Raw genomic sequence first — 129,829 nt, 5'->3', positions numbered from 1 at the left:
TGGCCCAGCTCCTGCCCCAAGGACTGTGGATGTGGGGGAGACATCCATATGCTGCAGGCCTGTTTTACCCCCGGTGGAATCTGCTGATGAAGGCTCCTCTGACCAAGAAGACATGAGTGACAGGGAGGAGGAGAGTGGGGCAGACAGCTCAGAAGGAGATCAATTATCTAGCTCCTCCTTGGATTCAGAACAAGATACAGCCACGCATGCGGAGAGCGATGCATAGGCAGCAACAACTGAGAGATTATTATCAAAGAAAATGAGGCCACCTGTGGTTGGGTGGGGCTGTGGTAATTAGTGAGGCTGCTATAAATAGCAGCCTGTGGGTTTGGCCATTGTGGAGGATTATCTGATCTTTGTGTTTCGTGACTGCTTTACTGACTTTGACCTTTTGTGTGCTGATTTTTCCCCGCTTTGAAACTAAAGCAGAGCAAAGTGTGTTTCACTTTGTGAAAGAAGAAGGACTGTGAATTGCCTCACAGCTGCAAGATAAGTATCACAGAACTGATAAGGGACTTGTACAAATTACCAGTTTGTTTGGAGACAAGTGCTCTTTGCTATACCAAAAGAGGGCTTGGTTTAAGTGAATTTTCATTATAAAGAACCTTGTTTTGAATTTTCAAACGTGTGTGTGTCTGAAATTGTATCTGTGCATTTTTGGGAGGATTCTGCCAGAGAGCTCGACAGAACAGAATTAAGTTTTTGTTCCACAATCAGGACCAGCATCCTGCTCCACACACTTTAATACAGACTCTGGTGGAAAGACCAGAGCGCTCCATTGCTCTTATCTCCAATGGAGATTTGCCTGGTAAAGTCTCTCCTGAACTTTCAGCTGTTTGGAGAAGGAGGAGTACATTAACAGTGTCAATAACTGTTATTATTTTGCCCTTCCAGAGGCAGTAGTTTAGCTCAGCAGGAAAGCCCTTCGCTCTTTGGTTAGTAAAGGCCTCGGATCTCGCTTCACTCCCTGCATTAGTCAGAAAGAAAATTTCAAAGGCAACACCTGTATTTAAATTAATTCAGTTTGACTAAAGAGACGCAGAAGTGTATTCTTTTTTAAAAGAAAGAAATAAATGCAAAGAAAACAATATCCCCAGAAAAGACTCCGGAATAAAACAAAGCAGGAACTGCTCTATTGTGTTGGGGTTGATCCGATATGGATGAGAGGCCTCTTCAGATACAGACCTTCTCCACACACAAATAAGGCCAAGCAGGTGCCCTCTGCTATACACCTCCCACTGATTTCCATGAAGTTGGAGAATGGGGCCCAACTGTTTAATCTTTTATTTTTTTAAAAACACAAGTCATATTGAAGCATTGTATATGATATTTGTTTATACTGTTTCTGTTCTGTACAGATGTGCAACTGGGCAGTTGAAAGGAAAAGGGCCCAGCGTACGCAGCACTCTGGCGGTATCTGCTAATTGGTTTATTTCCCTCATTCTCTGCTTTGCTAGTATAGCCCTTCATGGCATTGGACCAGAATATCTCCGAGACCGCCTTCTGCTGCACGAATCCCAGCGACCGATTAGGTCCCACAGAGTGGGCCTTCTCCAGGTCCCATCAACTAAACAATGTCGTTTGGCGGGCCCCAGGGGAAGAGCCTTCTCTGTGGTGGCCCCGACTCTCTGGAACCAGCTCCCCCCAGAGATTAGAACTGCCCCTACCCTCCTTGCCTTTTGTAAACTCCTCAAAACCCACCTTTGTCATCAGGCATGGGGGAACTGAGATATCTCCCCCGGGCCTATACAATTTATGTATGGTATGTTTGTATGTATGTTTGCTTAATAATGTTTTTTTAAAAATATTTTAAATTGTAAATTATTTGATTTGTCATGAACTGTTTTATTGTGTTGTGAGCCGCCCCGAGTCTACGGAGAGGGCCGGCATACAAATCTAATAAATAAATGAATAAAATAAATAAATAAATAAATAAATAGAATAAGGTAGGAGAACTCAGGGTCTGGACAGGCATGTTAAATTTTCAGGATAATAGTAGTAAGAGGCCATAGACACTAAGGTAAAGGTAAAGATTCCTCTCGCACATATGTGCTAGTTGTTCCCAACTCTAGGGGGCAATACTCATCTCCGTTTCAAAGTCAAAGAGCCAGCACTGTCTCAAGACATCTCTGCGATGATGTGGCTGGCATGACTAAGCACCGAAGGTGCACAGAACGCTGTTACCTTCCCACCAAAGGTGATCCCTATTTTTCTACTGGTATTTTTTACATGCTTTCGAACTGCTAGGTTGGGAGAAGCTGGGACGAGTAATGGGAGCTCACCCCGTTACATAACACTTGGGTTTCAAACCTCTGAACTGCCAACCTTTCGAACAATAACTGAGCCACCACGTCCCATTGGCATAAACAATCGCGGGATTCAAATAATCTAATAACTGGTTCACCCAGGGTCAGGTTGGCTGTCGTGGGAGGCATGGCCCAGCCTTGTCCTCCAGCTCGACCACACATGTGGGATGAGCCTCCTGTGATGGCCAACCTAGCCCTGGGCCAACCACTTGTTAAATGACATCCCCCACCCCTCCAGTGTCAAAATAGATACTGGGTGCTGCACTGCGCTGCAATGGAGAAAGAGACGACGGAGTGGCCAGCCCAGAGGAAGGAGGAGAAACAGGGAGAAGAAAAGGAAAGTGGCCTTCTCCATCCCTCACACCGGCTACTCTGTTGCCTGTTTCTCCATTGCAGTGGGGTGGGCAAGTAATATAACAATCAGTTTGCGTGAACTGATGCAAATTGGCTGGTTGTAGATGCAAGTATCAAGGAGATTAAAAGCCTAACCATCCAGCTGCCCACTCGTAGGCTGGTTTCACACAGCAGATGCTGAGGCAAAGACGGCGTGCGGAATAGACTAGTAGAATCTGCAGGTGAGCACTTTAATTATGGTTAGTTCAGCAGTTCCATCCTTCCATTTACTTGGACCCAGTAAAAGAGGGGGGTCTTTTATCCTTGCAGCCAAAAAAACCCCCACTGGTTTGTCTGCAATCGTGACTTTTGTGCCTGCATGTTTTCTTTGTGGATGCTTATGAGGGCTTTATGGGTGCGCCCATGTTTTGTGGGGAGGTGGAGAATGCCTGCACACATTTCTTTAGTGCAGTCTGTGTTTTCCTTACACGTATTGTGGTGGAACTGCATTTTATTTTGGCTTCTACAGTGTATTCAGAGATGGAACAACTGCTGTGTGCTTGGGAGGGAACTGGGTATGGAAAGAATGCTTTCACTATGGTAGGAAAAATGAAAGGTGCAAGGAGAATCATTGGGTTTTTAAGGCACCTTTATAAATAACTCAAGGAGGCGAACATGTCTAATACTTCCTCCTCCTCCTCCTATTTTCCCCCTCAATAACAACCCTGTGAGGCAGTAATGGGTTGCAAATCCACTTACGCTTGAACCTCTGTGCATGCGCAGAAGCCTCTAGGGCAGGTGGGTGGAGTCTACCGTTGCCGCTACTGGTCTGTAGATCCAGGCCATATAGTAGCAACCCATTGCTGCTGTGAGGTGAAAGAGAGAGAGGGAGAGAGAGAGGGGGAGGGAGAGAGAGGGAGGGAAGGAGAGAGAGAGAAAGAGGGAGAGACTGGCCCAAGTCACCCAGCCAGCTTTCATGTTTTCATGCTTTCAAAGTTCCTGTTTTTAGTTTATTTATTTTATTTATTTATTTATTTATTCAATTTTTATGCCGCCCTTCTCCTTAGACTCAGGGCGGCTTACATCATGTTAGCAATAGCACTTTTTAACAAAGCCAGCATATTGCCCCCACAAACTGGGTCCTCACTTTACTCACCTCGAAAGGATGGAAGGCTGAGTCAACCTTGAGCCGGTGATGAGATTTGAACCGCTGACCTTCAGATCTACAGTCAGCTTCAGTGGCCTGCAGTACAGCACTCTACCTGCTGCGCCACCCCGGCTCTAGTTGCCTTTGCCTTGCACCCCATATCCGGTTAATAATAAAAAATAAAACCACATGATGAATAGCTCAAACTTTCAGATGAAGCAAGCTGAGGGAATAAATACTGGATTCATTTTATGCATCAGCCTTAAATGCTCCCACTTCTTAAATTAGCATCAGTTTGTAGCTATGGAGGTTTCTCCTAATTTTGGCAAAGAAGCCGATAGCTTGGTCCTTTTTACTCATTACTGGACTCTGTAGTGTCATCCCCTAACCCCCAACATTTTACCCTTAGACTATCACGGTTGACCTCTCCAGATTCCTAAGAGGTCAGTAAGGGCGAGTATAAGTGCACTAGAGTGCCTTCTGTCCCCTGTCCTATTGTCTCTCCTATATCTCCTATATCTTTTCTTCTATTCTTTCATTGATATATTTTATTCCTATATCTTCTCTTCCCTTCTTTCTTTGCTATATTTTACTACGAGTGTATCCTCTATAACCTTCATTGTGTATTGGACAAAATAAATAAATAAAAAATAAATAAATAACTGTTGTTCAGCTCCCTAATGCAGATTTCAACAAATTGAGGATTTTTTTTCCCTTTAATTTTTTTTTTTTAAAGGCCCGCTGAGCCAATCAAATTGCACAGGATAGATTCTGTATGGAATTCCCTGTCCGGATAGACTTACAGAAGATGAAGTGGATAGTTGCAGGGACATACTGTATATCTGCCCAACCACTGTGAGCAAAATATATCCACTTAAACTGATTTCTTAGAGCTGTGGCTATTGTTGTTTCACTCAGCTGCTTCACCTGTTTCTCTCCCTGCGTGATGAAGGCACACACTTGGCCTTAAAGGTTGTTTCTCAGCAACAGGTCCCACAAGAGCAGCACAACCAGCTCCCTCCAGAGTGGCTCAGGAGTGCAGCCAAAAGCTCATTTGCAGGAAAGGTAACAGCTATTGAACCTGGCTAGCTATTAGAGAATAACAGCACCTGGGAGCAGAGAATCCGTTGGCTATTGTTCACCATTTACATTTTCTTCTAAGAGAGGTGCTGTCTCCTACCCTTTGCCTTTTGCAGTAGATTTCAAGGATTTTAAGGAAGATAAATTCCAGCAGGCATAAAGTACGGACACAATTTATTTATTTATTTAATTTTATTTATTTATTTTGTCCAATACACAATACATATTGAAGAGGATAGACATGAAGTATTATATATAAAGAAAAGATATAAAAGTAGAGGAGAAGATATATGAAAGGAAGAAAAGATATATGAGATATGAGATACGGAGAGACAATTGGACAGGGGACGAAAGGCAGGCTAGTGCACTTATGTACGCCCCTTACTGACTGTTCTGTCTGGGTGCCCCCAGACTTCAACACCAACTGAAAAAAGCAGCCAGACACGCTGGTAAAAAGCAAAGTCACTTTATATCTTTGAAAACAAACACAGAGAACAAAAACTGTTCTTACAAACTGGAATGCTATGAGGCTTCACAGAAGAGTCACGACGGCCAGACAATACAACAGGCTTCTTGCTGGCACACACACCACTGTAGATAATAAAACCCATGCCTCCCCCAAGTTTTCAGCCTTCGAGGCCACAAACCAGAATCAGAAACGCCAAGGATCGAAGCAAGGTCACAGAACTCCCAAAAGATAACTCTCCACAATACAGGAAGGGCGGGCCTGCCTTTTCAACCTTTCTGAGGAGAACCACACCCAAACCCAGCTGTTGCCTATTAGGGATGGAAATACCTGGCTAATTGTCCTCTTCGTTGGGAGGCCCTTCTCTGCCTCATATCGATGATGGCTTGTGCGTTCTCATCTAAGGATTCCAGGCTACTCGCTGGGGAGAGCTCCCCCCCGGGGGTCTCAGGCTGTTCTCCCTCCTCTTCGTCCTGGCATTCCTCTTCCCCGTCTGCCTGGTCCTCCTCCTCCTCCTGTTCCTCGTCCTCCCCCTCTGAGCATGGAGCCGGCAGATTTCTAGCCGTTCCCTGAGGAGCCTCAGACTGAATCACAACACTGACCTCTTAGGAACCTGGAAAGGTCAATCGTGGATAGTCTAAGGGAGAAATGTTTGGGGTTAGGGGTTGACACTACTGAGTCCGGTAATGAGTTCCACGCTTCGACAACTCGATTGCTAAAGTCATATTTTTTACAGTCAAGCTTGGAGCGATTAATATTAAGTTTGAATCTGTTGCGTGCTCTTGTGTTGTTGCGGTTGAAGCTGAAGTAGGCATTGACAGGCAGGACGTTGCAGCATATGATTTTGTGGGCAATACTTAGATCGTGTTTTAGGCGTCGTAGTTCTAAGCTTTCTAGACCTAGGATTGATAGTCTGCTTTCGTAGGGCATTCTGTTTCTAGTGGAGGAGTGAAGGGCTCTTCTGGTGAACAATTGATGTTCTGCGCTGTTAGGAAGCTCTCGCTAACAGTATTTTCTCTTAGAAGAGATTTTTGGTGGAATGTGTTTTCATTTTTATATGCATCTCAGAGTTATAAAATTGCAGGCGGCACCAAATAGCCAAGAATCTGAAGAAATCCCCGAGAAAGATCTATTTTTGAATCATCCTGTTTAAGCCAGAATTAGAGAGCGTTTTGTTGCTATCTTTTTTGTTGTTATCTGCTTAAAATAATCCCTGCAGATAAAGGACTCTTTATTGAAGATTAAAGACTGTAATTTAACACATTGGTCCCGTCTGGGTTGATAGTTAGATATTGGCTTCTCTGTCTAGGACTGGCCCCAATTTTTCCTAGCTAGATTTTGTACCTAAAGGAAGACTAAAGTCTCTGCCACCTTATCCCACATCTTAATCCCTGAACCTTGTGTTGGATTGCTGCTGATTTGGATCGGTTCTATAGAACCAGTAGTGCTGACTCCAAGCCAAGAGTGAACCGGTTCTCTGGGCCCGTGAAAGATGGGCTGCCTGTCTGCCTGCCCCTGGGTTATACAGACCTTCCAGGTGATTTTCCAAAATCCAGCTGTGGCATCGTTTTGGTTTGCTTATCATTTTATTGATTTATTTTTAAATTGGTTGGTTTGTTTAGTCAAAATATATAGAGATAGCAAGTATGGGTATAAACATAAACAAAGTAAATACAGTGGTACCTTTGCTTAAGAACTTAATTCATTCCGTTCTTAAGTAGAAAAGTTTGTAAGTAGAAGCAATTTTTCCCATAGGAATCAATGTAAAAGCAAATAATGCATGCAAACCCATTAGGAAAGAAATAAAAGTTCGGAATTTGGGTGGGGGGAGGAGGAGGAGGACAGTCACTGCTGAAGGAAGAAGATGAGGTGAGGGGAATCAAAAAAATCCAAAACTTTAAGGCTTAAAAACAAAGAGGGACTCTGAGGCAACGCCCAGAGAAAGGAAAATGCTCTGTTCACTCTGGGCTGCCAAAGTCTCCTTAAGCACCACTGAAAGGCTCCTCTGGCAACCCAGAAAAGTCCGAGATGGCCAGGATTAAAGGGGGAATAGCAGGAAACTGGCCAGGCCTTCATGCCACTCTCAAATTTCCTGGGAATTTTTTCTGGGCTCGGTTTCTTAAGTAGAAAATGGTTCTTAAGAAGAGGCAAAAAAATCTTGAACACCAGGTTCTTATCTAGAAAAGTTCTTAAGTAGAGGCATTCTTCGGTAGAGGTACCGCTATATAGATAAATGAAGACAGTAGGACATTAGGCATGTAAGTGTGCTTACGGACGCCGCCTACAGACCTCTTAGGAATGGGGTGAGGTTGACTGTAGACAATCTAAGGTTAAAGTTTTCGAGGTTTGGGGAAGAAACCACAGAGTCAGGTAGTGAATTCCAGGCATGACCACTCTGTTACTGAAGTGGTATTTTCTGCAGTCGAGTTTCGAGCAGTTTACATTCAGTTTGAATCGATTGTGTGTTTGTATATTATTGTGGTTGAAACTCAAGTATTCGTTGAAAGGGGGGACATTGTGGCAGATGTTTTTATGAACTACACTTAGGTCAACTACACTGAGAAGCAACAAAGCTCTCAGCTATATATTTAATTTGCTACATTTGACACAGGAATAAAATGGCCCTTAGCTGTCCAAACTGTTGTACATACTCCTGGTCAGTTGAAGGATGATGAAGATATTGAGGACTCGGATTCAGATAGTGTTTATGAATTAGTGGGGGCCCCGGGGTTACAGGTAGTAGAACAGGTGGGAGGCCAGCCACAGGATGGGGCTATGAGTTCAAGATCTAGTGAGGGAGAATCAGACATTCGCTGGGTTAATCCTAAATTCAAAAGGACCCAAAAACATAGAGAACAGGTGTCTGGAAGAAGATATTAATGAGAGGAATGGGTTAAATACTGTAATGATGTATTTGGCACATCAGGGGGTCAGTGGGGAAGAAGGGTGGAGTTTCAACGTTGCCGAAGAGAAAAATTGATGTTTTTCTTGCCGCTCTCAAGTAAGCAAAAGTATTCTGTGTTGATTAACAGTCAGGGCTGCTGTTTTTAGAAATCATGCTGTTAGGAAAATAAATCTTGTTAAGTGGAGAAGGAGAAGGAATGTGAGAAATGAAGTCAAGGGAGATAACGGACCAACAGATAGGTGCGTGTATGAAATGTGTTTGAATTCCAGAAGAGCAGAGAAATAAATGGAGTTTCTTTATTCATGATATAATGCATTTAATAAGAGTTATTTGTAATTGCTAAATTTCTACCAGAAACCAGAACACAAACTAGGAAAGGAAAACGTTTCTGGCCACCCAGGAGAGATCCGCCCTTTTGTAGCTCAATTGAGCATTCTCCTTTTCTCTTTCTTTCCACTTCCTCCTTTCTTCAGAAGAAGCTCCATCCATTTCCATCACATCCAAGCAAGCAAGCAAGCAGAAAAGAAGATATTTTAATACCAATTTTGGCTTCCTTGAAATGGGTTCCTAGACAAATCAAGCTGTTCTTCGATTGTCGTTTTCTTAAATTTTCACCACAAAACCTACCTTAGCAAACTTTTTTGAAGTCTGTGAAAAAGTATATGGATTGATGGAAATAAAAGTGGCTTGTAAGAATAGGAGGGTATAGAGCAGGGTGAAATCCAGCAGGTTCTGAAGGACCAGTAGCGGAAATTTTGAGTCGTTCGCAGAACCAGCAAACACCACATCTGGCTGACCCCAGAGTGTGGTGGGAATGGGGATTTTGCAGCATCCTTTCCCTGGAGTGGGGTCGGAATGGAGATTATCCTTCCTCTGCCACACCCACCAAGCCACACCACACCCACCAAGCCACACCACATCCACCAAGCCATGCCCATAGAACCAGTAGTAAAAAAAATTGGGATTTCACCACTGGTATAGAGAGATATCATGAAGAATGTTTGTGTTTAAAACATAAAATCATTTTTTAGCATCCTATCTTATTCCTTTTTTTTGTATGCCGGATAATAGCATGTGCATGCAATTTCTCTCAATTTCAGCTTTGCACACACTAATTAGAAACTGCATGTATTCAAACAAACCTAAACGTGTGATAATACTGCAGCTCAGGGTTAAGCAAATGTACATGAATAATTGGCTTTCTTCACTATTAAGATTAGTCATTCAGTCTCTTGAGGGAAAAACACAAGCCCGATGAAGTAGAGCTGAAATCTTATCTATGTTTACCTGGTCCCACTAAATTCAATGTGCTTCTGAAAAGATACAAATAGGGTTGTTTGCAAATTTCAGGAAAGTACCGGTGTTTCTATGTTAGAAAAAAAAACCCCTAACTTTTCTTCCTAGTTTGAACTGGCTCTTCCCTGGTGACATAATTAAAATTATGAAATTATTTTGGATGGTAATGAAATCCTACATGGAATTACCTGGTAGTGTGATTATACTAACTCTGTACATTTTCTCCTGGGCATGCGTAAGAGACACAGCCGATTTCTCATCTTCAGAGCCAGCACAAGTGCAGAGTCTATGAATGGCAAGATTTTTAAGCAGGGAGGAATATAAATCTGCCATCTGATCCTGTTCAAGTTCATGTAAATTCCAGCCGACTTGCAAATTGAGAGTAGGCTCACAACTATAAGTTGCATTATGGAGCGCTTTTTGTAGTATTGCGTATTTCTGGAACAAAGAGAGCATGATTTGAAAATCAGCTCATTGGGTTCTCTTGATTCCATCTGTGGTTGTCAATAAATCATCATTAATGCAGAAGCCAAGCCACAGGGTTGATATTTGTTAATATACAGTATATGTATATACTGTACCAGTCTCCAACCTTCTCTTTATGGGGAAGGTTGTTGAGAAGGTGGTGGCGCTCCAGCTCCAGTGGTCCTTGGAAGAAGCCGATTATCTAGGTCCTCAGCAGTCAGGATTCAGGCCCGGCCACAGCATGGAAACTGCTTTGGTCGTGTTGATCTCTGGGAGGCCCGGGACAGGAGTTTATCCTCTGTCCTGGTGCTTCTCGACCTCTCAGCAGCTTTCAATACCATCGAACATGGTATCTTTCTGCGCTGGCTGGAGGGGTTGGGAGTGGGAGGCACTGTTCTCCAGTGGTTCTCCTCCTACCTCTCCAGTCGGTCGCAGTCGGTGTTAGTGGGGGATCAGAAGTCGACCTCTAGGCTTCTCCCTTTTGGGGTGCCTCAGGGGTCGGTTCTCTCCCCCCTGCTATTTAACATCTACATGAAACCGCTGGGCGAGATCATCCAAGGGAATGGGGTGAGGTATCATCAGTATGCGGATGATACCCAGCTGTACATCTCCATCCCATGTCCAATCAACGAAGCAGTGGAGGTGATGTGCCGGTGCCTGGAGGCTGTTGGGGTCTGGATAGGTGTCAACAGACTCAAACTCAACCCTGATAAGATGGAATGGCTGTGGGTTTTGCCTCCCAGGGACAATTCCATCTGTCCATCTATCACACTGGGGGGGGGAAATCATTGACCCCCCTCAGAGAGGGTCCGCAACTTGGGTGTCCTCCTCGATCCACATCTCACATTAGAGAAACATCTTTCAGCTGTGGCGAAAGGGGCGTTTGCCCAGGTTCGCCTGGTGCATTAGTTGTGGCCCTATCTGGACAGGGCAGGGCCGCCATCAGGAATTTTGGGGCCCCATACAGCCTAAGTGTCTGCCCCCCCCGCCATTTTAAAACTACTTTTTAAAAGTTTTTAAGAAGATGTTAGATAATCATCTGAAAATAGCTGTAAATAAAACCCGATGTTCCCAGAATTAACTTTATTCATAAGATTATGATAGCAACAACTTGACCTTAGTTTTACTGGAACTATAGAATAATCATATAATAACCGCTGATGTTACAGGCCGTATAACTATATAAAGAAGGAACTGTGAGGATAACAGTTCAAAAGGGACAGGGGTGGTGTTTGTTATGTTGTGTTGTTATGTTGCTTGTCTTATAAAATGCAAATACAAAATTTAAACAAACAAATAAGTATATTGTAAAATGATAGATTATGTACTATCTTATTTTTTTTAATGTTTACATAATAACTACTTTAAAAAAAAATCATCTGTCTGAAGTAGTGTAGGATTCCTGTCTAAGAAGGGGGTTGGACTAGAAGACCTCCAAGGTGCCTTCCCACTGTTATTCTATTCTAATTATCCAGGGGGTTGTGTAGTTATCAGTGGTATTAAAATAGGAGCTGTTAAAAAACAAACAAATACAATTTCATATTGCTTCACATCTCAATATCCTTTTCGATCTAGTTTTTACGCCCATCGGTGAACGCAGGTCTGAACGAGCCCGTGGTATCCAAGTTAATTTCAAAGTACACTGCTCAAAAAAAAGTGAAGGGAACAGTTAAACAACACAATATAAACTCCAAGTTGTCAATCAGCGTTGCTTCCTAAGTGGACAGTTTAATTTCACAGAAGTTTGATTTACTTGGAGTTATATTGTGTTGTTTAAGTGTTTCCTTTATTTTTTTGAACAGTATAGATCAGGGGTCCCCAAACTTTTTACACAGGGGGCCAGTTCACTGTCCCTCAGACTGTTGGAGGGCCGGACTATTAAAAAAACGTGTGAACAAACCCCTATGCACACTGCACATACCTTATTTAAAGTAAAAAACAAAATGGGAACAAACACAATATTTAATATTTATTCTTCCTCTTTCTCTCTCTCTCCCTTTCTCTCTGTCCTTCTGTCTTTCTAATTCTCTCTCTCTCTTTCTCTCTGTCCTCTTTCTCTTTCTCTCTTTCTTTCTTTCTCTCTCTTCTCTCTTTCTCTCTCTTCTCTCTTTCTCTCACTCACTCTCTTTGTATCTCTCCCTCTTTCTCTCTCTCTCTCTCTGTCTCCTCCTTTCTTTCTCTCTCTCTCTCCCTTTCTATCTCTCTTCTTCCTTTCTCTCTCCCTCTCTATCTTTCCCTCTTTCTCTCCCCACTCTCTCTTTCTTTCTTTCTCTCTCTCTTCTCTTTCTCTCACTCACTCTCTTTCTATCTCTCCCTCTTTCTCTCTACCTTTCTTTCTCTTTCTCTCTCTCCCTTTCTCTGTCCCTCTCTTTCTTTCTCTCTGTTCTTCTCTTTCTTTCTCTCTGTCCCTCTTTCTTTCTCTCTGTCCCTTTCTTTCTTTCTCTCTGTCCCTCTCTTTCTTTCTCTCTGTCCCTCTTTCTTTCTCTCTGTCCCTCTCTTTCTTTCTCTCTGTCCCTCTCTTTCTTTCTCTCTGTCCCTCTCTTTCTCTCTGTCCCTCTTTCTTAGAAACATAGAAACATAGAAGACTGACGGCAGAAAAAGACCTCATGGTCCATCTAGTCTGCCCTTATACTATTTTCTGTATTTTATCTTAGGATTGATATATGTTTATCCCAGGCATGTTTAAATTCAGTTACTGTGGATTTATCTACCACGTCTGCTGGAAGTTTGTTCCAAGGATCTACTACTCTTTCAGTAAAATAATATTTTCTCGTGTTGCTTTTGATCTTTCCCCCAACTAACTTCAGATTGTGTCCCCTTGTTCTTGCGTTCACTTTCCTATTAAAAACACTTCCCTCCTGGACCTTATTTAACCCTTTAATATATTTAAATGTTTCGATCATGTCCCCCCTTTTCCTTCTATCCTCCAGATTATACAGATTGAGTTCATTAAGTCTTTCCTGATACGTTTTATGCTTAAGACCTTCTACCATTCTTGTAGCCCGTCTTTGGACCCGTTCAATTTTGTCAATATCTTTTTGTAGGTGAGGTCTCCAGAACTGAACACAGTATTCCAAATGGGGTCTCACCAGCGCTCTATACAGCGGGATCACAATCTCCCTCTTCCTGCTTGTTATACCTCTAGCTATGCAGCCAAGCATCCTACTTGCTTTCCCTACCGCCTGACTGCACTGCTCACCCATTTTAAGACTGTCAGAAATCACTACCCCTAAATCCTTTTCTTCTGAAGTATTTGCTAACACAGAACTGCCAATACAATACTCAGATTGAGGATTCCTTTTCCCCAAGTGCATTATTTTACATTTGGAAACATTAAACTGCAGTTTCCATTGCTTTGACCATTTATCTAGTAAAGCTAAATCATTTACCATATTACAAACGCCTCCAGGAATATCAACCCTATTGCACACTTTAGAGTCATTGGCAAATAGGCAAACCTTCCCTACCAAACCTTCCCCTATGTCACTCACAAACATATTAAAAAGAATAGGACCCAGAACAGACCCTTGTGGCACACCGCTTGTAACCTGACTCTGCTCAGAATACTCGCCGTTAACAATAACTCTCTGATGTCTACGGTTCAGCCAGCTGCAAATCCATTGAACTATCCAGGGATTAAGTCCAATCTTCACTAATTTGTCTATCAGCTCTTTATGTGGAACTGTATCAAAGGCTTTGCTGAAGTCCAGATAGGCAATATCCACGGCACCACCTTCATCCAACACCTTTGTGACATAGTCAAAGAAATCAATGAGATTAGTCTGACATGATTTGCCAGACATGATTCTTTCTCTCTGTCCCTCTTTCTTTCTCTCTGTCCCTCTCTTTCTTTCTCTCTGTCCCTCTCTTTCTTTCTCTCTGTCCCTCTTTCTTTCTCTCTGCCCCTCTCTTTCTTTCTCTCTCTTATCTTTCCTTCTCTCACTCACTCTCTTTGTATCTCTCTCTTTCTCTCTCTCCTTCTCTATCTCTCCCTCTTTCTCTCTCCCCCTTTCTATCTCTCCTCTTCCTTTCTCTCTTTCTTTCTCTCTCTTTCTCTCTCCCTTATTTTTTTTCTCTCTCTCTTTCTCTCTCATGCACCACACCAGCAGCAGAGAGAGAAAGAGAGAGGTAGAGATCGGGCGCGTTACCAGGTGGTGGAGGCGGTGTGGGGCCAGACGCTGGGTGCCGGGGACGCGGGGGGAGGGCGAAGGGGTGGACGTGGCTGCTGCTTCTCAGCTGCAGAGCCGAACGGGGGCGGAGATCAACGGCGGAGTCCGGCGCTGGGGCCATGCGGGACCGCTTATCCAGGCAGGCGTGGACCGGCAAGCCGCCCTCCGCTCTCTCTCTTTCTCTCTCATACACCACGCCAGCAACAGAGAGAGAAAGAGAGAGAGCGGAGGGCGGCTTGCCGGTCCACGCCCACCTGGATAAGCGGTCCCTCAAATCTCGTGAGCCGCGGCGGACGGTTAAAAGACCTCGTTGGGCAGATTACACTGTAGATAGAGCAGGAGGTCTCCAATCTTGGCGACTTTAAGACTTGCGGACTTCAACTCCTAGAGTTCCTCAGCCAGCGAAGCTGCCTGGGGAACTCTGGGAGTTGAAGTCCGCAAGTCTTAAAGTCGCCAAGGTTGGAGACCCTCTGATAATACAGGGATTCTATTGTATAAGTTACAACCGGGTTCTGAAGACCAGCCCCACACGACAACAAGCCTCCCTTCTTTTGCTTTGGGAAGGCGCCTCGAGTTTCCCTCACGTCCATTCATCCGGGTTATTTTTCTTTTACTGAAGGGAAGCTCTGATTGATGGCATTACCTCAACCCACCTGTTGCCAGAAGTTCTCCCTTTCTGGCCGGCCGTGGGTCGAACGTCTGGGCGTAGCGCACATGGCCCCAAAAAAGGTGCCCAGCCGCAATAGCGCCCACGTGTACTCCAAGCGGCGGCAGTGGAGGGGGTGGGAGGGGGCGGGGCAGGAGAAAGCTGAGAAGGGGGGGCGGGGTTGTCTATCAAGGCGGAGGAAGGCGGAGCTTGGCAAGTCGGAGCGACAGAAGCGCCAGCCAATTAGGGGGCCCTGCTCCAAATGTGTCAACTTCGGAGAGCGGTTCTGCTAGGCGAAGTTGCCACTGGCGGCGGCAGGGATTTCAGTGGGAGCGATGGAAGCTGGTGAGTGGGGTAAAGGCAGGCAGCCGGCAAAAGAGGGAGGGTACAGACTGGGCATGTGCAAGGAGGCGCTGACTGCGGGCCCCAATTTGCCCGGGCCCGGTACGGCACTCCCAGTAGTACCCGTCTATCGGCGGCCCTGGGACAGGGAGTCACTGCTCACAGTCACTCATGCCCTCATCACCTTGAGGCTCGACTACCATAACACTCTCTACATGGGGCTACCTTTGAAGAGTTTTCGGAAACTTCCGATCGTGCAGAATGCAGCTGCGAGAGCAATCATGGGCTTCCCTAAGTATGCCCATGTTACACCAACACTCCGCAGTCTGCATTGGTTGCCGATCAGTTTCCGGTCAAAATTCAAAGTGTTGGTTATGACCTATAAAGCCCTTCATGGCATCGGACCAGAATATCTCCGGGACCGCCTTCTGCCGCATGAATCCCAGCAACCAGTTAGGTCCCAAAGAGTTGGCCTTCTGTGGGTCCCGTCGACTAAACAATGTCGTTTGGCGGGACCCAGGGGAAGAGCCTTCTCTGTGGCGGCCCCGACCCTCTGGAACCAGTTCCCCCCAGAGATCAGAATTGCCCCCACCCTCCTTGCCTTTTGTAAGCTCCTTAAAACCCACCTCTGTCATCAGCCATGGGGGAATTGAGATATTCCTCCCCCCCCCAGGCCTACACAATTTATGCATGGTATGTTTGTGTGTATGTTTGGTTTTTTAATAAGGGTTTTTAGTTATTTTAAATATTAGATTTGTCATATGCTGTTTTATTATTGTTAGCCGCCCAGAGTCTACGGAGAGGGGCGGCATACAAATCCAATAAATAAATAAATAAATAAATAAATAAATGAATGAATGAATGAATGAATGAATGAATGAATGAATGAATGAATGAATGAACGAACAAACAAACAAACAAACAAACAAACAAATGTTCATCACTGCAATTTATCATAAATGGAAGGTTTTATTATGCCAAACTACAACTCAAACATTATTTAATCAGAGACTTTCACTCACTCACTCACATTTGTGGGTCAAATTCAGATGGACTGGAAATTCATTTAATAAATACCTATAAAAACTGGAAATATTGGATTATGGAATCCTAATCCTGGTCGTGGTTTAAGGTTGCCTAGTCTGCATATTCCATTCAAAAGTGTAGTGTATTCTTCCTCAATCTGGAATTCCAGACCTAATATTAAGCCTATATTTCCCATTATCCTTCACTAGTGCATGGGTGAAACTCAGCATTAAGAAAAGTTAATGCCACCAAGGGTCATAGAGTTCATTTGAGCACCCCAATTATCTTGTCTCTATTCCTCCCTCCCTCCCTTCTTCCTATCAATCCATCCATCCATCTCTGAGATAGTGTAGGGAACTTTAAATCTAAGCATTATACATTGACTTACTCATTCCATAACATTAAATGGAAAAATAATGATCCATCTGATTGATTCCAACACTAAATAATTCTTAAGGTAAGATTCTCCCCTCGATGGGGGTAGGTAGGAACAAGGCAATCCCTTTCTTTAAAAGGTCTTAATTGGATGTGACATAAGACACCTTTATACCGATAATGTTACATTGCCAAATGAAGCTTTGTGCAGCTTCTTTGTGATGAAATCCATCTTAACCATTTATTTTGCTGAAGGATGTCCACCCCGAAACTAGTAGGCAGGGCTGGATTTATGCCCATTCATTGCAAAAAGCTATGGTGTATGTTCACTATGATTCATTTAATAAATTGCAATTAACTGAAGTTATCCATAACTGTTAGTCATAAAACATGGTTTTACAAATCAGGATGGTAGTTAGCAGAAAGCCAGGTAAGCTACAAGAAGGCTGATAGATCAACTCTTTCAGGATGTGCTAGAACCATGATGGCAAACCTATGGCACCTGTGCCACAGGTGCCACGCAAAGCCTTTTCTGTGGGCACATGAGCCATTGCCCAGCTCAGTTTCACTGTGCATGTACCTCCTGCTGGCCAGCTGATTTTAGGGTACCTGCCACACATGCGCGGAGGATGGGGTGCATGTTGCAGACATGTGCACATGCGTGGGATTGGGTGGGGTCCTAGAAAGTTGAAGTGTTCCTCTATTTGTTGGTTTTGTAATAGTACCATTTTTTAACTTTCAGAGGTTGACTGATTAATGCTTAGGGTCCTGTTTAACATAAAGTATATGGAATGGGAGACTGTCGGTGGACGATGCCTGTTCTTTCTTACGTACTTCTGAATCAACCTGGCTACATTGTCCTTGTCCTGGCAGTTGCTATTCATTTAGTTTATTTATTTTCATAGCTTAAATGCTTACTGTATTTGTAATGCGTATTCTACGGGAAAGGATCCCTAGTTACTTTAACACATACTTTAAAATACATTCCCATTCTGCTTTTGCTCCCATAAGTTCAAGGAAACTAGAACAGAAAATGGTTATTTAACAAAGAAAAATGTCCCTAAAGTATAAAACAGTAAGTGATGAATATAGCAGCCACAAGGTTAAACGTTTTTCCAAATATTTTTTAAGCAGAGGAAGGCAGTGGCCCTTGGTGCTCTCTGAGCTTGGTTGCTTTCTTGGAGATGATTCATTACCAAACTAGGTAACATCATGAGTTGGTCATTCCTGGATTGAGGTTTTTGCCTACTTCTTGATTATTGGTCTAATGTTAATCTTGGTGTTAATCTCTGATCATCTGGGTGTTGATTGCTGGTGAGGAAGGGCTTTGGTCTTTTTGTCTGCTTTTTAGCTTTTTAATTGTTTCCTTTCAGTGGTATGTAGATGTTAATCTCTAGGCATACAAATCTAATAAATAATAATAATAATAATAATAATAATCATCATCATCATCATCATCTCATTTGCTGTGTTGTACTGACATAATAATAATAATAATCTCTAGGTACCTGCCTGATGGCTGATTTATTTGTTTGTTTGTTTTGTCAAGTACGTATTGGTGGTATATAGAGATATAACAATGTTTATATACATGATACTAGTAGGAGAGAAACATTAGGACAGGGGACGGAAGGCATGCTGGTGCACTTATACACGCCCCTTATTGACCTCTTAGGAATCGATAGAGGTCAACAGTGGATAGTCTAAGGGTAAAGTTTTGGAGGTTAGGTCTGAATTTCTGAGTTGTCTGAATTTCCAGGTTTCCAGGAATTCTCTAGCCTTTTTGGACTTGGTTTGGTCTAGGACAGGGGTAGGTAACGTTTGCTCTTCTATGACTTGTGGGCTTCAACTCCCAGAATTCCTGAGCCAATCATGCTAGCTCAGGAATTCTGGGAGTTGAAGTCTACACGTCATAGAAGAGCCAACTTTGCCTACCCCTGGTCTAGGATGGTTTCCCAGTTGAAACCATGATTAAGTCTGTCCATGTATTGCGAAATGAATGAAGCAGTTTTCATCAGGTCTTCTGACTTGCTAGTTGGTGTTCATGGACATGTTCTCTTAGTCTTCAGCTTGGAGCCACCAACAATTACAATCACATGGCATCAGCATAACACATGAACAAACTAAAGCCCTCTAAAATATCTTAGGTAAGCCAAAAGACTCAGCAGCCCCAGAAGAAGAAAAAACATAGGAATCATTTACAACACACAGTACATGGACTGTACTAATCACTATGTTGGATAAACAGGCAGAAGACTAGCAAAGTAGGCCTTGATTTATCAGAGTTGTCCCATGATTGGTTGGCATAAAATACGTGAGAAAACTCCAGCGGGAATAGACATGAAAAATCTATCTCCCCATCAGTCAAAGGAGGAGTGACAAAGTCGGTGTTTTCTCACCATGTACCTGCTTCTTTAGTACAATCTCATTTTGTGTGGGTGTGCAGTACCTAAACTTTTAAGCTTTAGCTTGAACATAACATACCCTATGTGGGATGGACGGTGAACAAGGTGATTTGGTAGAGGGGCAGCAGGAAAAATAAGGGGGACTTTGTCAAGGACAAAGCTGAACAGAAGTCCACAGCCTAAGACCAAAGGTTTGCTAGCATGCCCTGCAACTTCTGTAGGAAACACACCAAAACCCGCTTTTGTTTTGTTTTTAATTTACAAGATTGCAGATCCCCTGTTCTCACTTCAGAGGCAAAATATGGCTCTGAGAGATCAATACCCAGGAGATGAATAAAAGTTTTCAGAAATCATTTACAACTAAAACTTTTTCACATTTGAAGGAAGCTTCCAAAAATTTAGCTGATTAAGAAAGAAATATAGTGTTTGTTGGTGTGGAATCTTTTTGTTTGATTGTTAGGAAAGCAGTTTTTACCAACTATTGACGGTAAATTAAAATGTATTTTCAAGGCAAAAAAAGAAAGTCATCAAAAAGTAATTTTCACTTGAAATAGTACACAAAATGTAATTCTACAAATATCTTGAAGATTTTGGAGAATATCTTGGCTGATTTCATGCATGATCTGGCAATTGAACATAGATTACAAACCATGGTTTATAAACAGCAGTGGTTGGTTTAACAATATGCTAAGCCAAAATGGAACAAACTACATTAATGATGGATGCATCAGTTTCCAAACAGACACAGATCAAAATCAACTAATCAATTTAATGAAGCTGCCCAACTCCAAAAAGACATTTCATGACATAAAATAGAATTCTTTATTGGCCAAGTGTGATTGGGCACACAAGGAATTTGTCTTTGGTGCATATGCTCAGTGTACATAAAATAAAACATACATTTGTCAAGAATCATGAGGTACAACACTTACCACACATGAGGGTACAAATAAGCAATGAGGAAACAATCAATATTAATATAAATTGTAAGGATACAAGCAACAAGTTACAGTCATGAGTGGGAGGAGAGGGGTGATACTAGAGGAATGGTGAGAAAAACTACTAGTAATAGTAATGCAGCCTTAGTAAATAATTTGACAGTGGTGAGGGAATTATTTGTTTATTTTTTCCAGTTCCTTTTCTTCGACTCTGGCATCTTCTGGTATAGTGCTATCAATAAACTGTACTCTTTGGTCTTTGACAAACATGATATCTGGCCTGTTGTGTTCCAAGTGACAATCTGTCTGTATTCAAAAGTCCCACAAGATCTTCACTGTTTCATTTTAAAGAACTTTTTCCACTTTGTGCTCCCATGACTTTTCGGATGCAGTTATGTCATATTTTTTACATAATGACCTGTGGACTAATTTAGCAACTCGATCATGTCTAGCTTTGTAATCAGTTTACATGATTTTACTGCACTTGCATATTACGTGTGAAACAGTTTCAACTTTGTCATTGCAAAGTTGGCAGTTTGGATTGTCAGTGGATGTTTGTATGTTTGTTTTCATGGCATTAGTTAGTAGTGCTTGTTTTTGAGCAGCGAGTATTAAACTTTCCATTTCTTTCTTGATAGTTTCTATTTTAAGCCATGCCCATGTAAGGTTTCATCACATTTTCCTTCAACGTTTTTCAAGTGTTGTCCATGCAAAGCTTGGTTTTCCATCTATTGAATCTGTCATCCGGCTCTTTTTCCTTATAGTCTGCCTTTGTTTCTGTTGTTTTTATAATGTTCTCATTTCACAGCCTGCAGCAATTTTTCTGTATTTTGATTCACATAATCATTCAAACTCCGTTTTTCTTCTACAGTTTGATAGATTTGCAATAGTCCTTTGCCTTCTATTTTTCTTGGCAGGTACAACCTGTCTTTTGAAATTTTCTAAATAATAATAATAATAATAATAATAATAATAATAATAATAATAATAATAATAAAAAATCCCAGGAGACAGCAGAATTGAGGAGAAGCAGCTGGAAAAATTAGTGAAATATGAAGATCTAAAAATTGAGCTGCAACGACTCTGGCATAAGCCCGTGAAAGTGGTCCCAGTGGTACTTGGCACGCTGGGTGCAGTGCCAAAGGATCTCAGCGGACATTTGAAAACCATTGAAATTGACAAAATCTCCATCTGTCAATTGCAAAAGGCCGCTTTACTGGGATCGGCAAACATAATTCGCCGCTACATCACGCAGTCCTAGGTGCTTGGGAAGCGCCCGACTGGTGATAAAATACGAAATCCAGCATAGTGATCTTGTTTGCTGTGTTGTACTGACATAATAGTAATAATAATAATAATAATAATAATAATAATAATAATAATAATAATAATAATAATAATATCAGTCCATTCACTCTAGAATCTGATTGGAAAGACTTTGGACCTTAATAAAAGCAGATGAGAGCATTTCTGTTGTTCATAAAATCATACATCACAATGTACTCCCTGTTAGCGACTACTTCACCTTTAACAACAACAACACAAGAGCATGCAATAGATACAAACTAAATGTAAATCGCTCCAAACTAGACTGCAGAAAATATGATTTCAGCAATAGAATGGTCAACGCCTGGAATTCACTACCGGATTCTGTTGTTTCCTCCCCCAATCCCAAAATCTTCAACCTTACATTATCTACAATAGACCTCTCCCCTTTTTTAAGGGGCTTGTAAGGGGCGTGCATAAGTGCACCTTTGTGCCTACCGTCCTAATGTCTTTTTATCTTTTCTATCTCTACTTTATACTTACATTATGTTAAACATACTACAATACAATATTATATTTATATGACAAACAAACAAACAAATAAATAAATAAAAATTCTACCTCCAATGAATATTGGAATGGTGGTTTGCAGGGCAGCAAGAAAATAGCTTTAGCTTAACATCAGTGACACACTATCACAAGCCCAATTATTTGAATTGTTCCATATTAAATAAATGAAACCTTTTCTAATCCCATATAGAGAGTGCCAAATCAGGTTTGGCAGCCTTTCATGACCCTGTATTTGCCATTTCATCTATGCAAACTCTATTTTACTTGCAAATATGTCTTATCCTAAACATTTGGGAATCATTAGCCTAGGCTTGGTTTCTCCCTTTGTTTCTTTTGTAACAGGAAAATAATCTGTGCTGCTTTTAATAGTTCTACCACCTCTTCCACCCACAACAACTGTGATTTTTTTGGGAAAAGAAATTTAAAAGATACTCAGAGTATTTGGGGTCACATTAGGAGCTTATTATTCCTGGGAACTCTGGCGTTTTGATGGTTTTTCTGGGTTTAGAGGGTTGAGAAAGGGTATGAAAAAATAATAAAATAAAATAAGAAGCCACCTGTATTTCAAGCAACGTATTTACGGTAACAAAGGTGACAGTAGAAAAACATGCATTTGGGAATGTATTAAACAACATCAGATTCAGTCTATAGCTAGTAGATATGGAAAAGACTGATCTGTTCCAAACAGAAGCCATAATCTGGGGTCCTAATTACTGTACATCTTTGAATTATTGCTCCTGTTGTTGGCACTGTCATTACTTTGTCTATGCTATGCTATCCATACTGCTTTAGAGAGTAAAATAAATGAAAGCAAGAGCAGATGTTGCCGGAACTAATTCTGACAAAGAGGGAACCAACAGAAGGAAGGAAAGATTATTTAACAGCAAGCATGGCGAAATATACACAAATTACATTACAAGGCATTTGAAATTATGGGTATTATTATTATTATTATTATTATTATTATTATTATTATTAATTAGATTTGTTTGCTGCCCCTCTCCGAAGACTCGGAGGGTATCAAACTTCTTATTTAGTGTTCTGTCTGGGTCACTCCAGAAGCCAATACCAACCCAAAAAGAGAATCCAGACACACTGGTAAAAGGCAAAGGCAGTTTTATAAAATTCAAGAAAAACACAGGTAACAGAAAATGTCCTTACAAACAGGAAAATGCTGTATCTTCAGATATATCCACAAAGGCAAAAGTCCATGCAGCAATACAGAATTCTTGCTGCCAAGCCGAGGCTGTAGATAGCAGATCTACACCTCCCACGGGTCTTCCAAAGCTGCTGGGCCACAAGCCAGGAACAGAGATGCCGAGAAACAAGACAGGATAACGCAACTCCAAACTGATAACACTCCACATGGCTTCAAGGGCTTGCCTGCCTTTTAAACCCTGCTAAGGAGGACCACACCCAAACCCAGCTGTTTCTAATTCAGTGCTGATAATACTTCTTTAATTGCTCCTTTTTCTGATCTGAACGTCTCTGTCGCATGTCAATGACAGCTTGTGCTTCATCACCTAATGACTCCAAGCTACTGGCTGGGGCTTGGAGTCCCGGGGCTCTCATGCTGTTCTCCTTCATCCCATTCCTGACTTTCCTCTCCCCCGTCCGACTGTTCAGCCCCCTCCTCTTCGCTGTCATCCTCCTCCGGGCATGGAGCCAGCAGAGACACAGCCGGTCCCTGAGCAACCTCAGGCTGAACCACAACATTTAGAAATACTTCAAACAGAATCTTCGAGAGAATAGTTTATTGATAAACATTTAGGAGTAAAAACAAAGATCTTAAACTTGTCCATTTAGACAAAACGTATCTGACATTTCTCCTCTTGTCTCTGTATTTTCTTTTATTTACTGTTCTGATTTCAGGCTGATACAGATAATAATTGGAATAAATGATTGCTCAATGCATCTCATTGTAAAAAGCACATCTTCTTTATTTCTCCTTTATTCTCTCATTAATACACCAACTTTGCACGCAGTGTTTTCTTTCCTCATCTTCTGTCTTAGCAATTAAGTAAATTAGCTTGGTAGTAACATAAAAACATTCCACAAGTCATTCTAAAATTTATGGGCTAATCAGTCCTAGCCAGGAGTCATAAAAAGTGGGTAACAAATCACTCATTGTACCTTACACTCCAGAGCGTGTCCTGGACGCGTCCATCTTGGGATTGCAAGATTGAATGAAATCAGCTTCTCTTCCGTTCACACCCAGATGTGAGGTAACTGATTAACCAGTTCCTTACCTTCTAATATTTCTTCCCTAACACCTGTTCCCTTCTCTTCTGAAAGTGTCTGAAGTAAGGGTTAACCCACCTCAGGTCTTCTTCACTAGATCCTGAATGCATGTCTATGTCATTAGCCTCACCCTCTGAACTAACCTCCCTTTCTATCTGTAAATCAAGCCCTTCTGCCAATTCAAAATCACTCTCCACTTTGGAATCTGAATAATCCTCAGGCTGAACAGGAGTATACACAACACTCACTAAGCCAGGGGTATCTTGGCAAGTTTAAGACCTGTGGTCTTCAACTCCCAGCATTGTTGACTGGGGAATTCTGGGATTTGAAGTCCACAGGTCTTAAAATTGTCAAGTTTGGACACCCTTGTATTAAGCAAGTGACTGAATCTGGCTTCTACATTCAGTCTTCTTAAGAGTGATTCTGAATGGCAGGATTAAAGTACCATCATCCATTGCAAAGGCTGGCAGTACAATATGCCAGGTTAAATATATGTACATTCCTGGTTGCATTCAATATTACAATTCTCTTGCAACCACTGGTGATGTTCTAAGAAGCTGAAGACATCCTGGGATCAAAGTTTATGCCCCTTTGCCCCAGGATTAAATTGGCTCCATGACAGAGAGGTAGTCCTATGAGGGCTCTGATACTATCACGACAGCTCCTGAGGCTGCTAACCTCACAACCATCATGCCAAGCATTCCCCAAATGCAGCCGCCACCTCGCTAGAGAAGAAAACCACACTTGCTCTGGCAAGGATGCAGAAACATGTTGCTGTCTTAGAGAAGAGCCAAGAGCTTCAGAAGCATCCAGAGGGTCATTGGTTTATGGAACTGATTTCCAGAATAGGTCGTGACAGCTGTCAGCCTGGAGAGCTTCAAAGCAGAATTAGACAGATTTATGGATGCCAAGTGTATCAGTGGTTATTGAAACGGATGTCCAAGTGTTGGTTGAGGCAGGCAGGGTTCCCTTGAGTACCAATTGTTGGTGGTCAAGGGAAAGGGAGGGTCTTGCCTTCTCTTTCTGCTCAAGATCCCCACGGACAATTGGTGGGCCACTGTGTGACACAGAATGCTGGACTTGATGGGCTTTGGCCTGATTCAGCATGGCTAAAGAACAGGAGCTGAACTGAATCTGAAGTTCAATTTTTTTTTTATTTAGTCATTTTTATTTTCCTTGCTACCTCTTCATTTTCTATCATGTGGACTTTGTGTATCTTCAAATCCATGATATTTTTAATCATTTTGTTCTGAGTATCTTCTTCTATTTGTTTCTTGTCATACCCTTCATTTCTTTTACTCTTATATCTCATCACCAATCATCTGATACAGGCTTTTGCTATGTCCCATACAATTTGAAGCTGAATTTTGTTTGCCCAAGCACAAAGCCGAAGACAACACCCTGAAGATGATGAGTGGGACCTCGTCGAAACGTCGCCAGGAGTCTATTAACCTTACACAGGAAAAGACTCGAATATGCCAAAATCTACATACCGCTACCCATGAAAATCTACGAGTATGTATGTATGTATGTATGTATGTATGTATGTATGTATGTATGCATGTATGTGTGTCTTGGTGTATTCAGGTCTTTTTCCATGTAAGAATAAACAATTGCTGCCAACCTGCCTTCCATTGAGGACCTGTATACTACACGAGTCAAAAAGAGGGCGGGGAAAATATTTACTCACCCCTCACATCCTGGACACAAATTGTTTCAACTCCTGCCCTCAAAACGTCGCTACAGAGCACTGCACACCAAGACAACTAGACACAAGAACAGTTTTTTTCCGAACGCCATCACTCTACTAAACAAATAATTCCCTCAACACTGTCAGACTCTCTACTAAATCTGCACTTCTATTCTACTAGTTTTTCTCATCATTCCTTTCACCCATTTCCTCCCATGTTGACTGTATGACTGTAACTTGTTGCTTATATCCTAAGATTTTTATTAATATTGCTTCTTCATTGCTTATTTGACCCCTACAGCAATCATTAAGTGTTGTACCACATGATTCTTGACAAATGTATATTTTATTTTATGTACGCTGAGAGCATATGCACCAAGACAAATTCCTTGTGTGTCCAATCACACTTGGCCAATAAAAATTCTATTCTATTCTATCTTGGCAATGGTTTTTTTTCTCAGATTATTTTTTTATTTTTTTCTCCAGCATAAAATAAAAAAACAATACATAGTTCCAACACAAAATCAAGCTTATTTTCAAACATATACAAAGTTTTTCTTTTTACTTTGTAATCATTCAGTGGAGGCTCTTATATTTCTTTCTTTCACAAAAGGACTCGGCAAACATATCTTATATATTCATAAATCTCTTAAAATATAGCTTTTCTCCATCTAATATTATAACATTAGAATTACCTTTAGATTAATTGCTGGTCATCAAATTCACATCTTATTTTGGTCTTACAAATCTATTGAACTAATTGTTCCCAAAAACAGTTTTCTTATAATACATATAAGCAGAGTAGATTATATATAAGATAAATCTTCATATTACTGTACAACAAAAAATCTAGAAAACCATAATCCTATATGTCTAATAAACTAATTATTATTATTATTATTATTTATTATTATTTATTGGATTTGTATGCCGCCCCTCTCCGCAGACTAATTATTCCAATAACTAAATATATTATATTATATAATAATAAAATAGATTATATATCTTGGCGATGTTTTGACGAGGTCCCACTCGTCATCTTCAGGCTGGTGTTTTTGGCTTCATGCTAGGATGGACAAAGCATGGCCGGAGCTGCCGTCTTTCTTTCTTTCTTTTTTTCTTAATCTTTTATGATGTTTTTAAATGTATTTTATATCCTGTTGTAAGCCACCCAGAGTCCTCCAGAAGTTGGGTGGCATAGAAACAAACAAACACACACACACACATATGTAACACACCATATTTTTGGAGTATAAGGCACACCTTTTCCCTCCCCCAGCCCTAACTAGGTGCTAATGGTTTTTCCAACTCTTATCTTGCAAGCTCTTCCACTGTTACTCTCTGCTAATAATGTTTTCCAAGCCCTAAATTTTGCAGGTTTTTTGTCATTGCTCTAACTTGCTCCAAATGTTTCTTTCCAGACCTAACCAGGTACTAACAATGTTCCCAGCTCTTACTTGCTTTGCAAGCTCTTTCATTGTTACTCTCTCCAAATATGGTTTTTTAAAAGCCCTAGCCAGGGGATAAAATAATGTGCTGAAAGTGACCAGACTAAGGACGCTAGTCAGACGAATATGTGGTAAGCATATTCTTTTCCCTATTTTCCTCCCCCAAAACTAAGGTGCATCTTATACTCTGGTGCATCTTATACTCTGAAAAATATGGTATTTTTGCTGATAATGAAAATGAAGGGAGACTAATATAGATCTATTTCAAGCTATTTAGCTCTCACCAACTATAGATCTATCCTAGTCTCCCTTCATTTTCATTATTAGCAAAAATATGTTACACATATATAGTTTGTTGGCTATACAATTAATTGCTGGGATAGCTCCTGGAAGGGCCAAGAGGCAAAAAGGAAGCAGTATGCTCCCTCCCATATTTGGCTATACCAGGGTGATTGAACAGAAAAAACCCCCATGTGTGTGTGTGTCTCTCTCTCTCTCTCTGTGTATCCATGTATATGTGTGTATGCATACACACATATACATGGATACACACACAGAGAGACACACTGACACCGACACACACACACACACACACTTTCACTGGCACTTAAGTTCTATAAATTCAAATCTCCCAGAATAAGGCTCTATGGCTCATCTCTTGCCTTTGTTTTATCCAAGCCTCTTTCTTTAGCTCTTCCACTATTCCCTGTCACTAAATCCAGCCAGGGAGCACTTTAAAAAGGGAAAATGCTCCCCCCACTCAGCAGCCAATCTTCAGAAAAGCTTTTTAAACATTAAGACGAAATTTCCTCTCCATTAATAAAAGAAAGAAACTTTAAAAATCTTGCTCTCCTTCCTTCAATTCTTCAAGCATTGGCCGCCCCAGCTAATGGTGACTATAGTCGCCTCTCTTCAGCTGAAGGTCGGGAGGCTGCTGTCAGCACTCTGGGGGCCTGCGCTTCCCCTCAGGTAACAGATTTGTGCCTCTCCTTGTCACTTCTCCTACAGAGAGGTTCTGGCTTGGTTTCTTTGGATTTCGAGCCCCCTACAGTTGGAAGTTTCGGGTTTCCCTCAGAACGGGGAAATACTGTACCACTTTGACACTTGGCCATACTCCCTCCATCCCAGCGGCCTGTTCTATGCTGGTGCAAAACCCTCCAACTTACACAGGGGTGCCCTTTGCGGGATCCCTGCGACCGGGAGGATGATTGCTCTGAGCGGGGTGGGGGGACTGATTGGTTGAAGAAGCCAATTCTCGTTCATATGACTCTTATTGGACTTCTTTTGCCTCTTCTCCCGCTTTGGTGGTATGGCCTTCGGATGCCAGCCCTCCCCATCATGGAGTGAGTGAGTTGCGATTGGTGAATGTGGACTCCGCCCACTCCACCCCCAAGATGGCTGCCTCATGACTCCACGTGTTCAACCCCAAGATGGCTGCCACGTGGGTGCTTTGTTGCTATGCAGCCCAGGCCAGGTGGGATCGAAATAGACTTCACAGTGTTTGGCCCCTCCTCACCCCCCTCCCCATGTCCAGCTTGCCGATTGACACTGCAATCCTATGGAAGCTGCCAGCGCTTGTAATGCCAGGTAACACTGGCGTTGCTGGGGCTGGGGCTGGGCCTGGATCAGTCCTCCTGCGGTTGGCTTCATTATTAATGGGAGCCACGAGAAGCTCCAGTGGTGCCTGCCACTGAGGAATAGCCTGGAGTGAGGTAATCTCTTCTATTGTGATGGGAGTGGTTGAGCCGTCACCACGATTTGACTCCAGCGGCAACTGCAGTTCTGCAAATGGGGTTGCTGGCCCTAAAGTGCCTTTATTAAGGAGGACTGGCTGTTTACAGCCCACCACATGCCTAAATCAGTCTGAACTTCACGGGGTATTACAAGAGGGGACTGTGGGAGCTGAACAATGGGTGGACACTGCAAAATTACTCCAGTGGCACCGACAGGTTTTTTAAAAATTGTCTTTAGCTGATCTTAGGGATAAGGAGTTCCAGTAAATGGCAGCTTGCCTGATAGCACGCTGAAGATGGCCTCCGATGAACGATCCCTGCTCCTATGTCCTGGTCCGTCGGCTTGTCGAGAAAAGCAAGTTCTCAGCCCTAATAAGAACTGTGGTGGTGAGCCTTGAAAAGGGCTGTTGTGGTGAGCAGTACAAAACCAATTTAGAACTAATTTAGAAACCAAAGAAGGAATTAAAACTAATTTAGAAACTAATTTAGAAGCAAGGAAAGGATCAAAAACTAATTTGGAAGCCTAATTCAGAAACCAAAGAAGGAAGACCAAAGAGCTAAAACTGCAGGAAGGAGACCAGCCATGGCTTTCCTTTTGAAGGATTGAGTCAGGTCTGGGGTCTCAAGGTGGATCCAAGCAAGTATTCAAATTGACTGACTTGATCCTCAAGATGATTGGTCAAGGAACTGTCCATTGTGAAGGCTGGTTCCACCTCTGGATGGAGAATGCAGTATTGCAATCAAATTCTGCTAACTGCCAGCAGTTCAATTCTGACCAGCACAAGTTTGACTCAGTCCATCCTTCTGAGGTCGGTATGAGGACCCAGATTGTTGGGAGCGATATGCTGATTCTGGAAACCACTTAGAAAGCACTGTGAAGCAGTATATAGGTCTAAGTGGTTTTGCTATTGCTGAACTCAAGATTGTTATGTGCAGGGTACACTTTCTAGGATAGGTTCCTCAGAGGAGCATCTTAGCAAAGGAAGTTGGCAACAGTTTGATCAGTTCTTAGAAGTTCTTCCATTCAAAAATATCTCTTGAGGTGTTGGGCAAAGATAACACATCCTTCAAGTTTTTTCTCTTTGTAGTCAAGTGTGTATCAGCACACTTATTGGGCAGTTGCTGTTTTTTCCATTGCACTTTCATGCATGAGTGTACTTGGGGTTGGCAATTAGTAGTACCTCTACTTTGGACTAATAGCATTCAAATCTAATTACAGTGTTCCCTCGATTTTCGCGGGGGATGCGTTCCGAGACCGCCCGCGAAAGTCAAATTTTCACGAAGTAGAGATGCGGAAGTAAATACACTATTTTTGGCTATGAACAGTATCACAAGCCTTCCCTTAATACTTTAAACTCCTAAAGTGCAATTTCCCATTCCCTTAGCAACCATTTAGGTCATTACTCACCATATTTATTTATTAAAGTTTATTAAAAAAAATTTTATTAAAGGCAGACGAAAGTTTGGCGATGACATATGACGTCATCGGGCAGGAAAAACCGTGGTATCGTGAAAAAAATTGCAAAGTATTTTTTAATTAATATTTTTGAGAAACCGTGGTATAGACTTTTCACAAAGTTCAAACCTGCGAAAATCAAGGGAACACTGTATTGGAATATTGCTACACAACTGAGTAACTATGGGTTGTGTACAGTGACAGAACCTTTCTGAGGCAAGGGACCTTGTTCATGTGTATACTTCTTACATTATTTTATTGAGGAAATAAATTTCCACATCACCCTGCCTCAAACTGTATTTATCTTTGAAGGTTGAGTTAGTGTTTTGAACCTCATTTTCAAGAGGACTAAAACTTTCTTAAGGAAATATCTATTTTGAAACTTAAGACAGCATAGTTTAAATATATCAAGAAGCATTAAAATTTCCTGTCTTTAAAAGTTTTTCTTTTTTTTTTTGCACCAAGTGCAAGCTCAGAAGCTATAAATATGAGGAGAGAATGTTGGAATATGAACACAAATCTCTTACCGACTATGCTCAAATGACATTGCACAGAAGCTACTCTAGCTGTGATGTTATGTAAACTCATCCTGAACCTTGCAGTTAGTTTATATTTTGTACAAACCCAGACAAATAGCATCCAGTTGAGGCAACCACAGTTAAATAAATCTGGGGTAAGCATATTGTGCAAAGATGGACTTGTTTGTTAGTTTCTAAACTTTGGTTCTGTGCAAGATGAGACACGTGTGATTACAGTATTCTTCTGATCATTTACATTTATATACAACAATCATTTGTAGAGTTTTATAAGAGTATGACATATAATCAAGTTCTTTATTCTGAAGAAAGACTGGATCCATACTAGGTTCACACAGGGTTCTTATTGTCCCCAACAGGCCCTAAATCTGCCTATTGTCCCTCAAGGGCATCGTTTGCTGTTTGATTAACAAAGCCAACTGGAGAATGTAGTTGCATTATAGTGTCATTTTCACATTAAAGTACCATGCCAGTGAAGAAAATGCCTTTATTGATATAATGAGAAGATAAATTGCATCATTGTGAATAATATTACACATCAATAACGTGCTTCAGTTATCCAAATTAGTCCATATATATTATTTCAGCAAACCTAAACACATTTATCAGGTAGATTGGTAATGATCATATTTAGGTTGTATAAAAGGCTTGAGAAAAGCTTTCGGCCACACGACAACCATATTGATTCCAATAGTGAATTTACGATTTACCCTCATATGCCTCGTCTTAGCCACATGATGGCCTTTTAGTTAGCTGAAATTTCAAAAGGAAAAAAAACTTTTAAGGGCTTAATGCAACAGTCAGAAAAGGCATTACAATCCATTCAGGCATACACATGGAGTTGGGAGAGGGAAATACTTAAAAGTATTAAATGGGGCAGTAAGGGCTTTCTTGTTCTTGGTAGTTATCACCTGAGCAGGGGTGGGCTCTAAGTTACCTCGCTGCCAATTTGCTTCCTCCTGCACTGTGTCAAAAACTAGGCTTCTGTGCATGCGCAGAAGCAAAAAAACAAGATGGTGTCTATGTGGGTGCCCGTTTGTGGGCGTAGTCAACCGGCCATCGCTCCCGGTTCAGTGGGCGGGTGGAGATTCCCGCTACCAGTTCTAAGGAACCGGTCTGAACCAGGAGGAACCCACTTCTGCACCTGAGGTAGTAACACATATAACCATTACTGCAATTGTTTCTAAAATCTTATTTTATTCTTCTCCAAATTTTCCTTTTCAAATCAATGTTGTCATTTTTAAGGCTGGTTGAAAAGCTTCTTAATTTAAAACTCAACTCTATAACTGTAGTTCTGTATGCAGGGGTTCCTAACTTATACTTGAAAAATCTCGAGCTGATGTTCGGTAGCCAGATTCAAGTTAGCTTCAATACAAAATAGAAAGAGGAGTGTGATTCTCACTAGCTTTTCTACTGCCCAGGCTTTGGTCATGTAAAAGTTTTTCTTTGCCAGACATCGAGCTTTCTGGATGATTGCTCAGATGCTTTGACTATTCACTTCCATAATTAGCAGGTTTGAGAAACTGCACTAACCTGAATACTCTTAATATTTGCTTTTAAGTTAACCATTTATTACTTGCCTATCATCTAGGACCAATCACAGTAAACATTCTAATCATTCTCTATGATCTAGAATTTTTGTACTCCACTTGTATTTAATATTTTCCAAAGAATAACTTTTCTTCCTCCTTTTTCATTTTCTCTGTGAGTCTGAAGCCAAATTGAACATTCTAAATTACCTATTATTATCATCACTAAAAGACTTATCATTTTTTTTCTTACTTTATTTATCAGCTGTAGCAGCAAACTAGATACCCAAACTAAACATACTCAAAATAGTCCAGATATTTTTTGTTCCTTGAAATTAAACTAAATCTAAATTAACCTAACTCACACCTGTAGGAAATCCATTTACTATGAACTCTTTTTAAAGAGAAGAAATAAGGGCACAAAGTGAAGGCTACCATCTTTTAAACAAGTATGTTGCTTTTATTTATACAAGGATAGAGACTGTAGCATTTTTTGCTTTTACTTGCGATCATTTAGGCTTAGCATTACTAATAAACTGCTAGAAATTTAGCTTAGAATCAGATAATGTGATTTTGGCTGGGAAGTGAAAAAAAAAAAGAATCCTCCCATCGCACACCAAACATTAAAACTAGGGAATATCTAAATTTATACATGACATATAGACAGAATGTTAATTCTCTCAGGGAGAATGGAAATTGCTCACCCACTGCTGGACGAGATATTCCCCGGTATTCCTCAAGTGTAGACTTTAGGATAAGTTGCAAAAAAAGAATATAGCAATTCTTACAGCTTTTCCCCTTGAAATTCCTCATCTTGAATCCACAATTCACAGCAACCTGTTTGGTTGTCAGCATGAATAGCTTTTGGTGTTAAAAATAAGTCTTAGCTAGTGGGATTCTGGGAGGAATAAGGATCAGAAAATTTTGGTCTAGAATTATTGGAAGACATCCCCCCCCACCCCCCTTTTAGGATATAGACCCGGCAATATTTAAAACTGCCCCTAATGTTTAGAGGACGTAAGGAGGGGCATCAGTAAGGTGTGCCAGGGACACTCCTGAACAGCAAGAATACGTCTTCCCATTAAAATCTGACCCATTTTACACTGCAGAGGAAGCAAGGGCAAGAGAAATGCTAAGAAGCTGCTTTCCCAGAATGGAATGCTTGGGAAAAAGAGGCGGCAAAGTATAAATTTCCTTTCTCATTAATATCTCTAGCTAAGTGTGTCCCATAATCTTGTTCTCCAATTTTGGAAAGTGGCAGAGTTTGCAGTCCTCAGGAATTGGATGCCTCATATTGGCTTGATCTAGGTTTCCTCTGTGGCAGAGCCTTGACTTCTGGGCTGAATGGGATCAAATGTGTCTGTAGGGATGGGGCTGGTGGGCCTGGCTCAGGCCCAGGCCCAGTTCCATTGATTCCGGGGGGGCAAGTCTGGTTGAGGCTGTTTGCATTTCCAGAGGGTGGTCGGGACTTGTAGTTGGACTGGTACCAGGACCCATTTCTATAGCGATTTGAATTGAGATGCGATGAGCCATTTTGGCGTTGTCCTTGAGACCGGTAACCTTGACCAGACCTTCTATTTCCCTGGTACCCCTGGAACAGAAGGATGGGGGGGGGGGAGATCAGTGAGTTTGTTACCAATATTTTGAACAAAGGCAAATATACGTGTCCCAGGATAATGTTGCAAGATCCAATCTGGGTCGGTTGCCAGGACCAGAGATTTACTCCTCCAAGTTTTTGGACTCATGCTGGAGTCCATCCTCAAGGGACCTCTCTCTCCTGGAATATGTCTACTACACAAGAAGATGCAATGGCCTGGAATTGAATACTGTAAATTCCAAAAAGAGACCCCTACGCCACACTTATTAATTTGAAATATTTATAGTGCGCCCATGCCTGAAGGATATATCACATAAATTTATAATATACATAAAATAAGCAGTATAAAGTAATAAATGCATGTAAATGACTTAAAAATGTGAAGTTACCGTTTTTTTCGGAGTATAAGACACACTGGAGTATAAGACGCACCTTAGTTTTGGGAGAGGAAAATAGGGAAAATAATTTTCTTTCCAGGTATTCATCTGGCTAGTGTCCTTAGTCTGGTCAGCTTTCAGCACATTACTTTATCCCCTGGTTAAGGGCTTAAAAAAACCTTTATTCAGAGAGAGTAACAATGAAAGAGCTTGCAAGCCAGTAAGAGCTGGGAACATCATTAGCACCCGGAAAGAAACAGTCGGAGCAAGTAGAGCAATGAAAAAAAACCTGCAAAGACTTAGAGCCTGGAAAACATTCTTCTTCGCAGAGCATAAAAATGAAAGAGCTTTCAAGCCGGTAAGAGATGGGAAAATTGTTAGCACCTGGTTAGGGCTGGAAAGAAACATTGAGAGCAAGTAAAGCAATGAAAAAAAAAGCCTACAAAGACAGAATAACAATGAAAGTAACAAAGAGAGTATCAATGAAAGAGCTTGCAAACAGGTAAGAGCTGGGAACATCATTAGCACCTGGTTAGGGCTGGGAAGAAAAATTTGGAGCAAGTTAGGTCAATGGGGAAAAAACCTGCAAAGACATAGGACTTGGAAAACATTATTCTCAGAGAGTAACAATGAAAGAGCTTGAGAATATTAATAGCACCTGATTGGGGTTGGAAAGAAACATTTGGAACAAGTAAAGCAATGAAAAAACCCCTACAAAGACAGGGTTTCCTGGCAGAGATTAACAATGAAAGAGCTTGCAAGCCGGTAAAAGCTGGGAACATTGTTAGCACCTGTTTAGGGCTAGAAAGAAACATTCGGAGCAAATAAAGAATGAAAAAAAAAATCAAAGACAGGGTTTGGAAAATATTCTTCACAGAGAGTAGCAATGAAAGAGCTTGCAAGACGGTAAGAACTGAGAAAATCATTAGCACCTGGTTAGGGCTGAAAAGAAACTTCTTTGGAGCAAGCTAGAGCAATGAAATAAACCCTGCAAAGACTTGGGGCTTGGAAAAAAATTTTCAGAGAGAAACAATGAGAGAGCCTGCAAAGTAAGAGCCGGGAAGATCGTTAGCAGCTAGTTAGGGTTGGGAGGGGGGGTGACCTACATTCGGAGTATAAGACGCACCCAAATTATCAGCCTCTTTTAGGAAGGAAAAGGGTGCGTTTTATACACCGAAAAATACGGTATTTTAAATTTGGTGCATGTCCTAATAGAGTTGAATTTTCATTCCAAGTGTTGGTTTAAGACCAGCAAAGGTGAGATTAAAGGTGTGGTATGACAGCCTACTTCATGTGAGTATGTGGGCCCTTCGATTTCCCCTTCTAAGTGAAAAATGCTATAGTAAAGAGGACTCAAGTCTGGGCAATCTCCAGTCCACTCTCAACTACAGAAATAACATTAAATCATTACCTCGCGGTGGGATTGAGATGGACGGCTTGTTGCATTTGTGGAGGTTTCTGTAGGGGATGTTGGTTTCTTATTGGTCATTATGAGGCTAGGAGAAGAGGTAGAGGCACACACTGTGATAGTGGACACATCTGGACTGCTCACTGTCATGGAGCTGCACCGTGATCTGGTTGAATAACTGTTTTTTGGATGTGAAACTGAAACAAGAAGGACAAAAATGTTTTTTAAAATAATGTAGACCTGAATTTACCTCTCATCCCATCAGCAATCAGCGACGATATATTTTCCAAATTCTTACACAGTCAAATTGTTATAAAAAGAAAAATTGCTTCCAGTCTGCTTCTATAGTTGCCATTGCCACCACTTTACAAATACTCCTAGAAACATAGAAACATAGAAGACTGACGGCAGAAAAAGACCTCATAGTCCATGTAGTCTGCCCTTATACTATTTCCTGTATTTTATTTTAGGGTGGATATATGTTTATCCCAGGCATGTTTAAATTCAGTTTCTGTGGATTTACCAACCACGTCTGCTGGAAGTTTGTTCCAAGGATCTACTATTCTTTCAGTAAAATAATACTGAAAGAGTAGTAGATCCTTGGAACAAACTTCCAGCAGACGTTTTGAGACAACTGAGGGAGGAGCCATGTTCCTGCTGAAAATTACCCTGAGGTATAGAAATCCCAAAAAGAAGCAAGGCACAATCCATTGAAAACCTGACAATCTTAGATCTAAAGATAAGGTAAAATCGGAAAATAAAAAACAGAACTAGCAAGCAAAGAGGAAAAATGTATGTTTGTGTAAGTGAATAGATTTCACTTTACTAGTACTGAAACAGGGACAATTGAACATTTCTTCATTTTTTTCTTAAAATCTACAGCATTGGGCTATGTCAAATGAAGATTTCCAAACAGAGAACCCTATTCCATGCTTATTGATCTGAAATATTTATAGTGCGCCCATGCTCGAAAAATATAGGGGCGGCATACAAATCCAATCAATCAATCAATCAATCAATCAATAAACAAACAAACACAAACATAACTTCGGAGTCTTCGGAGAGGGGCGGCATACAAATCTAATCTAATAATAAATAAATATACATAAAATAATCAGGATAAAGTAATAAATACATGCAAATGACTCTGATCTGTAACTGTAATAATATGAAGACTAACATGATGGATCATCCTCCTTTCCTCAGCTGATAAAATTTTGAGAAGGCCTTTTTAGTTGAAAGCCACAGAAAAGCATATTTTCAGAATTTTAGAAACGCTTTTACCAGTCACGTTCTGTTTAGTTCAGTTCAGCTTTATCCCATCATTGCTGTGTTTTTATTTTGTGTGGATACCCAGGATATACAAGCTCACCTTGTCCAAAGGATTCAATGCTTTTCTTTAAAGCATCCACGTCACAAGTGAAGCGAGCCACCCTTCCAAGATCTTCATCATATTTGCGCTCACTAACAAAATGCTGCAGAGAAGAAAAATGTAGGCAGGTGAGCATTATGCACAAAGCACGTTCATGTTTTGGGACAGAATATGTCAATGCAGGTTGCTGGTATCAACTGAGGCACAAAGTACATACCCTTCTCTCTGCTTCTATGTAATTGCAGAAAAAGAAACAACTGTATTTATTTTGCAAGACAATCCCATTAGAAAATAATGAAGACTTTAAAGATGGAACTGCTGATAGAACAAGTACCAGAGTAATTTTTTCCATGCAGTGAAGTTTTTGTGGGAATTTAAACGTAACTCCATTCTGGCCTCTAGTGGTAGGCAAGGGAAGCATTTTATCAGCGTTGCTGGTTCGCACAGCACAACACACTAAGACCAACTTTTTGCAGTCACAAACTATTCTTCAGCTCTATGGAAGTTAATAAATGTGACAAAATTTCAGGCAATGTCTTCAACTTGATTTTTGAGTTTGTTCTTTTCAAAAATTATTATTATTATTATTATTTTAAAACCCAATGATTTTGTTTTTCAGTCAAGCTTAATTTTAAGCAATTGTTCCGAGGTCTGGTACTGAAAATGACTGTTTCAAATGCTAAAGTCTAAGACTGACTCCTCCTAACTATGTCCTTGGCTGTTCAATGTAGTCCTTCTGCCTAAAAGGAATAAAAGGAAATGTAATTACCATAGTTTTCGGTCTATAAGATGTACTTCCCCATCCCCTCCTAGAGTGGGTGGAAATGTCTGTGCATCTTATAAAGTGAATGTTGCGAAAGCCCTACACATTCGCTGGCCCCAACCTTTAGTCTTTGCCTTCCAGCAATTTGCCTCCTTGCAGCAAACAACCTGGCCAGCTTCAGTAAAGCCTGATTTAGCACGAGCAGCTGATTGGCCATTGGATTGGTCTCCTGGAACACCACTGATCAGCTGTTCCAGGCTGCAGGGATTGCCGCCTATCGCTGCCTCCACGCTCCCTATTTTCGGCCTGCGCACATCCTGTTTTCAGCCTCTGTATGACTCATTTTTGGCCTGTTCCAGGCGGCAGGGATCGCTGCCACTGTCTATCTCAGCTGCATCGTGGTGATGGTGATCCCTGCCACCTGGAACAGGCCAAAAATGAGACACGTGGAGGTAGAAAATGGGATGCACGGAGACAGTAATGGGTGGCAGTGATCCCTGCAGCTTGGAACAGCTGACTGGCGCTATTCCATGAGGCTGATCCAACCGCCAATCAGCTGCTCGTGCTAAATCAGACGGTGCTGAAGTTGACCAGGCTGTTTGCTGCCAGGAGGCAAATTACTGGAGGCAGAGACATATTTTTTTCCCTTCCCAAAAGCTAGGTGCATCTTAGTGCGAAAAATACGGTACATCAACAGAAGCTGGGAAAATATAACTCCTCTGCACATGTTGTAGTGGTACTTTTGATGAGATCTCTGCCCCAACTGCCCAATCTGTGTAGATTAGAAAAAGGTGCACATAGCCCAAAGCAGAGATTCACCTTTATATCAGCTCTAAGTTCTACCAATTGCTCTTCTGACATTCGGACTGCTACATCAGTTAGTTTCTTCAGGGCCTCTGCCTTCTTTTGGCGGCTGCTTAGGATTTCCACTACAATGTAAAACAGAACCCCAAAAAGGCAATCATGTTTATAATAAATACGATAATTAACCAATTAAAGAACAAAACAATGTCTAAATTGCTACATATCTAATTCCTGCCTCCCCTTATTCTCCTCTTTCCCTGATATTTTAGTTTGTACTTCAAAGGTCAGCTCCAGTTCTGCAATACATCTGAAAAATGCTTGAGGCCTTGGAAAATGCCTAATAAGAGTTAAATGCCTGGGACAATTACCTTGGCAACAAGGTGAGAACTCTTAAGTTCCTTCAATTGATAGATTCTTATGTAGCTCAAACTCAAAAAAAAATCTGTGAATAAGGTCTTTTGCTTTCTTTTTCTCTCTCCCCTTTTAATTAAAAAAGTTATCAAGTCAAACCATTGTTTTCCCAATGAAAGATGGTATCAAAGCAGTTCTTTTGTCTTGTAAGAAGAAAACCATGCAGATACCACAATAAAGCTCTGGAGAACTAAAACAGGAAGAACTCCAGTTTTTCTACTAAAAGAAGTAATGAGAATTGCTTCTTTTATAACACAGATAGCCACAGGTTTATTTAGATGTGAAGATTATAGCATCACAAACAGTGATTCAAGTCTCAAGTCAGACAATCGGGCTGGGTACATATTTTATTCTTACATATTTTCAGCATATTGGGACTCTAAAGTGAGAAGTTTCGTACCAGTAGGAATGGTCACAGAGACTGTGACAAGGATAGTTTTCGTCCAGGATAAGTACATCAGTGTATAAATGCACACATAGCAGCACTCCGTTTAACATTGTGTTTGTAATGAGAAAACCCCAGATGCCGTACTGGTATAGCGGCAACTGGGATTAACCATGGCATTATACTTGGGAAATAAATACAGGTGGTGGACGGTCCTTGAGATCAAAATTTCCATTGCTAAGCAAGACAATGAAGTGAATTGCATTACATTTTACTCTTTTTTCAGGGGTTTTTTTGGCCACAATTGTTAAGCAAATTATTGGAAGTTGTTAAATGAATCATGCAGTAGTTAAATGAATCTGGCTTCCCGCATTGGCTTTGCTTCGTTAAACATTCGCAAAAGGTGACCAGCTGGGAAAGTCAGAAAAGGTGATTACATGACCACAGGACAACGAAGTTTCCAAAATACATGCCAGTTGCCAAGTGTCTGAATTCTGATCACGTGACCAGTTGTAAGTATGAAAACAACAGTTGTAAGTGTGAAAAGTAGTTACAAGTCACTTTTTCAGTGCCACTGTAACTTTTTGTGGTCATTAAATGAATGGTTGCAAGTCAAGAGTAAAACCAGCTCTTACCCATGTATCTGTGATTACAAGATATTTGAAACATGAACCTACAGTATGCAACTAGATATGATATAAAAAAATAGCCAATTTGCATGCATGCAAGTATGAAGTTTACATATCTGGAAACACTGGAAACGTAAGTCCTTTTTTTGTATTTTATTTTGCTTATTTCAAACATCTGATGGTCTTGTACTGGTTTCAGCACAAAGATATTAACATAAGATGTGTTTTATAAACTTACTTGCTTCTGCTTTTACTTTGTCCATTTCACCAAGTAGGGCTACTTCTCGATCCATGAGGCTAAAGGAGGAAAGAAAGAAGGGAGGGAGGGAGGAAAATAAAGATTAAAATTCTTATATTCATAGGCTTTAGCTCTCAGGGGTGAAACTACTGGAGGACACTATGTCAGCTATGACTTTGGAGAGAATTGTCATGCTGACCCTTAGAATATAGAATAGCATAGAAAATGACTTAGATTAGATTAGATTTATTGGATTTATATGCCGCCCCTCTCCGCAAACTCGGGGCGGCTCACAACAATAATAAAAACAGTACACAGTAACAAATCCAATGCCCACCAATCTAATTACAATTTTAAGTTAAAAAATTCATAAAACAATCCCAATACAGTATATATAAAAAACAGGCACACAGTTAATCAATCAAACAGCAAAACAACGTGGGCAAGGGGGAGATGTTTTAGTTTCCCCATGCCTGACAACAGAGGTGGGTTTTAAGGAGTTTACGAAAGGCAGGGAGGGTGGAGGCAATCCTAATCTCAGGGGGGAGCTGGTTCCAGAGGGTCGGAGCCCCCACAGAGAAGGCTCTTCCCTTGGGTCCCGTCAGACAACATTGTTTAGTCGACGGGACCCGAAGAAGGCCGACTCTGTGGGACCTATCCGGTCACTGGGATTCGTGCGGCAGGAGGCGGTCCCGAAGATATTCTGGTCCGGCGCCATGAAGGGCTTTATAGGTCATAACCAACACTTTGAATTGTGACCGGAAACTGATCGGCAGCCAATGTAGACTGCGGAGTGTTGGAGTAATATGGGCATACTTAGAGAAGCCCATAATTGCTCTCGCAGCTGCATTCTGCACGATCTGAAGTTTCCGAACACTTTTCAAAGGTAGCCCCATGTAGAGAGTGTTACAGTAGTCGAGCCTCGAGGTGATGAGGGCATGAGTGACTGTGAGTAATGACTCCCGGTCCAAATAGGGCTTAGCAGAATAAAGGGGCATGGGGTGGGATTATTAGGTATTGCATAGAAAGTTCCTATTTCAAATGGTCATCTGTGAATTTGCCGATACAAGGTTTGTACTTGCATGCACCCAATTTGAAACATACCAGAACTATTCTTTGAAAGAAATTGAGCCTCATTATAACTTGCCCCCTACAACAAGGATCCCTAACCTGTGAGCCATGGCCCACTATTGGGCCGTGGGCTAATTGCCACTGGGCTGCATGAGTGGCTGGCTTATGGGCCTGCTTCTGTCCATGTGCACAGCCCCACCCACACATGTATTGTTGTGGGTGCTTGCAGCCCCACTTGCCCTGGTCTTGTTGCAGACGCTCGCCATGTCACAGGTGCTCGAGGCCCCACTTGCATTCGCATCGCTGTGAACAATGCGGGCACACACACACACACACACACTTATCCCTCTCACAAATATGCCCATGTTACACCAACACTCTGCAGTCTGCATTGGTTGCCGATCAGTTTCCGATCACAATTCAAAGTGTTGGTTATGACCTATAAAGGCCTTCATGGCACCGGACCAGAATATCTCAGGGACCGCCTTCTGCTGCAAGAATCCCAGCAACCAGTTAGGTCCCACAGAGTGGATCTTCTCCGGGTCCCGTCAACTAAACAATGTCGCTTGGCGGGATCCAGGGGAAGAGCCTTCTCTGTGGCGGCCCCAGCCCTCTGGAACCAACTCCCCCCAGAGATTAGAATTGCCCCCACCCTCCTTGCCTTTCGTAAGCTACTTAAAACCCACCTCTGCCGTCAGGCATGGGGGAATTGAGATCCTCTTTCCCCCTAGGCCTTTACAATTCTATGCATGGTATGTATGTATGTATGTTTGGTTTTTATATTAATGGGTTTTTAATCGTTTTTAGTATTAGATTACTATTGTACACTGTTTTATTGTTGCTGTTAGCCGCTCCGAGTCTCCGGAGAGGGGCGGCATACAAATCAAATCAAATCAAATCAAATCAATAAATAAATAAATACAATCATCCCCTTTCCCCTCCCTCCCCGCCCCCCTGCTCCAGGCCACCAATCCAGAAAGTTGAGCAAGTGCTATGGTAATGACTGGAACTGATAAAGCAGAATCAAGTACCTGATATGGGGGAGGGCACCAGTGTTCATTTTGTGAGAAGAGATAATCCCCAGTTTGAGAACAGGTTCTGTTCCCAAGGTCTGCCTTTAAGTCAAATTTGTATGTAGCCAGAACGGTATTATAATACTGTATAAATAGTATTGTGCAATTATCTTGAATCATTGTGTATTTAATTTGAATCATTGTATATTTAACTCAGGGTTTGCTAGAACGGGTTCTAGACTGAACTCTGGGTTGTCCTTAAACCAGGGCACTCTTAACCTGGGGGCTTGCTGTACACTGGTGACCGCTTGAAGAACCAGAGTTTCAGGTTGACCGCTACTCTGTTCCTTTTCGCTCTGATTTCCTTTGGGTTAGCGCCAAAGAGCCATGTTGATTGAGAATAAAGACTGACGGTACTTGTACCAGATCTATACAATACAAGAATCAGTAGGCACATACACAGCTGGAGTGGAATGGCCCACTATAGACTGGGCTCCTTTGCCAGCTCACATATCAAAATAACAATGTTTGGAATGACAAACATTAATCTGTTCAGAATAGAGGAGAATATACTGTTCCTTGTGAAGGGCTTCTATCCCCTCAAACAGGCCAAAGAGGAAAACAGATTTGGAAAGAAATAGGAAGAATAAATTTTTGGTTGAAATGCAAGAGAACAGGCTTTCGCAGCATCAGTTTATTCCTATGGAATGCCAGGAATTTGTTTATAGGGGGCAAAGCTCATTCATACTCCATGTTATAATACTTGTGAGGGGGAAAAATGGGCCTAATAAATGCAGGGTGGTATAGATGCACAGGGATTATTTATGGGCATCATTAGAACCTCTAAAATCTCTGAAAAGACATTCCCCCTCAGGAGTCTCGGTAGAGGTTGGCATGGCTACCGAGAGCTGTTTGCCCTACAGCTGCTTCTCTGATCTTCACTATCACCCTCAATAACAAGGAACAAGGAAATAAATAAAACATTATTTGTTGACTTTTTATCTTTTCTCCACTACATCTTATCTATTTTTTTTTGTAGCTCTTTATTCCGTCCCTTTAAATATTTTAATAAAAATAACACCCCTTGCCCTCCAAAATATAGCAATCTTATGAAATCTGAAAAGGCTCAGTGGTTTCCTAAAGGGGTCATGCATTTGAGAAAGAGATAAAGGAACCATTTGATATTTCAGTTTTAATTCCAAATTTCTGAGGGGTTGAGGATAATTCAGAGTAGTTATCTCTCACACCATACTACTAAGTCACTCAGGCCCTCGTCACCTCCCATCTTGATTATTGCAACACGCTCTACATGGGGCTACCCTTGAAAAGTGTTCGGAGATTGCAAACAGTCCAGAATGCAGCCGCGAGAGCTATCATGGGTATGCCTCGGTATCCCCGTATAGCACCTATGCTTCATAAGCTACACTGGCTTCCTATTAGCCTCCTGGCACAATTCAAGGTGTTGGTTATTACCTATAAAACCCTACATGGCTCAGGACCAGACTATTTATGGGACCGTCTCTTGCCACATACCTCCCAGAGACCTATAAGAGCACACAGATTTGGCCTCCTCCGGGTCCCGTTGACTAAGCAATGCAGGCTGGCGGGACTGCGGGGAAGGGCCTTCTCTGTGGCCGCCCTGGCTCTATGGAAACTACTACCCCCCAATGTCCATACTGCTCCCACCCTACTGGCCTTACAGATAGCCATGAAGACCTGGCCTAGGGGGCCATGAACTAACAACTGATAAGGCCAAACTGCATGAATGGTATGTATGCAAGTGATTATGATGGTTTTATAATTAATGGGGGGTTTTTAATACGGGGTTTTATAGTTTTAGATACTATATTCAACTTCTTATTGTTCTGTATTTATTTGTATTTGTATTTATATTATTGTTGTAAGCCGCCCTGAGTCCTTCGGGATTGGGTGGCATAGAAGTTGAATAAAATAAGTAAGGAAGTCATGCAGAGATGGGTGATATCAGATTCTGAATATCTGCATGAATAGGTTCCAGTTTAGATGCATCCAGATGAACAACTGATAACGGATAAAATACAGTATAATCACTGAAAGCTTGCATCTCAGAGGCTGAACAATCCCAGCAATGGTTCAGAGGTTGTGATAATAAAGGCCATGGATGATGATGCAATTCTAAATTCTAATAACCACCCATAAATATGTTCCAGCTTCTACTCAGGGAACCAAGCCAAGTAAAGCCAATAAAATCCTTACAGTGAGGAGAATGAAGACAGCCTTTGTTATTATAACTATAACTATGAGGACTGCTTGCAATTCTCCTGGTTCAGTGGCACTGTAACTCTGAATGGTCGTTAAATGAGCTACCTGTACAGAGGAACCAGAGAATTGTGTTTGAAAAAGTAAACCTGAAGGAGTGAAATGCCTAGGTACCTTGTATTTCTTTTATTATGTTTTTAATATCAAGTGTGGTCTGCCTGCTTATTGTTTGTGCTTTACCCAAAATGATTTTAGTGTTCAAGCAATCACTAAATCTGATCAGGCTGCATTTGTGATATGCTCCCAGAGACAGATTATTTGTCCTTCAACTGGAACTTCACAAAAATTCAGACATTATAGATTGAACTTATATATTTAAAGGTTTGAGCATCTTGAGCAGTGATATCCAAAACCTGAAAATCTATATTTCTGGCAATAACTTTAGGAGTTCACAGCATATTCATTTCTTTTGGAGGTGGCAAAGAGAGTTTCCCATCAGGTAAATGTTTTATTGCCATACTTTCTCAATTAACAAAAACCCTAACCGCAGAGTGCAGGTGGACGCTGAAAGCTCTATTGTGGATGAACAACCCTAACCCTAACTTTGATGAAAATAAAACTGTAAAACAAAAGGTGATTGTATGTGATAACCAGTCAAATAAAAAAATGAAAATACAGTTTTCAATTGCACAGTAATTAAGCTTTACTGTATAACAGCTAAAGGTGAAAACAGCGAAAGAGTAATGCAGAGAATATTTAGGCATGAGGGTTTGATCTTTAGGAAACTGAATACTTCAGTCTGTTACACGGCAAGGTATTCCTCTTTTTTGCCAAATATTATAAATTCATCATTACATTTAAAAAGAAATACAGCTTGCCTAATGAGCACATTATTAATTTCTAAAGCAAAATAATTAAGTTTTGAAGGGATGCTATAAAATATTACTTGTTCAGCCTTAGTTTACAAAATTGTGGCAATTTCTTCAACGCTTCTTCCAGCAAGGGGCTACAACCAGTGCAGGGGTGGGTTCTGGATTTTCTCGCTGCCGGTTCGCTCAGTGATGTGCCGCACAGGGTGCATGTGCTTTGTGCGCGCATGTGCAGTACTTTAAAAAAGCTTCTAGGCATGCACAGAATCTAGAAACAAGACGGCAGCGTCTATGGTGCTGCCAAGAGAACCAGCTCGGGGGCGTGGCAGTCCTGGGTCGCTATCAGTTCTAGCAAGCCAGGCCACCAAGTTACTACCGGTTATTTTATTATTATGATTATTATAATTATGATTATTATTATTAATTGGATTTGTATGCCACCCCTCTCCGCAGACTTGGGGTGGCTAACAACAGCAGTAAAACAGTACAACAAAATCCAATACCTGTACTAAAAAACAGTTAAAAACCCATTATATAAAAACCAGTCATACATACAAACATACCATGCAAGCAGTCCAAATCGGGAGGAACCCACCTCTGAACCAATGTATATCAAGAGTACATTGATATACAATGTATATCAATGTATATCAATATTTGTAATGCCAACAGTTGCCAGACCAGTTCTCTTGACAGACTTCCTACACTGAACCAGCAATGCTGCAATTCTGGACCAGAATACCTCCGGAACCGCCTGCTACCGTACGAATCCCAGCGGTCGATAAGGTCCCACAGAGTTGGCCTTCTCCGGGTCCCGTTGACTAAACAATGTCGTCTGGCGGGCCCCAGGGGAAGAGCCTTCTCTTTGGCGGCCCCGGCCCTCTGGAATCAATTCTGCCCAGAGATTAGAACTGCTCCCACCCTCCTTGTCTTCCATAAACTACTTAAGACCCACCTATACCGCCAGGCATGGGGGATTTGAGACACCTTTCCCCCAGGGTTATTATAATTTATGTTTGGTATGTATGTGTTGTTTGGTTTTTAATTATGATAGGGTTTTTAGTTTTTGTTTTTTTTTAAATATTAGATTTGTGCCTGTATAATACTGTTTTTATCGTGTTGTGAGCTGCCCCGAGTCTTCGGAGAGGGGCGGCATACAAATCTAATAAATTATTATTATTAATTATTATTATGTGTTGATGCAAATAATTTTCCTTAGAAGGGGATTTGTATGTTGTGACTCAAAGGGATTGCAATCACCCCGTTTTGAGGAAAGAAGAAATAAACCCCTGATTCTTTATCTGGCATTTATTAAAGGAGGTTCCAATGGCTTACTTCCAAACTAGCCATGCATTTCCCTGTGTCACGGAACTGCACTTCCTGCTTTCTGCCTTTACTCTGCCCCACAGCAAGCAGAATTATTAAAACAAGGTCTTTAACCTTTTAAAACATGACGCATGATGAAGCAAAGATTAGAGGAGTGACAAAGGAGGATATGATACATAAAGAGCACTAGGTTTTTATGCTGAAAGATATCTTTAGAGAACACACCGTGCAAATGAATGTGGGATAATAACAAATAACAAACCTACTGGCAAAATCTGCAGTGAAAATTAGTTCTAAATATTAAAAGTCATGAAGAGGCTGCTAGCCTTCAATTGAGGAATCTTTCAAGTTTCTCCTTTGCCCGTAATTCCAATATGTATCCTTGGAGAAATAAGTCAGATGCAAGTGACCCAATGCTTTCATTGTTTTTCTTAAGGCTGCATGTGGGATAAACAGCAAAGATTATAGTACAGGTATGTAAAAATGTTAGCTATTGAAACCATCCTGACAAGACGGAGTGGCTGTGGGTTTTGCCTCCCAAGGACAATTCCATCTGTCCGTCCATTACTTCGGGGGGGGGGTGTTATTGACCCCCTCGGAGAGGGTCCGCCATTTGGGCGTCCTCCTCATTCCACAGCTAACATTAAAACATCACCTTTCAGCTGTGGGGAGGGGGGCATTTGCCCAGGTTCGCCTGGTGCACCAGTTGTGGCCCTATTTGGACCGGGAGTCTCTGCTCACAGTTACTCATGCCCTCATCACTTCAAGGTTCGACTACTGCAACGCTCTCTACATGGGGCTACCTCTGAAGAGCGTTCAGAAACTTCAGATCGTGCAGAATGTGGCCGCGCGAGCAGCCACAGGCCTTCCTAGATACACCCACGTTTAGTCAACACTCCGTGGCTTGCACTGGCTGCAGATTAGTTTCCGGACATAATTCAAAATGTTGGTAATGACCTATAAAGCCCTACATGGCATCGGACCAGAATACCTATGGGACCGTCTTCTGCCCCACAAACCCCAGAGGCCGATTAGACCCCACAGAGTTAGCCTTCTCCAGGTCCCGTCGACTAAACAATGTCGTCTGGCGGGACCTAGGGGAAGAGCCTTCTCTGTGGCGGCCCCAGCCCTTTGGAATCAACTCCCCCCCTGGAGATTCGAATTGCACCCACCCTCCTCGCCTTCTGCAAGATGTTGAAGACCCATTTATGTCGCCAGGCACAGGGGGGACTAATCCCCCCCTTCTGACTTGTAGCATTTGAATGTGGTGTGATTGTGTAGCATTGATTGTTTTTAGTAATAATGGGTTTTAACTTGTTTTTCTTGCTGTTGTGAGCCGGCCTGAGTCCTTGGAGAGGGGCGGCATACAAACCTAATAAATTATTATTATTATTATTATTATTATTATTATTATTATTATCATCTATTTTAATACTCTAACAATGTGTTTGGTAAGCAACACACAGAGCTGTGATAGATTAAGTCAGCCTATTAAACCCACTCAAGTCCCTTGAACTCAAGTTATTAAGATTTGAAAATGAAAATGCTTTTTGGCATAGATTGTCTTCTTAAAATTTCAGCAGGACCAGTGGGGAACAGTGGCTGAGCGGAGAATAATAATAAATTAATAATGAATAATGAATAATGAATAATGAATAATAATAATTTATTAGATTTGTATGCCGCCCCTCTCCGAAGACTCGGAGAAGCTTTGCCCCCTGTGTTATTGGCAGCCGCTGCCCTTCGTGAGTAATTTTGGAGTAGCCCAGGACAGCTTAGGGATTTTGGCGGACTCCAGGAAATAAGGTGGCTTGTGGAAGAATTAAAGAAAAGGAAACACAAAAAGAACTGTTTGCCTTTTGCAGAGCCTGTTTGTTTTCCCCCATCTGAGTCTGCCCTGGAGGAAGTTCTCTGCCGCTACCACCTAAACCTAAACCGGCGTCTTGGCTTTTTTACAAGCTGGAAAGAAAGAGACCTTCCCCCCACCCACCCCATTTTCTTGCTGAGAAGACAATGCCAGAGTCACAAGAACATGGCTTTATAATTGATTTTAAAACAGGGAGGAAACTCTCCACCAACACCACCTAAACCTAGCTTCCTTACAAGCCGGGAACCAGCTGGGAGCAGCGGATGAGTGGAGAAGCTTTGTCCCCTGGGTTATAGGCGGCATCTCCATGGCCCCCTCCCTTCGTGGGTAACTCTGTAGTAACCCAGGGGCAGCTTGGGGGTTTTGGCGGACTCCAGGAAACCCATAAGGAGGCTTGTGGAAGAATTAAAGAAAAGGAAACACAAAAAGAACTGTTTGCCTGTTGCGGAGTCTGCCTGTTTCCCCCTTTTGAGCCTGCCTGTTCTCCCTTCATTGGAGGAAGCTCGTTCAGTATTCTGCAGGCCCTGTTGGAAAGGATGTGTTTCACTGGCAAGCCACAACCATGGGTCCATATGAGGGTGGGGTCTTCTATCTGATAATTCACTTCCCTATAGACTACCCTCTCAAACCACCTAGGGTTGCAGTTATAATACGAATTTTATCACCCTGTCTTAATTATCCTGCTTTGTCATCTTGTTTTGATTTTCAGATTAGTTCTATCTCGGGGAGGGGGTGCGTGTGTATATGTGTGTGGAAAGTGTGTCGGGATGGATTGGGAGGGACTGAGTTTCAGTTAGAATGAGTGAGCCAGAGGCAAAGAAAGGAGCCCCCTCGGATGAGTGTGTAAACAGAAGCAGATGGGGTCCCAGATATAACCCTTCACTTGGTATGAGTGGGGAGCCCGACCTGCCGGGAAAGAGAAGGGCCGTAGATGGGGGAGGAGATCGCTAGGGTGTTTGAGAGCTGGAGTATCACGGTCGTAACTGGGAGATATGGCGAGCCAGGGGTAGGCCACTCTCTGGACTCGTTGTTTCAAAGCAACTACTTGTACCGGCCCCTCTCGTATACCTGGTGACTTGGGATGTCAGGGCCCTGGCCTCAGGCTGCTGTTGCTTAATGCCAGGTCTGTTGTCAACAAAACTGCCCTTGTTCAGGATTTAATTCTAGAAGAGGGAGTTGACCTGGCATGCACAACTAAGAGCTGGCTGGGCTGAGAGGGGGGTGTTCTCCTCTCAGAGATCTGCACAGACAGGTTTCAGGTTTTACGTCAGCCACGACTCCAAGGAAGGAGTGGTGGAGTGGCAGTCATTGTCCAGAAAAATCTTTGTCCTCATAGGATCCCTTCCCTGGAGATAGTTGGGTGTGAGTTTCTCCTCTTGAGGCTGGACTCAGGGGTTCAATTGGGCTTGTTGTTAATGTACCTGCCCCCCAGCTGCATTACAACAGCGCTGCCTGCGCTGCTAGAGGCAGTAGCCGGATTGGCGGTGGAGTTCCCCAGGCTTATGGTGCTGGGGGACTTCAATTTTACGTCACTTGGTGATCCCTCGGATGCGGCTCAGGAGTTCATGGCTTCCATGACAACCATGGACCTGATCCAAGTAGTTCAGGGTCCAATTCATGGGGGGAGGGGAGGACATACTTGACCTGGTGTTCCTCTCGGGGCAGCGGAGAGGTGATCTGGAATTAAGGGGTATTTGATTCTTTTCCCTTATCATGGTCAGATCATTTCCTACTGAGGTTAGACTTTAGGACGCTACTCCCTACCGCAAGGAGGTAGAGCCAATTAAGTGGTTCTGCCCGACACGTCTAATGGACCTTGAAGGGTTCCAGAAGGAGCTTGAGATGATACCGGACTCCGTTGTCCACAATCTGGCTGAGTTCCGGGTGGCTGCCTGGAATAGGGTGGCATCAGAGGCACTGGACCAGATTGCGCCTTTGCGACCTCTCCACAGTGATGGGTCCAGGAAAGCTCCCTGATTTACTGAGGAACTCCGGAAGATGAAGCACCAGAAGAAATGCTGGAGGACCAGTAACTCTGAGTCTGACCAAACACTTTTAAGAGCCTTTATTAGGACTTATTTAGTGGTGACAAGGGCGGCAAAATGCTCACATTTTTCTGCACTTATTGCATCCGCTGATTCACACCCAGCCACCCCATTTAGAGGGTCTCGTTCCCTCCTTAATGTAGGGGAAATGGAGGAGCCCCTGCGGAGTAGAGCTGAGGCATTTGCACAGTTTCTATTGGATAAAATTGCTCAGATTTAGATGGACGTGGACTCCGATTGGGCAAATCCGAGTCTCCGAGTCTATGGAGAGGGGCGGCATACAAATCTAATAAATAATAATAATAAAAATAATAATAATTCCAACCGAGATTACAGGGGTAGGTCTTAGTCCTATTATATGGGATGGGTTTGAGTTTGTGACTCCTGAGGATTGATGAGTCTGTGGGAGTAATGAGTTCCTCCACTTGTTTGTTGGACCTGTGCCTCTCTTGGCTGGTTTTGGCCAGCAGGGAGGGGACACAAGGCTGGTTTCAGGCTTTACTTAATGCGTCCTTGAGTGAGGCGTCCTTCCCGAAATCTTTAAAGGATGCGGTGGTGAGACCCCTTCTCAAGAAGCCTTCCTTGGATCCAGAAGAATTAAAGAACTTCCATCCAATCTCCAACATTCCATTTGTGGGAAAGATTATAGAGAAAGTGGTGGTACTTCAATTCCTACAGTCATTGGATGAAACAGATTATCTGGACCCTTGTCAATCTGGCTTCAGATCTGGTTATAGCATGGAAACTGCTTTGGTCACACTGATGGATGATCTCTGGCAAGCCCGAGATGGGGGTCATTCCTCTATCTTGGTGCTACTTGACCTCTCAGCAGCTTTCAATACCATTGACCATGGTATCCTTCTGGGACAACTAAGGGAGCTAAGGTTGGGAGGCACCATGCTGCGGTGGTTTTCCTCTTATCTCTCTGGTCATTCAGTCAGTGTTGGCAGGAGGACAGAGGTCAAACCCTAGACCCCTTTTCTGTGGCGTGCCTCAGGACTTGATCTTCTCTCCCCTCCTATTTAATATCTACATGAAACCACTGGTTGAAGTCATCTGATGTTTTGGGGTGAGGTACCAGCAATATGCTGATGATACCCAGTTGTATAACTCCACCCGACATCAGTTCAGTGAAGCAGTGGGCGTGATTTGCCGGTGCCTGGAAGCTGTGAGTCTGGGGTCAATGGGGCTCAGATGGGGGTCAACAGGCTCAGACCTAACCCAGACAAGACCGAGTGGCTGTGTGTACTGCCTCCTAAAGACTGTATCGACTCTCTATCCTTGGCTTGGGGGGGAGGGGGTTGTGTGTGTCACAATTTGGGTGTCCTCCTAGATCCCATAGCTAAGATTAGACCAACATCTAAAAGCTGTGGCTAAGGGGACCATTGCATGGGTTCATCTGATGCACCAATTGCAACCCTACTTTGATCAGGAGGTTCTCCGCACAGTCACTCATGCCCTTATCACCTCATGATTGGATTATTGCAATGCACTCTACATGGAGCTACCCCTAAAGAGCATTTGGAGACTACAATTGGTCCAGAATGCAGCCATGCAAGCGGTTGTGGATGCACCTAGGGACACTCATATTGCACCAATCCTCCGCGAGCTGCACTGGCTCCCTATTGGTCTCCGGGCTCAATTAAAGGTATTGGTTGTTACCTTTAAAGCCCTACATGGCTCAGGGCCAGGTCTTCTACCTCATAATTCCCAGTGACCAGTAAGATCTCATTAGAGCTGGTCTTCTCCAGGTCCCGTCAGCTAAACAGTGTTGGCTGGCCAGCCCACGGGAAATGACCTTCTCTGCGGCTGCCCCAGCTCTCTGGAACCAACTACCCCCTGATATATGGCCTGCCCCTCTCTATTGATCTTCCAGAAAGCATTGAAGGCCTGGCTTTTCCAGCAGGCTTGGGGCCATTGATCTCGCAATTTTATGAGGTCTGGCCTTAAATGATATGTATGTTTGTGATTTTTAACTCCTTTTTCTTAATCTTTTATGATGTTTTAAAATATATTTTGTATTTTATATCCTTTTGTAAGCCTCCCAGAGTCCTTCAGGAGTTGGGCAGCACAGAAAAACAATAAGTAAGTAAGTAAGTAAGTAAGTAAGTAAGTAAGTAAGTAAGTAAGTAAGTAAGGAAGGAAGGAAGGAAGGAAGGAAGGAAGTAAGGAAGTAAGGAAGTAAGTAAATAAATAAAAAATTCTATTTATTTGCTCAGATTTCAAACTAACTTTTTAAACTCACTTGGCATTAAGCAGGAATTGTTATTTATATCTGTTTCTTGTTCATTCTATAGCTTGTGAAAATTAGGAATCAAATTATTTTAATCACTGAAATGCAAATGCAATAGATTTCTCAACCATGATTAGGATTCATTACTAAAAGTGGTCAATGAAATCCTGCACGTACATACATACATACATACACAGAGTTTTTTTTATAAAATCTCATTTTTATAAGCCAGTTTCTAAAAAATGAGAACATATCAAGAACTACCATATGTTGCAATGCTATAGATTCCCTTTAAGGCATCTATTCTTAGTAACTTTGCATTCTTAAAATCCATGAGTTCCCTACATAAAGCCACCCATATACATAGCTGTTTTATTTGGGGGTAAAGTTGCTATTTGGAAATAGTTTGTACCCTAACATCATACAGTGCTACCAGAATCTGGTAGTCAGGTGTTATTATAGTTAAATTTATAGGTAAAAATTTATAGTTAAATTTTGCAATTTTTCACCCAAATTAAAAAAAATTCTCTATTTTTATAAAACACATGATTGCTATTGTGTGAGTCCAACTAATCATGATGTATATATACGCTCAGGCAAGGACTAGTTTGGTGAAGGAAAAAAGGGAAATTGGAAGGCATTGTTCTTAATTAAATCCTTTAAAATCATGTTCACTCTCGAATATACCAGATTTTTAGAGTATTAGCATACCAACTCTGCAGCTCTGCAAAGACGTGCTTCATTTTCTTAATGGAAGCGTCCATCTCCTCTTTAACCACAACCCGATATCGAGACAGTGACACGGTGCATCGCTGGAGGTCTTTTACAGATTTTTCAATATTGGAACCTATCCAAAAAGAGCACAATAAAGTGTCAGTATTCCTTGCAAATTTACCAATAATTATCAAAATTACAAATTACTTGGCATAAACTATTCGTTCATTACAAGAGAAAAGGGATTTCAAAGAAATCTGAATGCCACTTTGAATACCATTTCTTCCAAATATTTCTGCTAAATATTTACCAGAAAAAATATTCCAGGAATAAAATAGCAGCATTGAGTTATGAAGAGAAAATATCTAATTGTGAACAAAACTGTAAAGTTCACACTAAGATTGACTCTCCCCTTTACAATCAAATCTGCATGAAAAATGCCGTTTCTTCTAAAAGGGAAGATTTAAGGCTTAGGTACAGGTTGCAAAGGTTAGACTCTCTGCCGGCTATCTCCAAAAAAGCACATTTCCAAGCTTCTTTCTGTCACCAGAAATTACTGAAGTGCTCACTGTCTGCTAAGCTGCTTGTTATGGTCCTTGTTAAAGCAAAAAAAGCTGAAATGCTGCTGCCAAGAGGCAGATGTTCCTGCCTCCCCAAAACTGTGGATAATGACCATGTTTAGAATCAAGATTTTGAGGGTCTTATTTGCTGACAGGTGTAGAAGAGAAGAACAGAAAATAAAAGAAGGAAACAGCAAGGGCTGTTGCTTTTCATTTGTCCACCCAGGTCCATTGAACACCTGGCTCACATTGTGGAAAAAAAGCAGTGTGCAAAGCTGGGATAAGGAATATAATGATTACAAGGGAGAGCACACTTTTCTAAAACTGTGTTGCACATTACATATACAGAGTGAATCATTAAGCAATGCCAGCTAATTAAATAAACTAAGTCAACTAATTATCTTTTTATTTGTATATCCAGATGAGGGGAAAATGCAGTCTACAACCTGCCCAAAGAATACAATATTTATATTAAATAATTTACAATCTTTCAGTGCTCTTTGGTAAGTCAATTATAACCAGTTTCAAGTAACTCTACCTAATGTGCTCTGCAAATTGCTCCCCACTATTAATGCAATATACTGTATTATGTAAGAACTTTCTGCAACCCAAAGAGAAATAGATAAAGGAATTCAAATAGAACTGGAAAAAATATTGTGCCCAAGGAATGCATTTATTCCCAGAGCAAGCAGGTATTATACGATCAGGCTTGAACAACTGCTGCAATTTTGAATTTAGATCTAAGCATCCCTTGAAAAATAATTATAAAACTAAATGAGAATTATACAGTGGCAGCAATTAAACACTGAAATAGGCAAGATGAAGTAAATGATCAAGATCAGGGAGGAGAGGAAGTGGCAATCAATTTCCACAGGAGTCCACTCTTCATTTGCCAATCTCATAACATATTACAGTACTTTAGTTAGAGTTAAAAACGATAAAACCTCCCTAATGACAAATGATTTGTTGTTCAGAGCATATTAAAAGGTTATCAATAAGCATGTCAACAGAGAACAAGGATAATTACACTGCGATGCCTTGAATATTTATCTTCATCTTAATATTTATGTAAAATATATTCATATATTTGCACATTAAATATTCAGAGCAAAAATAACAACTTCAATTTTAGATTCCATTTAATTTAATCTTACTGTTTCCCCAAGGAATATCTGAAATGATAGATTAGGCTCTGTTTGCTTATCTCTGAAACAGCTGAAGGTTAGGCTGATCCGGTACATGGTTACCCAATGAACTTTATGACTCAGCAAGATTTGAACAGGATCAAAGTCCTGTACAATCCACCATAGTACAACAACTGAGATACACGCTGAAAATTGCAAGCTTTAGAGTTAAAACAAATGTCAACTGGCACCCTGTAATTATTTTGCAACAAAGCACTTGTTAGAAAAACTAAAAAGAGAACAGAATTATGTCACAGATCTGTAAATTCTACCTAGTTTTTTGTTTCCCGGGGGCACAGGGACCTCATCCAGCATTGCTAGGGATGAGGAAGCTGGAGACTGGGTGCTGGAAGCAGATCTGGAGAGTGGCTTGCCAGCATTTCTCAATTCAGGTTGCACTCTGAGGGACTGGGTATTCTGGGAAGACCGCGTGCTTGCAGATTTTGGACTCAAGTTGGTTATTCCATTTTCAAACTGTAAAAATGCTAAGGGAGGGAAAAAAGAGTTACTCTAAACTTCCCACACCATAAAATAACATAGAAAAGAACAATAGGATAAAGAATTTTATATAGACTGGAATGCCAAATTACGTTTCTAGGGTGTCTACAAAATAGTGTATGGTGAACATCTATCTACCTAGAATTTACATCAGGGCTTGTGAACTACGGCAACTTTATGGCCTATAAGCTTCAATTCCCAGAATGTCTCTCTGGCTCAGGAATTCTGGGAATTGAAGTCGACAGGTTGTAAAGTGGGCGTAGTTGCCTTCTCCTGGTTTACATGGTACCCAATTTTCCATTTACTGCCCATGCAATCTACGGATTTCCAAATCAGATTACATAATTAAGTACAAATTCCAGTTATCTAGTGTTATTACTGCCATGGTCATGCTGCTTTCATTTCTACCTCTTTCCTCCTCTGGAAACCTGGGAAGAGTCAAAGTAATGTGAAAAATAAAGATTATCTTCTTCTGTGGCAACTACTGAATAGCAGGAAGGAAACTATAATTGTTTGTTTATTAAATAATGAAATGTGGCAGAAGGCACTACACAAGCAGAATGGAAGAAGAAAGCTTTTCTGACTTATACAGAGTTTCTGATTTTCATAGTAATTCAACAGAGAACTAACCGGCCCCATCAGGAGTCTCAGGCGTAGCAGGCTCACTCTCCTCCAGCTCTCTGGCATCAATGGAAAGTGTTTCCAAGCCTTCACTGAGTGAATCCACAGACTCTGTGTCATTGGCCAAACCATTGACGTGGTAACCGTTAATCCCGCCCTTCTCTGATGAAACCGCAGACTGTTCTTCTTCAGTGGCCGCTGGCTTGCTGGAGTCAGGAAGGTTGGCACTTGATTCTGCGGGGGTTTTTGATTTGGTCTTCTTCTTTTTGTTCTAGAATTAAGACACCAACATTATGAGAGACGAAACTAAGCTTGATTCCTGGTATGAAATGGAATATTATTACTATTGCCTGAATATAAAAGAATTACATTCTTCAGCAGTTAGAACTTAGGGAGAACATCCCTTAGATGTGAGATGGGTTTATTTAGCCAGAACTGACAGACTTTGATATTAATGAAATTCAAGTGTGCAATGTGTAGCAGCCATTTATGGAGAAAGACTGTGGCTCTAAGGCAGGGCTGTCAAACTTAAAGCCAGCAGACCAGATGCATCACATGCTAGTCACATCCGCACCCAGTTTAGCATAGGGGAAAAAAATCCCAATATAGAAATATAGAAAATTAATGGCAGAAATAGACCCCATGGTCCATCTAGTCTGCCCTTATACTATTTCCTGTATTTTATCTTAGGATGGATATATGTTTATCCCAGGCATGTTTAAATTCAGTTACTGTGGATTTACCAACCACGTCTGCTGGAAGTTTGTTCCAAGGATCTACTACTCTTTCAGTAAAATAATATTTTCTCATATTGCTTTTGATCCTTCCCCCAACTAACTTCAGATTGTGTCCCCTTGTTCTTGTGTTCACTTTCCTATTAAAAACACTTGCCTCCTGAACTTTATTTAACCCATTAACATATTTAAATGTTTCGATCATTTTACCCCTTTCCCTTCTGTCCTCCAGACTATACAGATTGAGTTCATTAAGTCTTTCCTGATAAGTTTCATGCTTAAGACCTTCCACCATTTTTGTAGTCCATCTTTAGACCTGTTCAATTTTATCAATATCTTTTTGTAGGTGACAATGTTATGTGACAATGCTGTGATGATGCAACTTTGACCACCCCTGCTTTAAGGGATGTTAAAAATGCAGTGTTTTATCCCAAATTAATATGAAAGATTGACTCTTCTCAGAAATACGCACGTTCCACAATTCCACACAAATACAGGAAAAAATATGCCTTTTGCAATCTTAGAAGACAGGACAATTTTAGAGTCACATTTCAAATAGTTAATGGGCAAGACCTTACCATCACACATCTCTTTAAGCCTTCCACTTTACTAAAAGGAGCAGAATGAAAAAGAATCTATATAGAAGATGGTAAATGTTCCTGCATTTACCTGGGCTTTCCACAGACAGGGACAAAGATGGAAAATGCTTGCCAGGTGAGATCTTGTTCTAACCCAGCAGAGGTCTTATATGCCATATATTCAGTGTTCCTGGGAAATCCCACCTGATGTTACAGAATGCGCTAAAAGCCTAATCAAGACCTGGACATTTTTTTGCTTCTTTTCCCCTTCCCCAGAGGACTTTTTTAAAAAGTCATTCCCTCTTACTTAAACTAGTTGCATTACCTCAGTTATGCCACATGACACATAACAGGAGCTAATGGGCCATGACTGGGGATTGGCTATGGATCCCTGCTGTAAGGCTGACCTTCAGCATAAATTAAATTTAATGCTGCCAATGTGAGGATTAATAAAGGAAAGGCTGCTAATGTCTACATACACAGTTGGCAATGAGTTTCAAATGTCCCCCTTCAAGGGCTCTCTCTCTCTCTTTCATTGGGGTAGTCAAGCTTTTGGGTCTAGTAGAATTTCTAGAAATTCTGTTGGAATTTCTAGATTGTGTTGCGGGGACTTAACAGCAGGCTGAAGATCCCTGGCCATAGTATTAAATAAAAAAAAATAAAACTGAATACTCTTACTCTTTACAAAATGACAGCAAGAGCGGAAACATCTGGCCACAAAACATCATTTATCAGAAGATAAACAGATGAAATTGGTCGTTCATACTCTCAGTTCTTATACCTTGATTTACTTTTGTACTTTTTTCCTAATTATTTGGGCACACTTCTAACCAAATCAATCAACTATAGCCATAACAGTTTTCATCTTCTAAGAAAGCATTTAGGATTTATTGGTAAATTTAGATCATGCAAGTACTCTGTTTATATAGCAGACTCCTTTTTTAAAAAAAGTATTAAAGGAAAAATGGGTATGGAGCCTCAAAGATACTAACTGAAGATCCTATAGGTGCTTTGGAACTTATAAATGGTTTACTGGGGATGCCAACGCTACACCCTTAGTGGAGGAGGGAGGACCTAGGAATGAGGAACTGAAGTCTCTGAAATATCTGTCATGAAGTTCAGAGATAATAACTAACAGCCGCATTATAATTCAGTAACATATCAAAGCAAGCTTAAACCCAAACCACGACTAACCTTTTTCTTGCCAGTTACTGTCCATTCTTTCAACACTGCAGTAGCACTACCTTTTTGGAAAAAAGAACCCCACATAATTACTAGAGTTTGTGTGCTCCTTAGTTATGCAAAACAATAGGAAAACGTAAAGGTACATGAATGGAATATCATACAGTAAGTTTATATCACTGATAGCAAAAAATGGCATAAAGATAGAAAAAATATGAATTTATTTTCTGGCCAGAAGATAGAAGACAGTGTATTTTGTTTTTATTATTTTAAAAAGTGGTTGTGGTTCTTAAGGGAAGACCAGGATATGCCACTGAAGTGTGAAATCTTTTACATTTATCTTAAAAATAAATATATTAACAAAATGCTTACAAATATGTAAATATATTCTTGGGCAGTTTGGTGTGGTGGCACTGTGATTAGAATGTAGTACTGCAGGCTACTTTTGCTGACTGCCGGCAGTTTGAATCTCACCAGGCTCGAGGTTGACTCACCCTTCCATCCTTCCGAGGTTGGTAAAATGAGGACAGGACCCAGATTGTTGGAGGCAATAGGCTGTCTCTGTAAACTGCTTAGAGAGTGCTGTAAAGCACTGTGAAGCAGTAAATAAGTCTAAGTGTTACTGCTATCATGGTGAGTCCTGAATTGTTTGGAGTGGTTGGAATTTAAAACATAAAAGCTGAAGAATATTGGTCAACAAGACATTAAGTAAAAGCTAAGTTGCTAAATAGGATACAATTTAGACAGTGGTTTTGCATCATAGTGACATGGTTTTAGGATTTCTATGCTTCATAGAAGACTATTTATTGAAACCAAAAGCCAATAAAAGCAGCATCCTTACAAAGTTTCTGAAATCATCTTTGCAATTAATTTTAGTACCTAATGAAAGGCAATAATCCATTAGTTCGTTTCAGTACAGAACAATCTCAGAAAAAAATGCTAGGCCCTGAAATGTAGAATTCTAGGTTTAACCAGAAAGTCTTGTTTTCATGAGTCTGAAATAGATTGTGAAAGAAGTCATAGGATTAAGCCACATTTAGAATAAAGAATGAAACCTTTTCTTAAAGGTATGAAAAAGGTTTATATTGTTTAGAAAAGAAAAATGCACAATACCTTCTGGGCTAAGGGCACACAACAATAAAAAGTGGTGTGTTAAATCACCTCAAAAAACGTTAATTTCATTTTTATTTAGGATAGTATGTTACTGCCATGTTTCCCCCTTTCTGTTAGAATTAAAATGATAGTCTAATAACAACCTCTGGTATCTCTGGGGCAACACTTAAGAGCTTCCAAAGGTAGCATATAACCTGCCTTTGTAATTGCTAAGTAGTTCTTCATTAAGTTTCTCACTAAGCAAGGAAAATTTCAGTTTCCATGAGTTCCCATGAACATGCATGAGTTATGGAGAAAACTTGTGAATGTGCTTTGCTACTGAAGAACATAGAACTCAATGTCTAAAGCGGAATTTTAACCAAGCGCACTGCTTATTTCTCTTCACTCCAGCAGCCATTATTATTCTTCAATAACAAAAGTAGAGTTTTGAAATTTTCTAATAAAAAGGGCAGAGATTTTCTATTTCCTTCATAACTACCGTATTTTTCGGTGTATAAGAAACACCCTTTTCCTCCCTAAAAGCAGGTGATAATTTGGGTGCATCTTATACTCTGAATGTAGATTCCCCCCCCAAGCCATAATTAGCTGCTAACGATCTTCCCAGCTCTTACCTTGCAGGCTCTTTCATCGTTTCTCTCTGCAAAGAATGTTTTCCAAGCCCTAAGTCTTTGCAGGGGGGTTTTCCCCATTACTTTAACTTGCTCTGAATAAGTTTCTTTCCAGCCCTAACCAGGTGCTAATGATGTTCCCAGCTCTTACTGGCTAGCAACTTCTTTCATTGTTACTCTCTCAGAATAAAAAAAAAATTAAGCCCTTAATCAGGAGATAAAATAATGTGTTGAAGCTGACCAGACTAAGGACACTGGCCAGATGAATATCTGGTAAGCAGATTCTTTTCCCTATTTTCCTCCCCCAAAACTAAGGTGCATCTTATACTCCGAAAAACACAGTAATCTTGATGTAGAGAAATTAAGTATTATATATTCCAAGTATCATATAAAAGAAATGTCCTGTGCCTTAACTTACCTGTCTTGAAACACCACAGTATCAGAGAATGAAAGAATGTATAAATACATTTTAATAACTATTTAGTATTATGTAATTATATTATAGTAAGATTGCATGTTAAATGACAACCCATTACTTTTTCCCCATGTTTATTTTTTTGAGGCCTGCCAAAAAACATTTCAGATAGGAACTAAGTACGAACTTACCTTCCATGAAAGCCTGTACAGTTCGATCTACACAATTATCAAAGTGTTGCAGGACTAGGATAATCTCATTGTTGCTGTGGTTAGGGACTATGGCTCTCACAGCACTAATCTAGAAAAATGAGATAGGCAGGTCACAGGTTAGCCATTTACTTCCCAGACAAATATGTGCAACTGCCAACACATGAGCAAAATTAGGTTTCTGTTCTCCTAAATTGAAGTCACTTTCGTTTTTACTCTGGGAACAGCCCATTCATTTTTCCTCTGGCAGCCTGTGTGTGGCGTTAAACCCATTTCAAGCACTGACACTCAAGCTGCAAGCAATATGAGCTCAACAGCATGAGTAAAGCCTCCCAGCTTCCACTGGTTAAGATGTCACTAAAAAGCAAATATTATGACTCAATATGCTCTGAAACAGTCTGACCAGAAAAGCTTGTCCCCAAATCAATAACAACTTAAAAAAGAAGAGGAAAAATAAATGTTCAGCCATGAGACAACAAGAGGCCGCACAAGAAGCAATGGATGGAAATTAATAAAGGAGAGAAGCAACCTAGAATGAAGGAGAAATTTCCTGATAGCTAGAACAATTAATCAGCGGAATAGCTTGCCACCGGAAGTTGTAAATGCTCCAACACTGGAAGTTTTAAAGAAGAGGTTAGACCAGTGTTTCCCAACTTTGGCAACTTGAAGATATCTGGACTTCAACTCCCAGAATTCCCCAGCCAATTCTGGGAGTTGAAGTTGATGTTTATGTTGATATTTATTAGATTTGTATGCCGCCCCTCTCCGAAGACTCGGGGCAGCTCACAACAGTAATAAAAACAATATAGTAGTGGAACAAATCTAATATTAAAAAACATATAAAACCCTATCATTATTTTAAAAACCAAACAGCACATTCATACCAAACATAAAACAAAGTATAAAAAAGTCCAAATATCTTCAAGTTGCCAAGGTTGGGAAACACTGGGTTAGACAACCATTTATCTTAAAGGGTATAGGGTCTTCAGCCTGAGCAGGGGGTTGGACTAGATTACCTCCAAGGTCCCTTCCAACTCTGTTACTCTGAGACAAGCTATATGTCAATCAATGGTTGCAATTGTGGAAGATACCATTTCCAACAGTAAAAGGGTCACAAGAAAAGTTAAGACCTTATTGTAAATTGAAATTTTTTCTGTATGCTCTAATTCATATTTTAAGAGAGTCATCATACTTTCTGACTTTCAAAACAGTGTTATGCTATATTTTCAGCTCTTAATGAAGTAACTGTTAAGATATTACTTTACCTTCTCTTTCATATTTTCAAAGGTACCTCCTTGGGCCATCACGGTATTTGACTGCACATCAAAAATAAATCCTGACAAATCTGAAGAATCAGAAAGAGATGAATGTTCAGAATGAGAAGCAGCAACAAGGAAGAAATTTAAGTTCAGAGAGTAGCTGCAGCTATAGACTGTCCTGGGCAGAGTCGTATAAATATAGGCTGAAAATTATGCTATAACAACTCATCCAATCCCTGAAAGCAATAACTTGCAGGCACACCCCCTTGGGAGAGGCAGAAAGCGTATCAGTTTCACCTGTTGAACACTACAGCATTAGTGCATACTTTTTTGGAGCAAGCTTCTAAAATGAACAGTTCTGGCAATATTGCAAAACTAGTCAAATATTAAAATGGGCACTAGAAAAGTATCAGCTGAATAGTTTTCAAAGTCAGAAATTCAAACTTCTAGGTCCCGAGGCATACTGAAGTTGTTCTTAGTGTCTTTCACTAGATTCTATATAATTTTCAGTGTAATTCTATTTTTAGACCACAATTATAGCAAGCTGTGTTTCCTGCTAGCTGTAAACATTTCTTGGCTATTCTATGTTCCAAGGCTGATTAGTCATTAGTTGATTGTTTGGGAAAAACTCATCCTCCAATGCTGATATAGCTGAGGCCATTGTTAATAGCAGTGAGGAATCATTTCTTATTTTCAAGATTGCTGGATAAAACTGACTGGGATTTTAACTGACTTCCACTGATTCCATACCCAATGTTATGCTCTTCCCAGCTCACAAAAATAATGTTATATAGCAGAAGAACAAATTTTACCCCTGAGATAAAGATACCCTTCTCTACCTCAAAGGTGGTGCTGCCCCTTTCAAGTAAGATCAGAATTCAATATTTAAAGCACTCAACTGAAATCCACTATCTTTGATTGAAACTCATAGCTGGAATATCAGATTGACCCTGTAGTTTATCAAGAGACACACCAGTTCTGTTTCTTTCCTAACCCTTTTATTTTGGGGAATATGTTGAAATTCTTCTACATTAGCCACCTAAAAGAAAAACTCCCAGAAGAATCACAAAAGCAATGAATGAATGAAAATCTTTTTCAAATTGGCAACATAGAATCAATTATGGCAACTGAGTCAATTTCAACACAATAAATACATTTTTTTCCCCTACTCATTGCTAATACAAAAAATAAGGTACCAAATCTACAAACAAGAATCCACTTCAGTTTCAAGACTTTACTTAATTTATTTATTTGTCTATTAGATTTGTATGCCGCCCTTCTCTGAAGACTCAGGGTGGCTCACAAGATACAATATAAACAATGGGTACAACAAATCTAATTAATTAAGAATTACAAACTAAAATCCCAATATATTAAAATCAGTCAGCCAATTCAGTCACAACCACACATCACATTTAGCGACATAACTGAGTCTTAATGTTGAATATTGCCTCTCTCTTCTGGTTATATAAAATACAGGATTTCTGTAATGCATTATTAGGTCTACTAGTTAATTTTTCACGAAAAATGATTAGATATTCTGCTTTGATACATGCCACCAAATAAGGATATTACAGATCTATCCTTTTATCGGTTTTAGATCTAGCAGCGCGTTTCTTGATGACTTAAATATCTAGTTCTTGATACAGAAATCAGTAGTAGTACAGCAAATGTAACTTGAGATATTTTATCTGAAAATTCTTTAAAGTCCCCAGATCTAAAATTCAAAGTTCAACCAGGAAGTTGCATTGGCATCCCTCAAAAGCCCATGGTATCATGCTCTGGACTCCCCAGAGCATGAAGCCTGAGTAGGTTAGTATGGATGATGGACTGTTACCCAAGCAGCAGATTCCCCCCTTTCCACATCCCTGAAATAATCCAATGGAATGGCAAAAGCCAATACGATTGGTTACAGGAGTTATCAGAACGTGGCTGTACACAGTCACGAACTGCTTCTGGGACTCCGGCTCTGGATTTTGCCTCAAGGTTTACTCCTGAAGCCTTTTCCAATGATGTCATCTTTCGTGTCTTGCCGTGCTCTTAGTGTACCACATCGCTAAGTAAGGAAGTAAACATGCAATATTCACTTTTCTTTCAATGGTTATTCAGAGATGCATTAGTTTGATGTCTCTTTTAATTTTAACAGACATTGCTCTGTCTTTTGAATTGCATGAGGAATTCAGTGAAATATTGCATGAGGAATAATGGAATATTAATTTGCATAATGCCTTTATTCTCTCCAATAACGACTTGAGGTAGTATTTTTCTTTTATAAATAAATGGTTGAAAAGGCAGTTTGGGGGAATCAATTACTTGTTCATCTTAGATCATTAAAAAAAAATCTCAGCTTGTTTGCTAACATTGATTTAACAGTCCTCTTTTCACAAAAATACATTTGCACCATAATGACTACAAAATAAAGAGGTCAAGCATATAGTTTATTGCTTTAAAAACAGGGGTTTCCACCCTTGGCAACTTTAAGACTTGTTGATTTCAACTTCCAGAATTCCCCAGCCAGGCACAACACTCTCTTTATTAGATAAGCATATGCAGTCAGTTACCACAAGTAATTCACATTCAGATTATCATTCAATCATGTTTCCTAAATACTAAAATAATTATTAAAATAACTAAAATACTGGAAACAATCTATTCACCATAGCAACAATATATTTGTTAGGTTGCTGACTGCATTCAAGTAACCAATTATTCTGACACTATTTTAGTAAATAAACCTTAAGAAATAATTGGTGTTAGCAAGAATTCAGTCAGCTGTTCCAAAGCCTTCTTCTCAAGCTCCTTAAGATGAAACCCCCAAATGGAATCTTCTACCAATAATAATGCCATCATTATTGCCATACTTATAATAATGCCACACTTGGAATACTGCATTCAATTTTGGTCGCCATGATGTTAAAAAGATGTTGAGATTCTAAATAGAGTGCAGAGAAGAGCAACAAAGAGGATTAGGGAACTAGAGGCTAAAATATATGAAGAACGGTTGCAGGAACTGGATATTTCTAGTTTAATTAAAAGAAGGACTAGGGGAGACATGATAGCTGTGTTCCAATAACTAAGGGGTTGCCACAAAGAAGAGAGAGTCAAACTATTCTCCAAAGAACCTGAGGGTAGGACAAGAAGCAATGGGTAGAAACTAACAAGGAGAGAAGCAACTTAGAATTAAGGGGAAATTCCTAATGGTTAGAACAATTAATTAGTGGAACAACTTGCTTCCAGAAGTTGTGAATGCTGTTGTTGGATAACCATTTGTCTGAAGTGTTGTAGGGTTTCCTCCCTGAGCAGGGGTTTGTACTACAAGATCTCCAAGGTCCCTTCCAACTCTGCTATTCTATTCTATTCTATCATGGTAACATTAGTGGCATTTTTGCTTATTTCTAATTTAGTATGCTAGAAAACAGACTGCACATTAATTTGTAATCATGTTAAATTTTTAAGACATGGTATAGTCATGGTCTTATAAATTTAACATGGACTATGGTTACAGGTGATCCTGCCAACCTACCATGTCAGCATTATTAAAATTGCAAAAGAAAATATTGTATATGGCAAATCATTTATGTCACTTTCCATATGTGATTGCCAAGAGCACAGTGTGGGTGTAAGTGTGGAATTTCTATCTGTAAAAAAAAGCATATGGAGAAAAAACAGTGAGCTCTTCCTTCTTCCATAGCTTATGCCATTTTCTCTGTTCTGAGAAGAATGGATGAAATCCTGGAAATGTAAAGTATTTAAAATGGTCCTTAACATTTTTCTTCAAAGATTGTAGTTTGAAAACTGCTGCTTCAGGCTATACAGAATTTGTTCTTAATATAATCTTGTTTTATATATAGGAAGATGCAGGATATGTGAAGATGTGCACAGTGTCTTGTCCTACATAGTGAGCTATTGGGATTTTAAATCTTGTCTGTCCTGCACATTACTGTGGATTTTTAGATTTAAGTCTACTTCTCAAACTTCATAATGACCATGACAAACTAACCATGCACCTCCATCAGATAAACCATGAACTAAACTAAACTAAACCTTTGCTCTTTGGTGACATTTCCATAAAAGACAGAGCAACCTGACAAAGTGAAAAAAGCCCGCACTGCTTGCCAAGAGATGCTTGCTAAATTGGATGACTATTTAATCATCCTATTTATTTCACAATTACTCAGTAGCCGCACTCCATAGAAAATACCATATATCGTAGATTGAACAAGGAAGGAAATTTGTTGTTGTCATCATAACAGCAAAAAAATTAAAGAAATAATCCTTGGGGGCAATTTTATACCACAGAAGAGAAATTTTACTTAATCATACCTAAGTACAAATTGCTAGAAATTCAAGTACAGTGATACCTTGTCTTATGAACCCCTCGTCATACAAACTTTTCGAGATACGAATCCGGGGTTTAAGATTTTTTTGCCTCTTCTTCCGAACTATGTTCACCTTACGAACCTGCCCCCGGGATGCCCCCGCCTCCGGACGTGCCCGTTTTCGCGCTGGTGGGATTCCCCTGCTGGGATACCCCTGCAGCATCACAAAATCCGGAGGTGGGGTTTCCCATAGAGGGGAACCTCAGGGGAATCCCACCAGTGTGAAAACGGGCGCTTCGGCTGGCAAAAGAGATGAATTTTGGGCTTGCACGCATTAATCACTTTTCCATTGATTCCTATGGGAAACATTGTTTTGTCTTACGAACTTTTCACCTTACAAACCTCGTCCTGGAACCAATTAAGTTCGTAAGACAAGGTATCACTGTACCTTCTTTTCAGTTCATTGTTCAACAAACCCTTCCAGGACCAACTGAAAAGGCTTATTACAAAATACCTTTAAGAGCAAAATCATAATAATCTCTTGGGAGTCCTCCACTGCCACTCTATTCCCAGCCCTCTATAGCTCTGAGGCCAAATGTAAGGAAAATGGGAAAGATCATTATTCATTAGTTGGAATTACAGCTAATGGGCTACTATGTCCAGAGAGTTCATTAAAACTTGTATAGTAGTATGAAGGTTTCTATAAACCTGCCTTCCCCATTGACTTTGCTTGTCAAAAGATCGCAAAAGGTGATCACATGACTCCGGGAACATTACAATTCTCATAAATACTCGCCAGTTGCCGACTGTCCAAATTTTGATCCTGTGATCTGGGGATGCTACAACAGTTCTAAGTGTGAAAAATGGCCACAAGTCAGTTTTTTCAGTATCATTGTAACTTTGAATGGTCACTAATTGAATGGTTGTAAGTCAAGGACTATGTGTAACTTACCTTTTAAGCAGCTTTCTGGTTCCCATTGTGAAGAGTAGATAAGGCTTTCAGAGGGCATAGGTTTGGCATGTGGCCTTGTCCAATTTATTTCCTATACAGTGATCCCCCGCTCGTTGCGAGGGTTCCGTTCCAGGACCCCCCGCAACGAGCGGGTTTTCGCGAAGTAGCGCTGCGGAAGTAAAAACACCATCTGCGCATGTGCAGATGGTGTTTTTACTCCCACAGCGCTAGCGAGGAACCGAAGATTGGGGGCGGCGCGGCTGTTTGCCGCCGGCATGGGAGGCTTCCTAGCAGCCCCCCAAACCCGGGTTGGGGGTCCGGGGGGTGCTGGCAAGCCCCCCATGCCGGCGGCGACATTTTAAAATAGCCGCGCCGCCCCCAATCTTCGGCTCCTCCGCGCTGGCTCTCGGCGCTTTCGAGCTGAGTCCGGGAGCGAATTCGCTCCAGGACTCAGCTCAAAAGCGCCGATAGCCAGCGCTAGCGAACGGCTTGTCCACGCTGGCTATCGGCGCTTTCGAGCTGAGTCCGGGAGCGAATTCGCTCCAGGACTCAGCTCAAAAGCGCCGATAGCCAGCGCTAGCGAACGGCTCCTCCGCGCTGGCTCTCGGCGCTTTCGAGCTGAGTCCGGGAGCGAATTCGCTCCAGGACTCAGCTCAAAAGCGCCGATAGCCAGCGCTAGCGAACGGCTTGTCCACGCTGGCTATCGGCGCTTTCGAGCTGAGTCCGGGAGCGAATTCTCTTCCGGACTCAGCTCGAAAGCGGCGAGAATGAACCGCGTGGGCGGGCGAAGGGCGGGCGGCAGCGAGGAGTTTGCGTGGGCGGTGGGGAAACTCCTCGCTGACGCCAGCAAGAGGGGGAAGACCCAGGGAAGCCGGTTGCCATCTACGCATGCGTGCCCATAGAAAAAACAGGCACGCATGCGTAGATGATATTTTGACTTCCGGGTTGAAAAATAGCGAAGTACCCTGTTCGCAATGGTTGGGGACGCAATAAACGGGGGATCACTGTATACAACTTAGGTGCTAGAGGCCCTGAGGGATTCATTCTCTCATAGTAATCTATAAATTCTACATTAAGATGTCCATATAACGTTATCTGGCTATATGATTAACTATTGCTAATGGCATGAAAGACCGAAGAGACAAGCAAGGCACCTTGGCAGTCATCCTGAACTTCAGTGACACTTTGGAACTGAGTGTCAAAGCAAAGATATGATTCCCATTGCAAATTGCATTTATACAATTATCAGTAGCATGAAAAATCAGCATTTTTCTCAATAAACTGAGATTCTTAGGACTTACTTTAACTGCTAAGGAAACAATACAGTATTAAACATTAGTTCTGACTGAAAATAATACCCAGTATAAGTCACTTATACAGGAAGTCTTCAACGTATGACAATTGAACCCAACATTTGTTGTTAAGTGAGGCATTAGTTAAGTAGTGTTGCTGCATTTTACAACCTTTCTTGCAACAGTTAAGTGAATCACTGCAGTTGTTAACAACATTGTTGTAAAGTGAATCTTCCCCACTGACTTTGCATGTCAAAAGGTTGCAAAAAGGGGATCACATGACATTGGGATGCAGCAATGTATGATCCAGCTGCCAAGCGACTAAATTTTGATCATGTGATTGTGGGGATGCTACAAAGCCGGTAATTGTTAAAAATGGTCATGTCACTTTTTTCAGTGATGATGTAACTTTGAATGGTCACTAAATGAACTACTGTAAGTTGAGGACTACCTGTATATCATGGAACTGCATTTGGTGTCTTTTTGCTGTTCTACCGAATTCTGCAACTTATTAGCAAATATATTCTCTTTTTAGAAAGGGGGGAAATAAGTGAATTTGAACCTATGGGTTACATTTGTTTAGAATTCTATAAATTTTTAGAAATTTTAAATCTCCATTTAAGGGAGATTAGTTTTAAAAGAGTAAACAATATTTAAAGATATACATTTATGCAACCCTAAATTCAACAAGAATTTAAGATGAACAGCTATTTTTCTTTGTAGCACCTTTCCTATGCAGCTGAAAACAAATACTGAAACTGTTCTAAGTGAAAAATTCTGATGCAACACAAAAGAGTTATTGCTAATAAAAACAAAAAAAAAGTACAGCTGCAAATTCCTTTTTAAAAGATGCACCATGCTTTTCATTGTTCCATGAACTATAGCCATGACTAAATCAACATTGTAGTGTGATTATTTTGCATAACCTCATTCGATAAACTCATTTTTTTCCAACAAAGGAAGATAAAAACCTAAATGTAACCAAAGCGGTTGTTCCATAAAACAACTGTAGAGTAGGCAAATTAATTACAGTTAACGACATAATCTAAAACACAACTGCTCTCAGAAAAATAAGATTACATAAAATTCACCCTTTCGTCAGAAATTGGAATCAGATTATTTTTGGAGTATTTTTTTTTAAGATGCCATTAAACGGCATCTTTCAAAATATTTCCAAAAGGAACTTTTAGTAGACATTGCAGCTTTAGTAGAGAGCAAGAAATGGCCATCAGGAAATACAATTCATGGTGCTTCGCCAAGATGGAATGCAAGCTTCAGGTTCAAAAATTTGAAACTGGGGAAAAATTAGTAGCAATTTCCTGTCTTGGGTAATTCCTATCGGACTGGGGCTGGATGTCAGTGGAGCTTGATTTACTTCTAAGCATTTAAGGAATGGGACAACAGGGTCAAGATATAATGCCCTAAGTCTAGTGGGGGCTTCATGGGCTTAGCAACTGAAATGCTAGAGTTGTTTACAGCTCAGATTGAGACTCCTGGTAATATGGGAATCCCTCTGAGAATTCTATCAATAGAATGACCCAAAGGCATGACACTATCTTGTAGGCAGCGGAAGAGGTGAATTGGGCCAGCAGCTTGAGGGGATCCTCCACTCATAGTGAGATGTCGGGGGCTATGACGGTACATTAATAAGGTGTATCCTTGCAACAGGAACACTTGGAGGGGCAGATTAGGATAACAGCAGAAAAGAAAATTGGTGGGTGCATGGTTGGGTTCCAGTATGAGTGGCTTTGCCATATTGCTGGCAGTCTGTAAGTGCTGAAACTGTGCATAAATATTTAGCCAAAAATATTTGATATTATATATGGGGGGGGGGGTGTTTTCAGATGAGGGGGAAGCCTATCCTGATTAGGCAATGATAGGTATGCCAATACAGTGAAGAAGGGGCCAACTATCTGTTTTTACTTCTGACCTAGCGGTTTCACACCTGAGTAACAGGGTTGGTGGGATACTGACCTCAAAGTACTTTCATCTGCTAGTTATTAAAATTGAAAGTATTTTGTATTGTCCTTTGGAGGTTGAAGTGACACCATCCATTTATCGATTGGCACATGGGATTGGAACCACTATTGGTTTTACTTATAAATATATGCTATTAAGTTAATTGCAAAGAATACAAAAGACCCGTTGTACCTACCTGAACGGTCTTCTCGATGCACTGGAAGGAGAGTCCAACATGGGTAATGTACCAATCCTATTGGTAGAGACTGAGTTATAATTAGCATAATAATAGCTACCGCCCCCTTACTGCTCCCATGAGCCCCAGTTTTAAAAATGAAAAACCATGTAAGAGGATAACCAATTTTTATTAATACAACTAAACTTCAACTCCCCATCTCCGACGTCTCTGAACTTCAACTAGTCGGGTGGGTTTGGACTCTCCTTCCAGTGCATCGAGAAGACCGTTCAGGTAGGTACAACGGGTCTTCTCCACTGCATCTGGAAGGAGAGTCCAACATGGGATATACCAAAGATTTACTGCCCATGGGAGGGAGAAGGTCTTGACTGGGACGTTGGAGATGCACACACTTTCTGTAGCACACGTCTACCAAACGCTGCCTCAGCAGACGCAAATGAGTCCAACTTGTAGTGCTTAATAAATGTCATAGGTGCCACCCAAGTAGCAGCTCTGCAAATGTCTTCTATAGAGGCCTGTGTCGTCCAGGCCGCTGATGTGGCCGCACTCCTGGTTGAATGAGCTGTTAAGCCCTACGGGGGGTCGTGACCTCCCGCTCTGTAGGCCTCCAGAATGCAGTCCTTTAGCCAACGGCTTATCGATTTAGAAGATAGTCCAAGTCCCATTCTGTGTTGAGCAAATGAAATAAACAAAGTCTCAGACTTCCTGAATGCTGCAGTTCTCCTGATATAAATCTTTAGAGCACGTCTTACGTCAACCTTATGCCATCTTAATTCTGATGGATGGTCTCCATGCGTGCAGAAGTCAGGCAATATAAGTTCCTGTTTCCTGTGGAACAAAGTGTTCACCTTGGGAATGAACCACGGATCCAAGCGGAGTACCACTCTATCTGGATAGAAGATACATAAATCTGGTCTCACAGAGAGGGCTGAAATCTCTGACACTCTGCGTGCCGAAGTGACCGCTACTAAGAAGGCTGTTTTCAAGGAGAGGAGCCTAAGTGGAATTGATCTCAGAGGCTCAAATGGTGGTTTTGTCAAGGCCTTGAGTACTATCGATAGATCCCATGAGGGGAATCTCCGTACCGGTGGTGTATGTGAATTTGAGGCTCCACGTATAAAGTCTCTTACCCACGAATGATGGGCTAGCGAACGAAACTCCGGTATCTGAATCATGGTGGAGAGTGCTGCCACCTGTCTCCTTAATGTGTTAGGAGCCAATCCCCGGTCTATTCCTGCCTGCAGGAATTCCAACACCGTAATCACCGATGCTTCCTTGGGGTTCTTGCCCTCCTTGTTACAAAAGGTGCAAAAGGCAGCCCACGTGGCCTGGTATATCCTTGAAGTCGAGGGACGTCGAGCAGCCTGAATTGTATCGATGACCTTCTCCGGCAGATCTTGATGCTTTAATCTGTGCCTTTCAAGTGCCAGACGGTTAGTTGTAGCCACTGGGGATCCGGGTGTAGCAGGTTCCCTTGGCTGAGGGTGATGATGTTGTCTGGCATCCTCCATGGTGGAACTAGTGACAGAGCCATCAGGTCGGCGAACCACGGCTGGCGTGGCCAGTGTGGTGCCACCATCAGAACCTCTGCCTTTTCCTGGAGAATTTTTTCTATGACCCTTGGTATCAGGTTTACTGGAGGAAATGCATACAGCAGTCCTGTCGGCCAAGCTGACCGCAAGGCGTTGACTCCTTCTGACCCCGGTTCCGGGAAACGTGAATAGAACCTTTGGGTCTGCGCATTCCGGTGGGTGGCGAACAGATCTACAGATGGAGTCCCAAACCTGTGCGATATCTGTTGAAAGAGCGCTGGGTCCAGCCTCCACTCTGACGGGTCTAATGTAGTCCTGCTGAGCCAATCTGCCTGGGTGTTGTTGGTCCCGTCAATGTGCTCTGCGGATAAGGACGCTAGGTGAAGTTCGGCCCAATCGAACAGATTTGCCGTCTCGTCCATGAGGCGACGCGACCTCGTGCCCCCTTGGTGGTTCAAATGGGCTCTGGTCGCCACATTGTCTGTAAGCACTAGTATGTGTTTGTCCTGGACAATAGAGTGGAAAGCCTGAAGAGCTAGGAAGACCGCTCTGAGTTCGAGGAAGTTGATGTTTATAGGTGACAATTCCTCTGCTGACCACGTGCCCTGCGCCATGTGGGGGCCGATGTGAGCCCCCCAACCGTAGAGGCTGGCGTCTGTAGTCAGAATCATCTTGTCCTGCGTCTGAAAGGAAGAACCCTTGAGTATTGCAGGCGATGTCCACCATCTCAGGGAAACCTTGACATGTCGTGGTATGTGAGTTCGTTGATGTGAGTGGCTCACCTTGGCCCTTTGTGCCGGTAGTAAAAACCACTGCAGGGCCCGTATGTGGTGCCTGGCCCAGGGCACAATCCCTATAGCTGAGACCAGGGTTCCCAACACCTTTGACAACAGTGACATGGGAACCTGTCTGTGTTGGTTGAGTTCGGCTATCAAACGTTGTATATTCACTATCCTCTCTGGGGAGAGTGAGACTGAGCCCGACAAGGTGTCTATGATCACTCCCAGGTGTAAAAGTCTGGTTCGGGGGATCAATTGGCTCTTTTCCAGATTGATGGTAAGAACCGTTGTACATACCTGAACGGTCTTCTCGATGCACTGGAAGGAGAGTCCAACATGGGTAATTCACCAATCTTATTGGTAGAGACTGAGTTAATTTAAATATTTAAATATGAGGTAGTCACCGCCCCTTAGCAGCCCCCAATACCTCAGTTTTAAAAACGAAGCCAGTTTAAGGAAAACCTGTTTATTGAACAATAACCATATAACCTCATAACTGTTTAACTTGTCTCCCAAACTCCGGCGACCTGGCGAAACAACCATGCCGGGTGGGTTTGGACTCTCCTTCCAGTGCATCGAGAAGACCGTTCAGGTATGTACAACGGTTCTTCTCCACTGCATCTGGAAGGAGAGTCCAACATGGGATATACCAAAGATTACTGCCCATGGGAGGGAAAAGGCTGAGCTACGGTCGCAGGAGTTGAACACACTTGCTGCAAAACCCGTCTCCCAAACGAAGCTTCCGCCAAAGCTACTGAGTCCAGTTTGTAATGGCGCATAAAGGTGGTAGGAGACGCCCACGTAGCCGCCCTGCAAATGTCCTCTATGGACGCCTGAGTACTCCAAGCAACCGAAGTGGCTGCACTTCTAGTGGAATGCGCTGTTACCCCGGTTGGTGGTACTTGAGACCGGGCTTTGTAAGCTTCCTCAATACAGTCTTTCAGCCAGCGACTGATGGATCTAGCTGACACTGCCAGACCCATTGATCGCTGACCAAAGGACACAAACAGCCGCTCAGATTTCCTGAAATGTCCAGTCCGTCTGATGTAGATTTTCAAGGCCCTCCGAACATCTACCTTGTGCCATCTCAGCTCGAGAGGGTGCTGTCCATGTGTGCAAAAGTCTGGCAACACTAACTCTTGAGCCCTATGAAACCCAGAGTTAACCTTGGGGATAAATGTAGGGTCTAACCTCAAAACTACCCGATCAGGGTGGAATATACATAAATCTGCACGCGTAGACAGGGCCGACAGCTCCGACACTCTGCGTGCCGACGTAATTGCCACTAAAAAGGCAGTCTTTAAGGAGAGCAATCGTACTGGAATCGTCCTCATCGGCTCGAAAGGAGGGGCTGTCAACGCCTTGAGTACCAGAGAAAGGTCCCACGTCGGGAACCTATGCACTGGAGGCGCATGGGTGTTAATCGCGCCCTTAATAAAATCCCTAATCCAAGGATCTTGTGCCAGGGAGCGAGCGTGGGGTACCCGGATGATGGTTGCCAGAGCAGCTAAATGCCTTTTCAAGGTATTCGGGGCTAACCCTTTCTCTACCCCTGACTGTAGGAATCGTAAGATTGACACAACCGAAGCCTCCCCCGGATTAAGGTGGTGCTCCGAACAAAACTTACAGAAGGCCGCCCAAGTGGCCTGGTAGAGTCTTACCGTTGATGGGCGACGTGCTGCCTGAATGGTGGAAATAACCTCGTCTGGCAAGGCTTGCTGTCTCAGACCCGCCCTTTCAAGTGCCAGGCGGTCAGTTTGAACCACTGAGGGTCCGGATGGCAAACTGACCCCTGAACTAACACTACCTCGGAATCTGGAATCCTCCATGGGGGAGACACCGACAGGGCTACTAGGTCCGCAAACCAAGGCCGTCTCGGCCAATAGGGAGCCACCATGATCATTTCCACCCCCTCCCGAATTGTCTTGTCTAATATCCTTTGAATGAGACACGTGGGGGGGAAGGCATACAGTAACCCCTGGGGCCATGGTGACCATAGGGCGTTGACCCTTTCCGCCCCTGGCGTCGGAAACCGGGAGAAAAACCTCTGTAATTGGGTGTTTGCTGGGGTTGCGAAGAGGTCCACCAATGGAAGACCAAATTGTAGCACTATCTGCTTGAAGAGTGTCGGGTCCAGTTGCCACTCCGAAGGATCCAGAGTGGACCTGCTCAGCCAGTCCGCCTGCACATTGCTGGTCCCGGCAATATGCTCCGCCGTCAGAGAGGCCAGATGAGATTCGGCCCAATCGAAGAGGTCCGTGGCTTGAGCCATGAGGCGATGAGATCTCGTACCTCCTTGATGGTTCAGGTGGGCTTTTGTGGCCACGTTGTCCGTCAGAACCAGGACATGCCTGTCCTGAACCCAGGGAGTGAAGGCCTGAAGGGCTAAGAAAACCGCTCTGAGTTCGAGAACGTTGATATTGACCTGGGTTAAGTCCTCCTGAGACCACAGGCCCTGAGCTATATGAGGCCCCATATGGGCGCCCCAGCCCGACAAGCTCGCGTCTGTTGTGATAATCACACGCTCGTGGCTGTGAAGAGGAGAACCCTGGAGCAACGCTGGGGACAACCACCATGCCAGCGACTGCTTGACTGAAGCTGGGAGTCGCACCTTTCGGTGGGAGTGACTCACCTTGTCCCTCTGGGCCGGAAGGAGAAACCATTGGAGGCCCCTCATGTGATGGCGAGCCCATGGCACAATCCCTATGGATGAGACCATAGTCCCTAGTACCTTGGACAATGTTGCCAACGGTATTTGCCTTTGTCGACGAAGGCTGGTTACCAATCTTCGTATATTGAGGACCCTCTCTGGTGTTAGCGAGACCGTGTCCTCTGCGGTGTCTATGATGGAGCCGAGGTGTTGGATTGATGTGGTGGGATGAAGATGGCTCTTCTCCACGTTGACCGTGTACCCGTGCCTCTCCAGAGTTTCCCGTGTGAGCGCCAGATGGTGGTGCGCTTGGACCATAGACTTGGACATAGCGATTATGTCGTCCAAGTATGCCATAACTCTTATGGACTGGGCCCTTAGATGTGCTGTCAGAATGTCCATCAGCTTTGTAAATGTACGGGGAGCCGAAGATAGGCCGAACGGCATGGCACGGTACTGGTAGTGGGCCCCGTTGAGACAAAACCTGAGGTACCGACGATGAGCTGGCCAAACCGGAACATGCAGGTAAGCCTCTTTGAGGTCGATAGAGGTGAGAAAATCGTTGTGCCGAACAGAGGCCAAAATCGAGTGCAGGGAGTGCATGCGAAATCTGCGATACCGAATGAAGGTATTCAGGAGCTTTAGGTTTAATATCATCCTGAACCCCCCCGAAGACTTCGGCACTAGGAACACAACGGAATAAAATCCCGTGCCCTTGGCATGTTCGGGCACCTTCTCTATTGCTTGTATGTTGAGAAGGTGTGTTATCTCCAGTTGAAGATGACGTCTTTTGAGTGGGTCTCGCGTTAGCGGACAGGTGACAAACCGGTTTGGCGGGGGCTGCAAGAACTCCAGGCGCAGTCCTCTTGATATTGTGGCCCTTGCCCATTTGTCGGTGGAGGTAATCCTCCAGGAGGCACTGAAGCATTGAAGTTTGCCTCCTATGGGCTGTAAGGGAGCCAAGTCATTTTGTGCGCCTGAAGCCACGTTGGTTCCCTCTAAAAGGACGCCTTGACTGCTGGTATCCTCTGGGCCTATCCTGAAAGGCCGCTCGGTCCCCTCTAAAGGTGGGTTGGCCATACTGATTTTGGGTGTATGACCTATTATTCTGACTAGCCGAGGAAGAGGAATCCCAACGAAAGGGCTGACGGCGAGCGTAAGGATTGGGTCTACGCTCCTGGCGCCGGTATGCTCTGGGGAGGGTCTTACGTTTGTCCTTATCCTCAATGAGGACAGGGTCCAAAGCCTCTCCAAAGAGCTTCTCCCCTTGGTATGGAGATGATGCCAGGTTCCACTTGGACTTCAGGTCCGCTGGCCAGCTCCTCAGCCAAAGAAGGCGTCTGGATGCAAGAGACGCCGCCATCCCTCTGGCCGAAAACTTTGCGGCATGGAGAGTTGCATCCGCTGAAAACTGCGCAGCTGCCAATAATTTACTGAGGTCCTGACGTAAGCGACCTTCTTCTTGACCTAGGCGGGCTTGCACCTCCTGCAACCACATTATGGAGGCCCTATTGAAAAATGAAGCTGCGGTCGCCGCCCTAAACGCCCAGCTTGCCATTTGATGGGATTTTCTTAGTAAAATTTCCGCCTTTCTATCCTCTGGTTTCAAGCTATCGCCCGTCTCAGATGGTACCAAGGCCTTAGATATCAAAGTCATTACCGGCTGGTCTATGGGCAGAAATTCCAGCAGCTTTTCCATGTCATCATCTAAAGTATAAAACTTCCTTTCGATGACCGAAGGGCCTTGAGCTGCTGCAGGCTGCTGCCATGGGCGCTTGATGCTTTGCCTGAATATGTCCGAGGATGGCACATGATCAGTCTCGGGTTGGGGCTCCTTGAATAATACTGCCGAAGGCTTAGGGTCATCTGAGGCCTCAGCAGCCTTGGTTGGACCCGGTAAATCTGCCACCTGCTTAGCTTTATGCAGCAGAATCTTGAAAAGGGGAGCCTTAAAGAGTCCAGCTGTCACCGGAGGATCAGGAGTTGTCTCATCATCCGAAAAGTCGTATTCTCTTTCGGCATCCTCTAGGGGTGACGGCTCCTCCATCCAGGACCCCATACCCGAGGGGGGCGGTGCAGCCCATAGGTTCCTGGGCTGTGCTGGCTGGGGGTGTTGGATATTCTGTTGCACCCCAGCTGCCATCCCTTGTGAGTAAACATCAGAAATGAGTCCCTGTAAGGCAGGGGACATCTGCTGCCAGGTATCTGGTTGCACACGCAGCCCAGCCGCAGTGGGCGTAAAGGTGGCAGAAGAGGCACTCTTCAATGAGTGGCTGGCAGACCCTGGCCTTGGTAGCTGAAGGCCAGATGGAGGAACAGCCTGAGGCATAAATGGGTGCTGCCTCTCTGGAGACCAATCTCTCTCTGATAATGTCTCTGAGGGTCTCAAAACAGATAAGGCTGGTGGATCCCTGGCCTGCAATAAGGGAGAGACGGTTCTTGGAGCTAAGAGGGCTGCCTCCAGTTTCTGCTCCAACGCTTTAATGCGCCTCTCTGCCTCCTTGATTGAAGAAGAGGCTGGAGCCTTAGATTTTTCTTTAGACTTCCCCTTGCCTTTATCCTGAGGCAATACAATGGGGGAAGATGCTTTCTCTAAGGTCTTTTCCTCCATTACTCACGGTTAACAGTTGTTCTTTATTTGACAGAAGCCAAAGACACGTTGACAGATAAGGCTGTCACTGAACAAATGACTTTAAAATGGCGTTCTGGCACCTCAGAGCCTACACCTGTGTCTGACAGGTTGGTCGCGCCCAGTGATTGGGCGGAGAGCAACCTTATACCCGCCTTAACCAGGGCGGGTGCGGGCATCCGTTGCCCAAAATGGCGCTCCCGCCTTTTTTTGCCGCCTCCGCTAAACTGGGCAGCTTCCTTGAAGGCAATGCCCCCCCCACAACTCGTCTCTTCGAGCCAGCCGATCCAAGCGGCTTCTCGGCTCGGCAAACGGCTTTTCCGGCGGCGGCAGCCGCGGCGGCTTTAATGAATAGCCGCCGAACAGCTGAGAGGCGCTGGCCCGGCGCCAAAGGAATCCGCTGTCAGTTTCCTTCTCGAATTCGGCCTTCCAAGCTATCCAGTGAGGGGGGCGGACCCCCTCACCTTCTGCTGACAGCCGGGTATGACCACTGAGGTCGGGGACCCTAGGCTGAGGTGCTCCTCGTTAGGCATGGTACCCACGGAGGGAAGGGAAGCTCGAGGAGATTAACGGTGGGGGTGATTCTGCCCGCGGAGGGCAGAGACCCCTTACTATTCCTTTCAAGATTCACTGCACCTGCAATTAGAAAGGGGAGAAAAACAGAAAATTTAATAATTAATTATTAATATTATTATTTTATTATTATTATTATTATTATTATTATTACTATTAATACTTCATCAGAGAAGCAAACTCAACAGTCTCTACACTAAGACTGAGTTTTTAAAACTGAGGTATTGGAGGCTGCTAAGGGGCGGTGACTACCTCATATTTAAATATTTAAATTAACTCAGTCTCTACCAATAAGATTGGTGAATTACCCATGTTGGACTCTCCTTCCAGATGCAGTGGAGAAAGCCATGAGCTTCCAATGTCCGCATAGTTTGATTTAAGTCCTGTCTCGCCTGCGCTGGCGACCTGGACAGTATGATGATGTCGTCCAGATACGCCATCAGTCTGATGGATTGAGAGCGCAGGTGTGCCGTCAGGGCATCCAGGAGCTTGGTAAAAGTCCGTGGAGCTGACGACAGGCCGAATGGCATGGCCATGTATTGGTAGTGTGTTCCCTCTGAACAAAAACGGAAGTATTTCCGGTGTGATGCATGTATGGGAACGTGCAGGTACGCCTCTTTCAGGTCGATGGACGTTAACAGATCCTGTGATCTGATTGAGGTCAAGATAGTTTGAAGTGAGTGCATGTGGAATCGCCTGTATTTTATGAAGATGTTGAGTTGCTTCAGGTTGAGAATCAACCTGCAACCTCCTGAAGACTTGGGAACAATGAAAATCCTGGAGTAAAATCCTTTTCCCTCCTCCTGTGGCGGTACCGGCTCTATGGCTTGGATTTCCAGCAGATGAGCAATTTCGTTTTGTAGTTGTTGCTTGTCTTGCGGTTTTCGAACCCTTGGGCAGTGTATAAACCGGTTGGGGGGTTGGCCTACAAACTCCAGGCGTAGACCTCCCGACACCGTAGCTTGGACCCATTGGTCTGAGGAGGTGGTGTACCAGGAGGCGCTGAAGTGCTGGAGTTTCCCGCCGATTGGCAAATGGTTGGCAGAGTCACTTAGAGCGGCGGAAGCCTCTCTGGGTGTTCCCCCGAAAGGGCCGCCTCGAGCTCTGGTAGCCCCTGGGTCGGTCTTGAAAGGACCCCCGGTCGCTTCTGAAGGTTTGGTTTGAGAACTGACCTTGCGAGTACGAACTTTGGCCCTGACCCGCCCCTGTGGAGCTATCCCAGCGGGGCGTTTGGCGCCTCGTATATGGCGCTGATCTCCGGTCCTGCCATCTGCCTGTTCTGGGGAGGACCTTCCGCTTGTCCTTGTCCTCAATTAGGACCTTGTCCAATATATCCCCAAAGAGCATAGAGCTTTGAAATGGGGCTGACGCCAGTCTCCATTTGGACTTCAGATCGGCTGGCCAGTGTCGAAGCCACAGGAGTCGGCGTGCTGCAAGTGTGGTAGCCATGCCTCTGCTGGAAAATTTAGCCGCGTGCAATGTGGCATCTGCGGAAAATTCCGCCGCAGCTCGTAGCTTAGCCAGGTCCTGACGTAGTCTTCCATCCTCTGGCCCCAGGCGAGATTGCATCTCCTGTATCCACCGGAGGGAAGCTCGATTTATGAAGGATGCAGCCGCTGCTGCCCGAAATCCCCAGCTCGCCATCTGGTGTGCCTTTTTCAGGAGTATCTCCGCCTTCCGGTCCTCTGGCTTCAGGCTCTCCCCTGTTTCGGAGGGCACCAGGGCGCTGGAGACCAAGGTCACGACCGGTTGGTCTATGGGTGGAAATTCGAGGAGTTTCTCCACCTCCTCGTCGAACGTGTAGAAACGACGTTCCAGGTTGGATGGACCTTGAGCTGCTGCTGGGTATTGCCAAGGGCGCTTGGCTCCCTGCAGAAAAATATTTGATGCTGGGAAATGTTCTGACTCGGGCTGAGGTTCCTGTAGCAAGGCATCTGGGGTCTTGTCTGCATCTTCTGCTGTTTTAGTTGTACCTGGTAGGTTCATCACCTGTTTAGCCTTAAATAGCAGAGTCCTGAACAGTGTTGGCTTAAACAGGCCTACCGATTGAGGTTGCTCGGGAGTGGTTTCATCCTCAGAGAGGTCATACTCCCTATCGCTGTCCTCTCCCATGAGTGGCTCCTCTGATAAGGACCCCAAGCCCGAGGGGGGCGGTGCTGACCAGACCTGCCCTGTTGTTGCTTGAGAAGGTTGCTGGCCATATTTAGTGGCCCCAGCCGCTATGCCTTGAGAATAAACATTTGCAATAAGGTCCTGCAAGTCGGGTGGCATATCTTGCCAAGTGCTTGCCTGTGCCCTTAATCCCGCCGCTGTGGGCGTGAACGTGGCAGATGGGCCCAGAGAACTTCTTCTAGCATAGCTAGCTGACTCAGGTCTGTTCCATGAGGGGCCTGGGGAGGATATGATGCGTGGCAACATAGGTGATTGCCTGTCAGGTGACCAGTCCTCCTCAGGTAAGCCAAAGGCCGGCAGTGTGGTGACTGGGTCAGGTGTTGCTTGTCTCTGGCCCAGTGGCACTGTAGAGGGGGAGGCCTGTAGAGCCGCCTCCAGTCTTTTTTCTAAGGCCTTAATACGTTTTTCGGCCTCCTTCATAGATGAGGCTGAGGCTGGGGACTGTGAAGTCTTGGACTTCTCCTTGGCCTTCCCTTTGGGCTTTTCCTTAACCACATTGGGGGAAGCAGCCCTCTCGAGTCCCGCTTGTTCCTCCATGTACTCACAGTGTTCGTGTGGCTGAGGAACCAACTGCGTTTGGGCCTTGCAGCCTCGTTGCTCAGTAAATTTTGGCTCTGAGTCAGAAAAAGATGGCCACCGTCCTCTTTGGCCAATCGCGCCTGCGCATTGAGGCTTGCAGCCTCTTCGCGCCTACCAGCTGCAGGAAGGACTTCCTGTTGGCGCTTTTTCGGGTTGCACAAGTAGCAACCAACATGGCGGCCCCCATGCCTTTCGCGGCTTTTTTTCCCTTTCGGGGGGGGGGAGCGCTGCGGCTTCCAGCCCCTCTGCGGCTATAGCAGCTCCCGCAGCTTCTCCGGCGGCGCGCCCGCGGCTCTACTGGCCTCGCCGGTGTTTCCGGCCGTCCCAGCACTTTTCGCTCGCCCTGCGGCTTCCCAGCCGGCGGCGGCGGCGGCGGCGGCTTGTTCGGCGGCTGCCGAACAGCTGAGAGGCGCGGCTCCGCTCCTCGCCGAGAGCCCAGCGACAGCGCCTTCAGGCTTCCCAGTGGAGGGGGCGGACCCCTCCACCTTCAGCCCACAGCCCTGGTCTGGCCACGGAGGTCAGGGACCCCAGGCTGGGTGCTCCTCTACGGGGTGTTCCCACGGAGGGAATACAAAACCCCTGAGGAGGATCGTTGGGGGTGCTGCCCGCGGAGGGCAGAGACCCCTTTCCTCTGTTCTTCCTTCTTCTGTGATCCTTTCAACCTGAAAGACAAAGAACAGGATTAAACAGGTCAACAACAATCATTTTAAATATAATTTATTTCTATATATATAAAACTATATGTATAACTCCTAAGAGCAAAACTCAGTATGTCTCTACTCTTGGACTGAGTTTTTAAAACTGGGGCTCATGGGAGCAGTAAGGGGGCGGTAGCTATTATTATGCTAATTATAACTCAGTCTCTACCAATAGGATTGGTACATTACCCATGTTGGACTCTCCTTCCAGATGCAGTGGAGAATTAGCATTTTTTATAATTTTAACTGCTTGTCTTTGTAACAAGACTATTATCAAGATTATTCATATGCAGCTCAGAGCCAAACTATACTTGAAAACAATTTCCCATTCCATCAAATTACAACTGAATCTACTTGTTACAAGTTACAGAAAGGAATATGACATATTAGATAGCTGCAAATTCTATTACTATATTTAAGAGGGTAAACTGGGGAAAAAATAACTATCTTCAGAGGGCTATTTACATCAGGCTGAAACAGAAAGACTTTTCAGACAAATGTCCAACATTTATACATTTACTGTACACATATCAGAAAAATTCTCTCAAGCCCTAAACATGAGTGGATTGTTTCAATTTTCATTTGTTTCTCAGTCTTTTGGCTAAGGTGAAATGTAGCATTACATTTAGCACTACCCATACCAACACATCTCATAAGTATGATTAAATTCTTAGATATTAGTCCAGTGATGGCAAACCTTTTAGTCCTTTCGTGCAAAGGGGCACGCACGCAGACAGCGTACATGCGTGTGCCCACACCCATAATACAATGTGTGACCTCCCACCCCTCCCTGAAGCCTTCTGGAACAAAAAAAGGGGCGTGGGAGGAGCCACCCCCCCCCCAGTGCTCCCCTATGCTGTTACAGATGTTATGTGAGTCTTGTATGCAGATTTATTCCTCTTTGCCATTGTTCATGATGCATTTCCTGCCTTCCTAGGATTTACCTGTATCTGCTCCTGTGAGGCACTGCCTGTTCCTGTTGGATATATTTATATTCTTGATAGCTTGCATAGTGCTTTAACTGCATTTGATTGAACAACAGAGCTGCAGAGACCTGAAAATCAGCTGGCCAGTGGGAGGTGCGCATAGGCATACACGGTGGAGTTCAGCTGAGCGACAGCTCGTGTGCTGGCAGAGAGGCCTCCGCATACCACTTGAGGCACGTGTGCCATAGATAGGGCATCAAGGTAACAGTCCATTCAATCCCCAGAGAAATTATTTATAAGAATTGCAATTCTTTTTCAAACCTGATCTTCAGATATTCTTCTATGCACACCTATTTTGTTCAATTGGGTCTTGCCAATTTCAGGAACTTTAAGGGCAGTTCTAAAAAACCAATTTTAATGTAATTTATTGTTCCAAATGCAGATATACAATATCCATAGGCACGTCCGCTGTGAGAATGATATACAGGTGAAACTCAAAAAATTAGTATATCGTGCAAAAGTTCATTTATTTCAGTAATGCAACTTAAAAGGTGAAACATAATATATGAGAGAGACTCATTACATGCAAGGCAAGATAGTTCAAGCCGTAATTTGTCATAATTGTGATGATAATGGGGTACAGCCCATGAAAACTCCAAATCTACCATCTCAGAAAATTGGAATATTACATGTAATCAATAAAACAAGGATTGTACATAGAACAATATCAAACCTCTGAAAAGCATAAGCATGCATATGAAGTCAGTACTTGGTTTGGGCCCCTTTTGCAGCAATTACTATCTCAATGTGTCATGGAAATATCAGCCTGTGGCACTGCTGAGCGGTTATGGAAGACCAGGATGCTTCAATAGTGGCCTTCAGCTGTTCTGCATGGTGGTGGTATTGGCCTTGTGCAACAAGGACCTAGAGAGTAAGATGAAATAAGCCCACTATTGAGGAATAATCAGGCAAAAGACCCTCATCCTCTGACAAATCAATTTCTCTGATCTCTCCTTCTTCACCTATAGAGATCACCTGCCTGGTCTGATGAAGAAGGGAGTGAAAAATAAAATAAAAACAAAAATAAAAGGAACTATATCTTTAAAACAAGAAACAATAGCAACCAATATATGGGAGCTCTTAAAACCACATCTATGTCCAAGGATCAACTGAGTCTAAAAAGCAGGAGTCACATGGTGAGGAGCTGTGTCATCTAATTTGCAGATTGGATAATAGATGGAGTTAACCTGCATATGGATGCTGTCTCCACTAGCATGGAGATAATCCCTAATTCTCCTTATTTTTATTTTCCCCACAACAAAAACCTTGTGAGGTGGGTTGGACTGAGAGAGTGTGACTGGCCCAAAGTCACCCAACTAACTTTTATGCCTAAAATGGAACTAAACATAAATGGGCGTCCTCCTCGATCCACAGCTCACATTAGAGAACCATCTTTCAGCTGTGGCGAGGGGGGCGTTTGCCCAGGTTCACCTGGTGCACCAGTTGCGGCCCTATCTAGACCGGGACTCACTGCTCACAGTCACTCATGCCTTCATCACCTCAAGATTCGACTACTGTAATGCTCTCTACATGGGGCTACTTTTGAAAAGTGTTCGGAAACTTCAGATCGTGCAGAATGCAGTTGCGAGAGCAATCATGGGCTTCCCTAAGCATGCCCATGTTACACCAACTCTCCGCAGTCTGCATTGGTTGCCGATCAATTTCCGGTCACAATTCAAAGTGTTGGTTATGACCTATAAAGCCCTTCATGGCATCGGACCAGAATATCTCTGGGACCGCCTTCTGCCGCACGAATCCTAGCGACCGATTAGGTCCCACAGAGTTGGCCTTCTCTGGGTCCCGTCGACTAAACAATGTCGTTTGGTGGGTCCCAGGGGAAGAGCCTTCTCTGTGGCGGCCCCGACCCTCTGGAACCAGCTCCCCCCTGAGATTAGAACTGCCCCCACCCTCCTTTCCTTTCATAAACTCCTTAAAACCCACCTCTGCCATCAGGCATGGGGGAATTGAGACATCTCCCCGGGCCTATACAATTCATGTATGGTATGTTTGTGTGTATGTCTGCTTTAATAACGGGTTTTTAAAAATGTTTTTAAATTATTAGATTTGTCTTGAATTGTTTTATTGTTGTTGTGAGTCGTCCCGAGTCTACGGAGAGGGGCGGCATACAAATCTAATAAATAATAAATAAATAAACCTAATTTCCTGGTTTCCAGGCCAGCACCTTAACCATTGCATCAGACTGACTCTCACATTTGGTTTAAATTATTTTAAATATTTAGCTTCAATTGTTTTACAATGAAAAAACAAAATGTAACAAGATGGTTCAGCCTATTAAAAAAAGGACGCATTTTAACAAAGAATTCCATTAGCAGAGGATTGCAAGATGACAGCTAAGGTTTGCAAACTAGTCTACAACTTTTCTAAACTAAAAGCCTTAAACAAAAGTGGAGGCTACTGATTGTGGAATAAATAGAGACTATCAGGGGGCCCATCAGGGCAAGATGGCCTGGATGTCTTATTTGCTGCACAAAAATGATTTACAGATAAGTCCAGTGTACAATTTGCTTGCGCCAAAGCCAGTCTTTGATGGTGAACTTATGGCACATGTACTATAAGTAGCTTGTAGAGCCAGATCTGAGGGCACGCTAGGCATTGACCTATGTCAGCTCCAGCACACATGTGCATGCAAGCCAGCTAATTTTTCTGCCTTCCGGAGGGCAGCAGGAGGTCGTTTTCACTGTGAAAACGACCCAACAGCCCAACCAGAAGTTAATTTCCGAATTTGGGTGCCAAAAGGTCGCGCACGCCCTTTTGGCACCCAAGCAAGAAAAGGTTTGCCTTCACTGATATAGGATATGCCAAGGTTGTCCCTGGGAATGGGATCTTATTTCTGGAGAGCTTCTAATTCGTGTTGGCAATTATTTTCTGCAACATAATCCAGCTGAAAGATGCTTTGTCTGGATGCAGAAATGAACAGTGCTTTCTAAAGTAACATTGTGCAACAGTCCCACATTAATGTTCCTAAATGGCTTTAGTCTAGAGGTGGTTTTGGTGAAGTCATTCACAATTTCCAGCGTGCCAGGCTTAGTTGGAATTTAATTTGATGCATGCAGTCATCTCCACGGAGATCTTGGTCAATGCTTTATTTACTTATAACAGATACTGTATATGGCTGCTCAACCTGGATGCTACAATCAGTTTATAATAAACCTACGTAGGGTAGAGTAGATTAAATGATTCAATTGAAATAACCAATCCTTGTTAAGGAATCAGGAATTCACAATTATTATTGTCTTCCAGATAGAGACTCTAATCTTCCTGGCTCCAATTCTTGAGGAAACAATCAGGTTTTTAATATTCTTCTAAAAGTGAATAGGTTCAAGGTCCAATATTCAATTGGGGGACGTTCTGATCACTGCAGTCCATATGGAGTTACTGGGGCCAAACTGATTAAGACTGATTTCCTCTTTGTGTTCAAGCAAATTCTGCTCAATTTACCAAGTTACTCCAATCATTTGCTAATTCGATTTTTAGAAGGGAATTCTCTAACTTGGTGAAAGGCCCAATTCACCTTAATCATGAAGATAGGGCTTTTCTCCTTTCCTGTCCTTGGTAGATGGTCCCAAATCAAGTTGGTCCCAAAGTTGGTCCCAAATCAATCACTCTTCTTGCATTAAAGTTGCCAAGACATGTTTGATTATCACTTAGAATCTGAATCATATTCAAAAGAGAAATTGACAGTCTGGAAATTACATCAGTTTCAGAACTATAAATCTCTCCCTTTTTTTTAGAACTCGTGGGAAAAATGTACCCTACATAAGCTTATGATTAATTCATCTTTTAAAACATTTGTGATGCAGCAAGATGAATTCGTCTGAATAAAATTGCAGGATGGCAATGTACACATTAAAACATATTCTGACACTAATGGTTACCAGCTCCTGAATTACTATTATTACCAGAAAGTGTTTGGGTAGATTGTAAACCCATGTATTTTTTTAAACAGATCACGGAAGAACATTATGAAGATAGATACCGGTAATTTGCAAAAGAAACAGGATGAAGCAGAATATCCCATTTTAACTAAGAAGTGGGTTAACATTTTAAAGAATGTTAAACATGCCTCTGGAAAATGTTTAATAAGGCGGGATATAAATTTCACAGAATGAGAAAATAAAATGGTAGAAAATACGCTGAAGTATAAGTTTTGGGGATCTTCTATTCATTTTAATTTTATATCTATAATTTTTATTTTTATTAACTGAAGTGCTCAACAGCTGAAGCTATTTTTTTTTACCATGAAATACATTAAAATACTATCTGAATAAAAAGATGTAGAATGAAATGAAATGCAAAAAAAACCCCTTCATATAAACTATAGAACACTATTGCATGTAAACTAGACAGTCATTCAAAAACTAAAATAATACAAATTAAAATACAATTAAGAGACCATTAAAACATTTCATAAACTAGAAAAGTATTGTGGCAGAACAAATCACAAGCATACGTGTTAACTAAAAGTGGAAGCAATATTAGATCAGAATGAAACTGGTCTGATCTTGTGGAGGTGATGAATACATGACTGGAAGTAAAGATCTATGTTTAATTATAAAAGGTTAATACAGGTAAAAGAATACAAATTGGTATCATCTAGATTACTGTATGTGCGTGTGAGTGTTTGTGTCTGTGTGTGTGTGTGTATGCATGTACTTATGTACTTGTTTGTTTGTTTGTTTGTTTGTTTGTTTGTTTAATTTATTTATTTAATTTATATGCCACTCAATCCAAAGCAGACTCACAGTGGCTAACAAATGGAATAAATACAATAGCATATAAAATAATATCATAAAAAGAACCATACACACACAATAGTCAATCTAATTCCAGGCCTGCCGGAAAAGCCAGCAGGGAGGTGATAGTGCAAATCTCTGGGCGCAGTTGATTCCACAGGGTCGGAGCAGCCACAGAAGGCTCTTCCCCTAGGTCCAGTCAACCGGCATTGCTTGGCGGACAGGAGCTGGAGAAGACCGACTCTGTGGCCCTTTACTGACCGCAATGAGGTATAAGTTTGGAGACGGTCCCGTAAATAGGGCTTTAAAGGTGATAACCAACACCTTGAATTGGGTTTGGAGACCAGCTGGCAACCAATGCAACTCGCGTAGAGATGGAGTAACACGGGCATACCTAGGAATACCCGTTATTGCACGCGCTGCTGCATTTTGCACCAGCTGAAGTCTCCAAACACTCTTGAAAGGTAGCCCCATGTAGAGCACATTGCAATAGTCAAGACCAGAGGTGATCAAGGCGTGAGTGACTGTGTGGAGTGCCTCCTGGTCAAGGTAGGGCCGCAACTGGTGGATGAGTCGAACCCGTGCGAAAGCCCCCCTAGCCACAGCTCTAGCCGCAGCTGTGGGTCTAGGAGGACACCCAAGATGCAAACCCTCTGGGGGGGGGGATTGTTTCTCCCCCCAAGACCAAAGATGGAATCGTCTTTAGGAAGAAGGATCCAAAGCCACTCAGTCTTGTCCGGGTTGAATTTTAACCTGTTAACCCCCATCGGCTTCAAGATACCGGCACATCACCTCCACCGCTTCACTGAACAGACATGGGTTGGAGATATACAGCTAAGTATCATTAGCGTATTGCTAGCAACTCACCCCATATCATCGGATGATCTCACACAGCGGTTTCATGTAGATATTGAATAGGAGAGGAGAGAGGACCGACCCCTGAGGAACCCCACAAAGGAGGGGCCTAGGGGTCGACCTCTGTCCTCCCATTAACACTGACTGCAATAGGCCAGAGAGGTAGGAGGAGAACCACCGTAAAATAATGCCTCCCTCTCTCAACCCCTCCATCCATCGCAGAAGGATACTATGGTCGATGGTATCGAAAGCCACTGAGAGGTCAAGTGGCATCAGGATAGAGGAGTGTACACTGAAAGTCTTTTCTGAATACTGTATGTAGTTTAAGTACAAGTCTGTTGAGATACACATATGGCAAAGAGATTAACACAAATCTAAAGAAATGATTGGTCTCATCCTTTGTGCTATAAGACTGAGAGAATTAGCGAAGGGTACAAGGGCAATGAGAGGCTTTGAATGTCAGATGGATCATCAAATGATTGAGGCCCAGAGATGCCATTTTTCAGGGGAAGTATCAGTTATTTGGACGTGTATTACTAATTGCCTTTCAGGAGATGCTACAAACCAAGCAAAACATCTCTTCTCTTCTGCAGAACATCTGGTAAAACCACAGTTGTTGATGAATTATTGTGATTACTGCCACTGTGTATGCTGTATTTTTATCTCTATTATTTTTATCATCTTTCCTACTACATTTTGGTGCCATGGTGAGGTCAAAGGGTATAAGGGATAAGAAAAGAAAGGTTTACAAGAGAATGATAGCTGCAAAAAATAAAAATGAAAGATGTATAATGTTGTAATCAATGTGTAGACCTGTGCCTGTCCCCACTTTTACTATCAAAGCTGCCAGCTCAGATATTCAAATCAGCCCTATCTTTGTCACAAGCAGAAACATACAGGATATGGCATATATTTTATTTATTTTAATTTGTCAAGTATGTATTGGTAATATACAGTACATAGATATAACAGTTTAGATATTGTACATAAGATGGGTACTGATAAGAGGGAACCTTAGGACAGAGACGGTAGGCATGCTGGTGCCCTTATGCACGCTCCTTAATGACCTCTTAGGAATCGGGTGAGGTTAACAGTGGGCAGTCTAAGGGTAAAATTGTGGGGGTTTGGTGACGAAAACCGAGATGAGTGAGGTATTGAGTTCCAGGCATTAACTGCTCTGTTGCTAAAGTTGTATTTACTATAGTTGTTTGGAGCTGTTCACTTTGAGTCTGTATCTGTTGTGTGCTCGTGTATTGTTGTGGTTGAAGCTGAAAAAATCATTGACAGGAAGGACATTGTAGCAGATAATTTTATGAGCTATGTTTAGGTCGTGCCGAAGGCGACATAGTTCTAAGCTTTGTAAGCCCAGTATTTCAAGTATGGTTGCCGATCAGTTTCCGGTCACAATTCAAAGTGTTGGTTATGACCTATAAAGCCCTTCATGGCACCGGACCAGATTATCTCTGGGACCGCCTTCTGCTGCATGAATCCCAGCGACCAGTTAGGTCCCACAGAGTGGATCTTCTCCGGGTCCCGTCAACTAAGCAATGTCGCCTGGCGGGACTCAGGGGAAGAGCCTTCTCTGTGGCGGCCCCAGCCCTCTGGAACCAACTCCCCCCAGAGATTAGAACTGCCCCCACCCTCCTCGCCTTTCGTAAACAACTTAAAACCCACCTCTGCCGCCAGGCATGGGGGAATTGAGATCCTCTTTCCCCCTAGGCCTTTACAATTCTATGCATGGTATGTATGTATGTATGTATGTTTGGTTTTTATATTAATTGATTTTTAATCATCAATACCAAATTACTATTGTACACTGTTTTATTGTCGCTGTTAGCCGCCCCGAGTCTCTGGAGAGGGGCGGCATACAAATCCAATAAATAAATACATAAATAAATAAGGTATAATGTTGTGGGTAGAGGAGTGGAGGGCTCTTCTTGTAAAGTATCTCTGGACACTTTCACTTTCCAAAAACTTAATACTTTTTTATTAACTTTAAAAAAAAAATCTCCTTTCAGAAAATGAGCAGAAGTTGCTGGACAAAAGACTGGAAAAAAGTGGGATTTACTATCTCACCCCAGCCTCAGACTTAAGAATTTGCAGGAAACAGGATTACTGAAGAATAACATACGTTCCAAGGCTAATGTATTCTCTAGATGAATAGAGGAAAATTAACTAAGGACAACATTCTTTAGTTTGTTTCCTGCTAGTTGATCCTTTGTGGTTTCCGATATTTATGTTTTTTATACATTCTTAGTACTTTATTTTATGCAATTCTTCAAATGAGAGCTGGTTCTATATTAGAAGCAGACCTTTATGATTCACTTAGAATTATACAATTTCTTTTAAGATGCTTTCTGTGATTTGAGCATCCCTGTATTTTCTTCTCCAACAGGAAAGGTTTTGGAAGAGGAAAGGTTATTTGAAAAGGAATTTCTACATCCTCTTTTTCTGCCCTCTGGGAAGATAAGCAGTAACTACTAAGCAGCTATTCCAAAGCAGGAAGAAGGGGCCAGGTTGTGTAAATCCAAAAGTATTTTTGAGAGGAAATGTTTAGACTCGGCACTGCCACTACAAATGCATCAGTGATGGGTTCCTACCGGTGCAGTCCAGAGCGCCGCATTGGGAGGAACCCACTGATGCAATTTTCAGCTATTTGTTTTCTGGCCTCTCCATGTTGGAAGAAGTCCTCCCATCTGCCCTTGTCTTAATGTTGACCTTTATTCTTAATCCGAAGCACAGCTGAGAAGCTCCTCAGCTGTGTTTCGGCTTGTATTGGGGTCCTGAGCATGTGGTGAAGTGAAATTGTGCAGTGGGATGCATGCGCGGGTGCACACCGGTAGCAAAATTCAACTGGAACCCACCCCTGATGTATATATAGGGGGGAAAGCTGCAAACAATCTTGTTCTGTCATCACAGAATAAAAGAGAGATGTTTGAAAGAAGCAGAGTAAATACAGAGAAGTTTTGAAAGCAGTAAGTGTAGGTTAAAAAGGTTAACATCTAAGGAAAAAATATGAAGTGATAAATACTGTAAAATTATTTTTTAAATGGTAAGGTTGCAGGTGTAGGTGGTATGCCTGGAAAAATGTAAAAGTACAGATTTAGTTTTTTCATGAAGTGTTGTATAATTTATTTAACATGTGTATGTACCCAATGATTGGGAAAATGCCACTGTTGTTCTTCTAATTAGAAGAAAAATAGCATAATGTCCATTTATAAAAAAGTAAATATGAAAACTAAAGGTGGATTAACTTCAAATATAACTAGAAAGATGTGGGTAGAATTCTGATTGTGATCGTAAGAAAAATTTGGAATTCCTGTCAGGGTAGTGTGCATTACACATCATATATTTGTTCTTTGGTTGCTGAGAAGAGTTCAAAAGGGAACATTTATTGCATATTTGTTGATTTAAAGACAGTGTATGATGTTAGAAGTGTGTTGGTTGCTTGGGAACGTATATGTAACTTTATAATTTTTGAACTGTTAGCCAAGAACCTAAATAACCCGCAAACAGACAGTATGATGCAATGTGGAGTATGGACTTATATGTATTTAAAACCAAACTAATTGTATTTAACAGGGGAATCAGAATGAGCAATTCCAAGTCATAACAGTGGTAAAAAACAACAGGGCAAATAGAATGAATCTGAATAAAATACAGTGGTACCTCTACTTAAGAACTTAATTCGTTCCATGACCAGGTTCTAAGTAGAAGCAATTTGTTAGTAGTTTGTAAGTAGAAGCAATTTTCACCATAGGAATGAATGTAAAAGCAAATAATGCGTGCAAACCCATTAGGAAAGAAATAAAAGCTCGGAATTAGGGTGGGAGGAGGAGGAGGAAGAAGACAACGAGGAGGACAGTCGCTCCCGAAGGAAGAAGGTGAGATGAGGGGAATCAAAAAAATCCAAAACTTTAAGGCTTAAAAAAAAAAAGAGGGACTCTGAGGCGGCGAGGAAGACCACACGCCTCCCATACACTGCGCCAGAGAGAGAAACCCAGGTGGGTGAGAGGGGGGAACCTCCCGCTCCTTTGACCAAAAGGTGGCTGTTGCTGCTGCTACCTGCTGCCTCTTCCTTCCGATACTGAAGGGCTCCCTACTCCTCTTGCTCGCTTGCTTTGTAGCCGGCGGGTTTCCTTCACTGTGGTGACTCCTCGGTTTGGCTGAAGCCGTGTTGATCTGGCCAGGGCCAAGCGCCCCCTTTTGCCTTTCCGCGCCCAGATGCTACGGGAGGCAACCTTGCGCCAGGTGTATGGGAGGCAACATGTGGTAGTCACCACAGTGAAGTGGTTTATTCCCTCTCCAAGCGCCTAGAGAAAGGAAAACGCTCCGTTCGCTCTGGGCTGCCCAGAACGAACGGAGTGTTTCTTTTCTCTGGGCTCTGGTAGAGGTTTATTCCTTCTCCAAGCGCCCAGAGAAAGGAAAATGCTTCGTTCGCTCTGGACTGCCAAAGCTTCCTTAAGCGCCACTGAAAGGCTCCTCTGGCAGCCCAGAAAAGCCTGAGATGGCTGGGATAAAAGGGGGAATGGCAGGAAACTGGCTGGGCCTTTGTGCCACTCTCAAATTTCCTGGGAATTTTTTCTGGGCTTGGGTTCTTAAGTAGAAAATGGTTCTTAAGAAGAGGCAAAAAAAATATTGAACACCCGGTTCTTATCTAGAAAAGTTCTTAAGTAGAGGCGTTCTTAAGTAGAGGTACCACTGTACTTAAAATATGTATGTGGGGTCACAAATAAACATGGTCTATATACATGTAAGTAAGCAATTAATATCACCTCATTATTTTTTTACTATTTACTTCTTTTCTGCAATTTGCACAAATGTTTTCCCAAAAGGGAATAAAATGACCATGTATGAACAAGAGAGTACTGAGTTATATACTGTTACAATCAATGTCTAATACTTATTATTAACATTCACTAGGGGTGTATGGGGTGTTCATGGAAGGATATTACCTCTGTGGTAGGAGCATATGTCCTTTTACAGCAACTCATTTTAGGGCAGCTTTTAGGGCAGCTCACTCACCTTTGGTCCCCACCTGTCACTCAGCTTTCCCCTGTGGCTCCCAGTAGCTGTAGCATGCGCAGCGGCCACACTCCGGGCAACAACTCCGACAGGTTGGCCAAACAAGGTTAAAAGTAGCTGTTGGGTCATTGACCTTCAGTGTGATAAGGACTTGTCTATCTCAAGCATGTGAAGAAAGATTCCGGCAGACTGAGTGGATGAAATCTACTAGATTAGGACAACAGTCCTGAAGGCAGTCTCTGCAAACAATGTGGTATGCTAAGAGCACGGCAAGACACGAAAGACACTTTGGTCAATCACTGCGCCCAGCCCATCTCCAACTGTCTTGACTCTTGTTGCTATTGGAGCAAGATGGAATCTGGGAATGGGAATGAGGCTGACTATGCGCACCTCTTCCTCACTTGAATCCAATTCACCCGCAAGTCATGACATCCCCTCCAAGATGTCAAGGTCCTCTTTGAAAATGATGGACGAACATCAATCATCAACATTCACTGTCTATATATGAAAATTTTCACTTAAGAAAATCTGACTTATTACAGCTTCCCATCACAAATAATATACAGAATTGAATCATTAGAAATTGCATCAGTATATCAGATGACTGTTTTCTACCTGAAAAAAATGTTTGAAACAAGACCAAATCTTTGCTGGTTCATAAAAATTATGCATTATGTATATTAACTGAACAAAACCAACTTAAATCTAGGGCAAAGTTAGCGGAAGAGGGGATAAATACCGACTGGTGGCGGTAATTTCAACTACAAAATAAATTTAAAACAGATCTGGAAAATTTTGCTTTACAACTGAATGATCAAGAAATCGATAAGGTCTTAGCAGGCCCGGAAGGGAAAACAATCTCACGAACTTACAAATGCTTACTTAGAAACAAAATGGAGGAAGAGTGAGTTAAAGAAGCAATGATCAAATGGGCCCAAAATATAGGTCATACAATCGATTGGAAAAATCAAATGGGAAAATCTCTGGAGTTATAACTTGAAATTAACTATCTCTGCTGCCTATAAAGAAAACCTTTATAAAATTTTCTATCGATGGTACCTAACCCCTGTAAGACTAGCAAAAATCTATCCGGGTTTCTCTCCAAGCTGCTGGAAATGTAAAAGGGAGCCAGGCACTTTTTTCCAGATGTGGTGGACATGTGTAGAGGCCAGAAACTACTGGAGAAAAATTTGGAAGTGGATAAAAGAAATTTTACTAATTGAGATTAAATTTGAACCAGAATTATTATTGGGAATGATCGATATAAACATTAAAAAGGATGATAAATATTTAATTATACATTTGATTACTGCCGCTAGAATTTGTTATGCACAAAACTAGAAAAAAGACTTCACGCCTACCAACGTACAAAGCAAAAACAAAATAATGGAATTGGCAGAAATGAATAGATTAACTATGAGCATTAAAGGAAAAGAAGACTGACTTGCAAAAATATACGTAATTTATAATCAGATAAATTCCAGACTTTTTAAAGATCTGGCAAACCTTTTCAAATTGATTAGGAAGGTATTAAATTGTTGATTATGTTTTCTTTTTCTTCCTTCCCTTTCTTAATATAAATCATGTATTTAAGCCTTGGTTTGTTTGTTTGTTTATTAACATAGAGTTATGTCAGAAGAGCAAGAAAAATACCGACATTAAAAACCACATAATATGTAAAATTGTATATAAAGTAAAATAAGCAAGGGAAGAGAGATTAAGATATCTCTCTACTTTTTGTATGTACCTCTGTTCGTTTTTATGAATTTTAAATAAAAGCTTTAAAAAAAGTTTTTTTTAAAGTTATGCACCTACAACCCAATACAACTTTTGGGGGAGGGCGCAGGGGGAAACAATTAGAAATAAATAGTAAATAAAGCAATTAGACAATACAAATCAGAGCTAATACACTAATAGCTCAAGAATGTGCATTATTAAAATATAAATCGATATGTTCTGTTTCTAAACATTATAACACAGATTATTAACTCAACCGTAATTTAGCTTTAAGGACACTGGAAATAGTAATTTGAACCATATGTCTGGTGTAGAAGAGCCAAAAATCTTTTTCCACAGGATGAATAGTTTAACAATTTACAGCTGGAAGTAGTGCACACAGCCAACTTAGCAATTTGTTCCTAGCCATTGGAATTCAGGGACCTGAATACAACTTGCAGATCTATACTTCAAATGAGCCACAGTTCTGTAAGATAAACCTAGTATGCATAAAAGCCTCTTGTGCATTTGAAAATCAATCAGCTATGTCTACCAATGAAAGACAAATGTCCTTATGAATACGCAAGGGGAGATGGGAAAGGCACATTTTTGGGCAAAGCCAGATATAATCGAGCTATTCCATTGCATTCCATTCCTCTTTGAGAGATGGTTGCACAAAACCTACGAGTGGAACCCATTCATGCCAATTTGGGAAGTGGTGGGAGCAACCAAATCATATACTTGGCCCAAGGATGTTTCTGAAGCCTGGGAACAGTTATCTGGAACCTATAATTGATCAATCTAGCCATTTTAGCTGAAAGTTATTCAATAGGACTGGTCAAAAAGAATGCCAATTATTCAGATCAGAGCACTTCTAGCAAAGTTGAAACAATCCACTGTAAACTCAAAATGCTGCAGACACGTTTTCCACATATTCAAAAAAAAAATCTTAACAGACTCTTAGTCATTGTTTTGAATCTAATTCAAAGTGCTGGTTTTGATCTTTAAAACCTGTCCAAGTGTCATGTTAACTCAAACATACATAGTGAACCTTGAATCCTGACATAATATCAGTAGCATCCAAGAGAGGGCAGGGAAATGAAAAATGCACGATAGCCTTATCAGGGAAAGAAAAGTCACCAGCAACTTCCATTTGCAAAACCTGCATAAAATAAAATGTTTTTGCAGACAGACATACTACTCATCCAATCTGTAATATTAACAAGCAGATATAGATGTCAGTTTCTAATAATATTTATTGTTCCTAAAGGTTTTTTTTTAAAGGTAAAGGCCTCCCTGTCACATTGTGTCCAACTCTAGGGAGCAAGTTCTCATCTCCATTTTTTGACTAAGACATTTTCCGGGTTTTGTGGCCAGCATGGCTATATGCCAAAAGTGCATGGAAAACTGCTACCTCCCCAGCAAAGTGGTACCTATTAATCTACTCACGTTTGCATGCTTTCAAAGTAGTAGTTCTTAAATGATACTGATTTCTCAGGAGGGCGGAATTCTGCCTAAAGAGAGGTGCAATTCCTCAAATGAGGCACAGAGAATAGTCAACTCTTTGCCACAGCAGGTCTTGCAGTTGTTAGTGTTGATGATTCTGAAGCAAAATTAGACTGTTCATCTCTGCCATTAGTTTAGGTTCCTAACTCTAGAAAGTTGTGCGTTTTTCAAATGTTGAAGAGATTCCTTCTTTGGTTTGAGAAAGGAATGAAGGATTATATTTTAGAAAACTAACATTTATACAGCAAGATGTGAACAGAATTTCTCCTCTTTAAACACATAAGGGAACAATTAGAGAAAACTCCCTGACTTTGATGAATGTCTTACCATTGACTAAATTCCCATATTTGATAGCAACATATTATATAGTCCTTTTTCTTAGTTATACTATCTCCGTATTAAAGCTTACCTTTTTGGTTTTGCTTCTTAGACATAATAGCTTGTCTTATTTAATGTCTGATTACACAGCAAAGAATATGGTTCCTCAAGTATGAAAGTAGCAGATGTGATTCAAGTACTGCTTTGCATCCAGGCAGGAAATGGCAAATATCTGCTCAGAGACAACAATCTCCCCAGCTCCCAAGGCAACTGGAGAATTGTCAGAATCCTGCTAGCTTAAGACTGTAGATTCTTTCTTTTAGCACCAATCTTCTGTCAGGAAGCACCCACACAGCAGTTCATGTTGCTGTTTTTCAGATTCTGAAAATGAAAATGTACAAGGGGAATTTAATTTACCACTTCTATTTATTTTAACAAAGAAAATCTAGGATAGAGAATTATGTGGGATAAATAAGTTGTACTCAGCATGCAAGAATATCCCCCCAAATGGGGTTATTTTCACCAAACTCAATGTTTTTTTTTACTAAAATGCAAAACAAGGAGCAGGCGAAACTTATCGAGACCAGTGTCACATCTGGCAGACTTTGCCCTCTGTTTAAAAAACTAGTGTTCTGAAACTGAAGTTAAATGTATTTTATATTTACAATATAAACATTTTGTGAACACAGAGAAGGTATAATTCATGAGCAGAATTATTGCAAAAAGAGTATAAAACTGAAATTTATGAGTGCATACAACACAAAAGAATTTATGAAATGTGAAGTTTCTAGGATACTGCAGTTCTCTTTTAAAAAGAAACTTACACGTATACCATTGGGGGGGGAGGTGTCAGAAAAACAGTTGCTATTGCCATTAGGATAAAAGAAAATAAACTAAACACTAGCCTTATTTTTTTTCTTCGTCACCATAAATGCCATTAAAATTTCAGTATAAAAAAACCAAATGAACTTGAAAGTCACTTTTAAAATATATAAATTGAAGAACAGAAATAGTCACATAAAAATAGTATTTTACTATATTCAAACTTTAAAAACTCAGATATTAATTTTTATTTTTTTAGTTCTAAGCTTTTAGTATACCGTATTATAGATGATAGCAGTTTTGCTTAATTCTAATTTCAATGATAGATTATTGTTGAAATTAACACTTAGGAGAGAAAATCAAATATATCCTCTCTCTATGGATGAGAAAAGAAACAAGCAAACAATAAATCTTTCTACTCATCAACCATGATAATCTCTTGACCTTTTTTCCTCACCATCAAACCTTCCTAACAGGGTACTAGCCATAAGAACTTAATACAGTGTTCCCTCATATTTCGCGGGGGATGCGTTCCGAGACCGCCCACGAAAGTCGAATTTCCGCGAAGTAGAGATGCGGAAGTAAATACACTATTTTTTGCTATGAACAGTATCACAAACCTTCCCTTAACACTTTAAACCCCTAAATTACAACTTCCCATTCCCTTAGCAACCATTTAGATTATTACTCACCATGTTTATTTATTAAAGTTTATTTAAACAAATATTTATTAAAGGCAGACGAAAGTTTACCGCTGACATATGATGTCATCGGGTGGGGAAAACAGTGGTATAGGAGAAAAACTGGCGAAGTATTTTTTAATTAATATTTTTGAAAAACCGTGGTATAGACTCTTTGCGAAGTTCGAACCCGCGAAAATCGAGGGAACACTGCAAACAGAATTGTAAGGGGAATAATTTATAAATATAATCTAAACCTATTCTGTACAAGATTAGTATTACTTAGGGATTTAAAAAAACAGAATTTTTTTTTTTTAATTTCCAGGATTGTTATCCTGCTTACTTTCACAAGAAGAGAGATCTTTAAACAGATATTTAAACTATGACACTATGATATGATAAAGGCAATTCTTGGACAAATAATGAAGGGAAGAAATTACCATTACTATTATGAATTTGTTAAATACTGATGGCTAACACTGCAAAATCCAGAACCATATGCACAAAAAGTTAAACTTAAGAAGTTTAAAAAGTGGAGATTTATCTAAGCAATTTACATATGTCACACAGCAATATCCCTATACTTCAGGGTTGCCGTTATGTATTCTGCATGGTCTCTCCACATCTTCCAATCTTGCACTTTTCAACAATCAGTACTACAGCTGATACTATACTACATTATCACTAAACTACTACACCAGAGTTGGGTTGCTACTGATGTGGTAGATGGCTGACAGATCGCACAATTTGTGCATCACTACTCCGGTGCCAGCTCTTTGGACGCCACCATATTTTTTCTTTAATTTTTGGTATTTTTTACTTCCTGTGCATGCACAGAAGCAAAATTTCGCGAGGGGACGCTCGTGAACATGAGATTTCAGCAATGCTTTGCTTCCACATATGCGCAGAAGCAAAAAATATCCAAAATTTCTCACACATATCCCCTCATGAGATTTCGGTGCGTTTTTGCTTCCTGTGCATGGGTGGAAACAAAATCACGCTGGGGGCATATGTACCCTATGCGCACGCACATTGAGACTCCCCAACTGCACATGCAGCGCACCGGTAGAAGCAGGTAAGAGGAATCCCCCCTCCTGTACGACACCTACATATTGGGATTACTAGATATGATAATGAAAGTGTTCAGAACCAGAGTATGAATTATGTAGTCCTTGACTTATAACTGTTCATTTAATGACTGATCAAAGTTAGATAATCACTGAAAGAATTGACTTATGGCCTATTTCACATCCATCCAGCCATCCATCTAGCTATTTATTTAGACTTCTATTTATTTCTTTATATTTATTTATTGGATTTGTATGCCGTCCCTCTCCGGAGACTCGGGGCGGCTAACAACAGTAATAAAACAATGTACAATAATAATCCAATAAATACTAAAAATGATTAAAAAACCCATTAATATAAAAAAACAAACATACATACAGACATCTCAATTCCCCCATGCCTGGCAGCAGAGGTGGGTTTTAAGGAGCTTATGAAAGGCAAGGAGGGTGGGGGCAATTCAAATCTCTGGGGGGAGTTGGTTCCAGAGGGCCGGGGCCACCACAGAGAAGGCTCTTCCCTTGGGTCCCACCAAGCGGCATTGTTTAGTTGACGGGACCCAGAGAAGACCCACTCTGTGGGACCTAACCGGTCACTGGGATTCATGCAGCAGAAGGCGGTCCCTGAGATTTAGAAGGACTCAGGGCGGCTTACAACAATATAAAATGACAACAGCAATAAAAAGAAGTCAAGAAAGAAAACAATCTGACTACTAAAACCTTAATTAAAACTCGTAGTATAACAACTCAACAACACGCCCCCAGGCATGCCGGCATAGCCAGGTCTTCATGGCCTTACGAAAAACCAGCAGAGTGTGCAGTACGAACATCGGGGGAGGGGGGAGTTGGTTCCATAGAACCGGGGCGGCAACAGAAAAGGGCCTTCCCCGCGGTCCCACCAATCTGTATTGCTTAGCTGATGGGACATGAAGGAGGCCAATTCTGTATGTTCTAATTGGTCTCTGTGAGGTATGTGGCAGGAGACGGTTCCGTAAATAATCTGGCCCGTAAACTATGACCATAGCAGCATCCCCATGGTCATGTGATCAAAATTCAAATACAGTGATCCCTCGATTATCGCGAGGGTTCCGTTCCAAGACCCCTCGCGATAATCGATTTTTCGCAATGTAGGGTTGCGGAAGTAAAAACACCATCTGCGCATGCGCGCCCTTTTTTCAATGGCCGCGCATGCGCAGATGGTGGAGGTGGGGAGCAACGAAAGTGCGGAAGCCGACAGATTGCTTTGAATGTTGGCTGCCCCCGCCCCCCCAGCACCCGCTCGCCCGCCGTTCGCCCGGCCACCCGCCCTTCGCTCGCTGCTCGCCCGGCCACCCGGGTTCGGGGGGGTGCTGGGAAGCCCCCCAGGCCAGCTGCGACCTTTTAAAACAGCCGCGCCGCTTCCCAGCTGAGTCCTGAAGCCAAACGCAGAAGTTCGCCTTTGGCGTTTGGCTTCAGGACTCAGCTGGGAAGCGGCGCGGCTGTTTTAAAGGGTCGCAGCCGGCCTGGGGGGCTTCCCAGCACCCCCCCGAACCCGGGTTGGGGTTTCGGGGGGGTGCTGGGAAGCCCCCCAGGCCGGCTGCGACCTTTTAAAACAGCCGCGCCGCTTCCCAGCTGACTCCCGAAGCCAAACGCAAAAGTGTTTTTTTTTTAATTAATTTTTTTAAAAATCGCGATATAGCGTTTCGCGAAGCTCGAGATCGCGAAACTCGAGGGATCACTGTATATATAATTATCAATTTCTTGCAACTCTGTATTTAAAAGCACAGAACTATGCTAATTTTTGCAATATGGGTAAAATGGTATAGGTCTATGATGGCGAACCTATGGCACATGGGCCACAAGTGGCACACAGAGCCATATTGGTGGGAACACGAGCTCAGATCTGGCACATATTTCGGGGCCTTCTGAGCCCACTGGAATTGGGGAAAGAGGCTGTTTCCAGCCTCCGGAGGAGGTGGGGAAGGCCGGCTTTTTGCTCTCTCCAAGCTCCAGAGTCTTTCTAGGAGAGTGGGGAGGATGAAAATGGCCTCCCCACCCAGAGGCCCAACAGAGGCCAGAAATGGCCAATTTCCCAAATTGAAATGGGCTATTTCTGGCTTCTAGAGGGCCTCTGGGAAGGAAGGCCATTTTTGCCCTCCCCAGGCTCCTTGAAAGGCTTGGAGAGAGCAAAAAAAATGGGCCTTCGGGTTTGACGGAAGTTGACAAATGGGCTATTTTCTGCCTCCGGAGGACCTCGGGGGGGGGGGTGAGCAAGACCATTTTTGCCCTCCCGAGGCTCCCAGAAAGGCTCTGAAGCCTGGGGAATGAAAAACGGTCATGCCATCGTATGCATTGCATGCACAATAAATGATATTTTATCTCTTAATATACTTAGGGCATTTTATGTGAAAAATCTTTGCATTTCTATAATAAACTGTCACTTTAAAAAAAATTACTTCATATTAGAATAAACATAAGGCAAGCAAAGATTCATGAAACTATTTCCTAGAAGTTTGCATAGTTCTCAGAGCCAAAAACACTGTAAATTCAATTCTGAAACTCCCACATGTTACTCATTTTGTCTGGTGATTACTTATAATTCTAAAACCTCTGTTAGCTATACAATCTAACATCAGTAAAAAAACTAAAAATACCATTTCAGAATGCTAAAAGTTCAGTTTTGTTTAAGATACAACTTCCTGTTCTCTATTCCTGAAAGAAGGTAGCTTCACTTCTTTTAGTAGAATTCAGAGTTTATTACACATTTTAAGCAGGCCTCAAGAACTGCAACCTTCAAGTTACATATTGTCCCCCAAATGGTGCAACTTATAAAACAGCTACATATGAAAACAGCTTTACAGTCCTCCTTTTTTTTTCATTTAGAAAACAGATACACTCTAAAGTACTTTTGAGAATGTTAACACACCTATGAAAGGGGGGAGAAGCACCCCAAATAATGAAAAAAAGTCACATCTAGTTGCATACTATCAGTAATATCATCAAGGCTTGCAGAGTATTTCTGGGATCCAGAGAGCACAAAACCTTTTCCCCCCTCACTTCCCCCTCTTTGAAATCTTGGGGGTTCTTATATGCCAGTGCATCTTATAATCCAAAGAATATGGAATATACCACTTCACAGTACTTTACAGCCCTCTCCACATGGTTTACAGGGTCAACCTACTACCCCCAGCAATCAGGAGACAGGCACTTTTAAAATTTTAGAAATACATGTAAATAAAATTGTAAGAATCATGGTGGCGCAATGGTTAGAATGTAGCATTGCAGCCTAATTCTGCTGGCTGCCAACTGCTTGCAGTCAGCAGTTCGAGTCTAATCTGCTCAAGGTTGACTCAGCCTTCCATCCTTCTGAGGTTGGTGAAATGAGGATCCAGATTGTTGGGGCAATGTGCTGACTGTGTAAAGCACTGTGAAGCTGGTATACAAATCTAACTGCCAGTGCTATTGCTAAGTCAAGGAAATCAATTATATAGGAATGTAACAGAATCAGATATAGAGTTGGCACCAGGGGTGAAATCCAGCAGGTTCTGAAGAACCGATAATAAAAATTTTGAGTAGTTTGGAGAACCGGCAAATACCACCTCTGGCTGGCCCCAGAGTAGGGTGGGAACAGAGATTTTGCAATATTCTCCCCCCGGAGTGGGGTGGGAAAGGAGATTTTGAAGTATCGTTCCCCTGCCATACCCACCAAGCGACACCACACCCAAAGAACCAGTAACTGGACTTCACCACTTATTGGTACATTTTATATATCCATCAAATGTTTTAAAATCTAAACAATATACCCTCAAACCTATCTCTGGTATACCATTGCACAAATCTTCAGTACAGTAGTACCTCATCTTAGGAAGTTAATTCGTTCCGTGACGAGGTTCGTTAAGTAGAAAAGTTCGTAAGATGAAACAATGTAAAAGCAAATAATGTGTGCAAACCCATTAGGAAACTCCAAACTTTAAGGCTTAAAAAAAGGGGCAGGCAGACAAAGTGAAGGCTAATGGAGTGGAGGCGGCAATTTGGGATGGTGTAGGAAGCTTTTGGAGCGGTGATTATGGGAGCAATTTGGAGCGGTGCAGGAGACTTTTGGGGGAGCAATTTTGGAAGCGATTTGGGGCGGTGTAGGAAGCTTTTGGAGAGGTGATTATGGGAGCAATTTGGAGCGGTGCAGGAGACTTTTGGGGGAGCAATTTTGGAAGCGATTTGGGGCGGTGTAGGAAGCTTTTGGAGAGGTGATTATGGGAGCAATTTGGAGCGGTGCAGGAGACTTTTGGGGGAGCAATTTTGGAAGCGATTTGGGGCGGTGTAGGAAGCTTTTGGAGGGGTGATTTTGGGAGCAATTTGGAGCGGTGTAGGAAGCTTTTGGAGAGGTGATTTTGGGAGCAATTTGGAGCGGTGTAGGAGGCTTTTGGGGGAGCGATTTTGGAGGCGATTTGGGGTGGTGTAGGAAGCTTTTGGAGGGGTGATTTTGGGAGCAATTTGGAGCGGTGTAGGAGGCTTTTGGGGGAGCGATTTTGGAAGCGATTTGGGGCGGTGTAGGAAGCTTTTGGAGAGGTGATTATGGGAGCAATTTGGAGCGGTGCAGGAGACTTTTGGGGGAGCAATTTTGGAAGCGATTTGGGGCGGTGTAGGAAGCTTTTGGAGGGGTGATTTTGGGAGCAATTTGGAGCGGTGTAGGAAGCTTTTGGAGAGGTGATTTTGGGAGCAATTTGGAGCGGTGTAGGAGGCTTTTGGGGGAGCGATTTTGGAGGCGATTTGGGGTGGTGTAGGAAGCTTTTGGAGAGGTGATTATGGGAGCAATTTGGAGCGGTGTAGGAGGCTTTTGGGGGAGCGATTTTGGAAGCGATTTGGGGCGGTGTAGGAAGCTTTTGGAGAGGTGATTATGGGAGCAATTTGGAGCGGTGCAGGAGACTTTTGGGGGAGCAATTTTGGAAGCGATTTGGGGCGGTGTAGGAAGCTTTTGGAGAGGTGATTATGGGAGCAATTTGGAGCGGTGCAGGAGACTTTTGGGGGAGCAATTTTGGAAGCGATTTGGGGCGGTGTAGGAAGCTTTTGGAGAGGTGATTATGGGAGCAATTTGGAGCGGTGCAGGAGACTTTTGGGGGAGCAATTTTGGAAGCGATTTGGGGCGGTGTAGGAAGCTTTTGGAGAGGTGATTATGGGAGCAATTTGGAGCGGTGCAGGAGACTTTTGGGGGAGCAATTTTGGAAGCAATTTGGGGCGGTGTAGGAAGCTTTTGGAGGGGTGATTTTGGGAGCAATTTGGAGCGGTGTAGGAAGCTTTTGGAGAGGTGATTTTGGGAGCAATTTGGAGCGGTGTAGGAGGCTTTTGGGGGAGCAATTTTGGAAGCGATTTGGGGTGGTGTAGGAAGCTTTTGGAGAGGTGATTATGGGAGCAATTTGGAGCGGTGCAGGAGACTTTTGGGGGAGCAATTTTGGAAGCGATTTGGGGCGGTGTAGGAAGCTTTTGGAGGGGTGATTTTGGGAGCAATTTGGAGCGGTGTAGGAAGCTTTTGGAGAGGTGATTTTGGGAGCAATTTGGAGCGGTGTAGGAGGCTTTTGGGGGAGCGATTTTGGAGGCGATTTGGGGCGGTGTAGGAAGCTTTTGGAGAGGTGATTATGGGAGCAATTTGGAGCGGTGTAGGAAGCTTTTGGAGAGGTGATTTTGGGAGCAATTTGGAGCGGTGTAGGAGACTTTTGGGGGAGCAATTTTGGAAGCGATTTGGGGCGGTGTAGGAAGCTTTTGGAGGGGTGATTTTGGGAGCAATTTGGAGCGGTGTAGGAAGCTTTTGGAGAGGTGATTTTGGGAGCAATTTGGAGCGGTGTAGGAGGCTTTTGGGGGAGCGATTTTGGAGGCGATTTGGGGTGGTGTAGGAAGCTTTTGGAGAGGTGATTATGGGAGCAATTTGGAGCGGTGTAGGAGGCTTTTGGGGGAGCGATTTTGGAAGCGATTTGGGGCGGTGTAGGAAGCTTTTGGAGAGGTGATTATGGGAGCAATTTGGAGCGGTGCAGGAGACTTTTGGGGGAGCAATTTTGGAAGCGATTTGGGGCGGTGTAGGAAGCTTTTGGAGAGGTGATTATGGGAGCAATTTGGAGCGGTGCAGGAGACTTTTGGGGGAGCAATTTTGGAAGCAATTTGGAGCGGTGTAGGAAGCTTTTGGAGAGGTGATTTTGGGAGCAATTTGGAGCGGTGTAGGAGGCTTTTGGGGGAGCGATTTTGGAGGCGATTTGGGGTGGTGTAGGAAGCTTTTGGAGGGGTGATTTTGGGAGCAATTTGGAGCGGTGATTTTAGCAGTGAGATGGGGCAAAGGAAGCGGTAGGTTAGGGGGGATTTTGGCAGCAGGATGGGGTGGCTGCGGGGAGCAGAGGAAGTGGAGGGCTAGAGGGGAAAGTGGCAGGGAAATGGGGCAGCTCCGGCATTCCTCGCCTCAGGACTGCAGGTGTAAGCAAAAGGAGGCGGGGAATCCCGGCAGGGGTGGCAAGCAAATGGGAAATCCTGGCGGTGGCAGTCACAAGGCACGGGAATCCCTGCAGTAGTAAGAGAGCGCACGCGCAGTAAGAGAGCCCATGCATCCGGGCTCGGGTTCATAAGGCAAAAATGGTTCTTAAGAAGAGGCAAACAAATCTTAAACACTGGGTTCGTATCTCGAAAAGTTCGTATGAAGAGGCGTTCGTAAGACAAGGTATCACTGTATTTGTCTATACACCAAATGGCAACTTTGGACTATAGCCCAAGTTGATTAGCTTCCAGCTTTTAACACAAAACTATGCTTTAAAAAACAGTGGCCTGATCAGTTATTCCAGCTATACAAAGAGCTGTTGTTATGGTTGTTTCCCCCAAGACAAAATAATTGCTGTGAGAATAAGTATGTTGATCCTTGCTCATGAATAACTGTCCCAAAATCAACTAGAAATTCTAGAAGCATTACACAAAAGCAAGGGCTGTTTTATCCAACTATTTTTTCTAAAAGGCAATTATTTTTTCAGCCAGAAGCCAAGTATTGGCTATCCCTGTCTGGTCCCAAGCGAATTGCTTTTATTTTGAAGATGACCCCCCCCCCCCCCAGTTTATGCATGTCTATGGACCTTCACAGTTCTATTGGTTCAGCTCTCCAGAACAGTGTCTGTTTTTCATGTCACTCCCTACACGATGTGATGCATTTGAATTTATATCTGAATTTCTGCCTATGAAAGAGCTGAAAAAGAAAATCACTTTGGATACTGTCGTGTGAAACAGCTTTAAATACAACTTTACCCTACATTCATTGTTGGTTTTGTAACTTCTTTGACAAAAAAATCCCATCTCATAATACTCAAGGCAATATGCATCTAGTTAAAATTCTAAGAACAAGAAAAGCAGTTGATCGTTACAAAACTTGGTCAAAATTATTAGTTTCTTAATAATATTAAGCATCCATTTATCGAACCTATTGAAGAATCCCATGTGGATAAAACAGCATTTCTAAACATGTGTTCATTGTGTATATAATGTCAGCCGGAAAAGTAAGCAATGCTTTTGGTGGATTAACTTGCATTTTTTCAAAAGCCCCTTTTTTTCCTTATCTCTCCTTGAAAGAGATTCAAAGTGACTGCACATTTTATTCACCAAATGAGCTCAAGAATAAACAGACAGCACACAATTATTTGAATGCTAGACCTCAGTTTCAAAGCCACTAAAAAAGCAGAAGTACTTCTGAAACGCTATGCAACTCTGGGCAGCAAGCCTTCTTCCTTGCCAGTTCTGTATCAATCTGTGAAGCCCATCTGTGATTAGAACTATCTTCTCTTGAAGTGTAATCCTATTCAAAACTTAGCCACATTGAACGCAATGCTATTTATTCCTAGAGAATGCCACAGGATTATAGCTTAATAAAATTAATTCCAAAAATAAAAACCACATGTTTATTTTCAGATCATAATATCTGGTTCTATCTCTGTCTCTATATCTCTCTCTCTCTCTATCTATCTATCTATCTATCTATCTATCTATCTATCTATCTACCGTATCTACCTACCGTATCTACCTACCTACCGTATCTACCTACCGTATCTACCTATCTACCTAATTGCTTGTACATACATACGTACATACGTTCTAGCATAACTCTGAAACGCCTCAAGTAATTTCAACCAAACTTGGTAAACATGACTTACTATCTGGCGACAAATACTGTGGGGTAAGACACCCCTAACACCATAGGGATGACCTTTCAGAACAACCCATGTTCTGTACACTGAGCCTAGCTCAGCGTTTTTCTGAAGCAGTCTATGCCTCCATCACACAGTAGGCCTATGAAGGGAGCCTGATTAAGTCAGTACAGAGGCCTTTGATTGAACATGGCATGACCTAAGCGGATCGCCTTTCCCCACCTCACCATGGCGGCCCGATCTTGCAGGGAATAGCTTTGATCTGCCTTCCCAGGATCATCCTTCACCCCGAATCAAACCTAGGGGTTCCCTTACACAGTAGGCCTATGAAGCGAGTACAGAGGCCTTTGTTTGAGCATGCCACAGCCTAACTGGATTATACTCACAGTCACTCATGCCCTCATCACCTCGAGGCTCGACTACTGTAACGCTCTCTACATGGGGCTACCTTTGAAAAGTGTTCGGAAACTTGAGATCGTGCAGAATGCAGCTGCGAGAGCAATTATGGGCTTCTCTAAGTATGCCCATATTACTCCAACACTCCGCAGTCTGCATTGGTTGCCGATCAGTTTCCGGTCAAAATTCAAAGTGTTGGTTATGACCTATAAAGCCCTTCATGGCACCGGACCAGAATATCTTCGGGACCGCCTCCTGCTGCACGAATCCCAGCGACCGGTTAGGTCCCACAGAGTCGGCCTTCTTCGGGTCCCGTCGACTAAACAATGTCGTCTGGCGAAACCCAGGGGAAGAGCCTTCTCTGTGGGGGCTCCGACCCTCTGGAACCAGCTCCCCCCTGAGATTAGGATTGCCCCCACCCTCCCTGCCTTTCGTAAACTCCTTAAAACCCACCTCTGTCGTCAAGCATGGGGGAACTAAAACATCTCCCCCTTGCCCATGTTGTTTTGCCGTTTGATTGATTGACTGTGTGCCTGTTTTTTATATATATTGGGATTGTTTTATGAATTTTTAAATTCAAAATTGTAATTAGATTGGTGGGAATTGGATTTGTTACTATGTACTGTTTTTATTGTTGTTGTGAGCCACCCCGAGTTTGCGGAGAGGGGCGGAATGTAAATCCAATAAATCTAATCTAATCATCCACCCCCACCTCACAGCTTCGGACTACGTTCTCAGGATCGTCATTCATCCCAATTCATTGCGCAAAGGATGGGGACCACCCCAACTGAGGGGAAACAGGTATGGAGGCCAGATAGGATGTACAGCATGGGCAGTTCAGGGATTTGTACTGTTTTGCTGTTGTGAGCCGCCCCGAATCTTCGGAGAGGGGCGGCATAAAAATCTAATAAATAAATAAATCAAATGAATAAATAAATTTATGTTCCAGTTCCAGGCCCAGTTTGAGAAAATGGTAATATGGGTGGTGGCTGGGCGGGGGGTGGCGCTTCTAAATCCCCCAGCTGCCCACAGGTTCCGTAGCTGGGATTTGAACGAGGTCCTTATACTTTTAAAACCCTGTAAATAAAATTATGTTGATTTGACACATAAGATATAATTCATTCCTTTTCCGGTCTAATACAAGATTGGGATAAATAAATACCCGGTCAATGCCAGGTATTCAGTTAGTAGTTTATAAATACAGAATGTGGATGTGATAGCTATGAAATAAAATGCAGAAAATTTGGAAAGGAGAGTTTCTTAAAATTGTAAAAAAATTGGAAAGTCTTAATTTAAATCTATAACCAAATAAACTTGGTAACAAAAATGAAGACAATAGAATTAGAACAGTTTCAGATCTCAAATGTGATAAACAGTTTATGAAGATTTGCACATGGTTACAGAGTTGTGCAAGTCCCTCAAAAAAAGATATTCTAGAACAAGTGGGAACATGTAATGAAATCACTGTGTATGGATGGATACATATGTAGAGAAGATCATAAACAGCTTCCAAAGAAACCACATAAGCCTGCAAAAAGATACAGCCACTTTAGCAATTCAGAAATATGTGTTTAAAATCTTTTCTTATTCATTGTATTTATTTGTATCCCATCTTCATTGTTTTTACAGATAACTCTAAGGCAAGGAACATATCCAAAATACATTCCTCCTCTTTTTCCTCACAATAATAACCCTGTGAAATGAGAGAGTAATTGGCCCAAGGACATCCAGTTGGTTTTCAAGGCAAAGGCAGGATCAGAATTTACTGTCTCTGGCTTTCTAGCTTGGTGCCTCAACCACTAGACCAAACTGGTTTGAAAGAAGTCCCTTTTCCAAAAGAGTTGCTCAGCTCTATAAAGATCTATAGTATAAAAACATTGCGTATAAATTAAAAATTTTGGAGAAAATAATTCAGCAATGTAGAGAATATTTAAAGTTTTGAATGCAATTTTGAAATTAAGTACAGTACCGATAACATGTGGTCCTCAGTGGCCAAATAATTTTCTGAGCATAAAAGTCATGTTATTAATAGTTGCAATGTATAGTTCTTGTCTGTCTGATTTAGTCACTACAGAAAATTAAGAAATTATTTTTGCCACTGAAAATCAAGGAGACTGACTTCCTATGCCAAATAAACAGCCTAATATAAGCGTTAAGGAATAAATTATTATTTTTAAGTTTTGTTTTATTTAACAGTTGAGCATTATTTGGCTTATATTAAGTGGAGACTAATATTAATGATGTTCATTAATATTTTACACTGTAGATGCAGCAAATCTATAATAGAATTAAATTTGATTTGAAAGCATTTCTAAACTGCACATCATATAAAATCATCATATCATATAAGTACACCATATAAGGACATCATATAAAAGTCACTCTAATCTAGCACTTTAAATAAGGAGTAAAGTACAACCAACTATTCAACATAAAATGGAACAGATAGCTGTCATTTGATCACAAACATAAGACATCTAGCCACAAAGTCCAATTTCAATACCTAAAAAAGAAAAGAAAAAAGATTTAAAAGTAACCACAGAATTCCCTCCCTATTCTTAAATAATTCTGAACCACGCACACCATATCTAAATATGCTTTCTATATTTACATAGGATCATTATAACCATGATGGCAAACCTGTGGCATGCATAGCCATATCTGTGGGCATACGAGCCATTGCCCTAGCTCAGCTCCAGTGTGCATGCGCATGTGGCCAGCTGATTTTCGGCTGGTCCCACCTAGCCACCCCTCCTCCCAGGAGTCTCCACGTGGCTCATTTTGGATGACAGGTGTATACAAGGCTCACGTGGAGGCTTTGGGAGCATTATGGCCTCTGGAGGACCTCAGGAAGGAGCAGGGGAAGCCGTTACCACCCTCTCCAGGCTCCTGGAAGGCCTCTGGAGCCAGGAAAGCATCTGGAGCCTGAGGAGAGTGAAAAACGGGCCCACCAGGAAAGCCTCTGGAGCCAGGAAAGTGTCTGGACCCTGGGGAGCGCAAAAGGTGGGCCCAAAACAGGATGTGTGAAGGAGTCGTGCGTGCATATGGCGGGGTAATCGTGCATGCATGTGTCAGGGAACACAGAGATTTCATGTGCATGCCCTTGGGGAAGGGGCACAGCGGGCATTAAATTATTGGTGTGGGCACACATGTGCCTGCTTTTGGCATCCAAGGGAAAAAAGGTTCACCATCACTGATCTATAATGTATCTGATAATCTCAGATACCTGCCAATGTAGATCAATACATCCAAAAATTTTTGGCAGCCAATATACTTTGAACCAGGACAGCAAATATGCCTTTATCAGATCTACTCTGTTTTTCACTTCATTCCATGGTACTGAACAACAACAAAAAAAGGTTTATCCTTTTTAAAGCCTGAACAACATCTCCGTTAAAACAGCAACATCTGGCTAATTGGCTTTTGAGTACTGTAGTCCCTTACCAAGCTATTTTAGTCTTGTTGATCACAAATATGAAGAGCTGTGCTTGTTCACAGTCTGCAACTTTCAATTACTTTCAAAGATGAGAAGGTAGAAATGTCACAACTAATACAGTAGCAAAAGCCCTAAGGACCAAAACTATTTATTTCAACTTACTGTACATGCATCTTTGTAACCAGATAAATGTATTTCCTTTCATGGAGTGGGTTCACATTTCACATTAAAGCCACAAAACACATTTAGTTTAGTACTGTGTGAATCGAGCTATATAATTAAACAGAAAAGCTCAGCCTCCAATCTTAGGACATTCTTTACCTCTGTTTTGCCTTCATTTAACTTTTCTGCTCAATGAATATACAGTGATACCTCGTCTTACAAACTTAATTGGTTCCAGGACAAGGTTTGTAAGGTGAAAAGTTTGTAAGACGAAACAATGTTTCCCATAGGAATCAATGGAAAAGCCCAAAATTCACCCCTTTTGCCAATAAACCCCACCTCCAGACTTCAATGTTTTTGTGATGCTGCGATTTCGCTGAGGCTCCCCTTGGTGGGAAATCCCACCTCCGGACTTCCCTTGCCAGTGAAGCGCCCATTTTTGCGCTGCTGGGATTCCCCTGCAGCATCGCAAAAACATGCAAGTCCGGAGGTGGTGTTTCCCATGGAGGGGAGCCTCAGGAGAATCCCAGCAGCACAAAAACGGGCGCTTCGCTGGCAACAGAAGTCCAGAGGTGGGGCATCCCAGTGGCGGCGGCTTGGGTTTGTAAGGTAAAAATAGTTTGGAAGAAGAGGCAAAAAAATCTTAAGCCCCGGGTTTGTATCTCAAAAAGTTTGTATGACGAGGGGTTTGTAAGACAAGATATCACTGTAATTCCATTCAGTCTAAAGCCGTGCTCTCAACAAGCTTCTTCCCTCTTGGGGAACAGGAGGTCTAGTTGCCATTTGAAACAAGTACTTTGGGACAGCCATGACCTGGATGATGGGAGAATCTCCATAGAGATCCAAACTTCTCTGTTTCACCTTTCCATTACAAACAGGGCACATCAGTGCATTGTCACCTTAGACTGCCAATAACTATAATCCACTTCAGCAGTAACTTATTTCACTTTTGCATTCTTTAGCCACTGCAGCTACCCTTTAAAAATATATTTTTCAAATACCAAGACACTCCAGTTCAGAGGCAAGTACCATATAGCAGGTGGCAATAGTTTACATTTCTAGGACAGAGCTACAACTTGCGTTTTTGTCAACCATTGTTACTTTACCTCCTTCCTCCTTCCATCCTCTCTCTCTTTGGTACTGGAGGTGTGTTTGGGTGGGAAGTGGAGGACAGTAGATTTAAAGTATTTAGGGCATGTGGGAACAACACTCTGATTCGGTCTAGAAAACAAGTCCCGAAGAGATCCCCTCCTGGGCAAGTTCAGGATTTTCTCGTGTCCTCCTTGAAGGCGTTTACTAGCTTGCTGGATGAGCGGTTCTCCTGACTCGGCGGAGCTTGCTCTGCAGCCTGTTTTCGTAAAGGGTTCTTTGTGACTCGTCGTGGGAAAGAGGGCGTCCTTCTCCGCAAAGAACCCGAGTCTCCTTCTCTCTCTTCTTCACAAATTCAAGGCGTCTTCTACTCTTCCGCGTGGTCTTTTTTCCTTTTTCGTTCCTCTGCCGGGGAGAGTTGAGGGGAAGCCTTACAAGGCTCCGGGCTGAGCTTCACTCTTGCCTGCCTGCCACATCGGAAAAGCCCCTCCTTCCACCGCCACATCGCCTCTGCGCCCTCCTGCCCGTCGACTGCCTGCCTCCGAGCCCACCCCTTAATCCCCCCAACACAGGGCCATTCCCTCGGCTGCCTGCCTGCCTGCGCCTCCTCCCCTTGTTTCCCCACCGAGGCTCCTTTCCCCACATGCTTTGGGGGTTTCCCCTCAGGACGCCCAGCCTCCCCTCCGCCCGGTCCTCGCCCCCGTCTTACCCACCTCGGCGGAAAACCTCAGCCAACCATCAAAGCCGCTCCGGTTTCCCTCCTCACCTCAGGCCGCCGCCGCCGCCAAGCGCCGGGGAAGGTGGAGCCCCGCCCACCCGTAAGGGAGACGAGAGAGAGAGAGAGAGAAATCGTCGAAGGCTGCGCGAGCCCCGCAACCAACCGGACACATGCGCCCTGTTTCCTTCAGCCAATGGGAAAGATGTTTCTCTTCGGCGGAGCGCCGGCCAATAGGAGCCACGGCGAACCCACTTCGCTCCCACCTTTTCCCTCTTTTCTCTTCTCCCTCCCTCCCCTCCCCCGAGATCCAAAAAACTGAGTTCGGCTCGAGGACAACGGAACCGCTCTAGCTCCCGAAGCGCTTCGTTCGCTGTCCAATCGGCTTCGGCGTTGGAGAGACCCAATCAGCGACCGCAAAAGAGGTTGTTGCGGATGGATGGTTAACCCAAGCTGGACCAATTACCAAAGCCGTGGAAAGAGACCCAATCCGGCGCGCGGAGGGGCGCGAGGAGCTCCGGCTGACCCAATAAAGTCTCTTGCCGTTCTTTCCTATTCCTCAGGCGAATCCTGAAACGGGGGAGGGATGGTCTCTCTCTCTTTCTCTTTCTTTCTTTCTCTCTCTCTCTTTTTCCCCCTCCCCGGCAACGGCCGGAGGAGGATCCTTTGACGGCGGTCGCTCGGATTCCTTCATTTGAGTGCCTGCAGAGCTTTGCTGGAGGCGGAGAGCCTCTCCGCCCGATCCCTTGAACGCCGCACATACTTTTTTTAAAAGCTTCGTGTATGCCCGTCTGCCGTTTCCTGTGAGAGATTCAGAACAAATGTCCCTGCAGATGTTGACATGGGTGACATGATCTACTGAGTGTATGTATAGCACTAGCATCTTGACTTAGTAGACTTCTATACTGCTTCCCAATGTTTTTAACAGCCCTCTAAAGTGGTTTACAGAATCAGCCTATTGCCCCTAACAATCTGGGTCCTTATTTTACCCACCTCGGAAGCATGGAAGGATGAGTCAACTTTGGTCCTGGGTAAGATTTGAACTACCGGCAGCCAAAAGTCAGCAAAAGTAGCCTGCAGTACTGCATTCTAACCACTGCCCTCCACACAGCTCTTGCCTTAAAAGCTTCTAAACCCAATTTTCTGACTTCATCCAGCACATCAATTCATCATAATCGCCTTCTATGCTAGCTGCATGGTGTGGGCCACTGTTTTGGCTGAATGTGGGCTCTTTTATACAAATGCTTTTTCAGAAAAGGAACCTGCAAGTTTGCTGAGGTCACACAGGCCATGGTAGGCTGAATGTACGCAATTGTTCAAAACCACAAATGTTTACACATAAGCAAAACCAAACAGGCCACATTAGTGTAGGTTGAAATCAATCTCAGAAGTACCCTGTACTCTGATTAGACAATCACACATTCCCAAGTCTACTGTGAAGGATTCCACAGTGGTAACTATAATGAATTCAAGTTCTCACTGGATTTCTGTGATTTAAATTCTCCCCAAATCCTGTATCTTAGGCAAAGCATCACTTGCCTTCGAACCTCAAGATATTTCTGGATATGGATGGAAATGCATTGTCTTCCCAGCCATAATATTTAGGGCATGCTGCTACTTCTAAAGTGTAGCTAATAAAACTTTTTATAAAACTACATCCAGACTGAAAATTTAAATGTTCCTTAAATGAGAGACATTGTTATAAAATGCTAATTAATTTCCAGCATCTCATTGTTCTTTTGCCCTTAGTTATGATCTTTCAGCCAATCGGAATCATTTCACAGTGAGATTGGTGGTAAACAACTAATAAAAAAGAATATATTTTTTCTTTCCCTGATTTTTTATAAATCAAGTCTCACTCATTTTCTGTTAATAGCTCAATAGTGTCATCTGCTGGGCCTAGATGAACATGTAAGCATTTCAAACCAATAATTGATACTGTGTTTCCAGTAAAAGAGAATAAATAAAAATATAGATGTTTTACCAATTACAGCCATCCAAGCACTCAAGAAAAATTAGCAACACAAACTGCAGTGTAAAGGGAAAGTTCTATGTGATAATAAAACTAATGACAAAGTTTTCTGTTTACTCAGGATAATTACGGTAAATTTAATTGTGAGAAAAGAGAAACTCTTATAAGATTTAATGTTATTACTCTATCAAAAAGAATATTGGGACAATTAAAACTCTTAAAAGAGATATGGAAATGAGTATTAGTGATGCAAACAATTTAGAGATAATGTAATAAATTTAAGGAAACCTACAATGTAATAATCTGCCAATCCCTTCTCTGATGGACTTCTGCTCTGAGCAGAGGCTGCCTCTTCCTTGAGCCATCCAGAATAGTACTGATGACAGATGACAGTCTATCCAGCTAGGGAGCCCACATCGATTCAGGAGTAGCCCACGGCCTATGGTTGGAGCAGGAGGTATCAACAGACTGGAACTGCGCAGTCCGCCAAGCGCTCTAGGAGCTGAGCCGGCTAATGGTGGGAAAACACATACTAATCTCACCAATAACACCACAGCCAAGGCCCACATTAATAGGCAGTGGGGAACCCGGTCACCTGCCCTCATGGAAAAAGCCAGGGCTCTGGGCAGTTGGGCAGAACAACAATGTGTCTCCATCACAGTGGAGTACATTTCAGGGGAGGCCAATGTCCAGGCAGAGTGGAAGCTGCACCACGACCTCTTCCACCAACTCTGCAACAGATTCAGCAAGCCTCTTGTAGACCTCTTTGTGACCAGAGAGAACACTGAGCTGCCTCAGTTCTCCTGGTTCTGCTGTCAGTGAATGGAGGGTACGGGTGCTCCTGTATGTCTTTCCCCCACTCACACTGATCCCAAGCTGCTGAACGAGAGGGTGGAGATCTTGCTGACTCTGCACTGGCCATGCAGGGCGTGGTTTGCGGTCCTAATGACACTATCTGTCTGCCCTCCCTGGCGGATCCCTATGTTTGCCTCCACTCTCACCCAGGGGGCAATCTTCAACCCTGAGCCCCTTTGGATGCAATTGATCGCCTGGCAGTCAAGTGGTGCACCTTAATCAATCCTCAAGTGCCTCCTGGAGCCATTGACCTCATTTACCAATTGCATTTATACTGCCACCTGGACGACCTTCTGCAACTGGTGTAAAGGTGCCCAGTGTTCTCCTACAGATCTGTCAGTGGGCCAACTGTTGGGGCTCCTCAAGGAGAGGTTTGATAAAGGACTGTCACTTAACACACTCAGGAGACAAGTGGCAGCCTTGTCCTCAGTGCTGGCCTGTGGAGAACTTTCCTCCCTGACCCAATATCCCCTCATCAAATGCCTGCCATGTGGGGCCATTCTAAGTCGTCCTCCGGTGGTACATCATTTCTCTACCTGGGACTCAACCAAAGTGTTGGACTCATTGACTGGGGTTCTGTATGAGTTGCTCCAGGATTGCTCCCTCCACCCCCTCACAAAAAAGGTGGCCTTGCTGGTGGCCATCACCTCGGCCTGCAGGATTTCAGAGCTAGCAGCTCTTTCGGTCTGCAATGACTTGTGCCTCTTCTTCCTGGGCAGGGTGGTTCTTCACTTACACCCCACCTTCCCCACCAAGATTAATACCTGGTATCATAGGGCCCAGGAGCTTACACTACCTAGCTCCTGTCCCTGCCCCTTCCCTCCCTTGGAACGCAAGTGGCATACCCTAGATGTTAGAGAAGCACTATGCATCTATCTGAAGCGCTCTGAGGGAAGGCGTAGGTCAGAGGCCCTTTTTATCTCTTATTTTCCATCTTCTCTTGTGTATATGTCTGTTAGTATATGGGGTCTTTTATAAATCTTTAAATATTTTAAATTTGTCAGATTATTTATGATTTGTTCCACGTGTTGTGAGCCGCCCCGAGTCTTCGGAGAGGGGCGGCATACAAATCTAAGTAATAAACAAACAAACAAATAAATAAATAAATAATAAAAAGATTTCCTTAGCCACTGTGGGGAGGTGGATTCAGGCCGTAATAGCAAAGGCATTTGACATGGCGAACCTTTTTTTCCTTGGGTGCCGAAAGAGCATGTACGCACACTATCGTGCATGCGAGAGTGCCCACACCCAAAATTCAATGCCTGGGAAGGGCGGAAACAGCTTCCCCTGCTCTCCGGAAGCTCTCTGGAGACCGGAAATGGGCTGTTTCAAAACTTCTGGTGGGCCCAGTAGGCTCGTGTTTTGCCCTCCCCAGGCTCCAAAGGCTTCCCTGGAGCAAAGAGAAGGTAAAAATGTCCTCCTCCATCCCATCCGGAGGCTCTCTGGAAGCTAAAAACGCCCTCCCAAAGCCCGTGCAAGCCAAAATTGAGCTGGCCAGCACACACATGCACCTTGGAGCTGAGCTAGGGCAATGGCTCGTGTGCTAGCAGATATGGCTCCACGTGCCACCTGTGGTACCCGTGCCATAGGTTCACCATCACTGCCCTAGGGGCATAACCGCCCATTCTACTAAAGCACAGCAGTCTCCATGACTTGGTCCGCCCAGGCTTCCCTGGAATGGTTTGCAGGGCAGCCACCTAAGCTACTCCCTCCTCTTTCATCAGGCACTATAAAATTGATGCCTTTGCTTCAGCTGATGCAGCCTTTGGCCGCAGAGCCTTCAGCGGGTGCTGCCCTCAGCAGTAAGGGGACCTAAGCTCCTTCCCATGGGACTTAGCTTTGGCAGGTCCCACAGTGGCTGAAATCTCCACCCATATGGAGAATGAAACGTTGTTCCTACCTGATACGTTAATTTTCATAGGTGTGGAGATCTCAGCTAGATCCTCCCATTCTCTTAAGCTTAGGTCTTAGGGCCGTGGTCCACTTTGCATATAAGTCTGCATTAACTATCACTCCTGCCCTAATTATTTTGCCGCAAGAGTTGTTTGGGGCCCTATACGGACGCCTACCTTTCCGGGAATCTGCTGCGATGACTTCACCTTGACCACACGTTGAGCCTGTGCTGCGCCCTGCACCAAAAGCGGGCTTAGTGACGGAGGCAGAAAAAAATCATTAAAATAGGTTCAGTCCTCATTGCCTAATGGATAAGGTCAACCCACACTGGCTGAGATCTCCATACCTATGAGAATGAACATATCAGGTAGGAACGTTTCATTTTCCCTGAAAGTTAAAAGGATGAGGCACATCTTTTCATTATTAACATAATAGCATTTATTTTATAAATAAGATACTTTTTAAAAAAATATTGAACATATATTTCAGGGTCAGAAACAAACATTACTCTAATAATAATAGTTTAATCCCCAGCTGTTTGATGGTAATAAAATTTCTGTGCTGTCTAAAATGCAATCATGGAAATTTTGGCTTCTTTGCCTGCATGAGGAGTTCATAGGCAGCTTGCACTTCAATAAAACGTCTTTCAGCTTCTGCTATTTGATTTCGATTACGATCAGGATGCCAAAGCTTCACCAGCTTCCGGTAGCTTTTGGTGATTTCTTCTGGAGTGGCATCATAAGGAATACCTAAGATCTAGAGGGAGAGGAGAGAGGAATATCAGCATCCTATCAAAGATGTAAGTTCACTAATATTTTAATTCTGAATTGTCTAATCGATAATTAGTTGGCTGGGTGACTTTGGCCAATCATAGTCTCTTAGCCCAACCCACCTGATGGGGTTGTTGTGGGGAAAAGGAGGAATAGAATGGAGCATGTTTGCTGTCCTGAGGTTTTTATAAATAAAGGAAGGATAACATCTAAGAAAGAAAGAAACCAGCCATTTGTCTGTGATAGGTGGAGAGAACAAAGAATAATTTTCTTGCACTTGCTGTTACAACTTATTGAAAAATCTATAAAAGCCAAACATCCAATAAAGGATTATTTTTATGGGGTTTGAACTAATAGTAGAGCACATAATTTTGCAGACCTTTGGAAAGCTAAGCATAAAGGTCCTTTCTCTTTCTTGCAATTCTGCAAAACACAGTTTCCTTCCTTCCTTCCTTCCTTCCTTCCTTCCTTCCTTCCTTCCTTCCCTCCCTCCCTCCCTCCCTCCCTCCCTCCAAATGCATCAAAACCGAAGAGCCTTGATACTATCTCTCGTTATACATTTTGGGTAAAACTTTCAGCCAGCTAGATGATAATATTATACCATTCCCAACCTTTAAACACGGCATATTCTGTTGTAATATTTCAAATAATCTCAGAAAATTCCACAAAAAATCATGGTGGTCTTGTGTTAAGTCTAAGATTGCAGAATTCTAATTAATGGCTATACTCTGGGAATTTTAATTCTAAGACGTCAGGGAAATGTGCTCTAAATCGAAGAAACAGTCAATAATGGAGCAAATATGTATAACAGATAACACATTGTTGACTTCTTTTTCCTTTGAACTGTTTTCCTTACAATCAAAAAGTTCTGATTTCAGATATAATGTTATTCTTTTCACAAGTAGCATTTTAAACTGGTAAATCAATGTAAGTGTAAAATTATTGGCTAGGGTCTTCTGATGTATTTAGTTGTTTTTCTTTATTTTTATATACTGTTAAAATAGAATATTTTATTAATGAATTGAATAAGAATTTTTCAAACTGTTTCTAATTGGATTAAATATGATTTACATTTTGTTGTTTTATGTTGCACACTGTACAGTACTACCAGTAGTATTTGAGCTTCCTTTAATGCCATTTTATTATTCATACAAATAGCAGTCCTTTAATACATGCAAAGCAAGTTGTTTTATATGCAAGGTTTGAAGTGTATATTTTAGTCTGTCTGAGGACAAAAGAGTTTGAAACTGAGAGGATCTTTTAGTCCTGACTTAGATACAAAGCTAGTTGGGTGATCTTGAACCAGTCATTTTCTCTTAGCCATAGGAAGAAAGCAATGGCAAACCACTTCTGAAAGGCCGAAAATGGACGAAAACCAGGTAAATTCAACCCTGGCCCAGCACCGGCGTTCATGATTCCAGAGCTGGGCGCCTGCCCAGCACTGATGCTCACAATCCAGGTGCTGGTGGCCCAGTGGCCTGCCCAGTGCCAGCGATTTCAGCCCGCCCAGCCCCAGCAGCGCTTGCAGAACACTTTGCCCCAACCTTTACCTTTTGGAGAAAAGCTGCATGCTTTCTCGCTCTTTCGTACACCTTCTTCGCCCTTGCCACACCGAGAAGAGCAAGGCGGGCAGGTGGAATTCGGCAGGGCTGCTATTGCTGCTGCCTGCATGGTTCTGCAGCTCTAGGCGCTGCGGTGAGATTCGGCTGCTGTGCATGTGCAGCAACCAAAATCTTGCGCGAACGTCCCCTGTGCAGAGATTTCGGGGGAAATAGCAAAAAAAAGGTGATTTCCCCTGAATTCTGGCCAGTTGTGCGCATGCACGGCTGGCGGTGATGGAGCTGCGCGTGCAGCACCCTTTCCGTTACCCGAACGGAGCCCCCCCCCCATTCTGGCTGCTGCCCACCCCTGGATAGATTGTAGGAATTTCGAAACTTAACTGTTTCCAAAAGCTGAAAAATAATAAAATCCATTGTACCTTATATGCCATCAGCCGTCTTTCATCCTCGAAAGACTGCACAAATTTAAAAATGTTCTCCCATTCCTGGAAATAGCCATCAGTTAAACCCAGCATCTTTGCAGCACGGTAGGGGAGAAGCAGCACTGATTCCAATACTCTACTCAAGGATGGAAACACACTGAACAAATCCAGGACTGCTCCAATGTAGTTGGCACTGGCTGTTGTGTTGCTGAAGGCAGAGTAGGCCAGTGGCGTTGTGAATGCCAGATAGGCCAGACCTAATCGGCAAAGTCGGAGACTTAGCTTCTTCTTGGTGTGATTGTTTTGGGTTTTATAGCTTCGGTAGATCTGGGCTGTCACACTAGTGATGAGACTAATGATCAAGATCCCCAGTGGGTCGTCACAGAAAATTGGTGTGGTTATGAAGGCAGCCTTTAAGGTTGCTTGAAGATCGGAGGCTTGATTGCCCACCTCAGACACCAAATGAACTCCGAGACCCACAGCCAGAGGGAGAGCCAGAAGGTAAAAACCTGGCAGGGTAGAGAGACCAATCAAAGCCACTACCCCAAAATAGATGCCTACTAAAACCTGGCCAAGGAAACGCACAGGGTTGAAAGGTGGGGATTGGCCATTAGGCAAGTCGGGGCTACCATTTGCCTGTGTTACCCACCCCGGGAGTAGCCACAACTCCCAAAGCCATCCTATGCCAAAGCCTCCCAAAGTCAGCATCCAGAGTAAGGCATGGTTATCTCGGCCCAGGTAGAGATGGTGGAGCCCAGCAGGGCCTCCCAAAGCCCAGAGAGCAATAGCTACCAAAAGAGATTTGGCCATCTCATTTGTCCATAGCACCACGGGACATATCACTGCAGGCAATGCTGTTTTCTATATCCATCCTCCCTGGATGCCGAATAATAGTTCTGAGAAGAGAGAGGAAGAAAAATACCAATAAAATATAGCAGGAAGTTCCTAGGAAATGAAATATTTTAGGAAATATTAAAATGGTAGAATATTATATTTTCCTGACTAAAAACATGTTTTTAGGCAGGAAATACTCTCATTAGCCCCCACCTTTGTCAATGGACCATTAAGACCAGAACAAACTCACTCACCCCCCCCCCCATCCACCTTTGTCAATGAGCAGCCTATTCTACACAAAGAACCATAATAGGAATCCCAAAGCCATCTCACCACATGGCACCTGAGAAGATACATGAGCCAAGCTTGATGGGACACAGACAAAAGCCTACAGAGTTAGCTAAGAACCCCACCCCCACCCCCTGAGAGTCTAACAGCCAATGGGATATATTTTTCTTGTACAGGAACAGGAAACCTTTAAGGTAGAGCTCAACAGAGGGTAAGGAGGAAGAATGGTCAAAGGCAGCAGAGCAACACACTGTGTTACAGATAATATGAGAGAGAGAGATAGAGTGGTGGTGGAGGGAGGGAGATGGCTCTGTCGAGAATCTTTACTAGATCAGGGTGGAGAATTAAGCACTGGAGCTTAGAGCTTGGTGAAAATTACCTACCTACACTTTTCAGAGTTCATTTATATCAATCAAATTAAGAGGGGGATAGGTTATGTTTATGATTTTCTAAATTATCCAAAGTGTTGTGGTTAAAGGTATTAATCTAAGATGGAGGATGGGTAGTTGAGATCCAGATTCAAACTTATCCTCAGCCATATGTGGTGACTGAGTGATTTGGGGTGTGTCACTCTTCTCTCAAAGTATTGCTCTTACGGGGATAAAATGAAGGAAGAGACCCACATAAGCTGCCTTTTCTTGCAGGAAAAGTGTGATTTAAATCTAACAAATAAATTAAAGATAGTAATTCGTGTGTGTGTGTGTGTGTGTGTGTGTGTGTGTAACATATTTTGCTGATAATGAAAAGGAAGGGAGACTACTATAGATCTATTTCAGGCTTATTAGCCTTCATCAGGTAGCTACACTCCGGGTTCAAATCCCAGTTAAAAAAAAAAGGATGTGGCTACCTGATGAAGGCTAATAAGCCCGAAATAAATCTATAGTAGTCTCCTTTCCTTTTCATTATCAGCAAAATATGTTACACTTATATATTATAGTTGTTGGATATTAAAAAAACTTATCTGCCTTGGAATATGGCCCCTAATGGGGCTGAGAGGCAAAAAGGAGCTGTGACATTCCTTCAATATACCAGGGGGATTCTACAGAAAAATCATATACATAATACATACATACATACATACATACATACATACATACATACATACAAACATACATACATACATACATACATAAACATATATCTCCAACATGAAACATTATACCAGTAAAAATAAGTGATCTTGTGATTTGAATCTGAGGTTACTGTAGAGCAGGCGTATCCAAACCTTTCGCTTGCCTGGGTGCTTTGAATGAGGAAGAATTGTCTTGGGCTGCATATAAAAAAACTATAGTTAAAGTATACATAGATACAAATCATTTGTTGTGTGGCTAGCTGTCCAGGGTTGGACACACCTGCTGTAGAAGCTAAAGTGGAGCTTGAGATCACATGTGGTCACCAGTCATAAGTCCTCAATTCCTGGTTTCTTCGTTTGTTTATATCTTGCCTTTATAATTAAAAAAAAACTCAAGAGAGCAAATATTTAACACTCCTTCTTTCTCCCACTTTCCCAACAACACCCCTGTGATGTGGGCCAGGCAGACAGACAGTGTCTGGCCCAAGGTCAGCCAGAGAGCTTTCATGGCAAAGGCAGAACTTGAACTTACAAACTCCCATTTTATAGCCTGGTGTCTTAACTACTAGACTAGGGGTTGGCAACCCATAGCTGCAGAGCCGCATGTGGCTCTTTTAACCCTCTGCTGCGGCTCCCTCATTTCATCCCTCTGCTGTGGAGAAACAGCCAACCCCACTGCTGTTGCTGCCTCAATGCCCTGCTCGCTACTCTCACAGTTCCTTGTGCAGCAAAGTGAAATTTAGCGCACGTCAAAATGGGGGAGATGGGGTCCCCTCCTCCTCCTGGAGCATATGTGGGGGAGTGCAGGGTACAGGGTACAGGGAGCATTAAATTATTGGTGTGAACACACATGTGTACCCTTTCGGGATCTAAGGGAAAAAAGGTTTGCCATCACTGATCTATGTATCCAATAATTGCAGAAACCTGCCACTGTAGATCGATATATCCAAAGTTTTTGGTAGCCAATTTAGCAGCCAATAAATTTACTTTGAACCAAGACAGGAAATATGCCTTTGTCAGATTTGGTCCATTTTTTGCTTCATTCCGTGGTACTGAACAACAAAAAAGGTTTATCCTTTTCAAAGCCTGAACAACATCTCCGTTAAAACAGCAACATCTGGCTAATTGGCTTTTGAGTACTGTAGTCCCTTACCAAGCTATTTTAGTCTTGTTGATCACAAACATGAAGAGCTGTGCTTGTTCACAGTCTGCAACTTTCAATTACTTTCAAAGATGAGAAGGTAGAAATGTCACAGCTAATACAGTAGCAAAAGCCCTAAGGACCAAAACTATTTATTTCAACTTACTGTACATGCATCTTTGTAATCAGATAAATGTATTTCCTTTCATGGAGTGGGTTCACATTTCACATTAAAGCCACAAAACACAGTTAGTTTAGTACTGTGTGAATCGAGCTATATAATTAAATAGGAAAGCTCAGCCTCCAATCTTAGGACATTCTTTTCCTCTCTGTTTTGCCTTCATTTAACTTTTCAGCTTAATGAATATAATTCAATTCAGTCTAAAGCTGTGCTCCCAACAAGCTTCTCCGTCCCACTGGTGCTTTTTCCAAAAGGCAACTGGACTTTCCTGGGCAGCAGGAAGTCTAGTTGCCTTTTGAAACAAGTACTTTGGGACAGCCATGACCTAGATCAGTGATTTTAAACCTTTTTTGAGCCGCGGCACATTTTTTACATTTATGAAACCCTGGGGCACATTGAGCGGGGGAGGGGCAGCTAAAAAAAGTTTGGACAAAAAAATTCTCTCTCTCTCTACCTCCCCTTTGCTCTATTTCTTTTCCCCCTCCCTCTTTCTCTCCCTTCCTTCCTCTTTCACTTTCTCTCCATCCCTCTTTCTTTCTCTTCCTTCCTTCCTCTTTTTTTTGCTCTCTCTCTCTCCCTCCCTATGTCCCTCTATGTCTTTCTCTCTCTGTCCTTCCCTCCCCCCCTCTCTCTCTCTTGCTTTCTTTCTCTCTCTTTCTCTCTCTTGTTCTCTTTCTCTCTCTCTTGCTTTCTTTCTCTCTTGTTCTCTTTCTCTCTCTCTCTCTCTCTCTCTCTTGCTTTCTTTCTCCCTCTCTTGCTTTCTTTCTCTCTCTCTTGCTTTCTTTCTGTCTGTCTGTCTTTCTTTCTCTCTCTCTTGGTTTCTTTTTCTCTGAGCTTCCCGGCACACCTGACCATGTCTCGCGGCACACTAGTGTGCCACGGCACACTTGTTGAAAAACACTGACCTAGATGATGGGAGAATCTCCATAGACATCCAAGCTTCTCTGTTTTACCTTTTCATTACAAACAGGACACATCAGTGCATTGTCACCTTAGAATACCAATAACTATAATCCACTTCAGCAATAACCTATTTCATTCTTTAGCCACTGCAGCTTCCCTTTAAACACACATTTTTCAAATACTAAAACGCTCCAGGTCAGATGCAACTACCATATAGCAGGAGGCAATAGTTTACATTGCTAGGACAGAGCTACAACTTGCTTTTTCTCAACCTCTGTGAGTTCCCCATTGTTATTTTACCTCCTTCATCCTTCCATCCTCTCTCTCTCTGGTACTAGATGTGTGTTGCGGGGGGAGTGGGGGACAGTGGAATTAAAAGGTTTAGGGCAATGGTGGTGAACCTTTTTTTCTTCGGGTGCTGTAAGAGTGTGGACGTGCGCTCTTGCGTATGCGTGAGTGGCCCACACCCATAATTCAATGCCTGGGGGGGTGAAAACATCTTCTCTCACCTCCCAGAGGCTCTCTGGAGGCTGAAAACAGACTGTTTCCTAACTTCTAGTGGGCCCAGTAGGCTAGTATTTCGCCCTCCCCAGGCTCGAAAGAAGTCTCTGGAGCTGGGGAGGGTAAAAACATCCTCCCAGAGCTTCTGGGTGAGGCAAAAATCAGGTGGCCAGCACACACATGCATTTTGGAGCTGAGCTAGGGCAACGGCTCACATGCCAGCAGATATGGCTCCGCATGCCACTTGTTCCACCCTTGCCATAGGTTTGCCATCACTGGTTTAGGGCATGTGGGAACAACACTCTGATTCGGTCTAGAAAAAAAGTCCCTGGGCAAGTTCAGGACTTTCTCTGTCCTCCTTGAAGGCGTTTACCAGCTTGCTGGATGAGCGGTTCTCCTGACTGGGCAGAGCTTGCCCTGCAGCCTGTTTCGTAAAGGGTTCTTTGTGACTCGTCGTGGGAAAGAGGGCGTCCTTCTCCGCAAAGAACCCGAGTCTCCCTCTCTGTCTTCTTCACAAATCGAAGGCGTCTTCTACTCTTCCGCGTGGTCTTTTTTCCTTTTTCGTTCCTCTGCCGGGGAGAGTTGAGGGGAAGCCTTGCAAGGCTCCGGGCTGAGCTTCACTCTTGCCTGCCTGCCACATCGAAAAAGCCCCTCCTTCCACCGCCACATCGCCTCTGCGCCCTCCTGCCCGTCGACTGCCTGCCTCCGAGCCCACCCCTTAATCCCCCCAACACAGGGCCATTCCCTCGGCTGCCTGCGCCTCCTCCCCTTGTTTCCCCAGCGCCGCTGCTTCCAGCCTCCTCCCTCCGAGGCTCCTTTCCCCACATGCTTTGGGGGTTTTCCCCTCAGGACGCCCAGCCTCCCCTCCGCCCGGTCCTCGCCCACCGTCGTACCCACCTCGGCGGAAAACCTCGGCCAACCATCAAAGCCGCTCCGGTTTCCCTCCTCACCTGAGGCCGCCGCCAAGCGCCGGGGAAGGTGGAGCCCCGCCCACCCGTAAGGGAGACGAGAGAGAGAGAGAAATCGTCGCATGCTGCGCGAGTCCATCAACCAACCGGACACAGATGCCCTCTTTCCTTCAGCCAATGGGAAAGATGTTTCTCTTCTCTGTCTCCCCCCCCCCCCCCCCGGCAACCGCCGAAGTATTCCTTCATTTGAGTGGCTGCAGAGCTTTGCTGGAGGCGAAGGGCGTCTGCGCCCGATCCCTTGAACGCCGCACATACTTTTTTTAAAAAAGCATCGTGTATGCCCGTCTGCCGTTTCCTGTGAGAGATTCAGAACATCTGTCCCTGCAGATGTTGGCATGAGTGACATGACCTACTGAGTGTATGTATAGCAGTAGCATTTAGACTTAGTAGACTTCTATACCGCTTCACAATGCTTTTACACCCTTCTCTAAAGTGGTTTACAGAATCAGGCTATTGTCCCCCAACAATCCTGGTCCTGGGTAAGGATGAGTCAACTTTGGTCCTGGGTAAGATTCGAACTACCGGCAGCCATCAGTCAGCAAAAGTAGCCTGCAGTACTGCATTCTAACCACTGCGTCCCCCACCGCTCTTGCCTTAAAAGCTTCTAAACCCAATTTTCTGACTTCATCCAGCACATCAATTCATCATAATCGCCTTCTATGCTAGCTGCATGGTGTGGGCCACTGTTTTGTCTGAATGTGGGCTCTTTTATACAAATGCTTTTTCAGAAAAGGAACCTGCAAGTTTGCTGAGGTCACACAGGCCATGGTTGGCTGAATGTACGCAATTGTTCAAAACCACAAATGTTTACACGTAAGCAAAACCAAGCAGACCACATTAGTGTAGGTTGAAATCAATCTCAGAAGTACCCTGTACTCTGATTAGACAATCACACATTCCCAAGTCTCCTACTGTGAAGGATTCCACAGTGGTAACTATAATGAATTCAAGTCCTCACTGGATTTCTGTGATTTAAATTCTCCCCAAATCCTGTATCTTAGGCAAAGCATCACTTGCCTTTGAACCTCAAGGTATTTCTGGATATGGATGGAAATGCATTGTCTCCCCAGCCATAATATTTAGGGCATGCTGCTACTTCTAAAGTGTACGGGTAGCTAATAAAACTTTTTATAAAACTACATCCAGCCTGAAAATTTGAATGTTCCATAAATGAGAGACATTGCTATAAAATGCTAATTAAATTTCCAGCATCTCGTTCTTTTGCCCTTAGTTTGTTTAATATAGCCTTTCAGCCAATCATCATAATTTCACAGTGAGATTGGTACAAACAAATGTAATAAAAAGAATATATTTTTATATTCCGATCTGTGTCCTCAGAGGGGGGCGGCATACAAATCTAATAAATTATTATTATTATAAATTATTATTATTATATTTTTTTATTTCCCTGATTTTGTTAAAATCAAGTCTCATTCATTTTCTGTTAATAGCTCAATAGTGTCACCTGCTGGGCTTAGATGAACATGTAAACATTTCAAACCAATTATTGATATTGTGTTTCCAGTAAAAGATAATGAATAAGAAATATAGGTATATGTTTTACCAATTAGAGCCCTCCAAGTACTCAAGAAAAATTAGCAACACAAATTGCGGTGTGATGGGAAAGTACTCTTTCAAATGCTGTCATAATAAAACTAATGACAAAGTTTGCTGTTTACTCATAGGGAGGATAATTAAATGTTATTGTGGGAAAAGAGAAAACCTTATAAGATTTAATGTTATTGCTCTATCAAAAAGAATATGGGGACAATTAAAACTCTTAAAAGTG

At 42.7% G+C, this 129,829-nt stretch overlaps 2 protein-coding genes across 11 annotated transcripts; both read right to left on the bottom strand.

The window, feature by feature from the left end:
* Positions 1-32,807: 32,807 nt before the first annotated feature.
* SPATS2 (spermatogenesis associated serine rich 2) lies at positions 32,808-115,073 on the bottom strand. Of its 6 annotated transcripts, none has more exons than XM_070740422.1 (14): positions 114,733-115,073; positions 113,984-114,371; positions 98,271-98,560; positions 62,696-62,775; positions 61,413-61,521; positions 59,098-59,147; positions 56,601-56,862; positions 55,745-55,957; positions 53,726-53,861; positions 40,353-40,411; positions 38,705-38,814; positions 37,123-37,225; positions 35,754-35,947; positions 32,808-33,959 (listed from the first exon to the last, which is right to left on the bottom strand). In XM_070740422.1, the coding sequence occupies exons 3-14, from the start codon at positions 98,293-98,295 to the stop codon at positions 33,642-33,644; spliced, it is 1,659 nt and encodes a 552-aa protein (XP_070596523.1). In that variant the 5' UTR covers positions 98,296-98,560; positions 113,984-114,371; positions 114,733-115,073; the 3' UTR covers positions 32,808-33,641. The 6 variants fall into 6 exon arrangements, with proteins under 6 accessions (XP_070596523.1, XP_070596522.1, XP_070596521.1 ...); XM_070740421.1 differs by having other exon boundaries at positions 114,680-114,825; XM_070740420.1 differs by lacking the exon at positions 113,984-114,371 and having other exon boundaries at positions 114,680-115,073.
* Positions 115,074-119,815: 4,742 nt separating this feature from the next.
* On the bottom strand, positions 119,816-128,145 carry LOC139158670 (dnaJ homolog subfamily C member 22-like). Of its 5 annotated transcripts, XM_070735992.1 has the most exons (5): positions 127,970-128,093; positions 127,446-127,641; positions 124,437-124,544; positions 122,150-123,048; positions 119,816-120,157 (listed from the first exon to the last, which is right to left on the bottom strand). In XM_070735992.1, the coding sequence occupies exons 4-5, from the start codon at positions 122,960-122,962 to the stop codon at positions 119,978-119,980; spliced, it is 993 nt and encodes a 330-aa protein (XP_070592093.1). In that variant the 5' UTR covers positions 122,963-123,048; positions 124,437-124,544; positions 127,446-127,641; positions 127,970-128,093; the 3' UTR covers positions 119,816-119,977. The 5 variants fall into 5 exon arrangements, with proteins under 5 accessions (XP_070592093.1, XP_070592094.1, XP_070592095.1 ...); XM_070735993.1 differs by lacking the exon at positions 124,437-124,544; XM_070735994.1 differs by lacking the exon at positions 127,446-127,641.
* Positions 128,146-129,829: the final 1,684 nt, after the last annotated feature.

The sequence above is a fragment of the Erythrolamprus reginae genome, chromosome 2 (assembly GCF_031021105.1).
Source record: "Erythrolamprus reginae isolate rEryReg1 chromosome 2, rEryReg1.hap1, whole genome shotgun sequence".
Taxonomy (NCBI): Eukaryota; Metazoa; Chordata; class Lepidosauria; order Squamata; family Dipsadidae; genus Erythrolamprus; species Erythrolamprus reginae.
This window is presented reverse-complemented; position numbering and strand designations above follow the sequence as displayed.

What these genes read in the sequence shown, in the direction of transcription:
- SPATS2 (XM_070740420.1), bottom strand. Translation starts at nt 98,295, where the DNA reads ATGTCTAAGAAGCAAAACCAAAAAG. An exon ending in CAGTAACTGGCAAGAAAAAG is followed by an intron (nt 56,863 to 59,097) that starts GTTAGTCGTGGT and finishes TCTTAATTCTAG; the next exon opens with AACAAAAAGAAGAAGACCAA. An exon ending in CCCGGGAAACAAAAAACTAG is followed by an intron (nt 53,862 to 55,744) that starts GTAGAATTTACA and finishes CTTTTTGGATAG; the next exon opens with GTTCCAATATTGAAAAATCT.
- LOC139158670 (XM_070735991.1), bottom strand. Translation starts at nt 122,962, where the DNA reads ATGGCCAAATCTCTTTTGGTAGCTATTGCTCTCTGGGCTTTGGGAGGC. An exon ending in GACGGCTGATGGCATATAAG is followed by an intron (nt 120,158 to 122,149) that starts GTACAATGGATT and finishes CTCTCCCTCTAG; the next exon opens with ATCTTAGGTATTCCTTATGA.